This window comes from Coregonus lavaretus (assembly GCF_964263955.1).
Source record: "Coregonus lavaretus genome assembly, contig: HAP1_SCAFFOLD_452, whole genome shotgun sequence".
In the NCBI taxonomy this organism is placed as follows: domain Eukaryota; kingdom Metazoa; phylum Chordata; class Actinopteri; order Salmoniformes; family Salmonidae; genus Coregonus; species Coregonus lavaretus.
The window spans coordinates 40,267-184,445 of NW_028159278.1; the positions used below are offsets into that span (position 1 = coordinate 40,267).

At 42.6% G+C, this 144,179-nt stretch overlaps 6 protein-coding genes, 3 long non-coding RNA genes and 1 pseudogene across 10 annotated transcripts; all 10 read right to left on the reverse strand.

Moving 5' to 3' along the window:
* Positions 1 to 4,096: 4,096 nt before the first annotated feature.
* LOC311123069 (NACHT, LRR and PYD domains-containing protein 1 homolog) lies at positions 4,097 to 9,418 on the reverse strand (the record flags this gene model as incomplete). The annotated part of the gene is made up of 5 exons (XM_084197349.1): positions 4,097 to 4,383; positions 8,482 to 8,511; positions 8,597 to 8,729; positions 8,900 to 9,025; positions 9,185 to 9,418. 5 exons carry the CDS (start codon positions 9,416 to 9,418, stop codon positions 4,097 to 4,099), a joined length of 810 nt encoding a protein of 269 aa, XP_084053475.1.
* Positions 9,419 to 9,457: 39 nt separating this feature from the next.
* LOC311123084 lies at positions 9,458 to 11,786 on the reverse strand. The gene is made up of 4 exons (XR_014612557.1): positions 11,572 to 11,786; positions 10,927 to 10,964; positions 9,800 to 9,864; positions 9,458 to 9,667 (listed from the first exon to the last, which is right to left on the reverse strand). It is a non-coding gene; the product is annotated as an uncharacterized lncRNA (long non-coding RNA).
* Positions 11,787 to 12,573: 787 nt separating this feature from the next.
* On the reverse strand, positions 12,574 to 19,714 carry LOC311123062 (NACHT, LRR and PYD domains-containing protein 3-like; annotated as a pseudogene). The gene is made up of 9 exons: positions 19,534 to 19,714; positions 19,114 to 19,280; positions 17,100 to 18,900; positions 16,392 to 16,565; positions 14,438 to 14,618; positions 14,203 to 14,376; positions 13,768 to 13,941; positions 13,322 to 13,368; positions 12,574 to 13,185 (listed from the first exon to the last, which is right to left on the reverse strand). The product of its transcript is annotated as an NACHT, LRR and PYD domains-containing protein 3-like (transcript).
* An 8,122-nt stretch (positions 19,715 to 27,836) lies between these two features.
* Positions 27,837 to 34,261, reverse strand: LOC311123061 (NACHT, LRR and PYD domains-containing protein 1 homolog). The gene is made up of 6 exons (XM_084197343.1): positions 34,008 to 34,261; positions 33,264 to 33,398; positions 33,000 to 33,132; positions 32,868 to 32,897; positions 31,206 to 31,488; positions 27,837 to 30,606 (listed from the first exon to the last, which is right to left on the reverse strand). The coding sequence occupies exons 1-6, from the start codon at positions 34,239 to 34,241 to the stop codon at positions 30,600 to 30,602; spliced, it is 822 nt and encodes a 273-aa protein (XP_084053469.1). The 5' UTR covers positions 34,242 to 34,261; the 3' UTR covers positions 27,837 to 30,599.
* A 3,473-nt stretch (positions 34,262 to 37,734) lies between these two features.
* Positions 37,735 to 45,191, reverse strand: LOC311123063 (NACHT, LRR and PYD domains-containing protein 3-like; the record flags this gene model as incomplete). Its single annotated transcript, XM_084197344.1, has 9 exons — positions 45,017 to 45,191; positions 44,597 to 44,763; positions 42,602 to 44,393; positions 42,345 to 42,518; positions 39,919 to 40,092; positions 39,666 to 39,839; positions 39,231 to 39,404; positions 38,425 to 38,471; positions 37,735 to 38,288 (listed from the first exon to the last, which is right to left on the reverse strand). The coding sequence occupies exons 1-9, from the start codon at positions 45,175 to 45,177 to the stop codon at positions 37,735 to 37,737; spliced, it is 3,417 nt and encodes a 1,138-aa protein (XP_084053470.1). The 5' UTR covers positions 45,178 to 45,191.
* A 118-nt stretch (positions 45,192 to 45,309) lies between these two features.
* LOC311123064 lies at positions 45,310 to 64,068 on the reverse strand. Its single transcript, XR_014612554.1, has 3 exons — positions 64,028 to 64,068; positions 46,840 to 46,899; positions 45,310 to 45,339 (listed from the first exon to the last, which is right to left on the reverse strand). It is a non-coding gene; the product is annotated as an uncharacterized lncRNA (long non-coding RNA).
* Positions 64,069 to 72,913: 8,845 nt separating this feature from the next.
* On the reverse strand, positions 72,914 to 79,312 carry LOC311123081 (NACHT, LRR and PYD domains-containing protein 1 homolog). Its single transcript, XM_084197359.1, has 6 exons — positions 79,067 to 79,312; positions 78,323 to 78,457; positions 78,059 to 78,191; positions 77,927 to 77,956; positions 76,265 to 76,547; positions 72,914 to 75,665 (listed from the first exon to the last, which is right to left on the reverse strand). Exons 1-6 carry the CDS (start codon positions 79,298 to 79,300, stop codon positions 75,659 to 75,661), a joined length of 822 nt encoding a protein of 273 aa, XP_084053485.1. The 5' UTR covers positions 79,301 to 79,312; the 3' UTR covers positions 72,914 to 75,658.
* Positions 79,313 to 79,859: 547 nt separating this feature from the next.
* On the reverse strand, positions 79,860 to 81,544 carry LOC311123083. Its single transcript, XR_014612556.1, has 3 exons — positions 81,472 to 81,544; positions 80,822 to 80,859; positions 79,860 to 79,925 (listed from the first exon to the last, which is right to left on the reverse strand). It is a non-coding gene; the product is annotated as an uncharacterized lncRNA (long non-coding RNA).
* Positions 81,545 to 98,162: 16,618 nt separating this feature from the next.
* LOC311123070 (protein NLRC3-like) lies at positions 98,163 to 104,032 on the reverse strand (the record flags this gene model as incomplete). The annotated part of the gene is made up of 5 exons (XM_084197350.1): positions 103,988 to 104,032; positions 100,349 to 100,536; positions 99,929 to 100,095; positions 98,281 to 99,651; positions 98,163 to 98,188 (listed from the first exon to the last, which is right to left on the reverse strand). The coding sequence occupies exons 2-5, from the start codon at positions 100,507 to 100,509 to the stop codon at positions 98,163 to 98,165; spliced, it is 1,725 nt and encodes a 574-aa protein (XP_084053476.1). The 5' UTR covers positions 100,510 to 100,536; positions 103,988 to 104,032.
* Positions 104,033 to 116,816: 12,784 nt separating this feature from the next.
* Positions 116,817 to 137,609, reverse strand: LOC311123071 (uncharacterized protein). The gene is made up of 22 exons (XM_084197351.1): positions 137,538 to 137,609; positions 135,519 to 135,578; positions 131,290 to 131,646; positions 130,870 to 131,036; positions 128,755 to 130,684; positions 128,498 to 128,671; positions 128,047 to 128,220; positions 126,457 to 126,630; positions 126,204 to 126,377; positions 125,873 to 126,046; positions 125,307 to 125,353; positions 124,621 to 125,170; positions 123,490 to 123,548; positions 122,845 to 122,882; positions 122,050 to 122,114; positions 121,703 to 121,917; positions 121,256 to 121,515; positions 120,971 to 121,096; positions 120,672 to 120,804; positions 120,557 to 120,586; positions 118,126 to 118,399; positions 116,817 to 117,726 (listed from the first exon to the last, which is right to left on the reverse strand). Exons 3-22 carry the CDS (start codon positions 131,583 to 131,585, stop codon positions 117,720 to 117,722), a joined length of 5,067 nt encoding a protein of 1,688 aa, XP_084053477.1. The 5' UTR covers positions 131,586 to 131,646; positions 135,519 to 135,578; positions 137,538 to 137,609; the 3' UTR covers positions 116,817 to 117,719.
* Positions 137,610 to 144,179: the final 6,570 nt, after the last annotated feature.

A 144,179-nucleotide genomic window follows, 5' to 3' on the forward strand; every position in this document is an offset into this window, starting at 1 on the left:
TCCTAATAATTGCTCCCACAGTTGATTTCTTCAAACCAAGCTGCTTACCTATTGCAGATTCAGTCTTCCCAGCCTGGTGCAGGTCTACAATTTTGTTTCTGGTGTCCTTTGACAGCTCTTTGGTCTTGGCCATAGTGGAGTTTGGAGTGTGACTGTTTGAGGTTGTGGACAGGTGTCTTTTATACTGATAACAAGTTCAAACAGGTGTCATTAATACAGGTAATGAGTGGAGGACAGAGGAGCCTCTTAAAGAAGAAGCTACAGGTCTGTGAGAGCCAGAAATCTTGCTTGTTTGTAGGTGACCAAATACTTATTTTCCACCATAGTTTGCAAATAAATTCATTAAAAATCCTATAATGTGATTTTCTGGAGAAAAAAAATCTCAATTTGTCTGTCATACTTGACGTGTACCTATGATGAAAATTACAGGCCTCTCTCATCTTTTTAAGTGGGAGAACCTGCACAATTGGTGGCTGACTAAATACTTTTTTTCCCCACTGTATACTGTCTGGGCCTAATTCCAATCCTTCCAAAGTATACAGCAAATAAGGGCGTTATTGTCACCATAAAGGGTGAATGATGGGCGTATTTCACGTGGAGTTATAACGCTCATTGTTACTCATCAAACCACAACTGAGTGAGACAAATAAAACCTTTTGGTTGTATTCAATATCTGACACTAGCAGTAGGCAATACTCACCAATACGCCATCCATCCTCAACAGCTCCCCCTGTAGGCGGATCGGCAACATTGCTGTTCTGCAGAATGAACAAGTCGTGCTTTCCACCTGAGCACTAAATTCAGTAGCGTGTTTTGCACATAACATCACCTATCACCTGCTCATTAAGAGTAGAAGCCTTCTCTGTTCACATAGCCTAGTTGAACTCGTTTTGGGATGGTGCTTTTATGGCGATGTGGGGGCCGTCTATTTCTCCGTTCGTATTTGGGAACCCATTGATGGCAAAGAAACCCCTCTTAACCTGTTGTACGATGGTGGGAATTGTATGTTACAGTACGTTTTGCTGATGATTGCATCCAAAACATTGGCTCTTCAAGGGATGTGAGATGCCGCCGCTGGCCGATCGGCAAGCTCCGGCTGAAAAGTGCCCTGTTGCCAAAAACCCGAGGATGGATAACACTTTGACGTGCACCCGAATGGCATGGGTTTGCCTTTCTAAAGTAGGTCTTAAATCCTCTCAAAGATCCTATAAGATTGGTTTTGGGAATCGATATCTGATGAGCCAATCTGTACTTTCTGCTAAAACGTCTCACCTGTCTCTAAAAACGTGCTCTCTGTGAAATGCAGCGGTGCCAGATCTTCCAACAGAGCAGATCAGCCATCTCTCATTGGATTTCCATTATCTCAGTCTTTTATAGGATTTACACAATAGTTTCACTTTCACACGTACCTCTAATTTAACAAATGACTGTACTTTATATGGATTATTATCGTTACAAATGCACCGATGTGGTCAAATTATATTTAGCCTGTCAAGCCCGTTGCATGAATTCACAATGTCAATATAATTAAATAAATAAAATAATGTCATTATTACTCTCACAATTTCACACATTTTCAACATACAGTATATTTTCCCCGTTCTACGCTTGACAAGCAGTTCCCTTATTCCACCACTTGGCACTGATCGTGGTCATGGGGCTGAACACTCTCAAGCTAACATTTATATTGATAAATCTCACAACTATCTAGTAATCATTACTTTTAATGCTGTTAACAAATGTCGATGCTATAATATTATTTGTGCTATAAAGGCGATGGACTTTATTGCTTTTTTCATATTGTTAAACAAAATTCTAAGTCTGCTAACATTTCCTAATTTCAGTATTAAAAAAATCACTATCATCATTGATCTACAATAAGAGGTAGACCCGTTCCTCTACTTCATTATAAATGGACTTCCTGTTTCAACACAGTGGGCGGATTCAACACCCATAGGTTCATGTAAAGTCTATATACACTTAATACAAGTATTCAGCCTATAAGTTAAGATTCTATCTAGTAAAACTGAAATTACATTATTTAATTTTAAAAGGTGATGTTTTGCAGTGCTACCAGGAGGGGGCAGTGTGACACAACAACCAGGTTTGGCAGAAGGACTCCAGACCAGTGGTTCCCAACCTGTGGTCCTTGGGGGGTGGTGCAGGTGGTCCTCAATTACTTTTAGATTGTAGTATTTTATTATTCAAAAATAATAACAGTTGGGAGTATTAATGGTATTATAAGCAATTTTACATTCCTTTTCACAATGCAACTAGTTTATAATAATAATAATAGACCTTTACAGGCTTTGTTACATTCTCATCTATTGATAGAATTTGACCGGCAATATATTTGATGTGAAAAAAAAACAGCGACTCCGTGAATGGTGGTCCTCAAGAGCTTTGGACGGTGATTTGATGGTCTCCAGAATGGGAAAGTTTGGGAACCGCTGAGTTAGACAGTCACATCTGTGTGGTAACATGATAGGATGGAAAACCAATGATATACAATGATTCTGCAAACCCAAAACAGACTGATTATAATGTATAGTATATGACGTTACATTGAACTAATCACAGTAATCAGAGACCAACTCACACACAGTATATACAAAGATACACACACACAAAATACATTCCTAGGTGAAGAAGTGTCTTAGTCCACAGACTAGGAGACAGGCCTCAGCGTCTTCAGATTAGGTGAAGAAGTGTCTTAGTCCACAGACTAGGAGACAGGCCTCAGCGTCTTCAGATTAGGTGAAGAAGTGTCTTAGTCCACAGACTAGGAGACAGGCCTCAGCGTCTTCAGATTAGGTGAAGAAGTGTCTTAGTCCACAGACTAGGAGACAGGCCTCAGCATCATCAGATTAGCTTCTACAAGAAAGAGGATGGAGGAGAAGGGAAGAGAGAGATCAGAAAGAGGATGGAGGAGAAGGGAAGAGAGAGATCAGAAAGTATGGAGGAGAAGGGAAGAGAGAGATCAGAAAGTATGGAGGAGAAGGGGAGAGAGAGATCAGAAAGTATGGAGGAGAAGGGAAGAGAGAGATCAGAAAGTATGGAGGAGAAGGGAAGAAGAGAGATCAGAAAGTACGGAGGAGAAGGGAAGAGAGAGATCAGAAAGTATGGAGGAGAAGGGAAGAAGAGAGATCAGAAAGTACGGAGGAGAAGGGAAGAGAGAGATCAGAAAGTATGGAGGAGAAGGGAAGAGAGAGATCAGAAAGTATGGAGGAGAAGGGAAGAAGAGAGATCAGAAAGTACGGAGGAGAAGGGAAGAGAGATCAGAAAGTATGGAGGAGAAGGGAAGAGAGAGATCAGAAAGTATGGAGGAGAAGGGAAGAGAGAGATCAGAAAGTACGGAGGAGAAGGGAAGAGAGAGATCAGAAAGTACGGAGGAGAAGGGAAGAGAAAGATCAGAAAGTATGGAGGAGAAGGGAAGAGAGAGATCAGAAAGTATGGAGGAGAAGGGAAGAGAGAGATCAGAAAGTATGGAGGAGAAGGGAAGAGAGAGATCAGAAAGTATGGAGGAGAAGGGAAGAGAGAGATCAGAAAGTATGGAGGAGAAGGGGAGAGAGAGACCAGAAAGTATGGAGGAGAAGGGAAGAGAGAGATCAGAAAGTATGGAGGAGAAGGGAAGAGAGAGATCAGAAAGTATGGAGGAGAAGGGAAGAGAGAGATCAGAAAGTATGGAGGAGAAGGGAAGAGAGAGATCAGAAAGTATGGAGGAGAAGGGAAGAGAGAGATCAGAAAGTATGGAGGAGAAGGGAAGAGAGAGATCAGAAAGTATGGAGGAGAAGGGGAGAGAGATCAGAAAGTATGGAGGAGAAGGGAAGAGAGAGATCAGAAAGTATGGAGGAGAAGGGAAGAGAGAGATCAGAAAGTATGGAGGAGAAGGAGGAGTTCCACCTGAGATAATGATGTGATGATGGTCCTATGATGTAACTACAATAAGATAACAGTCATTTATTACAGACAGAAACACTAAAACATGCTTCCATTCTGGAAAAACAGTTCCTCTTTGATCTGGGTAGCTGTGTTTTTATTTGACCCATATTTTAATCATTACACATATTCAAGGGAGGGAGCAATGAAAAATGTCTTACCTAGATTCACTCAAGTCCTTAACAAGATGGTTTTCATGTTCAACGAGAGCTTTGAGACAAGCTCCCGTCACTTCTGGTCCTTTGGGGATGACTGCTTTCAGTAGTTTTCTCATTCGGTCCTGTTCAGTTGTTTCAGCCGTTATTCTGGAGTGCTCTTCTTCACCAATCATGTTCTTTGACCACAGATCATCTGCTATTGGCATTGAGTTTTTGGTTCGCTGAATTAGTTTAGCCCAGTGTTTCTTCAGAAACTCCTCAGCAGGAATGTCAGGGACTGTTAATGCTGAAGGGGGGGTCAATTAAATTAATATGGCTTTAGGGTTAACATCAGCTGTTTCTACATCTTCCAGTCTCTCCAGTTATCATTCCTCTGATAGTAATTTATTGTATAGAGATGACTCCAGGGTTGTGGTCAATTCCAATTAAAGTCAGTCAATTTAAAATAAAAAAATTGAAATAATAATTGTTCCTATTAGGTTTATTGAGAAGTCATTGAAAATAGATTATTAATGTTTTATCAACAATCTACTCAGAATAATCTAATGTCAAAGTGGACAGGTCCCCCATACATTCAACATCTGGAAGGTCCCTCAGTCAAGTATCGCATTTCAAGCACAGATTCAACTATATACAAAGACCAGGGATCTTTTAGAAAGCCTCATAAAGAAGGGCAGTGATTGGTAGATGGGTAACAATAACACATCAGACATTGAATATCTCTTTAAGCTTGGTCAAGTTAATAATTATCCTGTGGGTGATGTATTAAACCACCCAGACACATCAAAGATGCAGTCGTCCTTCTGAACTGAGCTGCAGGACAGGAAGGAAACTGCTTAGTGATGTCACCATGAGGCCATTGGTGATTTTAAAACAGCTACAGAGTTCAATGTCTGTGACGGGAGAAAACTGAGGATGGATCAACAACTGTCACGATCGAAGATGAGGACCAAGGCGTTGAATGCGAACATTATATTTATTAGACGAATGATCACACGATCAAAACAAAAGACGATAACGTGATGTCTACGGTTTACACAAACCAAATAAGAACAAGAAACCACAAACACAAAGTGAAAGACAGACAGTTAAATATGGCTCCCAATCAGAGACAACCAGCTGACACTCGTTGCCTCTGATTGGGAGTCACTCAGGCCAACATAGAAAAATCAAACATAGAATTACACACCCTGGCTCAACATAACATTGTCCCCAGAGCCAGGGCGTGACAGTACCCCCCCCTAAAGGCGCGGACTCCGACCGCGCCAAGTAAATCCCACAGGGGAGGGACCGGGTGGGCACTCCGCCTAGGCGGCGGATCCGGCTCCGGACATGACCCAGGCACGGGTTGTGCTGGACTGACGACGCACACCCCTGGCTTGGTGCGTGGAGGAGGAACGGGCCTTACCGGGCTGACGACGCACACCGTAGGCTTGGTGCGTGGAGCAGAGGCAGGCCGGACTGGGCTGACGTAGCACACCACTGACTTAGCGCGGGGAGCAGGAACGGGCCGGACCGGGCTGACGACGCGCACCACTGACTTGGTGCGGGGAGCAGGAACGGGCCGGACAGGGCTGGCGACGCGCACCACAGACTTGGTGCGGAGAGCAGGAACGGGCCGGACAGGGCTGACGAAACGCACCACAGACTTGGTGCGGGGAGCAGGAATGGGCCGGGCTGGGCTGGCGACGCACACCGTAGGCTTGGTGCGTGGAGCAGGGACAGGCCGGGCTGGGCTGTCGACGCACACCGTAGGCTTGGTGCGTGGAGCAGGAACAGGCCGGACTGGGCTGGCGACGCACACCGTAGGCTTGGTGCGTGGAGCAGGAACAGGCCGGGCTGGGCTGGGCTGGCGACGCACACCGTAGGCTTGGTGCGTGGAGCAGGAACAGGCCGGGCTGGGCTGGCGACGCACACCGTAGGCTTGGTGCGTGGAGCAGGAACAGGCCGGGCTGGGCTGGCGACGCACACCGTAGGCTTGGTGCGTGGAGCAGGAACAGGCCGGGCTGGGCTGACGACGCGCACCACTGACTTGGTGGGAGTGGCAGGAACAGGCCGGGCTGGGCTGACGACGCGCACCACTGACTTGGTGGGAGTGGCAGGAACAGGCCTGACCGTACTGGGAACACACACCACTGGCCCTACTTGGGGATCAGGAACAGGCCGGACCGGACTGGCAACACACGCCAGTACCTCTCGCCGTGCCTCTACAACCTCCTTCCCCCTGGTGACCAGTGACTCCCCTAACCTGGCGGCCTCCTCTGCCATCCTTCTGCACCACTCTATCCCGTACACCTGCTGCCCCGACGTCGTGAGCCCCCCCCTAAACATTTTCTGGGGGTCTCTCCTCCCCGTGGACCAGGCCTCCATCGTTTTCGCCCAATTCTCGCTCCTCTGTCTCCAACTCTCGCCATTCAGCTCCTCAATGGGCTTGACCCAGTCGAAGCTGCCACGGAGATCTGCCAGCGATGGCTCCTGGACACGCTGCTTGGTCTGGTTTTGGTGGTTTCTTCTGTCACGATCGTCATGGAGAGACCAAGGCGCAGCGTTGAATGCGAACATTATATTTATTAGACGAATGATCACACGATCAAAACAAAAGACGATAACGTGATGTCTACGGTTTACACAAACCAAATAAGAACAAGAAACCACAAACACAAAGTGAAAGACAGACAGTTAAATATGGCTCCCAATCAGAGACAACCAGCTGACACTCGTTGCCTCTGATTGGGAGTCACTCAGGCCAACATAGAAATACCAACATAGAATTACACACCCTGGCTCAACATAACATTGTCCCCAGAGCCAGGGCGTGACAACAACATTGTAGTGACTCCACAATAATGACTTAAATGACAGAGTGAACAGAAGAATACAAAATAGACAGAATAAAAATATTCCAAAACAGAAATACCTTATCGACATAAGTATTCAGACCCTTTGCTATGAGACTTGAAATTGAGCTCAGGTGCATCCTGTTTCCATTGATCATCCTTGAGATGTTTGAACAACTTGATTGGAGTCCACCTGTGGTACATATAATTGATTGGACATGTTTGGGAAGGAACACACCTGTCTATATAAGGTCCCACAGTTGACAGTGCATGTCAGAGCAAATAGCAAAAACCAAGCCATGAGGTCGAAGGAATTGTCCGTAGAGCTCCGAGACAGGATTGTGTCGAGGCCCAGATCTGGGGAAGGGTACCAAAACATTTCTGCAGCATTGAAGGTATCCAAGAACACAGTGGCCTCTATCATTCTTAAATGGAAGAAGTTTAGAACCACCGAAACTCTTCCTAGAGCTGGCCGCCCGGCCAAACTGAGCAATCGGGGGAGAAGGGCCTTGGTCAGGGAGGTGACCAAGAACCTGATGGTCACTCTGACAGAGCTCCAGAGTTCCAGAGTTCCTCTGTGGAGATGGGAGAACCTTCCAGAAGGACAACCATCTCTGCAGCACTCCACCAATCAGGCCTTTATGGTAGAGTGGCCAGATGGAAGCCACTCCTTAGTAAAAGGCACATGACAGCCCGCTTTGAATTTGCCAAAAGGCACCAAAAGACTCTCAGACCATGAGAAACAAGATTCTCTGGTCTGATGAAACCAATATTGAACTCTTTGGCCTGAATGCCAAGCGTCACATCTGGAAGAACCCTGGCACCATCCCTACGGTGAAGCATGGTGGTGGCAGCATCATACTGTGGGGATGTTTTTCAGCGGCAGGGACTGGGAGACTAGTCAGGATCGAGGGAAAGATGAATGGAGCAAAGTACAGAGAGATCCTTAATGAAATCCTGCTCCAGAGCGCTCAGGACCTCAGACTGGGGCGAAGGTTCACCTTCCAACAGGACAACGACCCTAAGCACACAGCCAAGACAACGCAGGAGTGGCTTCGGGACAAGTCTCTGAATGTCCTTGAGTGGCCCAGCCAGAGCCCGGACTTGAACCTGATCGAACATCTCTGGAGAGACCTGAAAATAGCTGTGCAGCGACGCTCCCCATCCAACCTGACAGAGCTTGAGAGGATCTGCAGAGAAGAATGGGAGAAACTCCCCAAATACAGGTGTGCCAAGCTTGTAGCATCATGCCCAAGAAGAATTGATGCTGTAATCGCTGCCAAAGGTGCTTCAACAAAGTACTGAGTAAAGGGTCTGAATACTTATGTAAATGTGATATTTACGTTTTTGTTTATATATATATATACATTTGCAACAATGTCTAAAAACCTGTTTTTGCTTCGTCATTATGGGGTATTTTGTGTAGATTGATGAGGGGGAAAAAACGATTTTATCAATTTTATAATAAGGCTGTAACGTAACAAAATGTGGAACAATTCAAGGGGTCTGAATACTTTCTGAATGCACTGTAACTCATGTTTACTTACTTGTTGAATGGGTGGCAGTGATGTATTCATCTGAAATATAAACCAAATGAGGTTATATCACTCTAAATAGCATCTGTTACAAAAGTACAAAGTTATGATTGACATATGCTCCTACTTTGTGATACCACTTCTTTCCATACAATCCTCTCATCATCACCGAATAACTCCATCTCAATGTCAACCCCTGTCATTTTCAAAACCGCCTTGAAAAAGCTTGGTGTGGAGTCTCTATGTATGAGATGAATCTTCTGGAGAGAGATGGAGAGAGCGAGAGAGAGATTGCTTGCAATGTAAACATATGTTTCCCATGCCAATAAAGCCATTTGAATTGAGAGCCATCGAGCGAGCAAGAGAGAGCAATGCATAGAAATGTGACTTAAAATGTCAGATTCATGTTCTTAGTCTACTAAAACTGTACCTGTGGATTGATGTAGGTAGAACAGGGAATGTTCAGTCTGAAGAAACTATTCAGTTTGAAGGCCTGCTCTGGTCTTGAGATGAGAACCCTTGAAGACCCTTGAGACTTTTCCTGTTGTTCCACAGCCTGCGAAACGAGGCATGAAATACACAGCCAGTCAATGTATAGTCTTATTCAAACATTATTCAGAAAACTAGCAACAAACTATTAACTTCATGTTATGAGTGTCAACATAAACCGTACCACTGCTTAGTTAAGGTCACCTCTAAAAGAATGGTACCTCACCTGTATTTGGCTGGGGTTTCTGGGGAACAGGTATAGGCGTGGAATTAGTGTTTGCTTTTTCACTGACAGATAGAGCATCAGCTCACAGTGGACATCTACGTTCCGCGAAAAGATATAGCTCAGTATAACAGAGATAACTGAGAACTTGGGATGGAGAATCTTAGCATGGAATCTGGTGACCTCATGCACTTCCTCAACAGACACTCCATGTTCCTCTACATGAAAAATCTTCATCTCATTACTCAATACTATGTCAATATGGTTTTACCTAAACAGACAAAGTGTGGCAGATGAACTTCCTCCAGTTCACCTAACTCCATAGTGATGTCCAGCAATGGACCACCTTGTCCGTACTGCATGTCTTTCAGAAGTTGACTGTAGGGTTCCCAGTTCCTGAAGTGATACTTCAGAATGACATCTCTCTCACACACCCAGCGGATCCCAGACACTGTGCACTCATAACGCCCTTTGGGTGTCCTGTGCCTGAGGGCAACAACAAGATATGGTAGAGAGGGTCAATCGTCAAATGGAGAGGTTGGATTAGAAGCCTATTCCCAAAGGTAATGGGGAAATACACTAGCAAGTGGAATGAAATGTTAAAAGTAGTTATTTTACCTGAACATTGTCACTCCCTGGACGGTGGAAGTCAAGGGTTCAATCTGAAGCCACTGTGTGGAGTCCTGAACAAGGACAAGCATGTCAGTTATACATATGGGGCCAGTTTCCTGGACACAGAGTGAGTCTAGTGCTGGACTTAAAGCATGATCAATGGAAGTTTCAATAGAAAGTTCTTTAAGGTCCAGGACTAGGCTTAATCTTTGTCTGGGAAACTGGCTCATTAAATGAACAAAGTAATTTATCTAATGTATTTATTCAATGTTACATGGAATGCTGGTGATTGATCCAATTAAACTGTCTAATGACAAAATATGACAGCAGTTAAAATCCTGCATTCCTACAAGCAGAACACAGGACTGTCTATATCCCAGTATGAATGGTTGGTCAGTACACACCTGGCTTTCAGACTGTGTTTATATTACTAAAGCAGAACACAGGACTGTCTATATCCCAGTATGAATGGTTGGTCAGTACACACCTGGCTTTCAGACTGTGTTTATATTACTAAAGCAGAACACAGGACTGTCTATATCCCAGTATGAATGGTTGGTCAGTACACACCTGGCTTTCAGACTGTGTTTATATTACTAAAGCAGAACACAGGACTGTCTATATCCCAGTATGAATGGTTGGTCAGTACACACCTGGCTTTCAGACTGTGTTTATATTACTAAAGCAGAACACAGGACTGTCTATATCCCAGTATGAATGGTTGGTCAGTACACACCTGGCTTTCAGACTGTGTTTATATTACTAAAGCAGAACACAGGACTGTCTATATCCCAGTATGAATGGTTGGTCAGTACACACCTGGCTTTCAGACTGTGTTTATATTACTAAAGCAGAACACAGGACTGTCTATATCCCAGTATGAATGGTTGGTCAGTACACACCTGGCTTTCAGACTGTGTTTATATTACTAAAGCAGAACACAGGACTGTCTATATCCCAGTATGAATGGTTGGTCAGTACACACCTGGCTTTCAGACTGTGTTTATATTACTAAAGCAGAACACAGGACTGTCTATATCCCAGTATGAATGGTTGGTCAGTACACACCTGGCTTTCAGACTGTCCCTGACTCCTGAAGGTATGTAAAAGTGAGAATTGACATTATGACTTACCTCAACATGGTCACAAGTCTTACAGCTCTGAGGAATCCCTGAAGTCAAAAGTAGTTGTTATTTAAAACGGACAATCTCATGTAATAATGAATTAATAAATATTAAACAGACTTGTAATAAAAATGAATGTAAGTGAGCAACAGTCTCAGAATGTACACTCATTATCATACAATAATCTGACATTAGTGTTATATTAATGAATGTTTGTGGAAGCAGGAAACAACATTGTTCTGGTCCATGTTTTGTAGATGTTGGGGACCTGATTTCTGGTAGATCCCAGGATGAGAGCTTAAAGGTAGAGTCAGCTAAATGATGTTGTACGAGCAGCACCGCAGATATTGTGATGAGCAAGATGCCTGACTTCTCTCTCACACAGTATCTGCCCATGTGCACGGGTTCTCTTCACTCTCTTACAGCGTGGTAGCCACGGGACCAAAACAGAGAAGTTTAGCATCGCGCTCCAACGCTCTTAGTTGTTGTAGAAGTTTACCCACTATGATGTTTACTTTGTGCATCTACATCATATTGCTGACTCTACCTTTAAGTTTGTTTTGACCAAATAGATCATGATTGTGTTCCTTGCCTGGGACTCAAGAACGCTTTAATCGTATTTTGATTTTAAAACAATTATCAGTTAACACTCACATATCTGGTCTCTGGTGTTCTCAGGTCCAGGCTTGATACAACACTCTCCACCATGGTCTCTGCTGTTGGGAAAGCAGATGGATAGACTGTGATTAAACTAAATACAACTTATAAAGGCTTTATATAGCATACATACAGTCTTCATAAGCAATACAAAGGGTGTATAAAGGGTGACAGAACAGCTCCCTATGTAGGGTGCATTGCCTAATGTGACATAACACTATGTCAACTTCCATGAAGTCAATACTGATGGTGACATTACAGGTGACATTGCTTATCTTGATGAAAGCCCCTAGAGACGTGAAGTCACCAGGTATCATTTTAACAGGTTCTGATGCCCTCTTGTGGTTAGAGTGAAACTGACACTACAGTGAGACATAGGCGAGGAAACATCTGTACATCCAACAGAACACATTAAAACACACCACTACTACTAATCTAACTGTCTGTAGGTCCAACAGAACACATTAAAACACACCACTACTAATCTAACTGTCTGTAGGTCCAACAGAACACACTAAAACACACTACTACTAATCTAACTGTCTGTAGGTCCAACAGAACACATTAAAACACACCACTACTACTAATCTAACTGTCTGTAGGTCCAACAGAACACATTAAAACACACCACTACTAATCTAACTGTCTGTAGGTCCAACAGAACACATTAAAACACACCACTACTAATCTAACTGTCTGTAGGTCCAACAGAACACATTAAAACACACCACTACTACTAATCTAACTGTCTGTAGGTCCAACAGAACACATTAAAACACACCACTACTACTAATCTAACTGTCTGTAGGTCCAACAGAACACATTAAAACACACCACTACTACTAATCTAACTGTCTGTAGGTCCAACAGAACACATTAAAACACACCACCACTACTAATCTAACTGTCTGTAGGTCCAACAGAACACATTAAAAACACACCACTACTACTTATCTAACTGTCTGTAGGTCCAACAGAACACATTAAAACACACCACTACTAATCTAATTGTAGGAATGATTCCAGAGGAAAACACATGATAAAACATTGCTATGACTCACCTTTGAATGTGTTGGTCATCTATCTGACACAGGGTCACTGAGGAGGAGGAGGAAACCCGAAACCCAGGATAGAGGGGTTCAGTGAATGTGGTGTGTTCTGTGTAAAGGTGTGTCAGTGTACCAGAGGAGGACACGATATAGAAGGACAAAGTACCAGCTGGCCAGTCCAGATACACTCCAACTCTGTTAGAAACAGGACCAGAGATGGATCTGTCGACTCCAGCATGGGAAAAGTAATATCCACTGTCAGAGCAGAATAAACACCAGGACTTCCTGTTGAATCCAATATAACTGTCCTTCTTCTCTCCCTTCCTCTTCATTCCTTTGTACACCACACCAATGAGAGCCCCGTCACCATCCTTCTCCACCTCCCAGTAATAACGAGATCCAGATAAGCCTTCTCTGCAGAGAACTTGGGGACGACGGTCAAATCTGTCTGGATGGTCTTCATAATGCTGCTTCTCCTTCACCTCTGTCACCTTCCTGTTCCCCTCAGACAGTATCAGGTCTGGGTTTGCTGTATTTGGGTCCAGGGTGAGATGACAGGCATCTGTAGACAAAAGGAGAGTTTAATCAAACCACATCTTCATATAAAATGTTGTTTTGTAGGTAGAGAACAAGTATTGATTAGTTACTATGTTACTGTAGTTCTGAATATGTAGTTAATTAGGATTGAAGAGACTCACATTTCCTCAGCCCTGGTTTCAGCCTGAACTCTCCACCATGATCCACACTGTAGGAGAAACAGGTTATTGACTGACAAAGACCTAATAAAGCAGTCAACATTTAAACCATATTGTTGTGTTCTGGTGCACTATCCAAGTTCATTACTAGAGACATACAGGTATTCTATCCTACCTACTGCATACAGAACAGAGTACAATTCATTACTAGAGAAATACAGGTATTCTACCCTACCTACTGCATACAGAACAGAGTACAATTCCAACAGGATATCAGAGATGCAGAAGAAGAGTATTCATGTGGTGATGATGTATGCTGTGTTGGAGTGCTAAGCCTGCTGGGTAAACGTCCCCTGTATTCTACCATCATGTCCTCATGTTACTGAACCTACTACACTACATAGGACACAACCACTGCTCACACTATTAGGACATCTATTCTGACTTACTTCAATTTCATCAGTTTATCTGTGGGATCCACCAGAGCAGCTGAAAGCAGTCCCCCTGCAGAGTCTCCTGGGTGATTGTAGCTCAGGTCCAGCTCTTTCAGGTGGGAGGGGTTTGACCTCAGAGCTGAAGACAGAGCAGCACAGCCCTCCTCTGTGACCAGACAGCCAGACAGCCTACAGAGAGACACAACAGCTGTCTAGGTTGGTGGACTGGTGTCAATCATCTTGTAGGACACCCATATATTTGTCCATGACACAAACATTGTCATGAAACATTTGATTTTCAGAGTATTTGTTTTACTAAGCTCAGTACCGACCTGACTGAAACAGCTGTACATACCCCAGTGTGTGTAGATTACAGTCTGGATCCTCCAGTCCAGCAGAGGGCAGTGTAACTCAGCTCAGTACCGACCTGACTGAAACAGCTGTACTTACCCCAGTGTGTGTAGTTTACAGTCTGGATCCTCCAGTCCAGCAGACAGCAGTGTAACTCCTGAGTCCTGCAGGTCATTGTCTCTCAGCTCCAGTTGTTTCAGTTGTGAGTTGGGTGAACTCAGGACTGAGGCCAGATCTGAACAGCAACCCTCTGTCAGACCACACTGACCTAGACTAGAGGGCAGAAGAGCACATGATTAACAAATGTTTAAAACATCCACATAATAACTCATACTGAAGAAAGTTAACTCTGTATGTTGCAGAGTGGACTGGTTAGTCCAACACAGAGCAGCTCCACTCCTCTGTCTCCCAGGTCATTGTAGCTGAGGTCCAGTTCTCTCAGGGGGGAGTTTGGTGTCTGCAGAGCTGAAGCCAGAGTCTCACAGGATTCATATGTGAGTTTACAGCCAGACAGTCTAGAGAGAGGAGATATGTTGATACACTGTTAAATATGCAAAGCTTTAAGAATAATGAGATGCATTAAGATAATAACAGAAGGACACATACTAACTCACTCAAGATATTTACCTTAGTTTTATATATGTTATGTATGTTTCTGGATATGTCCCAAAATGTTAAAATAATGTTAAAAACATACACATACTAACTATACTGAACAGAAATATAAACCCAACATGTAAAGTGTTGGTCCCACGTTTCATGAGCTGAAATAAAAGATCCCAGATATGTTCCATATGCACAAAAGCTTATTTCTCTCAAATGTTGTGAATAAATTTGTTTAGATCCCTGTTAGTGAGCATTTCTCCTTTGTTAAGATAATCAATTTCGTTAAGATAATCCATTCACCTGACAGTGTGGTATATCAAGAAGCTGATTAAACTGCATGATCATTACACAGGTGCACCTTGTGCTGGGGACAATAAAAGGCCACTCTGAAATGTGCAGTTTTGTCACACAACACAATGCCACAGATGTGTCAAGTTTTGAGGGAGCGTGCAATTGGCATGATGACTGCAGGAATGTCCACCAGAGCTGTTGCTAGAGAATTTTATGTTAATTTCTCTACCATAAACCGCCTCCAACATCGTTTTAGAGAATTTGGCAGTACATCCTACCGGCCTCACAATCACAGACCACATGTAACCACGCCAGCCCAGGACCTCCACATCCGGCTTCTTCACCTGCAGGATGGTCTGAGACAAGCCACCAGGACAGCTGATTTAACTGTGTGTTTTCACAACAGAATACTTTCTGCACAAACTGTCAGAAACCGTCTCAGGGAAGCTCATCTGCGTGCTCGTCATCCTCACCAGGGTCTTGACCTGACTGCAGTTCGGCGTCGTAACCGACTTCTGTGGGCAAATGCTCACCTTCGATGGCCACTGGCACACTGGAGAAGTGTGCTCTTCACGGATGAATCCCGGTTTCAACTGTACCCGGAAGATGGCAGAAAGCGTTTATGGCGTCGTGATGGCATTGTGTGGGCAAGCGGTTTGCTGATTTCAACGTTGTGAACAGAGTGCCCCATGGTGGTGGTGGGGTTATGGTATGGGCAGGCATAAACTACGGACAATGAACACGATCGCATTTTATCGATGGGAATTTGAATGCACAGAGATACCGTGACGAGATCCTGAGGCCCATTGTCGTGCCATTCATCTGCCGCCATCACCTCATGTTTCAGCATGATAATGCACGGCCCGTGTCGCAAGGATCTGTATACATTTCCTGGAAGCTGAAAATGTCCCAGTTCTTCCAAGGACTGCATACTCACCAGACATGCATGTTTGGGATGCTCTGGATCGACGTGTACGACAGCGTCTTCCAGTTCCCGGCAGTTTCCAGCAACGTCGCACAGCCATTGAAGAGGAGTGGGACAACATTCCACAGGCCACAATCAACAGCCTGATCAACTCTATGTGAAGGAGACGTGGCGCTGCATGAGGCAAATGGTGGTCTCACCAGATACGGACTGGTTTTCTGATACACACCCATACTTTTTTTTAAGGTATCTGTGACCAACAGATGCATATCTGAATTCCCATTTATGTGAAATCCATAGATTAGGGCCTAATGAATTTATTTCAATTGACTGATTTCCTCATATGAACTGTAACTCAGTAAAACCTTTCAAATTGTTGCATGTTGCGTTTATTATTCTTGTTCAGTATATAGTACATACATAATATATAAACACTCACAGTGGATACTGAAGATAGTTAACTCACACTAGTGTCTGTATGTTGCAGAGTGTACTGGTTAGTCCAACACAGAGCAGCTCCACTCCGCTGTCTCCCAGGTCATTGTAGCTGAGGTCCAGTTCTCTCAGGGGGGAGTTTGGTGTCTGCAGAGCTGAAGCCAGAGTCTCACAGGATTTATATGTGAGTTTACAGCCAGCCAGTCTGGAGAGAGGAGATATGTTGATACACTGTTAAATATGCAAAGCTTTAAGAATAATGAGATGCATTAAGACAATAACAGAAGGACACATGATTAACCAATGTTTAAAACATACTAACTCACTCAAGACATTTTACCTTAGTTTGATATATTTATCGCATTTGATGTATGTTTCTGCATATTTACCAAGATGTTCAAATAATGTTAAAAACATACACATACTAACTACATACATAATATATAAACACTCACAGTGGATACTGAAGATATTTAACTCACACTAGTGTCTGTATGTTGCAGAGTGGACTGGTTAGTCCAACACAGAGCAGCTCCACTCCTCTGTCTATCAGGACATTGTAGCTGAGGTCCAGTTCTCTCAGGGGGGAGTTTGGTTTCTGCAGAGCTGAAGCCAGAGTCTCACAGGATTTATATGTGAGGTCACAGTGATCCAGTCTGGAGAGAGGAGATAATCTGTTAGATATACAAATCCTTCAGAATAATGATACTGTATATATCAACTCAATAATAGAACTTACAGTGCTCTCTTGCAGGTTTTCACTACCGGCAGCAACCTCTGATAACCTTCCTCTGATGTGGTGTATGTCTTCAGGTCAAACTCCTCCAGCACCTCCTCTGACATCAGTAACAGGTAGGCCAGGGCTGAACATTGGTGAGGTTCTAGCTCTGTTTCTGAAAGAGTTCCTGATCGCAGGGAGGTTTGCATGTCTTCAACTAGAGAGTTGGCACCAAGTTCATTCAGACAGTGGAACAAGTTGATGATCCTTTCTTTTGAGGATTCCCTTTTGATCTTGTCTAAAAGGTACCTGACTGTTCTCTCAACTGTTTCCTCATTGCTCTGTGTTGTACTTCCTGTCTGTGTCAGAAGGCCTCGTAACAGATTCTGATTGGACTCCAGTGAGAGACCCAGAAGGAAGCGGAGGAACAGGTCCAGGTGTCCATTCTCACTCTTCAAGGCCTGGTCCACTGCTCTCCTGTGTAAGTCAAACAACTGGATTGACTCCTCCTCTTCATCCTCACTAGTGGTGGAAAAAACATTTTCCTTCTTGTCCAGACATGATTCTGAAGCATGCACTGCTGCTAGAAACTCCTGAATGCTCAGATGCACAAAGCTGTAGACCTTCTCTTGGTTCAGCCCAGATTCTTCTTTAAAGATCTCTGTACACAATGCTGAGTACTCTGATGCCTCTGTGACATCAAGGCCACACTCTCTCAGGTCCTCCTCATAGAAGATCAGGTTGCCCTTCTGCAGCTGTTGGAAAGCCAGCTCTGCCAGTTTCAGGATCATCTCTTTGTCTGACTGAGACAGTTCCTTTGGGTTTGTCTCTGTGGCTTTGTTGTACTTCTTGTTCTTCACAATGATTTGGATGAGCGTGAAGTGTGTGAACATCTGGGTCAGAGTTTTGGGGACTTCATCCTTCTCTGCCTCTTTCAGCATCATCTCAAGGACAGTGGCTGATATCCAACAGAAGACTGGCATGTGGCACATGATGTGGAGGCTCCTTGATGTCTTCATGTGTTTGATGATTTCATTGGCCAGATTCTGATCTGTGATTTTCTTCCTGAAGTACTCCTCCTTCTGTTGATCATTGAACCCTCGTACCTCTGTCACCTGGTCAACACACTCAGGAGGGATCTGATTGGCTGCTGCAGGCCGTGAGGTTATCCAGAGGAGAGCAGAGGGAAGCAGATTCCCCTTGATGAGGTTTGTCAGCAGCACGTCCACCGAGGTTGGCTTCGTGACATCACAGCACCTCTCATTGTTTTTGAAGTCTAGAGGAAGTCGACACTCATCCAGACCATCAAAAATGAAAACAGTTTTGGTTTCACCATCTTCAATGTTGTCAATCTCTTTCAGCTCTGAGAAGTAGTGGGAAAGAAGTTGCATCAGACTGTATTGGTCCCTTTTCAGGTTCAGATCACGGAAAGGAAGAGGAAACATGAAATGAACGTCCTGATTTGCTTTTCCCTCTGCCCAGTCAAGGATGACCTTCTGCACAGAGACTGTTTTTCCAATGCCAGCGATTCCTTTTGTCAGCACAGTTCTGATAGGTTTGTCTTGTCCAGCTAAAGGCTTGAAGATGTCGTTGCATTTGATTGGTGTCTCTTGTGTGATTTGTTTCTTGGATGCCATCTCTATCTGTCTCACCTCATGTTCATTATTGACCCCTCCACTTCCACCCTCTGTGATGTAGAGCTCTGTGTAGACGTCCTTTAACATACTTTGGTTTCCATGGTGTCCAATTCCTTCAGATATGTGTTGATACTTGTGTTTCAGTTTAGCCTTAATGTCTTGTTGGACTGTCAGAAGAGTTTGACCTGTAGGAAAACAATGAGAGTTGGGACTCATAAGTGCATGTGTGTGTGTGTGTGAGTGTGTGTGTGTGTGTGTGTGTGTGTGTGTGTGTGTGTGTGTGTGTGTGTGTGTGTGTGTGTGAGTGTGTGTGTGTGTGTGTGTGTGTGTGTGTGTGTGTGTGTGTTAGAGGGGCCTTTGTCCCGTTCTTTGTAATATTGTATGAAACACAGTCTTACTTCTTCTGTCCAGAAGGTTGTGTGTGATCTTTAATGCATCCTCACTGTCTAAACTCTCCACTTCCTTATTGTCATCTGGTAATGGTTCCTGGCTGAAAGCAGGTGGCTGATCACTCTTCATTGATAGCAGGCTGGGGGCAGGTGACTCTGCTCTGGGCTTCTGGACACTGAACAAAACAGGGAGGCAGATCACCTCATCAATATCTCATCAATACCTCATCTACATCATTTCAACAAGTGTATAGCTGAACTTATAGAATTCCTGATGTTTCTTTATAAAGCTACAGTCTGCAATTGGTAAATCGGTTTGGGGACTTTTAAATTAATGATGTAGACCTACATTTTATGTAATTTGGGAAAACCTTTCCCTTTAGTTTTATATCTTTAAGAGAACTGTATATTTTACATGTCATCTCTTACCTCTTAGAACTGGTGTCTTGAGTCATTTTAGAGGCAGTGGTCCCCTCCTCTCTCTCCCCAGAGAGACTAATTTTAGAGGCAGTGGTCCCCTCCTCTCTCTCCCCAGAGAGACTCATTTTAGAGGCAGTGGTCCCCTCCTCTCTCTCCCCAGAGAGACTCATTTTAGATGTAAGTCACAGCTCACTCAGCTACAATAAGAAATAACAGATCAGTCAATATTTCTGAACATTGTTGAAGAACCATTAACAATGACAACACTTTTACTGTCTGTGGTCAAAGTTCAAACAGAGACTTCATGTTGCATTTAAACATGCACAGTCCAATATGTTATTAATTTGATTTGATTTTACTTGGATCCCCATTAGCTGACTCCATAACAACAGCTAGTCTACCAGGGGAAAACACTACTAAAAAATACGTTACAGCTTAGATTGACAGACATTATAAACATTTACCAAGTAGACATTACATACAGTTAAAATAGCTGACAGGTATTTATTCTATACCAAGGGAAGCCAGGCTATAATGTATCTTTCGTCTCTCTGTGCTTCATAATTGTCCTTTAATTCGCAAGAGGCTGAATGTATCTCACAGGAGAAAGCATCCGAGCGAGCTAAACAGCGCCCCTCTGTCTCTCTATGTGTAGGCCATCTATCTGATGCTGTCTGGTCCAAACGAGTATGACATTGTTGCCCGTAGCATTGAAGACAAGGGAAGCCTGCGAGCATTTGGCCTTTGATTAAAAAAACTATTAGAAATGAGCCAATCAGCGTTGAGCTAAACTGAGCGAGCTCAACTGTGATTGGTTCTGGTGCACCAATAAAAAGTGTCAAGGTAAACCAGCTTGGATTTTGACAGAAACTACTTGAATTGTTGCATCTCGTTGTGTTGTTGTCCTCTGGTGTCTAGCTAGTTAGTTAACATTGGCCTTTTCCTAAATGAACCATGGATGCAGATAGGGATTCGGACTTGTGGTTTTACTTAATTCTCCGTACTGGCGAATGATTATAACAGCGATTCTGATCCAACCATTAAGTCATACATTGCTGTGCCCCCGGCCTGAGAGGATGGAAGTTCAATATGTAGCTAGATGTAGAAGGCTAATGTTAACTAGCTAACCTTGCCCATGAATGGAAGTTAGGCTAGTGAGCAAGCATTTTAGCCAGGTAGCCTCAACAACAAAATATAAAAGTGTGTACTGTATGACAGAGTGATAGACCGTGTACTGTATGACAGAGTGATAGACCGTGTACTGTATGACAGAGTGATAGACCGTGTACTGTATGACAGAGTGATAGACCGTGTACTGTATGACAGAGTGATAGACCGTGTACTGTATGACAGAGTGATAGACCGTGTACTGTATGACAGAGTGATAGACCGTGTACTGTATGACAGAGTGATAGACCGTGTACTGTATGACAGAGTGATAGACCGTGTACTGTATGACAGAGTGATAGACCGTGTACTGTATGACAGAGTGATAGACCGTGTACTGTATGACAGAGTGATAGACCGTGTACTGTATGACAGAGTGATAGACCGTGTACTGTATGACAGAGTGATAGACCGTGTACTGTATGACAGAGTGATAGACCGTGTACTGTATGACAGAGTGATAGACCGTGTACTGTATGACAGAGTGATAGACCGTGTACTGTATGACAGAGTGATAGACCATTTTGTCAACATGAAAGAGAGGAGGATGTCATTGGCGTTTCTCTACAAGTAGGGTGAGTCAACATGTTTTTTATACTTGCACAAATACATAAATCAGGACCATGAACCATTCTTTGCAACTTGGGGTAACTCTCTGTGGTTCTAAATCAATAGTTGTTTAGTGATCGGAAACATTAACTTGCTTGACCATGATGTAGGTCATGTAACTGTCTGTTACATAGAATATGTATTGTGGACTTAACCGGACAGAAGTTGCTCTCTGGTTTTGTGATAAAACAAAGGTGTGGTTGAATTTATTCTCCCACTGTGTCTTCTTATTGTCTCGACCTTTAGGCCTAAAGCCTATATCAGGGTCACAAGGCATATGAATTAACAGGTTATAGAGCATAAACATTATTACAACACATAGATTGTATTGTATTTTTCTGTCTTCCCCAGTAATTTTACGCACGCACCTCTACTGGTGTGACCTCATAATAGGCGTGGATGCAATTTGGACCCCCAAGCTTTAGGCTTCTGTAGGACTGAACCTGCCGAGTTGATGTATGAGCTTCGGAATGTTTTAATTATAGGCTATGCCCGGGCTTGTATCCGTTTATTTTACAAGTTGTATCATGTTAAATATCAGCCACTATCGAGAGCCACCGTCAGTAAAACCCACATACATTTATAACTGTCACTTTAGTGTTCGTTTTCTTCCATTTGAAGCTTAGATTTTGCATCATTTTTGCATCGTGTGTAAAGGTTCTCCAAACCAGTTTTTTTAATGATTCATACATACTTTCCTAACCCTAAAATGTGCCTAAATAATCTACAAAATCCGAGTATTTTTAATATTCTCAACCCGTTCTCTCGATGTATTCTAGTCTGTCGACAAAAATCTAATTAAAGGTACACCGTACTTAAAGGCTTAAAATATATGTACTGAAAACGCTATTTAATGAAAACTCCACCAGAAAATATGTTGGCCAGCAAGTGGGAGTGTTTTCAGCGGTTGAATTACATTTATTCAGCGCACGCAAGGGAACCACGCCTGCAAAACCCGTTATGCAACTTAATAAGGTAAAGTGTGAATAGAAACGATGAGCAGTGCGTAGGAAAGGCGTGCATAAAAAAGGCGTAATTTCATAAATTGGAATAGTGCCCTTAGTGAATACACCCATGCACTGCTCGAGTTCACATGAGGTGCGATCAGTTTATCTCGTCCGTTGCACCCGGGCTTGTATTCAGAAGAAAGGCGTAATTTCATAAGTTGGAATAGTGGAGAGGTGGCGAGAGGGAGGGAGGGAGGGAGGAGAGAGGGAGAGGTGGAGGGAGAGGTGGAGGGAGGGAGAGAGGGAGGGAGAGGTGGAGGGAGGGAGAGAGGGAGGGAGAGGTGGAGGGAGGGAGAGAGGGAGGGAGAGGTGGGGGGAGGGAGGGAGGGAGAGGTGGGGGGAGGGAGAGAGGGAGGGAGGGAGGGGTGGAGGGAGGGAGGGAGAGAGGGAGGGAGAGGTAGAGGGAGAGGTAGAGGGAGCGAGAGAGGGAGGGAGAGGTGGAGGGAGGGAGGGAGAGAGGGAGGGAGAGGTGGAGGGAAGGAGAGAGGGAGGGAGAGGTGTCAAAGGACACCAGAAACAAAATTGTAGACCTGCACCAGGCTGGGAAGCCTGAATCTGCAATAGGTAAGCAGCTTGGTTTGAAGAAATCAACTGTGGGAGCAATTATTAGGAAATGGAAGACATACAAGACCACTGATAATCTCCCTCGATCTGGGGCTCCACGCAATATCTCACCCCGTGGGGTCAAAATGATCACAAGAACGGTGAGCAAAAATCCCAGAACCACACGGGGGGACCTAGTGAATGACCTGCAGAGAGCTGGGACCAAAGTAACAAAGCCTACCATCAGTAACACACTACGCCGCCAGGGACTCAAATCCTGCAGTGCCAGACGTGTCCCCCTGCTTAAGCCAGTACATGTTCAGGCCCGTCTGAAGTTTGCTAGAGTGCATTTGGATGATCCAGAAGAGGATTGGGAGAATGTCATATGGTCAGATGAAACCAAAATAGAACTTTTTGGTAAAAACTCAACTCGTCGTGTTTGGAGGACAAAGAATGCTGAGTTGCATCCAAAAAACACCATACCTACTGTGAAGCATGGGGGTGGAAACATCATGCTTTGGGGCTGTTTTTCTGCAAAGGGACCAGGACGACTGATCTGTGTAAAGGAAAGAATGAATGTGGCCATGTATCGTCAGATTTTGAGTGAAAACCTCCTTCCATCAGCAAGGGCATTGAAGATGAAACGTGGCTGGGTCTTTCAGCATGACAATGATCCCAAACACACCGCCCGGGCAACGAAGGAGTGGCTTCGTAAGAAGCATTTCAAGGTCCTGGAGTGGCCTAGCCAGTCTCCAGATCTCAACCCCATAGAAAATCTTTGGAGGGAGTTGAAAGTCTGTGTTGCCCAGCGACAGCCCCAAAACATCACTGCTCTAGATCTGCAAGGAGGAATGGGCCAAAATACCAGCAACAGTGTGTGAAAACCTTGTGAAGACTTACAGAAAACGTTTGACCTGTGTCATTGCCAACAAAGGGTATATAACAAAGTATTGAGAAACTTTTGTTATTGACCAAATACTTATTTTCCACCATAATTTGCAAATAAATTCATTAAAAATCCTACAATGTGATTTTCTGGATTTTTTTTCTTCTCATTTTGTCTGTCATAGTTGACGTGTACCTATGATGAAAATTACAGGCCTCTCTCATCTTTTTAAGTGGGAGAACTTGCACAATTGGTAGCTGACTAAATACTTTTTTCCCCCACTGTATGTAAAGAAAAAAGTATTTAATAAGATGATTTCATTCATTCACATCTAGGATGTGTTATTTTAGTGTTCCCTTTATTTTTTTGAGCAGTGTATATTTGATTTTAAACATTTAATCGCAGTGGTGTCAATATACATATTTTTTCTTAATTTAGTGAATAACATGACTCATTTCTTTATTTTATTCAGTTCAATCCAGTTCAATTCAACTGAGTCCAATCCATTCAATTCATTTCAACAGAGTCCAATCAAATCAATTCCAATCCATTCAATATGATTCAATTCAGTTCTTACTGGCGATTTCCAGAGAGGTGTAGGTGTGTCCGAAAATGTTGTCATTTATTAAAACTGAACTTGACATGACAATGTGCTAATCCTCCTGCAACCTTTAGACCATGCGTGCTCACAGTTTCTAGTGGTTGAAGTCTTGCACATCAAGAAGGCTAAAGTAGCCTAGTAGCTTTGTGCAGATGGGGAATATATGACGAGACTCTTATTCAGAACAAAACAACCGGTAGGCCTAGCTAAATATAATAACAACCGGTAGGCCTAGCTAAATATAATAACAACCGGTAGGCCTAGCTAAATATAATAACAACCGGTAGGCCTAGCTAAATATAATAACAACCGGTAGGCCTAGCTAAATATAATAACAACCGGTAGGCCTAGCTAAATATAATAACAACCGGTAGGCCTAGCTAAATATAATAACAAGATGCAATCATTTGCTGTTAGTGAAAGAGCGAAAATCTATGTATCTTTACATTCTAAAATAATTAGAAATAGGCATATATTTCCTGTTTTTATTTCATTTCCATGATCATTACAGAATAAAGCCTATACTCGCCAAATAGCCTATAGGCCTACAACAAGTTCGGATTGGCTACCATTCGTCCCATCTCTCATTTAATAGGACCCACTTCACAGTAGTAAATAGATCAGCTACAGTATTTCCAGCAGCCTATTTTGCTCTATGCGATCCGATCCGAAGCGCAGTTTAACGTTAGAACAGACGATTCACCTTTTCCATTGACGTTTGTAGGCTACGTCTGAATGATGTAATGTGACATTTCTTGCGTAGACAATATTTCATTTATAATTATAAAACATTATCATAATCATTGCATAATAAATTCCTCACATTTTCTGGCCATGATGAGTTCATATTCCCGATGTAGCCATACAACAAATGACCATGCGCATTTCTCATTTAATTGGGCCTATCAGAGAGGCTATTATTTAAAGTGTTTGCTCTATGCAGATGACAGGGTGCGCGGCGCGGTTTATAACATACAGCAGAATGGAACAGGTGAACAGACAGCTGATCTTTTGTATTGAAGTGTGTAGGCTACCAATAAACTCTAGTTTATTTTTTCGAGTAGACAATGTTTCAGAATTTGTGGGCAGTGAAGCATATTTAGTTTCGGGAAAAAGTGAATGCAAAACATTACTGCATTCCAACGATCTGTTTACAGGTCCACAACTATTTGCAAGTGTTTTTGTCTTTCAGAAACGGTCAGATAGACCGACAGCAAATGTCACTGTAAAATTAAACATTCTGCCAACACCTCCAAAGACATTTTAAGTTTGCCATGGATATTTCCTTTAGATATACAGTCTGGGCCTAATTCCAATACTTCCCAACTATACAGCAAATAAGGGCGTTATTGACACCATGAAGGGTGAATGATGGGCGTATCTCAGGTGGAGTTATAACGCTGGTTCATGCAGGCACCGTTTTACAACAGGTCTGATTTATAACTGCAAACATGAATGCGCCAAGTTTATACATCTCAATGCTTTTGTGCACATTTATCAATTTATAAATATTGTGTCGAATCTATCTTAAAATACAACATATAAACGCAATTTTGTTGGTATGCATAGAAAAAGTATGATGTATCAACCAATCCTATGACGCAAACGTAGGAGGTCGCCATTGATAAATACCAGTTGTTCTCAGCCTCAGTTCTTGTGTATTACTTCGGCTATTTAGCATTTAGAAACGCCCCTAATTAAGCAGATATGGTCAAAATCATCCATTTAAAGTCCGTGGGGAATGTACAAAGCCTTACAATGAAATGAAATAACAACAAAAGCTAAGAAAAAACTTTTCCTAGACTGAAATAGAGGTGCTAGTGTCAGATATTTAATACAACCAAAAGGTTCTGCTGAATGAACAAGTCGTGCTTTCCACCTGGCCACCACATTCAGTAGCGTCTTTTGCACCTAACATCACCTATCACCTGCTCATTAAGAGTAGAAGCCTTCTCTGTTCACATAGCCTAGTTGAACTCGTTTTGGGATGGTGCTTTTATGGCGATGTGGGGGCCGTCTATTTCTCCGTTCGTATTTGGGAACCTATTGATGGCAAAGAAACCCCTCTTAACCTGTTGCGCGATGGTGGGAATTGTATGTTACAGTACGTTTTGCTGATGATTGCATCCAAAACATTGGCTCATCGAGGGATGTGAGATGCCGCTGGCCGATCGGAAAGCTCCGGCTGAAAAGTGCCCTGTTGCCAAAAACCCGAGGATGGATAACACTTTGACGTGCACCCGAATGGTATGGGTTTGCCTTTCTAAAGTAGGTCTTAAATCCTCTCAAAGATCCTATAAGATTGGTTTTGGGAAACGATATCTGATGAGCCAATCTGTACTTTCTGCTAAAAAAGTCCCACCTGTCTCTAAAAACGTGCTCTCTGTGAAATGCAGCGGTGCCAGATCTTCCAACAGAGCAGATCAGCCATCTCTCATTGGATTTCCATTATCTCAGTCTTTTATAGGATTTACACAATAGTTTCACTTTCACACGTACCTCTAATTTAACAAATGACTGTACTTTATATGGATTATTATCGTTACAAATGCACTGAAAAAATGTCATTATTACTCTCATAATTTCAACATACAGTATATTTTGGGGCGGCAGGTAGTGTCGTGGTCATGGGGCTGAACACTCTCAAGCTAACATTTACATGATCATTTTAATCATTTAGCAGACGCTCTTATCCAGAGCGACTTACAGTTAGTGAGTGCATACATTCTTTTTTTATTTTTCATACTGGCCCCCCGTGGGAATCGAATCCACAACCCTGGCGTTGCAAACGCCACGCTCTACCAACTGAGCTACATCCCTGCCGGCCATTCCCCAACAGACTCTTACCCTGCCCACACCACCCAACAGACTCTTACCCTGCCCCCACCACCCAACGGACTCTTACCCTGCCCCCACCACCCAACGGACTCTTACCCTGCCCCCACCACCCAACAGACTCTTACCCTGCCCCCACCACCCAACAGACTCTTACCCTGCCCCCACCACCACCCAACAGACTCTTACTCTGCCCCCACCACCACCCAACACACTCTTACCCTGCCCCCACCACCCAACAGACTCTTAACCTGCCCCCACCACCACCCAACAGACTCTTACCCTGCCCCCACCACCCAACAGACTCTTACCCTGCCCCCAACACCACCCAACAGACTCTTACCCTGCCTCCACCATCCAGTTGTAAATGTCTACATATTATTATCATCTTTATCTTGTCTCATTCACTTCTCTTGATTTGATTTGATTTATTTTGACCTGCGCTGTTGGAGCCCAGAGCACAAGATTTTGCGTCCCTCTCCATGTGACTAATAAACTCATCTAATCTAATTAACAATGGGATTTTAGAGTGTTTTCTAAAATTGATTATTATAATATTATTATTATTATTAATAGTAGCATCATAAATAATGTTATTTGTATTACTGCTGTTACCATGACAACTGTCTAGTAATCATTACTTTCAATGCTGTTAACAAATGTCAGTGCTATAATATTATTTGTGCTATAAAGGCGGTTGACTTTATTGCTTTTTTCCATATTGTTAAACAACATTCTAAGTCACAATACATTCCTTTTAATAAACATGTACAACATGTATTTGACAGGGATACTGCACATCAATCAACATTTCTGTAAATGTGCCAGATTTAGCTGTAGTCCCTGGGCAGGTAGATACACATAGAAAAATACAACGTTATAAAACATTTAGTAAAACATTGTGTATAGATGGGGGCTGATTGGTCCTTCAGCCACTCTCAAGTCATTGGTAAAGGGGTGAGAGGTTGAACAGCTCCTTATATGTCCTTCAGCCACTCTCAAGTCATTGGTAAAGGGGAGAGAGGTTGAACAGCTCCTTATATGTCCTTCAGCCACTCTCAAGTCATTGGTAAAGGGGTGAGAGGTTGAACAGCTCCTTATGTCTGTCAATGGTCAATGTGCTCTCACTGAGAAAACTGCTGATAGACTGAGCTGGTTGTGTTGATATCCAGCCCCTCTCATTAACCTCTATCAGGCCAACACTGTACAATATATTCATAAAATACATTTCTGTGGTTTTAAGTTGAATGCCAAATTCTCAGAGCCATTTTCCCGGACACATTCACAGTGAGTATGCAAATACAGTAAGTAAATTCCAATAACATCACAATACATGTTTACAATGCGTATACAATACATGTTTACAATGCGTATACAATGAAATTTAAAATCTAAAGTTTAAAATACACAGACATCAGGTAGGTAGGTGTGTTGGTGTGAGAGAGACAGAGTTGTATCAACATGTTCTGCTAGATAGGGGTCCAGCTAGGTACCTAGTGGAGGACTAACTGACCCTCCTGCTAGATTGGGGTCCAGCTAGGTACCTAGTGGAGGACTAACTGATCCTCCTGCTAGATAGGGGTCCAGCTAGGTACCTAGTGGAGGACTAACTGACCCTCCTGCTAGATAGGGGTCCAGCTAGGTACCTAGTGGAGGACTAACTGACCCTCCTGCTAGATAGGGGTCCAGCTAGGTACCTAGTGGAGGACTAACTGACCCTCCTGCTAGATAGGGGTCCAGCTAGGTACCTAGTGGAGGACTAACTGACCCTCCTGCTAGATAGAGGTCCAGCTAGGTACCTAGTGGAGGACTAACTGACCCTCCTGCTAGATAGGGGTCCAGCTAGGTACCTAGTGGAGGACTAACTGACCCTCCTGCTAGATAGGGGTCCAGCTAGGTACCTAGTGGAGGACTAACTGACCCTCCTGCTAGATAGGGGTCCAGCTAGGTACCTAGTGGAGGACTAACTGACCCTCCTGCTAGATAGGGGTCCAGCTAGGTACCTAGTGGAGGACTAACTGACCCTCCTGCTAGATAGGGGTCCAGCTAGGTACCTAGTGGAGGACTAACTGACCCTCCTGCTAGATAGGGGTCCAGCTAGGTACCTAGTGAAGGACTAACTGACCCTCCTGCTAGATAGGGGTCCAGCTAGGTACCTAGTGGAGGACTAACTGACCCTCCTGCTAGATAGGGGTCCAGCTAGGTACCTAGTGAAGGACTAACTGATCCTCCTGCTAGAAGATCCACACCTCCAGGAGGCTGCAGAAGGAGAGAGGCTGTGTGGCTGGACCTTTAGTTAGTTTATTGCTATTATAGTGGTCATGTTTGGTTGACATTTTCTGTACATTTTTAGGAGCCTGAATTAAAGCAACAGACACCAAGACCATGTTGAACCACCCTGCCTGTCTATTCTGCCTGGTCTCCCCACACCCAGGGGTTGGCTACAACTTTAGATCTGAAGCTGTGTACAAAGACAGAGAGTCCATCTTCCCAAGAAGGTTTATCATCCTGGAACATGACTCAGTTCCTTTTCTCAACACCATGTCGATGATGTCACGTGCCTTCTCTGCCCTCTCAGGTATCCCCTTTAGTGAGGCCATTTCCTCCCTTCCTTCCTTCAGACAGAGTGAGTTGCAATCCCATAAAGGATCTAAGGAAGGTCAAGATGTCAACGTGGTGGTGTGTCTTTGTCTAGCCAGCTTCATGCTGTAGCACTGGCTTGACGAGGTGAAGAAGTGTCTTTGTCTAGCCAGCTTCATTCCGTAGCACTGGCTTCACGAGGTGAAGAAGTGTCTTTGTCTAGCCAGCTTCATGCTGTAGCACTGGCTTGACGAGGTGAAGAAGTGTCTTTGTCTAGCCAGCTTCATTCCGTAGCACTGGCTTCACGAGGTGAAGAAGTGTCTTTGTCTAGCCAGCTTCATGCTGTAGCACTGGCTTGACGAGGTGAAGAAGTGTCTTTGTCTAGCCAGCTTCATGCTGTAGCACTGGGTTGACGAGGTGAAGAAGTGTCTTTGTCTAGCCAGCTTCATGCTGTAGCACTGGCTTGACGAGGTGAAGAAGTGTCTTTGACTAGCCAGCTTCATGCTGTAGCACTGGCTTGACGAGGTGAAGATGTGTCTTTGTCTAGCCAGCTTCATGCTGTAGCACTGGCTTGACGAGGTGAAGAAGTGTCTTTGACTAGCCAGCTTCATGCTGTAGCACTGGCTTGACGAGGTGAAGAAGTGTCTTTGACTAGCCAGCTTCATGCTGTAGCACTGGCTTGACGAGGTGAAGAAGTGTCTTTGTCTAGCCAGCTTCATGCTGTAGCACTGGCTTGACGAGGTGAAGAAGTGTCTTTGACTAGCCAGCTTCATGCTGTAGCATATTCAGATTAGGTGAAGAAGTGTCTTAGTCCACAGACTAGGAGACAGGCCTCAGCGTCTTCAGATTAGGTTCTATAAGAAAGAGGATGGAGGAGAAGGGAAGAGAGAGATCAGAAAGTATGGAGGAGAAGGGAAGAGAGAGATCAGAAAGTATGGAGGAGAAGGGAAGAGAGAGATCAGAAAGTATGGAGGAGAAGGGAAGAGAGAGGTCAGAAAGTATGGAGGAGAAGGGAAGAGAGAGATCAGAAAGTACGGAGGAGAAGGGAAGAGAGAGATCAGAAAGTATGGAGGAGAAGGGAAGAGAGAGATCAGAAAGTATGGAGGAGAAGGGAAGAGAGAGATCAGAAAGTATGGAGGAGAAGGGAAGAGAGAGTTCAGAAAGTATGGAGGATAAGGGAAGAGAGAGATCAGAAAGTATGGAGGAGAAGGGAAGAGAGAGATCAGAAAGTATGGAGGAGAAGGAGGAGTTCCACCTGAGATAATGATGTGATGATGGTCCTATGATGTAACTACAATAAGATAACAGTCATTTATTACAGACAGAAACACAAAAACATGCTTCCATTCTGGAAAAACAGTTCCTCTTTGATCTATGGTAGCTGTGTTTTTATTTGACCTATATTTTAATCATTACACATATTCAAGGGAGGGAGCAATGAAAACTGTCTTACCTAGATTCACTCAAGTCCTTAACAAGATGGTTTTCATGTTCAACGAGAGCTTTGAGACAAGCTCCCGTCACTTCTGGTCCTTTGGGGATGACTGCTTTCAGTAGTTTTCTCATTCGGTCCTGTTCAGTTGTTTCAGCTGTTATTCTGGAGTGCTCTTCTTCACCAATCATGTTCTTTGACCACAGATCATCTGCTATTGGCATTGAGTTTTTGGTTCGCTGAATTAGTTTAGCCCAGTGTTTCTTCAGAAACTCCTCAGCAGGAATGTCAGGGACTGTTAATGCTGAAGGGGGGGTCAATTAAATTAATATGGCTTTAGGGTTAACAGCAGCTGTTTCTACATCTTCCAGTCTCTCCAGTTATCATTCCTCTGATAGTCATTTATTGTATAGAGCTGACTCCAGGGTTGTGGTCAATTCCAATTAAAGTCAGTCAATTTAAAATAACAAATTGAAATAACACATTTTTCCTATTAGGTTTATTGAGAAGTCATTGAAAATAGATGCCCTTATTAATGTTTTATCAACAATCTACTCAGAATCCTCTAATGTCAAAGTGGGCCTGTCCCCCATACATTTAACATCTGGAAGGTCCCTCAGTCAAGTATTGCATTTCAAGCACAGATTCAACTATATACAAAGACCAGGGATCTTTTTGAAAGCCTCATAAAGAAGGACAGTGATTGGTAGATGGGTAACAGTATCAAATCAGACATTTATTATCTCTTTAAGAATGGTCAAGTTAATAATTATCCTGTGGGTGATGTATTAAACCACCCAGACACAGCTAAGCACAGACTAAATCCCAGAGGAAAACTTGCTTCAGTCTACTTTTCACCAGACACTGGGAGAGGAATTCACCTTTCAGCAGGACAATAACCTACAACACAAGGCCACATCTACACTGGAGTTGCTTACCAAGAAGACAGTGAATGTTCCTGAGTGGCCAAGTTACCATTTTGACTTAAATCTATGGCAAGATTATTATGAAAAGAATAATGGGCTAATATTGTACAATCCAGGTGTGGAAAGCTCTTAGAGACTTAGACAAGAAGACTCCCAGCTGTAATGGCTGCCAAGGTGTTTCTAACATGTATTGACTCAGGGAGCTATTTCATTTCTATCAATCTAAATATATATATATATATATATATATAAATATTCTTCCACTTTGACATTAGAGTATTTTGTGTAGATTGTTGACATTAAATGACAATTAAATCCCTTTTAATCCCGCTTTGTAACACAATAAAATGTGATGCAGATACTTTTGCAAGGCACTGGGTTTCTGTCTGAATGTTCCGTAGCATTACACACCACTGAACATGACTCATGAAGGTCTTCATCACCCCACTGAACATGACTCATGAAGACCTTCATCACCCCACTGAACATGACTCATGAAGACCTTCATCACCCCACTGAACATGACTCATGAAGACCTTCATCACCCCACTGAACATGACTCATGAAGACCTTCATCACCCCACTGAACATGACTCATGAAGACCTTCATCACCCCAATGAACATGACTCATGAAGGTCTTCATCACCCCACTGAACATGACTCATGAAGACTTTCATCAGTGTCCTTCATCACAACTTGAAGAGACGTTCGCTCTATAACCCGTTTTATAAACCTCGTCCACAAAAACAAACGTACCTATTGGATGAGAGTCTTTGCTGTATTCATCTAAAAGACAAACAAGAGAAAACATCATAAAAACATTTTAATAGCATCTGGAAGAAAAGGACATTTATGATTGACATAGTGTTCATGTATAGTATTTCTTACCTTTTGATACCACTGATTTCCATACTGTCCTCTCATCATCCCCGATTAACTCCATCTCAATGTCAACCCCTGTGTTTCTCATAATCATCTTACAACAGCTTGGTGTGGTGTCTGCAGGTAACAGCTGAATCTTCTGTAGAAGGTCATATGGTGCAACGATTGAGACAACAGACAGAGAAAGAGAGAGAGAAAGAAATAGAATGATATTCCAGTTATTAATATATAATATGACAGATTCATGTCCTCAGCCTGCTAAAACTGCACCTCTGGATTGATGGAAGTGGAATGGGGATTCTTGACTGCAAACCAACTGTTCAGCTTTAAGGACCCCTTTGGACTTGACAGGACCAATTCTGAATATCCTTGGGACACCTGATTCTTCTCCCGGTCCCGAACAGCCTACAAAATGAGCAGTGTAGTAGTCAGTCTGAACAATGTAGTCTAATAATTCACACAACATGCAGCTCACTGAGCAATCCTTTTTTGTCAACATCAAAAAAATGTGTACACTATTTTTTATTTATTTTACCCTTATTTTACCAGGTAATTGACTGAGAAGAGAGTCTATTTTACAGCAACGACATCGGGAAGTGTTACAGGGGAAAGGGGATGAATGAGCCAATTGGAAGTTGGGGATGATTAGGTGGCCGTGATGGTATGAGGGCCAGATAGTGAATTTAGCCAGGACACCGGGGTTAACAGCCCTACTCTTATGATAAGTGCCATGGGATCTTTAGTGACCACAGAGAGTCAGGAAACATGTTTAACGTCCCATGCGAAAGACAGCACCTTACACGGGGCAATGTCCCCTTCACTGCCCCGGGGCATTGGGTTCTCCTTCGAACAGAGAGAAGAGTGCCGTCTACTGGCTCTTCAAATGAATGAGACAGAAATAGATTTCTCACAGAGCTGCATGTTGTCTTTGTAATCTATAGATTTTCAACAAACTATCAGCTTTCATTTAGTAAGTTTCAACATACTGTTGTCACTTCAATGATGGTGCCTCACCTCTTTCTGACTGGAGTTTCTGAGGAGCATGTACAGCCGTGAAATTACTGTTGCCTTTTTTACTGCCATATAGAGGACCACGTCACAGTGGACAGCTACGTTCCAAAAAAAGATATAGCTCAGTATAACAGCGATAGCTGAGAACTTGGGATGGAGAATCTTAGCATGGAATCTGGTGACCTCATGCACTTCCTCAACAGACACTCCATGTTCCTCTACATGAAGAATCTTCATCTCATTCCTCAGGGAAGGTTTGGTCCCTGAACAACACAATAAAAAGGAGACAGAAAGACAAATATTGTATTATTCATCCAACTAAAACACAAAGAATATGCAGTATCAGATCACAGTAAACTCAAACTCTCAGAATATTCATTTATTCATTCAGGAAGTGAAACTCAGTTACATGGAAATGTCTATCTGAATACTATGTCTATATGGTTTTACCTAAACAGACAAAGTGTGGCAGATGAACTTCCTCCAGTTCACCTAACTCCATAGTGATGTCCAGCAATGGACCACCTTGTCCGTACTGCATGTCTTTCAGAAGTTGACTGTAGGGTTCCCAGTTCCTGAAGTGATACTTCAGAATGACATCTCTGTCACACACCCAGCGGAGCCCAGACACTGTGCACTCATAACGCCCTTTGGGTGTCCTGTGACTGAGGGCAACAACAAGATATGGTAGAGAGGGTCAATCGTCAAATGGAGAGGTTGGATTAGAAGCCTATTCCCAAAGGTAATGGGGAAATACACTAGCAAGTGGCATTTAATGTTAAAAGTAGTTATTTTACCTGAACATTGTCACTTCCTGGACAGTGGAAGTCAAGGGTTCAATCGGAAGCCAGTGTGTGGAGTCCTGAACAAGGACAAGCATGTCAGTTATACATATGGGGCCAGTTTCCTGGACACAGATTGAGTCTAGTGCTGGACTTAAAGCATGATCAATGGAAGTTTCAATAGAAAGTTATTTAAGGTCCAAGACTAGGCTTAATCTTTGTCCGGGAAACTGGCCCATTAAATGAACAAAGTAATTTATCTAATGTATTTATTCAATGTTACATGGAATGCTGGTGATTGATCCAATTAAACTGTCTAATGACAAAATATGACAGCAGTTAAAATCCTGCATTCCTACAAGCAGAACACAGGACTGTCTATATCCCAGTATGAATGGTTGGTCAGTACACACCTGGCTTTCAGACTGTGTTTATATTACTAAAGCAGAACACAGGACTGTCTATATCCCAGTATGAATGGTTGGTCAGTACACACCTGGCTTTCAGACTGTGTTTATATTACTAAAGCAGAACACAGGACTGTCTATATCCCAGTATGAATGGTTGGTCAGTACACACCTGGCTTTCAGACTGTGTTTATATTACTAAAGCAGAACACAGGACTGTCTATATCCCAGTATGAATGGTTGGTCAGTACACACCTGGCTTTCAGACTGTGTTTATATTACTAAAGCAGAACACAGGACTGTCTATATCCCAGTATGAATGGTTGGTCAGTACACACCTGGCTTTCAGACTGTGCCTGACTCCTGAAGGTATGTAAAAGTGAGAATTGACATTATGACTTACCTCAACATGGTCACAAGTCTTACAGCTCTGAGGAATCCCTGAAGTCAAAAGTAGTTGTTATTTAAAACGGACAATCTCATGTAATAATGAATTAATCATTATTAAACAGACTTGTAATAAAAATGAATGTAAGTGAGCAACAGTCTCAGAATGTACACTCATTATCATACCATAATCTGACATTAGTGTTATATTAATGAATGTTTGTGGAAGCAGGAAACAACATGGTTCTGGTCCATGTTTTGGAGATGTTGGGGGCCTGATTTCTGGTAGATCCCAGGATGAGAGCTTAAAGATAGAGTCAGCTAAATTATGTTGTACGAGCAGCACCGAAGATATTGTGATGAGCAAGATGCCTGACTTCTCTCTCACACAGTATCTGCCCATGTGCACGGGTTCTCTTCACTCTCTTACAGCGTGGTAGCCACGGGACCAAAACAGAGGAGTTTAGCATCGCGCTCCAATGCCCTTAGTTGTTGTAGAAGTTTACCCACTATGATGTTTACTTTGTGCATCTACATCATATTGCTGACTCTACCTTTAAGTTTGTTTTGACCAAATAGATCATGATTGTGTTCCTTGCCTGGGACTAAAGAACGCTTTAATCCTATTTTGATTTTAAAACAATTATCAGTTAACACTCACATATCTGGTCTCTGGTGTTCTCAGGTCCAGGCTTGATACAACACTCTCCACCATGGTCTCTGCTGTTGGGAAAGCAGATGGATAGACTGTGATTAAACTAAATACAACTTATAAAGGCTTTATATAGCATACATACAGTCTTCATAAGCAATACAAAGGCTGTATAAAGGGTGACAGAACAGCTCCCTATGTAGGGTGCATTGCCAAATGTGAAATAACACTATGTCAACTTCCATGAAGTCAATACTGATGGTGACATTACAGGTGACATTGCTTATCTTGATGAAAGCCCCTAGAGACGTGAAGTCACCAGGTATCATTTTAACAGGTTCTGATGCCCTCTTGTGGTTAGAGTGAAACTGACACTACAGTGAGACATAGGAGAGGAAACATCTGTACATCCAACAGAACACATTAAAACACACCACTACTACTAATCTAACTGTCTGTAGGTCCAACAGAACACATTAAAACACACCACTACTACTAATCTAACTGTCTGTAGGTCCAACAGAACACATTAAAACACACCACTACTACTAATCTAACTGTCTGTAGGTCCAACAGAACACATTAAAACACACCACCACCACTAATCTAACTGTCTGTAGGTCCAACAGAACACATTAAAACACACCACTACTACTAATCTAACTGTCTGTAGGTCCAACAGAACACATTAAAACACACCACTACTACTAATCTAACTGTCTGTAGGTCCAACAGAACACATTAAAACACACCACTACTACTAATCTAACTGTCTGTAGGTCCAACAGAACACATTAAAACACACCACTACTACTAATCTAACTGTCTGAAGGTCCAACAGAACACATTAAAACAAACCACTACTACTAATCTAACTGTCTGTAGGTCCAACAGAACACATTAAAACACACCACTACTACTAATCTAACTCTCTGAAGGTCCAACAGAACACATTAAAACACACCACTACTACTAATCTAACTGTCTGTAGGTCCAACAGAACACATTAAAACACACCCCTACTACTAATCTAACTGTCTGTAGGTCCAACAGAACACATTAAAACACACCACTACTAATCTAACTGTCTGTAGGTCCAACAGAACACATTAAAACACACCACTACTACTAATCTAACTGTCTGTAGGTCCAACAGAACACATTAAAACACACCACTACTACTAATCTAACTCTCTGTAGGTCCAACAGAACACATTAAAACACACCACCACTACTAATCTAACTGTCTGTAGGTCCAACAGAGCACATTAAAACACACCACTACTACTAATCTAACTGTCTGTAGGTCCAACAGAACACATTAAAAACACACCACCACTACTAATCTAACTGTCTGTAGGTCCAACAGAACACATTAAAACACACCACTACTACTAATCTAACTGTCTGTAGGTCCAACAGAACACATTAAAACACACGAATACTAATCTAATTGTAGGAATGATTCCAGAGGAAAACACATGATGAAACATTGCTATGACTCACCTTTGAATGTGTTGGTCATCTATCTGACACAGGGTCACTGAGGAGGAGGAGGAATAAACCCTAAACCCAGGATAGAGGGGTTCAGTGAATGTGGTGTGTTCTGTGTAAAGGTGTGTCAGTGTACCAGAGGAGGACACACTATAGAAGGACAAAGTACCAGCTGGCCAGTCCAGATACACTCCAACTCTGTTAGAAAAAGGACCAGGGATGGATCTGTCGACTCCAGCATGGTAAAACTTATATCCACTGTCAGAGTAGAATAAACTCCAGGACTTCCCGTTGAGTCCAATCCAACTGTCCATCACTCCCTTCCTCTGCATTCCTTTGTACACCACACCAATGACAGCCACGTCACCATCCCTCTCCACCTCCCAGTAATAACGAGATCCAGATAAGCCTTCTCTGCAGAGAACTTGGGGATGACGGTCAAATCTGTCTGGATGGTCTTCATAATGCTGCTTCTCCTCCACCCGTGTCACCTTCCTGTTCCCCTCAGACAGTATCAGGTTTGGGTTTGCTGTATTTGGGTCCAGGGTGAGATGACAGGCATCTGTAGACAAAATGAGAGTTTAATCAAACCACATCTTCATATAAAATGTTGTTTTGTAGGTAGAGAACAAGTATTGATTAGTTACTATGTTACTGTAGTTCTGAATATGTAGTTAATTAGGATTGAAGAGACTTACATTTCATCAGCCCTGATTTCAGCCTGAACTCTCCACCATGATCCACACTGTAGGAGAAACAGGTTATTGACTGACAAAGACCTAATAAAGCAGTCAACATTTAAACCATATTGTTGTGTTCTGGTGCACTATCCAAGTTCATTACTAGAGACATACAGGTATTCTATCCTACCTACTGCATTCAGAACAGAGTACAATTCATTACTAGAGACATACAGGTATTCTATCCTACCTACTGCATACAGAACAGAGTACAATTCATTACTAGAGAAATACAGGTATTCTATCCTACATACTGCATACAGAACAGAGTACAATTCATTACTAGAGACATACAGGTATTCTATCCTACCTACTGCATACAGAACAGAGTACAATTCATTACTAGAGAAATACAGGTATTCTATCCTACATACTGCATACAGAACAGAGTACAATTCATTACTAGAGACATACAGGTATTCTATCCTACCTACTGCATACAGAACAGAGTACAATTCATTACTAGAGAAATACAGGTATTCTATCCTACATACTGCATACAGAACAGAGTACAATTCATTACTAGAGACATACAGGTATTCTATCCTACCTACTGCATACAGAACAGAGTACAATTCCAACAGGATATCAGAGATGCAGAAGAAGAGTATTCATGTGGTGATGATGTATGCTGTGTTGGAGTGCTAAGCCTGCTGGGTAAACGTCCCCTGTATTCTACCATCATGTCCTCATGTTACTGAACCTACTACACTACATAGGACACAACCACTGCTCACACTATTAGGACATCTATTCTGACTTACTTCAGCTTCATCAGTTTATCTGTGGGATCCACCAGAGCAGCTGAAAGCAGTCCCCCTGCAGAGTCTCCTGGGTGATTGTAGCTCAGGTCCAGCTCTTTCAGGTGGGAGGGGTTTGACCTCAGAGCTGAAGACAGAGCAGCACAGCCCTCCTCTGTGACCAGACAGCCACACAGCCTACAGAGAGACACAACAGCCGTCTAGGTTGGTGGACTGGTGTCAATCATCTTGTAGGACACCCATATATTTGTCCATGACACAAACATTGTCATGAAACATCAGATGTTCAGAGTATTTGTTTTACTAAGCTCAGTACCGACCTGACTGAAACAGCTGTCCATACCCCAGTGTGTGTAGTTTACAGTCTGGATCCTCCAGTCCAGCAGAGGGCAGTGTAACTCAGCAAAGTACCGACCTGACTGAAACAGCTGTACTTACCCCAGTGTGTGTAGTTTACAGTCTGGATCCTCCAGTCCAGCAGACAGCAGTGTAACTCCTGAGTCCTGCAGGTCATTGTCTCTCAGCTCCAGTTGTTTCAGTTGTGAGTTGGGTGAACTCAGGACTGAGGCCAGATCTGAACAGCAACCCTCTGTCAGACCACACTGACCTAGACTAGAGGGCAGAAGAGCACATGATTAACAAATGTTTAAAACATCCACATAATAACTCATACTGAAGAAAGTTAACTCACACTAGTGTCTGTATGTTGCAGAGTGGACTGGTTAGTCCAACACAGAGCAGCTCCACTCCTCTGTCTCCCAGGTCATTGTATCTGAGGTCCAGTTCTCTCAGGGGGGAGTTTGTTGTCTGCAGAGCTGAAGCCAGAGTCTCACAGGATTCATATGTGAGTTTACAGCCAGCCAGTCTGGAGAGAGGAGATATGTTGATACACTGTTAAATATGCAAAGCTTTAAGAATAATGAAATGCATTAAGACAATAACAGAAGGACACATGATTAACCAATGTTAAAAACATACTAACTCACTCAAGATATTTACCTTAGTTTTATATATGTTATGTATGTTTCTGGAGATGTCCCAAAATGTTAAAATAATGTTAAAAACATACACATACTTACTATACTGAACATAAATATAAACCCAACATGTAAAGTGTAGGTCCCACGTTTCATGAGCTGCAATAAAATATCCCAGATATGTTCCATACGCACAAAAGCTTAGTTCTCTCAAATGTTGTGCATAAATTTGTTTAGATCCCTGTTAGTGAGCATTTCCCCTTTGTTAAGATAATCCATTTTCTTAAGATAATCCATTCACCTGACAGGTGTGGTATATCAAGAAGCTGATTAAACTGCATGATCATTACACAGGTGCACCTTGTGCTGGGGACAATAAAAGGCCACTCTGAAATGTACAGTTTTGTCACACAACACAATGCCACAGATGTGTCAAGTTTTGAGGGAGCGTGCAATTGGCATGATGACTGCAGGAATGTCCACCAGAGCTGTTGCTAGAGAATTTTATGTTAATTTCTCTTCCATAAACCGCCTCCAACATCGTTTTAGAGAATTTGGCAGTACATCCTACCGGCCTCACAATCACAGACCACATGTAACCACGCCAGCCCAGGACCTCCACATCCGGCTTCTTCACCTGCAGGATGGTCTGAGACAAGCCACCAGGACAGCTGATTTAACTGTGGGTTTTCACAACCGAATATTTTCTGCACAAACTGTCAGAAACTGTCTCAGGGAAGCTCATCTGTGTGCTTGTCATCCTCACCAGGGTCTTGACCTGACTGCAGTTCGGCGTCGTAACCGACTTCTGTGGGCAAATGCTCACCTTCGATGGCCACTGGCACACTGGAGAAGTGTGCTCTTCACGGATGAATCCCAGTTTCAACTGTACCGGGAAGATGGCAGAAAGCGTGTAGGGCGTCGTGATGGCATTGTGTGGGCAAGCGGTTTGCTGAGGTCAACGTTGTGAACAGAGTGCCCCATGGTGGCGGTGGGGTTATGGTATGGGCCGGCATAAGCTACGGACAATGAACAAAATCACATTTTATCGATGGCAATTTGAATGCACAGAGATACCGTGACGAGATCCTGAGGCCCATTGTCGTGCCATTCAACCGCCGCCACCACCTCATGTTTCAGCATGATAATGCACGGCCCAGTGTCGCAAGGATCTGTATACAATTCCTGGAAGCTGAAAATGTCCCAGTTCTTCCATGGACTGCATACTCACCAGACATGCATGTTTGGGATGCTCTGGATCGACGTGTACGACAGCGTCTTCCAGTTCCCGGCAGTTTCCAGCAACTTCGCACAGCCATTGAAGAGGAGTGGGACAACATTCCACAGGCCACAATCAACAGCCTGATCAACTCTATGCGAAGGAGATGTGTCGCGCTGCATGAGGCAAATGGTGGTCACACCAGATACGGACTGGTTTTCTGATACACACCCATACTTATTTTTTTAAAGGTATCTCTGACCAACAGATGCATATCTGAATTCCCATTTATGTGAAATCCATAGATTAGGGCCTAATGAATTTATTTCAATTGACTGATTTCCTCATATGAACTGTAACTCAGTAAAACCTTTCAAATTGTTGCATGTTGCATTTATATTTTTGTTCAGTATACAGTACATACAGAATATATAAACACTCACAGTGGATAATGAAGATAGTTAACTCACACTAGTGTCTGTATGTTGCAGAGTGGACTGGTTAGTCCAACACAGAACAGCTCCACTCTTCTGTCTCCCAGGTCATTGTAGCTGAGGTCCAGTTCTCTCAGGGGGGAGTTTGGTGTCTGCAGAGCTGAAGCCAGAGTCTCATAGGATTCATATGTGAGTTCACAGCCAGACAGTCTGGAGAGAGGAGATATAGTGATACACTGATAAATATGCAAAGCTTTAAGAATAATGAGATACATTAAGATAATAACAGAAGGACACATGATTAACCAATGTTAAAAACATACTAACTCACTCAAGACATTTAACCTTAGTTTGATATATTTATCACATTTTATGTATGTTTCTGCATATTTACCAAGATATTCAAATAATGTTAAAAACATACACATACTAACTACATACATAATATATAAACACTCACAGTGGATACTGAAGATATTTAACTCACACTAGTGTCTGTATGTTGCAGAGTGGACTGGTTAGTCCAACACAGAGCAGCTCCACTCCTCTGTCTCTCAGGTCATTGTAGCTGAGGTCCAGTTCTCTCAGGGGGGAGTTTGGTGTCTGCAGAGCTGAGGCCAGAGTCTCACAGGATTCATATGTGAGTTTACAGCCAGACAGTCTGGAGAGAGAAGATCATCTGTTAGATATACAAATCCTTCAGAATAATGATACTGTTTACATCAACTCAATAACAGAACTTACAGTGCTCTCTTGCAGGTTTTCACTATCGGCAGCAACCTCTGATAACCTTCCTCTGATGTGGTGTATGTCTTCAGGTCAAACTCCTCCAGCACCTCCTCTGACATCAGTAACAGGTAGGCCAGGGCTGAACATTGGTGAGGTTCTAGGACTGTTTCTGAAAGAGTTCCTGATCGCAGGGAGGTTTGCATGTCTTCAACTAGAGAGTTGGCACCAAGTTCATTCAGACAGTGGAACAAGTTGATGATCCTTTCTGGTGAGGATTCCCTTTCGATCTTGTCTGAAATGTACCTGACTGTTCTCTCGACTGTTTCCTCATTGCTCTGTGTTGTACTTCCTGTCTGTGTCAGAAGGCCTCGTAACAGATTCTGATTGGACTCCAGTGAGAGACCCAGAAGGAAGCGGAGGAACAGGTCCAGGTGTCCATTCTCACTCTTCAAGGCCTGGTCCACTGCTCTCCTGTGTAAGTCAGACAACTGGATTGACTTCTCATCTTCATCCTCACTAGTGGTGGAAAAAACATTTTCCTTCTTGTACAGACATGATTCTAAAGCATGCACTGCTGCTAGAAACTCCTGCATGCTCAGATGCACAAAGCTGTAGACCTTCTCTTGGTACAGCCCAGATTCTTCTTTAAAGATCTCTGTACACAATGCTGAGTACTCTGATGCCTCTGTGACATCAAGGCCACACTCTCTCAGGTCCTCCTCATAGAAGATCAGGTTGCCCTTCTGCAGCTGTTGGAAAGCCAGCTCTGCCAGTTTCAGGATCATCTCTTTGTCTGACTGAGACAGTTCCTTTGGGTTTGTCTCTGTGGCTTTGTTGTACTTCTTGTTCTTCACAATGATTTGGATGAGCGTGAAGTGTGTGAACATCTGGGTCAGAGTTTTGGGGACTTCATCCTTCTCTGCCTCTTTCAGCATCATCTCAAGGACAGTGGCTGATATCCAACAGAAGACTGGCATGTGGCACATGATGTGGAGGCTCCTTGATGTCTTCATGTGTTTGATGATTTCATTGGCCAGATTCTGATCTGTGATTTTCTTCCTGAAGTACTCCTCCTTCTGTGGATCATTGAACCCTCGTACCTCTGTCACCTGGTCAACACACTCAGGAGGGATCTGATTGGCTGCTGCAGGCCGTGAGGTTATCCAGAGGAGAGCAGAGGGAAGCAGATTCCCCTTGATGAGGTTTGTCAGCAGCACGTCCACTGAGGTTGGCTTCGTGACATCACAGCACCTCTCATTGTTTTTGAAGTCTAGAGGAAGTCGACACTCATCCAGACCATCAAAAATGAAAACAGTTTTGGTTTCACCATCTTCAATGTTGTCAATCTCTTTCAGCTCTGAGAAGTAGTGGGAAAGAAGTTGCATCAGACTGTATTGGTCCTTTTTCAGGTTCAGATCACGGAAAGGAAGAGGAAACATGAAATGAACGTCCTGATTTGCTTTTCCCTCTGCCCAGTCAAGGATGACCTTCTGCACAGAGACTGTTTTTCCAATGCCAGCGATTCCTTTTGTCAGCACAGTTCTGATAGGTTTGTCTTGTCCAGGTAAAGGCTTGAAGATGTCGTTGCATTTGATTGGTGTCTCTTGTGTGGTTTGTTTCTTGGATGCCATCTCTATCTGTCTCACCTCATGTTCATTATTGACCCCTCCACTTCCACCCTCTGTGATGTAGAGCTCTGTGTAGATGTCCTTTAACAGACTTTGGTTTCCAATTCCTTCAGATATGTGTTGATACTTGTGTTTCAGTTTAGCCTTAATGTCTTGTTGGACTGTCAGAAGAGTTTTACCTGTAGGAAAACAATGAGAGTTGGGACTCATAAGTGCATGTGTGTGTGTGTGTGTGTGTGTGTGTGTGTGTGTGTGTGTGTGTGTGTGTGTGTGTGTGTGTGTGTGTGTGTGTGTGTGTGTGTGTGTGTGTGTGTGTGTGTGTGTGTGTTTTAGAGGGGCCTTTGTCCCGTTCTTTATAATATTGTATGAAACACAGTCTTACTTCTTCTGTCCAGAAGGTTGTGTGTGATCTTTAATGCATCCTCACTGTCTAAACTCTCCACTTCCTTATTGTCATCTGGTAATGGTTCCTGGCTGAAAGCAGGTGGCTGATCACTCTTCATTGATAGCAGGCTGGGGGCAGGTGACTCTGCTCTGGGCTTCTGGACACTGAACAGAACAGGGAGGCAGATCACCTCATCAATATCTCATCAGTACCTCATCTACATCATTTCAACAACTGTATAATTTAACTTCTAGAAGTCCTGATGTTTCTTTATAAAGCTACAGTCTGCAATTGGTAAATCGGTTTGGGGACTTTTAAATTAATGATGTAGAACTACATTTGATGTAATTTGGGAAAACTTTTCCCTTTAGTTTTATATCTTTAAGAGAACTGTATATTTTACATGTAATCTCTTACCTCTTAGAACTGGTGTCTTGAGTCATTTTAGAGGCAGTGGTCCCCTCCTCTCTCTCCCCAGAGAGACTCATTTTAGAGGCAGTGGTCTCCTCCTCTCTCTCCCCAGAGAGACTCATTTTAGAGGCAGTGGTCCCCTCCTCTCTCTCCCCAGAGAGACTCATTTTAGAGGCAGTGGTCTCCTCCTCTCTCTCCCCAGAGAGACTCATTTTAGAGGCAGTGGTCCCCTCCTCTCTCTCCCCAGAGAGACTCATTTTAGAGGCAGTGGTCCCCTCCTCTCTCTCCCCAGAGAGACTCATTTTAGATGTAAGTCACAGTTCACTCAGCTACAATAAGAAATAACAGAACAGTCAATATTTCTGAACAATGTTGAAGAACCATTAACAATGACAACATTTTTACTGTCTGTGGTCAAAGTTCAAACAGAGACTTCATATTGCATTTAAACATGCACAGTCCAATATGTTATTAATTTGATTTGATTTGACTTGGATCCCCATTAGCTGACGCCATAACAACAGCTAGTCTACCTCGGGTAAACACAACTAAAAATACGTTACAGCTTAGATTGACAGACATTATAAACATTTACCAAGTAGACATTACATACAGTTAAAATAGCTGACAGGTATTTCTTCTATGCCAAGGGAAGCCAGGCTATAATGTATCTTTCGTCTCTCTTTGCTTCATAATTGTCCTTTAATTCGCAAGAGGCTGAATGTATGTCACAGGAGAAAGCATCCGAGCGAGCTAAACAGCGCCCCTCTGTCTCTCTATGTGTAGGCCATCTATCTGATGCTGTCTGGTTCAAACGAGTATGACATTGTTGCCCGTAGCATTGAAGACAAGGGAAGCCTGCGAGCATTTGGCCTTTGATTTAAAAAACTATTAGAAATGAGCCAATCAGCGTTGAGCTAAACTGAGCGAGCTCAACTGTGATTGGTTCTGGTGCACCAATAAAAGGTGTCAAGGTAAACCAGCTTGGTTTTTGACAGAAACAACTTGAAATCTTGCTTCTCGTTATGTAGTTGTCCTCTGGTGTCTAGCTAGTTAGTTAACATTGGTCCTTTCCTAAATGAACCATGGATGGAGATAGGGATTCGGACTTGTGGTTTTACTTAATTCTCCAAGCATTTTAGCCAGGTAGGAAAGGCGTAATTTCATAAGTTGGAATAGTGCCCTTAGTGAATACACCCATGCACTGCTTGACTTCACATGAGGTGCCAACAGTTTATCTCGTCCGTTGCACCCGGGCTTGTATTCAGGTGTGCCGACAACGATGCGGAACATTACGCAACAGTGCGCTGGCCAAGTTATATGAAGCATACAGCACTGAGCAAAACGGACCACAGCCCTTCTGATCGGTGTCGCCAGAAAGCATTTTCAACTTGAACTTTGATTTATCCCAACATTTAATTAGTTTCTATGTCTATTGTTGCGCGTCATTTTTACTTGACTGACTTGACGAAACAGACTATTTTCTTTAGTGACAGCTTTACATAATTCCGATGCACGTCTTTCTAACGCAGTTTCGACATGCGGATAATAATCACGATAATGTGATGTCAATCGCCTTTACCAATAATACCCTACCTCATAGCCCTGTAGCCTATAACATCACATCACATTGGATCATATTGATTAGGCTAAGCAATATGAATCAACACCAATGTACAGTACAATTATCATTCTTGAAAGTTGAAATCAGTATTGTATTAACTTTACATTTCTGTAGATGTCTTACCCCTAAATCATCTGTCTCTCTATGATAGCCTAACTTCTCCAGAACACTTTTCTACATTAAATTGTAAAAGAAAGCTACAAACCTCAGATGTTTTTGTCTTCTACCTGTAACGTCCATTTCTTCCTCTACTTCCTGATACTACCTATGTTGGGACATGAGGTGGAGGGAGGGGAGAGGTAGAGGGAGGGAGAGAGGGAGGAGAGGGAGGGAGGGAGGAGAGAGGGAGAGGTGGGGGGAGAGAGGGAGGGAGGAAGAGAGGGAGGGAGAGGTGGAGGGAGAGGTGGGGGGAGAGAGGGAGGGAGGGAGGGAGGGAGGGAGGGAGGGAGAGAGGGAGGAGAGGTGGAGATTGAGCATAGTGCAATATCAAAAGTAGTGCACTATATAGGGAAAAGGGTGTCATTTGAGAGTACGTACTCTATACACTGTGTAGTAACATAGGACCTTAGAGCTTATTGACATAGGATCTGCCTCTCTCTCTAACACACACACACACAGAGACACACACACAGACACACACACACACACACACACACACACACAGACACATACAGACACACACAGACACACACACACACAGACACACACACACACACACCCACACACAGAGACACACACACAGAGACACACACACACAGAGAGAGACACACACACACACACACACAGAGACACACACACACACACACAGACACAGACACAGACACACACACACACACACACAGACACACACACACACACACACACAGACACACACACACACACACACACACACAGACACACACACACACACATACCTTAACAGAGCTGACTACACTGCATTTACAACTTGCGGTAACTCTCTGTGGTTCTAAATCAATAGTTGTTTAGTGATCGGAAACATTAACTTGCTTGACCATGATGTAGGTCATGTAACTGTCTGTTACATAGAATATGCTTTGTGGACTTAACCGGACAGAGGTTGCTCTCTGGTTTTGTGATAAAACAAAGGTGTGGTTGAATTTATTCTGCCACTGTGTCTTCTTATTGTCTCGACCTTTAGGCCTAAAGCCTATATCAGGGTCACAAGGCATATGAATTAACAGGTTATAGAGTGTAGTGTATTAAGATTATGTCTTTGTTAAATGTTTTTCATGAAGAAATGGAATGTTGGTTATGTTAGTATCAAAAGGCAATGTTTAGTATAATGTCACATATAATAGACAGGAAGTGTGTTGTAAACTGGTGATTGGCCAGAAGAGGGAGCCCATCTTGTTGCATTGTTTATAAATAGGGGTACACGAAGAAGATAGGGCAGAGCAGCCATTAGAATTGGAGGACACTGCTCTCCAGACCTCGCGAGTCTGTCACCCATGCTGAAGCTTGTGATCTGAATAAACCTTATGATCAACGTTCAGTATGAGCAGACTCCTTTTGTTCATCAGCAATAATTGCCACCACTCACTCGATACGACAAATGGCGAGCTTGCCAGGAGGGGTTTTGCAATCCTTCTTTGCTGCATTTGGAGTCGCCAAGCTAACTCAAGCTAACTTCGGTCTGGAGTCATGACCCGACTAAACGCAGCTAAGTTGTTGGTTTTGTTACTGCTTGTGTACACTGGAGGAATGTACCATTATGACCGTGCCTCAGGTGGTGTTTTTGCTGATGATTGGGGTCTGGCTAATCATTATACAAATTTTAAAAATAGCGCAAAAGTGGTTAGAGTTTAGGGATTGTTTATAGAGATGTGTTGCTTGAATAGTAAGTCAAGAACAGTCGGGGCCAAGATATGTATACAATTTTAGAGCATTGCAGGTTTAGATAAGCCCTCGTGACGAACGGGGCGACCACCAGGGTGGGCCAAAATCCTGGCAACGCATTATGAGTTTCAGGTTCAGTCTGGGACTGGGGGTTGGTGGGACATTTCTTGGGGATGGCTTGCTCAACTTCTGTTCGACGGGATAGTTGCATTGGGGGGGATCGCTCGTAGAAATAGCCATACCCATGGCAGAATAAATTTAGGACAAACGAAACAGTACTCAATTAAAGACGCAATGCGGGTTTGTTACATGTTGTAGGCCGCAGTTGGCTAAAGGCTAATGCTAAGGCTAAATGCTAAATGTGTGTTGTGTCACATTGTACCTAAGGCTAAAGGCTAAGGCTAATTGCTAAATGCTAATTGTGTTGCGTGCTACATGATAACTTTAACCTTAGAGGTCCACTGCGATGGATTCAAGCCTCTTAAACTTGTTTGTATGTGGTGGAACTGAAAGTTCTACGCAAATGTGAGCTCTGTTATGTGTAATTGTGTGAGTATAAGGTATAAAATAGTGACGCTGTAGCGTAATGCTATCGGTCTATTGTGTGGTAAGCATGGGCTTAAGGGGATGTGCGCATGTGCTTGATTTTACGGGGCTAAAACTACGACATGAGGTCGCGCTGAGCCTACAAACCAAAATGGTGGGTTAAGGTCATAGGTCCCATTTGGCGTTACCCTGCAAGGGGGAAATGGACACAGACAAGAGAGGAGAGATTTTAACATGAGTATTCTAGTTTAAACGGCGATGGTTAAAGATGAAACTTGTTTTGTGACCTATTGAATTTATACATTAAATATATGTTGGCGAAGTATAATAAATTGAATTAAATAATTAAATAACGGATTAAAATAAAATAATGTTTTTGAGCGATCTATTTAGTTCTGAGTTTAGTCTTAGAGTGAATAATGTAGAACGAAGGAATATTGAATGGTTGGAAATACTCAGTGATGGCATTAACTACTAAAAGCTGTTTCTGTGTCTTTGTCCCTTGTCATGAGAGACAGGAGAGAGGGGGAGCGAGGAGATACAGGAAGTGATCACGTGACGCGGCAGAGGATCAAGTCAAAAAACAAAATAAGGTTTTGAGACTGTTACAAGATATGTGATGTTATGACAATTTTACATAGGCTTGGCAAATACTATTTCATAAAAAATTGCATTTTGGAAGCTTTGTGTATCACTGGGGTTTGATTACAGATGTGTTGGGAATCAAGGATTGACTATTCTGTAAATTTAAGATAATCAGAGCTGATAGAGCAAGGGGTTTATGGGAATTGGAGTAATGATAGGGTTAGAGGCTTTGTTTTTGGGAGATTGCTTTGAAGTTGACTAACTACATTTACTTGCATTTGATGGGTTGTGGTAATATAGCCACCACTAATGGATAAATTGGTGACATAGGATATAGGAATAAAAATTGGTTTTAATTATTCATGATTTTTAATTGATTTATTTGGAGTTTTTTGGGGTTGTTAGGGTTATATTAATAATTTAAGGGGGGAAGTCATAGGCTATACAGTCTAAAATAAGATAGTTCACAAGGAAGGGGATTACACCGATTGATATAGGGGTAAAATAGTAATCCTTTAATTAAAGTAGTGTTAGAAAGTAGGGTTAGAAAAACTAATGGCAGAAGTTAGTACACCTTTCTCACATACGGATTCAGCAAAAAGTACAGCTTAGGGATGTTTATCCTCAGCTTTCAGTGATCATCCAGCAGGGTGATTATGGCATCAGAGATGAAGATGAATAATAGATAGAGGACAAGTAGAAAAGACGATGAAGATGGATCAAAACTCCAGAAGGAAGAAAATGTGAGGTCTGGAAGAAAAGAGGAAGGTTAAGGAGGATGGAACTTAAAGAAGATGAGGATGGTGAAGATGAGTGATGATGAAGAGGTCATGCATGGGTGGATATGACTCTGTGATCAGAAGGAAGTTGGCAAGAGGAAAAAGAAGGATACACGAGATTTGATCTCTGATGGAAGTTGAAGATGAAGATGGCGATGAAGATTTGGAGATTAAAGGGGCTTTATGTTCAAGAGGATTTTATCCTACAATGACTAGCAAAGAAGAAATGGATATATAGACCAATGCTTATCATGCCTGGATAAAGCAAATAGTTTAGAAGTAACACAGCTGAAGATACAGAAGAGGAGAAACTGCTGAGAGCATCGATGAGAGAAGAAGAGAAAATAGCCAACAATTGAAGTAAAAACAACCGACCATTAGAAGTGATAGTGAATAGGGGAAAACTTATCCGGGTTCAGCCTAAAGAGGTTAAACATCTCACTAATTGATAACGAATTAGGATAGGGATTTGAGGTAGTAAAACAGTTAATTACTCTTAAGGTACTAATATTAGAAGATATTGTTATTGCAGTGTTGGGAAGAGATGCATTGTTTAAATTGAATTGTACAATAAGATGTACACTAGACGACTGGGTTTTTGGGAATCATTTGCTTAAAAACGATAATATCATAGGAAGGATGATAATCTATTGTTCTGTCTATTAGACAATCTGTCTGGGAAAATAAAGTTAAAAGGGGTGACTATTATTCTGGGTTACATTCTTACACTAAGAGATTTCAGGCTAGGCTAAAAGGTGTTTAGTCGTTTGCCAAGTGTGTGTAATGAGTCAGAAGCAGGTGGGGAACTTTCCAATCACATATTCTGAAATTTGGTGGTAAAGAGATTTTGTGGATAAATCAGGGGAAAAGGTTTTAAATGTTATGAGAGAAAACATTAGATTAAAATAAGTTAGGGGTAGATTTGGGTTGAAGGAACTCTGAGACAGTAAGCTAAGTTTCAAAGTTAGTAGTAAGACAGAGAGAGAAGTGGTGAATGACATTTTTAGAAGTTTAGTGGGAAGATATGGTAGGAGTTTAGATCTGTTAGGAGCAGATGCATTGAGAAAGTATGTGTTGCTGAATGATAAGAGAAGATTGAGGGTGATTGAGTATCTATATTTACAGTTTCCAGCAGGAAGATCAAGGTAATTATAGGTGTATTTTGTGTAATCAAAAGTTTGAAAGTCAGGGATTTAGAGAAAGGACTGAGATTTGGGGAAAAAGTGACACTAGTGGTGATAGATGGAAGTACAAGCAGAGACATCTTTTCTTTGGGGAAAACTAGGAGTAACTAAGGACATTAACACTTCAGTTTATTAGAACAACAGGGAGAAGCAATTTAATTCTTTCAACATTGATAGTTATTAAAGCCATAAATATATCGCATTTGGTTATAAGGGAACCAATACAGCACCAATGTTAGGGAAAGAATACTTATTAGGGATTAGGATGGGGACGTTCCTCCCATATGGAGAGATAATTATGGAGAATAAGTATTGTTATCAGGACCAGGAGTAGAAGCTGTTGCACCTAGTCAAAGGAGGGATAGTTTGTACAACGATATGAAGTGGAAGATGTTAGGAGTGACTGTTCACTTATGGTGCGTAATGTTACAGAGAAAGGTCAGGGAGAATATATGTATACTTATCTAGTGCAAGCATTAGAATTTGTTCCGGTTAAGAATTATTGGTTAAAGGGCTATGTAATTCGTAAAGTGATGCCTATAATGGAAGATTTGAAATCTGTTGAAGTTCCACAGTCACCGAGGGAGTTCAGGAAGAGTAGATTATAGTAGTCACTCCAACAGTAGATAATACACAGAGGATAATGGGAACTTTTGCACTAGAAGTAATTAGGGTTGATACAGCAATTAAGTCAACTACTTTAATGGTAACTTTGGAAGGGATTAATGATACGATGGCAATAGCAAAAGAGGGAGTATGACATCGACAACAACTTTTCTGAAATTAAATGGGGAATTTTAGACTCATGGGTTATGTTACGGATGGAGAGTGCTGTCAATGATAGTACGAATGGGGTTAAAATAGGAGAACAGATAGTAGTAGAGAGAATATAGATTCATCATGGAGGACAGGATGAGATCTTTGATTTTGATGACAGACAAGGAGAGGTATCTGATCAGTACCGCTTGTTCTTCTGTTGTGGAAATTAGAGATAGATTAACTCATTCTGTAAGATCAGTGAGGAATCTTGAGGGTCCATGTCTGTTGAGAATTCCAGCACCAAACATGTTAGACGGTCGCGCGGCCTCTATCAGGTATGGGTCAGTCTTATGCTTTGTCATGACTGTGGTATTGGCAACAGTCATTGACAGATAAAATAATGTCGTTGTCAGAACAGTGGTTTAAGCCTAGGTTTAAGTGTTCTTGGTTAAATGAATTACCCTATGGGAATTGTTAAATGGGAAAGGAAAATTAGGTAACAACGGAACCCTGAAGTATTCAGGTGAAACATTGAGGGCTAAAAGTTGTTTTTGTTCTAATAAAACATATGAGGTAAAGGGTATGTTTATGGGAATATCAGATTGTGATGTTATATGATGACTTTGGATAAGCACGGACAAAAGGTTAGAGAGGACAAATATGTTACTTTTTTATGTACCAGGTAGTAAGATGAGCAGGACTTTGATGGTTAAATGATTAGCTTTTGACTGACAATGTGACTATGGGGATTTTTGAGATATTTGGAGGGTTTGTGGTGATAAAATATATATTCTTACATTATGGATGGATAGGATTTTGTTACATGTCAACGTTGAAGCTTCCATATGAGGTTTTTACCATTATAAGAGGGATAGCACCGGACAAGCTAGAGATAGGGTTAAAAGGGTGACATGTCATAGTCTTCAAGCCTATCATTGAAGGATGAGTTTAAGGGAGAAGGGGGGACTTTATTCATGGTATGGTGTAACATTTGGGAAGATCATAGTGATAAATATTAGTTATACTTTGAGTCCAGATAGTTCAGATAATATCACTGGGGTTATAGATGCATTATAAGGGATGTGTTTGGGAGATCTGAGAGGATTTGGTTGCAAGATCAATTAGGCCAGTAGGGGCAGTGATGGGTCAGATTTTAGTTTCAGCTTTGATAACACTGTGTGATGTTTGTAATTTGTTACTGACCTTTGAGAAAGCTATGATATTGAGATAGGTTGGAGAGTGATGCCTGGAGACAACACTCAGATGCCGGTGTTGACTGTTCCTGATCTGGAGGAAGATGGATGGACTACTGATGGATAAATATCATTTTTTTTTTTTTTTTATGAGTTGATTATTTTTCAAATTTTTTTCAATATTAGGGTGATGTTGGTATGATTTATGAATCAAAGGGGGGAATAGGTTTATGTGATTCATGCATCATTTATATATCATTTCTATATTCTTAGTTGATATTGATGTTCAATTTGAAAGTGTTTTTTTGGAAAAGATACTGTTTGGTTTCTTTTCTTTTCTTCCAGAAGCATTTGGGGGAACATGTGGAGATTGAAATACTCAAACAAAGACAATATGAAGGGACAATATGACTGGAGGAGATGAAACAAGGAGGGTGTGGCCGATTCCATCATCAACAGTCCATTGGAAGTCGAGACTACAGGGAGATGAAGTGTAGTGGACTACATTCCAGTGTTTGCAATGACATATAGACATGTGTAATACATAATTGTGTCATATTTTTAGGTATTAATTTTTGTAGAATGATGTTTGATGTTATTGAATACATGTGAGGATCTTAGATGTTTTTGTTTATTTCGTGAATGTTTAGGGACAGGAGTTTAGGCAGGGAGAGGTTCATTGATTGATGGATGGATATCTGAAATGATGGCTGCCGGACAGTTTTTCGCTCTTACACTCCATAGAGATTTGTTCATATTTCATAGTAATGTATTCACACTTCATAAACAGTTATTTCATAGAAAGGTATTTACACTCTAGAGGAGAATGTTTTTGGTTTAATGTTAAAGATACTCAATAAGATAAATTGTTACTAGTCATAATCCTGTTCTGTTTGTTTTCGAGACGTTTAGTTCGTCTCGAAGGGGGGAAATGTAGTGTATTAAGATTATGTCTTTGTTAAATGTTTTTTATGAAGAAATGGAATGTTTATGTTAGTATCAAGGGGGAATGTTTTTAGTGTAACGCCGCATACAACAGACAGGAAGTGTGGTGTAGACATGGGGATTGGACAGTAGAGGGAGCCACCCACATCTTGGGAGGTTATATATACTGGAGGAACAACGCCGAATGGGCAGAAAGCATTGAGATTTATTTGGGACTGCTTCTCCGGATCTCCGCGGGTCTGTTAACTTATGCTGTAACCTCGTGGTATTAATAAAAGCCTCTAAAACACGATACAGCTTAAGTGGATTCTTTGATCGACAGCAATACCCACCAGCATTCGACGCGATACCACATTAACAACTACTGAAGACATTGGCTCTAATCTGTGCTGTGCCTTTACATTTAGAGAAGATTAACAACTACTGAAGACATTGGCTCTAATCTGTGGTGTGCCTTTACATTTAGAGAAGATTAACAACTACTGAAGAACCTTTCACTTCTCTCATAGACTTCTCAAACCCCGGCCTGGTCTGTTTGGTCTCTTTTCTCGATGTTGCGCCTCTGGGGTTAGAAACTCTGTGCCTACAGTGTATTTGGAAAGTATTCAGACCCCTTGACTTTTTCAACATTTTGTTACGTTACAGCCTTATTATAAAATGGATTAAATAAATAAAAATCCTCATCAATCTACACACAATACCCCATAATGACAAAGTGAAAAGTTTTTTTTTTTTTTGTGCAAATTTATTAAAAATAAAAAACAGAAATACCTTATTTGCATAAGTATTTAGACCCTTTGCTATGAGACTAGACATTGAGCTCAGGTGCATCCTGTTTCGATTGATCATTCTTGAGATGTTTCTATAACTTGATTGGAGTCCACCTGTGGTAAATTCAGTTGATTGGACATGATTTGGAAAGGCTCACACCTGTCTATATAAGGTCCCAACAGTTGACAGTGCATGTCAGAGCAAAAACCAAGCCATGAGGTCGAAGGAATTGTCCGTAGAGCTCCGAGAAAGGATTGTGTCGGGGAAGGGTACCGAAAAATGTCTGAAGCATTGAAGGTCCCCAAGAACACAGTGGCCTCCATCATTCTTAAATGGAAGAAGTTTGGAAATACCCAGACTCTTCCTAGAGCTGGCGGTCCGGCCAAACTGAGCAATCGGGGGAGAAGGGACTTGGGAGGTGACCAAGAACCCAATGGTCACTCTGACAGAGCTCCAGAGTTTCTCTGTGGAGATTGGAGAACCTTCCAGAAGGACAACCATCTCTGCAGCACTCCACCAATCAGGCCTTTATGGTAGAGAGGCCAGACGGAAGCCACTCCTCAGTAAAAGGCACATGACAGCCCGCTTGGAGTTTGCCAAAAGGCACCTAAAGACTCTCAGACCATGAGAAACAAGAGTATCTGGTCTGTTGAAACCAAGATTGAACTCTTTGTCCTGAATGCCAAGCATCACGTCTGGAGGAAACCTGGCATCATCCCTATGGTGAAGCATGGTGGTGGCAGCATCATGCTGTGGGGATGTTTTTCAGCAGCAGGGACTGGGAGACTAGTCAGGATTGAGGGAAAGATGAACGGAGAAAAGTACAGAGAGATCCTTGATGAAAACCTGCTCCAGAGCGCTCAGGACCTCAGACTGGGGCGAAGGTTCACCTTCCAACAGGACAACAACCCTAAGCACACTGCCAAGACAAAGCAGGAGTGGCTTCGGGACAAGTCTCTGAATGTCCTTGAGTGACCCAGCCAGAGCCCGGACTTGAACCTGATCGAACATCTCTGGAGAGACCTGAAAATAGCTGTGCAGCGACGCTCCCCATCCAACCTGGCAGAGCTTGAGAGGATCTGCAGAGAAGAATGGGAGAAACTCCCCAAATACAAGTGTGCCAAGCTTGTAGCATCATACCCAAGAAGACTCTAGGCTGTAAATGTGATATTTCCGTTTTTTAATTTGTTATAAAGTAGCAAACATTTCTAAAAACCTGTTTTTGCTTTGTCATTATGGGGTATTGTGTGTAGATTGTTGATGGGGGGGGGGGGGGGGGGGGGGGACTATTTAATCCATTTTAGAATAAGGCTGTAAAGTAACAAAATGTGGAGAAAAAAAATCAAGGGGTCTGAATACTTTCCGACTGCACTGTAAATATGTTTTTGGGGGGATGCCACTTCTTGCCACTAGGGGGCAGTAATACATAAGGTAATGCATCAGGCGATAGGTCAGGTTAGGTTTAAATTATACATTGGTTAATGGACCAATAACAAACCTCTCTACCAATAAAGAGCAATAGTAATAGTGTATTTATGTAGGTACTAACTCCGCCATGGTTCATTGGACAAAGCCTATGGGGAAATGAATGGAATTGATGTAGTGTGGTTGGATAAAAGGCTGTCAATAAGGTCTGTGGTAAACACAGGCTTACAAGATCTTATACGTTTTGTTCTATGAGATCATCTTCATCAGCTAACGCCATTTTGTGAAATTTGAAGCATTTATGTAAATCAGACTTTTATTTTTATTTTTAAACACAAAGGCTTCATAATTCATAAAGGTCATGTTAACTGATTGATATCTCATAGAACAAGACATATCAAACTGCATTGTTGGTTAAGGGGCTTGTTAGTAAGCATTTCACTGTAAGGTCAACAACCTGATGTATTCGGCGCATGCGGCAAATAACATTTGATTTGATCTACTAAGCCTTTGTTAACCTCTGACCTTATTTTCAGCGTTTATCCCCAAACCCCTATTCTTTCCCATTAATTTTCCCCATAGGGAAATATACCATAGCTGAACGAACCTGAGGTAACTCATTTCCATTTTTTTTAGGACTACAATCTGGCCAGCTCTATAAAACAGCTAGTTTTCAGTGTTCCCCTCCCCACCTAGACCACTCGCAGACAGTCCTAAATTCTTGCTTGATAAATAGTTTTTTTTGCTAAAAAAAGCATTTTTTTTCTCCATTTGAATGGAAATCTATTACAGTAAAGTACTTCATTAATTGTTAACCAGAAATGATTTGATATTGATGTAAAAATGCCTGCATTGGGTCTTTAAAGCTAGAATCCTTAGTTGCTACATCCATTTTTGGACTATGAATTAATTATATACTGTATACTGATTCATTCTTGAAGTACCTGGTCAATATAATGGATAATCTGAGAGCAGCCACTATAGTACCTGGTCAATATAATGGATAATCTGATAGAGCAGCCACTATAGTACCTGGTCAATATAATGGATAATCTGAGAGCAGCCACTATAGTACCTGGTCAATATAATGGATAATCTGATAGAGCAGCCACTATAATACCTGGCCAATATAATGGATAATCTGATAGAGCAGCCACTATAGTACCTGGCCAATATAATGGATAATCTGATAGAGCAGCCACTATAGTACCTGGTCAATATAAAGGATAATCTGAGAGCAGCCACTATAGTACCTGGTCAATATAATAGATAATCTGAGAGCAGCCACTATAGTACCTGGTCAATATAATGGATAATCTGATAGAGCAGCCACTATAGTACCTGGCCAATATAATGGATAATCTGATAGAGCAGCCACTATAGTACCTGGCCAATATAATGGATAATCTGAGAGCAGCCACTAGAGTACCTGGTCAATATAATGGATAATCTGATAGAGCAGCCACTATAGTACCTGGCCAATATAATGGATAATCTGATAGAGCAGCCACTATAGTACCTGGTCAATATAATGGATAATCTGATAGAGCAGCCACTATAGTACCTGGTCAATATAATGGATAATCTGATAGAGCAGCCCCTATAGTACATGGCTAATATAATGGATAATCTGAGAGCAGCCACTATAGTACCTGGTCAATATAATGGATAATCTGATAGAGCAGCCACTATAGTACCTGGTCAATATAATGGATAATCTGATAGAGCAGCCACTATAGTACCTGGCCAATATAATGGATAATCTGATAGAGCAGCCACTATAGTACCTGGTCAATATAATGGATAATCTGATAGAGCAGCCACTATAGTACCTGGTCAATATAATGGATAATCTGATAGAGCAGCCACTATAGTACCTGGCCAATATAATGGATAATCTGATAGAGCAGCCACTATAGTACCTGGCCAATATAATGGATAATCTGAGAGCAGCCACTATAGTACCTGGTCAATATAATGGATAATCTGATAGAGCAGCCACTATAGTACCTGGCCAATATAATGGATAATCTGATAGAGCAGCCACTATAGTACCTGGTCAATATAATGGATAATCTGATAGAGCAGCCACTATAGTAACTGGCCAATATAATGGATAATCTGAGAGCAGCCACTATAGTACCTGGCCAATATAATGGATAATCTGATAGAGCAGCCACTATAGTACCTGGCCAATATAATGGATAATCTGATAGAGCAGCCACTATAGTAACTGGCCAATATAATGGATAATCTGAGAGCAGCCACTATAGTACCTGGCCAATATAATGGATAATCTGATAGAGCAGCCACTATAGTACCTGGTCAATATAATGGATAATCTGAGAGCAGCCACTATAGTACCTGGTCAATATAATGGATAATCTGATAGAGCAGCCACTATAGTACCTGGTCAATATAATGGATAATCTGATAGAGCAGACACTATAGTACCTGGCCAATATAATGGATAATCTGATAGAGCAGCCACTATAGTACCTGGTCAATATAATGGATAATCTGATAGAGCAGCCACTATAGTACCTGGTCAATATAATGGATAATCTGATAGAGCAGCCACTATAGTACCTGGCCAATATAATGGATAATCTGATAGAGCAGCCACTATAGTACCTGGTCAATATAATGGATAATCTGATAGAGCAGCCACTATAGTACCTGGCCAATATAAGGACAACGTGGCAGGTTAGGAGAACTAACACAGCAGGTTAGGAGGCAAACTAACACAGCAGGTTAGGAGAACTAACACAGCAGGTTAGGAGAACTAACACAGCAGGTTAGGAGAACTAACACAGCAGGTTAGGAGAACTATCACAGCAGGTTAGGAGAACTAACACAGCAGGTTAGGAGAACTATCACAGCAGGTTAGGAGAACTAACACAGCAGGTTAGGAGAATGAACACAGCAGGTTAGGAGAATGAACACAGCAGGTTAGGAGAATGAACACAGCAGGTTAGGAGAACTAACACAGCAGGTTAGGAGAATGAACACAGCAGGTTAGGAGAACTAACATAGCAAGTTAGGAGGAGAACTAACACAGCAGGTTAGGAGAAATAACACAGCAGGTTAGGAGAACTAACACAGCAGGTTAGGAGAATGAACACAGCAGGTTAGGAGAACTAACACAGCAAGTTAGGAGGAGAACTAACACAGCAGGTTAGGAGAACTAACACAGCAGGTTAGGAGAACTAACACAGCAAGTTAGGAGGAGAACTAACACAGCAGGTTAGGAGAAGTAACACAGCAGGTTAGGAGGAGAACTAACACAGCAGGTTAGGAGGAGAACTAACACAGCAGGTTAGGAGGAGAACTATCACAGCAGGTTAGGAGGAGAACTAACACAGCAGGTTAGGAAGAGAACTAACACAGCAGGTTAGGAGAACTAACACAGCAGGTTAGGAGGAGAACTAACACAGCAAGTTAGGAGGAGAACTAACACAGCAGGTTAGGAGAACTAACACAGCAGGTTAGGAGAAGTAACACAGCAGGTTAGGAGAACTAACACAGCAGGTTAGGAGGAGAACTAACACAGCAGGTTAGGAGGAGAACTAACACAGCAGGTTAGGAGAAGTAACACAGCAGGTTAGGAGAATGAACACAGCAGGTTAGGAGAACTAACACAGCAGGTTAGGAGGAGAACTAACACAGCAGGTTAGGAGAACTAACACAGCAGGTTAGGAGAACTAACACAGCAGGTTAGGAGAACTAACACAGCAGGTTAGGAGAACTAACACAGCAGGTTAGGAGGAAAACTAACACAGCAGGTTAGGAGAACTAACACAGCAGGTTAGGAGGAGAACTAACACAGCAAGTTAGGAGGAGAACTAACACAGCAGGTTAGGAGAACTAACACAGCAGGTTAGGAGAACTAACACAGCAGGTTAGGAGAACTAACACAGCAGGTTAGGAGAACTAACACAGCAGGTTAGGAGAACTAACACAGCAGGTTAGGAGAACTATCACAGCAGGTTAGGAGAACTAACACAGCAGGTTAGGAGGAGAACTAACACAGCAGGTTAGGAGGAGAACTAACACAGCAAGTTAGGAGGAGAACTAACACAGCAGGTTAGGAGGAGAACTAACACAGCAAGTTAGGAGGAGAACTAACACAGCAGGTTAGGAGAACTAACACAGCAGGTTAGGAGGAGAACTAACACAGCAGGTTAGGAGAACTAACACAGCAGGTTAGGAGAACTAACACAGCAGGTTAGAAGAACTAACACAGCAGGTTAGGATGAGAACTATCACAGCAGGTTAGGAGAACTATCACAGCAGGTTAGGAGAACTAACACAGCAGGTTAGGAGAACTAACACAGCAGGTTAGGAGAACTAACACAGCAGGTTAGGAGGAGAACTATCACAGCAGGTCAGGAGAACTAACACAGCAGGTTAGGAGACTGAGATTAAGGTTAGGAAAAGGGTCAGGCTTAGCTAAAATGCTACATTTGTCAACAACTGTTGTCCCCAACGCAACCACTAGACAGAGCTGTAGGCCTACTCCATCTAGCCACAACGGTAGAAATGTAAACAAACCATCGGAGTTGTGCCTGTTGCCATAGAAATAGAGGACTCATCAGGGATATAACCGGTTTTAGCATGGACATTGCGCTTGAGGCTTTCCACCATTTTAAAGTAGTCAACTGGATGGGGATTCCTGTGAGTTGGGAGCAATCAGCCAATGAAGAAGAAGAAAATGTACTACTTTAAAATGGAGATAGCCTGAATGGCTCTGCCCATGCTGTCCCAGATGCTATAATGGCACAGATACAAAGATGAGTCCCTTTATCTCTATGGCCTGTTGTTCACACACATATCTGCCCTCTCATTGGCTAGATGGTCCCATCGGCTCTCGCCTCCTCCCGCCTGCCTTCCATCTTTGAGGACATGCATCCTCCCGCATGCCTTCCATCTTTGAGGACATGCATCCTCCCGCCTGCCTTCCATCTTTGAGGACATGCATTTCCGTTGTTAGAGCGGTCACTTGAGTATCTTCTCAATATAATAGACAATCTTTGCTTGTATGCAGGAACATTGGTACATTGTGGGAGGCTGTCTAGAGCAGGGTTCTTCAATTCCGGTCCTGGAGGGCCGAAACACCTCTGTTTTTCATCCTCTCCTTCTAATCAGGGGCTAATTCAGACCTGGGACACCAGGTGAGTGCAATTAACTACCAGGTAGAAATAAAAAACAGAAGTGTTTCGGCCCTCCAGGACCGGAATTGAAGAACCCTGGTCTAGAGAGACTACTGATGAACAAGCTAGCCCTATTTGAAACATCGCCATCTCCTGGCAGCATTTACCAGACAGATTCAGAAGCTTGAAAACCTCATTAGATTTTTTGCCCCAAAGTATAGAAGGAAAAAAAACTAACTGAACATAGTTTATGATTGTTTTTATTTTATTATAGTTTTGGAGTCAATGATAATAGTTTCAGTATAGTTTTAGTTTTTCAAATGGGTTTCTTAATTATTGTATTATTTTAGGTTCAGATTTGGTAACATAATTACGAGTTTTAATCAGTTAATAATTCAAAAATAAAAATGTATATCAGTAAAAACACTACCTAATTGTTAGATCTACTTTTACTTGTTACGTCTGTGAACTTTCATTATCCTCCCTCCTGATGAGAAGAGAAATTAGAAAAGATCTTAAATATACTGTGTGTGTTTTTGTGGTAACGGAATTACAAGGCAATGTTTCTTAAAAACTTACAGAAGGCAACTAATTTATCCCAAACTAAATATAAGTGTTGCTATTAGTTGGCTATTAGGGGTCTTCACTTTAACATTATTGTGTTTTGATGTATTTCTAATACCTTTTTAGACTTTTTCTGGTAGATGTTTTCGAAGACCTATTACTTATGCATCATTTTTAAGATGGAAAATGGTTGAAAAATGTATCTATGCCTTCTAATTTCCCCAAAACACAGACTCTTAAGCTTTCATTTGATACCCAATTTGATATTCTCCTATGACCTTCACATGTTGGTGCTCATGGGTCCTTTTACATGGAAATTACCTTATGCAGAAAAATGTCCAATGATGGAAAATATTGTTTGTCTGGCAAGTGCATTTGATAGTGCCTGAGCTTGGGTGTACTCGTTAGTGAACACCGTACCAAACCGTAGCAAAATGTTTCAACAACAAGACTTTTCTATTGGACAAATTCTGGTAGGTCCCTAGTGGTGGGATGGGCAACTTTGATGGGGGTGGGTGCCACAAAAAAAAACAGAACTCATCATGGGGTGCCGCAGTGTCTCTGCGTACCCACATCCATAATAGTTTTCATGTTCATTTCCTGCAATTCTACACATTTCGCCATGAGGGCGGAGAGAATATTTCGCAATTTTCTAACTCATTTCATGCAATTTTACACATTTTGCCAAAGGGTGGAGGCAAATGTTTGCCGTTTTTAATATGATAACTGACGATCAATGGTCCCCACCCGCGGTCTGTAATTCAGTAACCTACCAATCTAAAAACAAATGTAGCTGACATGGGCTAATTGAGTGACTGCTGAGGCACAACCACATTTCCAAATTGCACCTCGTGTGTTCTATTATTCTAACGGTCAACAGCAAGTTGAGACCCAGACTGAGTTCCAAAACAACGTCTTTTATTATTGGTCCGCGGGACTACAAAAGGTGGGTCGCGGCCCGCCAGTTGCCCATCCCTGGTTTAGTGAATACACCCATGCAGCGCTTGAGTTCCCTTGAGGTGCGATCAGTTTATCTCGCCCGGGGCACCGGGGTTTTGCATTCGGAGAAAAGGTGTGCTGCCCGATTCAACCTGTGGTTAACAATGCGCGTACGTGAGCCGGTAAATTATATCGAGCGCACCTGCGCCAAACGGACCACCGCCTTTCTGATCCGTCACCAGAAAGCTTTAAACTTAAAATTTGATTTAGCCCTACATTTAAATAGTTTCTATGCACATTGTTGCACGTCACTTTTACTTGACGAGACATACTATTTTATTTAGTGGACAGCTTTACATAATTCCGATGCACGTCTTCTTTCAGGAAGTGAAAGTGCGCCGTTTCCAAAGTCTTTCACGCGGATAATTATCACGATAATGTGCTGTCAATCGCCTATAACAATAATACCCATAATCATAGCCCTGTAGCCTTTCACATCACATTCGATCTTATCGATTAGGCTGATCACTAACACCAATGTTAATTAGCCAAAATTATCATTCACGGAAGCTGAAATCAATATTGTAATAACTTGGCGGATGTCTTACCCCCCTAAATCATCTCTCTCTTTATGATAGCATAACTTCTCAATAAATAATAGTCTACATTAAATTGTACAAGAACGCTACAAACCTCTTAAACATGTTTCCTCGACGACAACGTCCTCTACTTCCTTATACATGTATTTCCTATTTCAAACTAGTGATGGGGTCGTTCGCGAAAGAACGGCTCTTTGTGAACGGATCTTTTTTGGCGAACGTCGGGAATCGAATTGCATCGGTGAAAGAGCCGTTAATTTGTTCTCCCTGATTTATATGCAGCCAGGAGGTGCTTTTTGAGCTCAAAACAACGATCACCCGCAGATAAGTTACACAATAATTATCTAAAGAGGGTGAATCCTTACTGCAGAAACAGTAAATAGTGGGGAGAGCGCGTCATTCTGCTCCAGGCTTATGTTTGTAGTGCGTTAAAAATAAACTTATTTTTTAAGCAGGTGATCTAATAATTTATCCAGGTAAAAATGTATTTGAACGCGCATTTCACTATCTGACGTAATGGTAGTCTACCTTTTGACCTTTATATTGTAGATTTGCAATTAAGCATTTTAAATGAAGAGCCATTTGGGAGCCAAATGATGGCTCTCTTATGTGAACGGAGTCAAATGAACCGGCTCACCAAAAATACTCATAGGTTTATAGCCTATTATATATTGATATTTAGGTCATGTAAAGTCTCCATACACTTAAGGCAAGTATCCAGCCGATACGTTCATATTCTATCTAGTAAAAGTCGATTTATATTTTGTATTTCATGATTTAATGAAATTAGGGAGTGGTCGAAATGCACGCAATTGTTCACAATGGGGGAGGGTCATGATCTTTCGCTTGGTCTCAATCACATGATCCATGGCCTCTACTGTAGGCCCAAGGCTATAGGAAGAGAATGCTCGGAGAAGAACAGCGCCAAGTTCCATTTATAAGAAAATGTACTTCCTTTTCCGAGTTTTTGCACTGCTGCTGGGATGGTGTATACAGTGTTACACAGTGCAATGGATAGGTTATCCCAATCATGAGCCCTGTCCTACCCTGCTCTTGCTGATGTAAACCCTGGTGTGCTTCCTAATCAATGGATGTGCTGTGTACCGTGGGACTTCAGGAGGCGAGTCAAAGGCTTCTAACAAAAAAATAAATTTAAAAAAAGGTTTTAAAAAAATGCAATATCTGTGTGCGCGGACTAGTCTTACTTACATTTACGTAATTTAGCAGACGCTCTTATCCAGAGCGATTTACAAATTGGTACTTCCTGTTCAGTTTGAGAGGGAGTACGTGAACATGAGAAGGAAGACAGGAGGTAAGCTCGCTACTGCTGTAATTGATATGAATAAAAACAATATGTTTTGTTGCCCCATAATGAAGCTATTTATCAGAGTTATTGACCTCTCTTTACCATTTATATAAATACTACTGGTCTATGTATTAAAATCCTGTAATATTCTTCTATATGCAGACTATACGGTTATGCGCCGACTGTTGACCAAGCTATGTTAGAGCTACAATCTGATTTAGTTACATTACAGGGGAAGCCCTTGTTGATTTAAAACTCGTACTTATTGCGGGCAAAACTAAATATGTTGTTCTCTTATTCAATGAATAAACTGTCTCCGATGGGCTACATATTCACTCATTGAAATAAATTGTGAAGCATTTGTGACACGCTACAGGCTGGCAGGAGCGCATTTCAACAACAACACTTCAACATCATGCCTATACAGTTAGCATTTAGGCTATATAAAATTAAATCAAACAAATATCACTTAAAGCAGGAGCGCTCAGCATTTCAACAACAACACTTCAACATCATGCCTATACAGTTAGCATTTATGCTATATAAATTTAAATCAAACAAATATCACTTAAAGCAGGAGCGCTCAGCATTTCAACAACAACACTTCAACATCATGCCTATACAGTTAGCATTTATGCTATATAAAATTAAATCAAACAAATATCACTTAAAGCAGGAGCGCTCAGCATTTCAACAACAACACTTCAACATCATGCCTATACAGTTAGCATTTATGCTATATAAAATTAAATCAAACAAATATCACTTAAAGCAGGAGCGCTCAGCATTTCAACAACAACACTTCAACATCGTGCCTATACAGTTAGCATTTATGCTATATAAAATTAAATCAAACAAATATCACTTAAAGCAGGAGCGCTCAGCATTTCAACAACAACACTTAAACATCATGCCTATACAGTTAGCATTTAGGCTATATAAAATTAAATCAAACAAATATCACTTAAAGCAGGAGCGCTCAGCATTTCAACAACAACACTTCAACATCATGCCTATACAGTTAGCATTTATGCTATATAAAATTAAATCAAACAAATATCACTTTAAAAATGCCTTATTAGGCTATACAGTCATTCTACACAGCCTTTGAATTCACTTTTAGAAACATGAGTTTGGCCAGTGTTTGGTTTGAGAATCATGTGGTTAGCTAGGTTATAGCTTAGTTTAGCCTAATTTGGTAATTTAGCAGATGCTTAATGTTCCCATGCGCTAATCACAGTCAACACAAATCTATTTCGTAACAACAATATCATGGAATAAATCAGAAAATGATAGTTTCCCAAATGAAAGAAAGTTCCAAGTGCATAAAGGCCTACTTCATGATACGCGGCTGCTGTGTTAAACAACATTATTTTATTTTGCAAATTCATTGATGTTCAAATAGTTCAGTTGTAACTGGTTCTGTTGCACTTAATTTTTTACAGTTGGAATACAACTTTAGCACTGTTCCAAAACTTAGACTATCCTCTTTCTTAACAACAGCCTGAATAGAAATCAAAACGTCTCCGGTGAACAGCCTGTATAGAAATCAAAACGTCTCCGGTGAACAGCCTGAATAGAAATCAAAACGTCTCCGGTGAACAGCCTGAATAGAAATCAAAACGTCTCTGGTGAACAGCCTGAATAGAAATCAAAACGTCTCCGGTGAACAGCCTGAATAGAAATCAAAACGTCTCCGGTGAAAAGCCTGTGTAGAAATCAAAACGTCTCCGGTGAACAGCCTGAATAGAAATCAAAACGTCTCCAGTGAACAGCCTGTATAGAAATCAAAACGTCTCCGGTGAACAGCCTGTATAGAAATCAAAACGTCTCCGGTGAACAGCCTGAATAGAAATCAAAACGTCTCCGGTGAACAGCCTGTATAGAAATCAAAACGTCTCCGGTGAACAGCCTGTATAGAAATCAAAACGTCTCCGGTGAACAGCCTGTATAGAAATCAAAACGTCTCCGGTGAACAGCCTGAATAGAAATCAAAACGTCTCCGGTGAACAGCCTGTATAGAAATCAAAACGTCTCCGGTGAACAGCCTGTATAGAAATCAAAACGTCTCCGGTGAACAGCCTGTATAGAAATCAAAACGTCTCCGGTGAACAGCCTGTATAGAAATCAAAACGTCTCCGGTGAACAGCCTGAATATAAATCAAAACGTCTCCGGTGAACAGCCTGTATAGAAATCAAAACGTCTCCGGTGAACAGCCTGTATAGAAATCAAAACGTCTCCGGTGAACAGCCTGTATAGAAATCAAAACGTCTCCGGTGAACAGCCTGTATAGAAATCAAAACGTCTCCGGTGCTGCAGCGTGCGCTCATTCGTTGTCATGCTCTGTTGTGGTATTAAAATAGATTCTGCTTGTCTCCAGTCATGTAAAATGACAAAGAATTGCATGAAATGCCTTTTATAAAAGCCATCTTTTCTTCACCCCTACCATTGTCCGTGGTGGTCTGCGAATCCACAACCTTCTGGCTACGTTGCCATGTGATGGTTACAAAACAACGAACAGTTTCTAAAACTCCATATCTAAAGGCTGTGGTCTGTCCTAGGAGTGAGGGTAATTTGGGGTATAGGGGAGGGTCACTTTTTTTTTTTTTTCCTCATGTTTTACAAATTCACATACACAGATAGATAGACACATAGAAACATTCCATTCCTTTTAATTTAATCTATGAAATGTATTTGACAGGGATACTGCACATCAATCAACATTTCAGTAAAGGTGTCAGATTTAGCCAGCTAGCTAGTTTCCAACTGTAGTCCCTGGGCAGGTAGATACAAAATAAAATTGCCCTAGCACTAACACACCCGATACAAAAACAATCAAAGGCTTGATGATAAAGTTAATTAGTTGAATCTAAGGTGTTAGTTCTAGGACCAAAAACTAAAACATGCACCTCCTGGGGGCCCTGGAGGAGAGCTTTGAAAAAGGCTGAGCCAGAATAACGTCATTCAAATGAAGTCATTATTTGTTAATGAACTAACTGACACGTTGTAGTCCTACATCAGTTGTACAACTTCAGTGTGGACTTTACAGGTCCCTATGGCTGTGTTTACACAGGCTGACCAATTCTGGGTTATTTTCTTTCATTCATTGGCTTTTGACCAATCAGATCAGCTTATTTTGCCAATTAACAGGAAAAATATCAGAATTGGGCTGCCTGTGTAAAACGCAGGTGATCCGCCTTCTCAATGAGACAGTCTGTTATAACATGGCCAGAAACTTATGACAGTGGAAACATTATGCTTTGGGGGTGTTTTTCTGCTAAGGTGACAGGACAACTTCACCGCATCAAAGGGACAATGGACGGGGCCATGTACCGTCAAATCTTGGGTGAGAACCTCCTTCCCTCAGCCAGGGCATTGAAAATGGGTCGTGGATGGGTATTCCAGCATGACAATGACCCAAAACACACGGCCAAGGCAACAAAGGAGTGGCTCAAGAAGAAGCACATTAAGGCCCTGGAGTGGCCTAGCCAGTCTCCAGATCTTAATCCCATAGAAAATCTGTGGAGGGAGCTGAAGGTTCGAGTTGCCAAACGTCAGCCTCAAAACCTTAATGACTTGGAGAAGATCTGCAAAGAGGATTGGAACAAAATCCCTCCTGAGATGTGTGCAAACCTGGTGGCCAACTACAAGAAACGTCTGACCTCTGTGATTGCCAACAAGGGTTTTGCCACCAAGTACTAAGTCATGTTTTGCAGAGGGGTCAAATACTTATTTCCCTCATTAAAATGCAAATCAATTAATAACATTTTTGACATGCGTTTTTCTGGATTTTTGTTTTGTTATTCTGTCTCTCACTGTTCAAATAAACCTACCATTAAAATTATAGACTGATCATGTCTTTGTCAGTGGGCAAACGTACAAAATCAGCAGGGGATCAAATACTTTTTTCCCTCACTGTATGTACATGGTTTGAGTCAATTTCATTTTAATTCCAGTCAATTCAGAAAGTTAACCAAATTCCAATGCCAAATTGTCTTAATTGAAAAGCATATAGGAGAATTGGAATTAGAATTTCAGTCTACTTCCTGAATTGACTGACATTTTAATGGAATTGACCCCAACCCTGACTATGTATTGGTTTACCAACCTTTCTCAATATATTTTTCAATGATGAATTCTCACACACAGGGGCCATTCTGAGGCAGAACAATTCTGTGTCAGTTTTGAGCCACAGCACTTGTCAGTTGCACTGCAGAGACTGGGTTAAGATGTCAACAAACCTGTCTTGGGGTTGATGAACATGGCAGGTGGCATGTTGAGACAGTCAACCTGTCTCTTAAAGTCATCCAGTTCAGCAGTGGTGAGCTCCCTTCACTTACCTGGAACATTAAGTCAATATAGTGAATACATATGACTTCATTTAGTGAATTACATGACTCATTTCTTTATTTTATTCAGTTCAATCCAATTCAATTAAACTGAATCCAATCCATGCAATTCAATTCAACAGAGTCCAATCAATTCAATTCCAATCCATTCAATATGATTCAATTCAGTTGTTACTGGAGATTTCCAGAGAGGTGTAGGTGTGTCCATGGATGGTGGTTGTAGTCTGGGTCAGATAACAGTCTGGACAGGTAGACAGGAAGATGGTGGTGGAAGAGACAACGAACACTGTGAAGACACAGGCAGGCAGGCAGGCAGGCAGATAGGCAGGCAGATAGGCAGGCAGATAGGCAGGCAGGCAGATAGGCAGGCAGATAGGCAGATAGGCAGGCAGATAGGCAGGCAGGCAGATAGGCAGGCAGGCAGATAGGCAGGCAGATAGGCAGGCAGATAGGCAGGCAGATAGGCAGGCAGATAGGCAGATAGGCAGGCAGATAGGCAGGCAGGCAGATAGGCAGGCAGGCAGGCAGGCAGGCCTGAATGATGTAATGTGACATTTCTTGCGTAGAAAATATTTCATTTACAAACATAATACATTATCATAATCATTGCATAATAAATTCCTCACCTTTTCTGGCCATGATGAGTTCATATTCCCGATGTAGCCATACAACAAATGACCATGCGCATTTCTCATTTAATTGGGCCTATCAGAGAGGCTATTATTTAAAGTGTTTGCTCTATGCAGATGACAGGGTGCGCGGCGCGGTTTATAACATACAGCAGAATGGAACAGGTGAACAGACAGCTGATCTTTTGGATTGAAGTGTGTAGGCTACCAATAAACTCGTTTATTTTTATTTTTTAGAGTAGACAATGTTTCAGAATTTGTGGGCAGTGAAGCATATTTAGTTTCGGGAAAAAGTGAATGCAAAACATTACTGCATTCCAACGATCTGTTTACAGGTCCACAACAATTTGCAAGTGTTTTTGTCTTTCAGAAACGGTCAGATAGACCGACAGCAAATGTCACTGTAAAATTAAACATTCTGCCAACACCTCCAAAGACATTTTAAGTTTGCCATGGATATTTCCTTTAGATATACAGTCTGGGCCTAATTCCAATACTTCCCAACTATACAGCAAATAAGGGCGTTATTGACACCATGAAGGGTGAATGATGGGCGTATCTCAGGTGGAGTTATAACGCTGGTTCATGCAGGCACCGTTTTACAACAGGTCTGATTTATAACTGCAAACATGAATGCGCCAAGTTTATACATCTCAATGCTTTTGTGCACATTTATCAATTTATAAATATTGTGTCGAATCTATCTTAAAATACAACATATAAACGCAATTTTGTTGGTATGCATAGAAAAAGTATGATGTATCAACCAATCCTATGACGCAAACGTAGGAGGTCGCCATTGATAAATACCAGTTGTTCTCAGCCTCAGTTCTTGTGTATTACTTCGGCTATTTAGCATTTAGAAACGCCCCTAATTAAGCAGATATGGTCAAAATCATCCATTTAAAGTCCGTGGGGAACGTACAAAGCCTTACAATGAAATGAAATAACAACAAAAGCTAAGAAAAAACTTTTCCTAGACTGAAATAGAGGTGCTAGTGTCAGATATTTAATACAACCAAAAGGTTCTGCTGAATGAACAAGTCGTGCTTTCCACCTGGCCACCACATTCAGTAGCGTCTTTTGCACCTAACATCACCTATCACCTGCTCATTAAGAGTAGAAGCCTTCTCTGTTCACATAGCCTAGTTGAACTCGTTTTGGGATGGTTCTTTTATGGCGATGTGGGGGCCGTCTATTTCTCCGTTCGTATTTGGGAACCCATTGATGGCAAAGAAACCCCTCTTAACCTGTTGCGCGATGGTGGGAATTGTATGTTACAGTACGTTTAGCTGATGATTGCATCCAAACCATTGGCTCATCGAGGGATGTGAGATGCCGCTGGCCGATCGGAAAGCTCCGGCTGAAAAGTGCCCTGTTGCCAAAAACCCGAGGATGGATAACACTTTGACGTGCACCCGAATGGTATGGGTTTGCCTTTCTAAAGTAGGTCTTAAATCCTCTCAAAGATCCTATAAGATTGGTTTTGGGAAACGATATCTGATGAGCCAATCTGTACTTTCTGCTAAAAAAGTCCCACCTGTCTCTAAAAACGTGCTCTCTGTGAAATGCAGCGGTGCCAGATCTTCCAACAGAGCAGATCAGCCATCTCTCATTGGATTTCCATTATCTCAGTCTTTTATAGGATTTACACAATAGTTTCACTTTCACACGTACCTCTAATTTAACAAATGACTGTACTTTATATGGATTATTATCGTTACAAATGCACTGAAAAAATGTCATTATTACTCTCATAATTTCAACATACAGTATATTTTGGGGCGGCAGGTAGTGTCGTGGTCATGGGGCTGAACACTCTCAAGCTAACATTTACATGATCATTTTAATCATTTAGCAGACGCTCTTATCCAGAGCGACTTACAGTTAGTGAGTGCATACATTCTTTTTTTATTTTTCATACTGGCCCCCCGTGGGAATCGAATCCACAACCCTGGCGTTGCAAACGCCACGCTCTACCAACTGAGCTACATCCCTGCCGGCCATTCCCCAACAGACTCTTACCCTGCCCACACCACCCAACAGACTCTTACCCTGCCCCCACCACCCAACGGACTCTTACCCTGCCCCCACCACCCAACGGACTCTTACCCTGCCCCCACCACCCAACAGACTCTTACCCTGCCCCCACCACCCAACAGACTCTTACCCTGCCCCCACCACCACCCAACAGACTCTTACTCTGCCCCCACCACCACCCAACACACTCTTACCCTGCCCCCACCACCCAACAGACTCTTAACCTGCCCCCACCACCACCCAACAGACTCTTACCCTGCCCCCACCACCCAACAGACTCTTACCCTGCCCCCAACACCACCCAACAGACTCTTACCCTGCCTCCACCATCCAGTTGTAAATGTCTACATATTATTATCATCTTTATCTTGTCTCATTCACTTCTCTTGATTTGATTTGATTTATTTTGACCTGCGCTGTTGGAGCCCAGAGCACAAGATTTTGCGTCCCTCTCCATGTGACTAATAAACTCATCTAATCTAATTAACAATGGGATTTTAGAGTGTTTTCTAAAATTGATTATTATAATATTATTATTATTATTAATAGTAGCATCATAAATAATGTTATTTGTATTACTGCTGTTACCATGACAACTGTCTAGTAATCATTACTTTCAATGCTGTTAACAAATGTCAGTGCTATAATATTATTTGTGCTATAAAGGCGGTTGACTTTATTGCTTTTTTCCATATTGTTAAACAACATTCTAAGTCACAATACATTCCTTTTAATAAACATGTACAACATGTATTTGACAGGGATACTGCACATCAATCAACATTTCTGTAAATGTGCCAGATTTAGCTGTAGTCCCTGGGCAGGTAGATACACATAGAAAAATACAACGTTATAAAACATTTAGTAAAACATTGTGTATAGATGGGGGCTGATTGGTCCTTCAGCCACTCTCAAGTCATTGGTAAAGGGGTGAGAGGTTGAACAGCTCCTTATATGTCCTTCAGCCACTCTCAAGTCATTGGTAAAGGGGAGAGAGGTTGAACAGCTCCTTATATGTCCTTCAGCCACTCTCAAGTCATTGGTAAAGGGGTGAGAGGTTGAACAGCTCCTTATGTCTGTCAATGGTCAATGTGCTCTCACTGAGAAAACTGCTGATAGACTGAGCTGGTTGTGTTGATATCCAGCCCCTCTCATTAACCTCTATCAGGCCAACACTGTACAATATATTCATAAAATACATTTCTGTGGTTTTAAGTTGAATGCCAAATTCTCAGAGCCATTTTCCCGGACACATTCACAGTGAGTATGCAAATACAGTAAGTAAATTCCAATAACATCACAATACATGTTTACAATGCGTATACAATACATGTTTACAATGCGTATACAATGAAATTTAAAATCTAAAGTTTAAAATACACAGACATCAGGTAGGTAGGTGTGTTGGTGTGAGAGAGACAGAGTTGTATCAACATGTTCTGCTAGATAGGGGTCCAGCTAGGTACCTAGTGGAGGACTAACTGACCCTCCTGCTAGATTGGGGTCCAGCTAGGTACCTAGTGGAGGACTAACTGATCCTCCTGCTAGATAGGGGTCCAGCTAGGTACCTAGTGGAGGACTAACTGACCCTCCTGCTAGATAGGGGTCCAGCTAGGTACCTAGTGGAGGACTAACTGACCCTCCTGCTAGATAGGGGTCCAGCTAGGTACCTAGTGGAGGACTAACTGACCCTCCTGCTAGATAGGGGTCCAGCTAGGTACCTAGTGGAGGACTAACTGACCCTCCTGCTAGATAGAGGTCCAGCTAGGTACCTAGTGGAGGACTAACTGACCCTCCTGCTAGATAGGGGTCCAGCTAGGTACCTAGTGGAGGACTAACTGACCCTCCTGCTAGATAGGGGTCCAGCTAGGTACCTAGTGGAGGACTAACTGACCCTCCTGCTAGATAGGGGTCCAGCTAGGTACCTAGTGGAGGACTAACTGACCCTCCTGCTAGATAGGGGTCCAGCTAGGTACCTAGTGGAGGACTAACTGACCCTCCTGCTAGATAGGGGTCCAGCTAGGTACCTAGTGGAGGACTAACTGACCCTCCTGCTAGATAGGGGTCCAGCTAGGTACCTAGTGAAGGACTAACTGACCCTCCTGCTAGATAGGGGTCCAGCTAGGTACCTAGTGGAGGACTAACTGACCCTCCTGCTAGATAGGGGTCCAGCTAGGTACCTAGTGAAGGACTAACTGATCCTCCTGCTAGAAGATCCACACCTCCAGGAGGCTGCAGAAGGAGAGAGGCTGTGTGGCTGGACCTTTAGTTAGTTTATTGCTATTATAGTGGTCATGTTTGGTTGACATTTTCTGTACATTTTTAGGAGCCTGAATTAAAGCAACAGACACCAAGACCATGTTGAACCACCCTGCCTGTCTATTCTGCCTGGTCTCCCCACACCCAGGGGTTGGCTACAACTTTAGATCTGAAGCTGTGTACAAAGACAGAGAGTCCCTCTTCCCAAGAAGGTTTATCATCCTGGAACATGACTCAGTTCCTTTTCTCAACACCATGTCGATGATGTCACGTGCCTTCTCTGCCCTCTCAGGTATCCCCTTTAGTGAGGCCATTTCCTCCCTTCCTTCCTTCAGACAGAGTGAGTTGCAATCCCATAAAGGATCTAAGGAAGGTCAAGATGTCAACGTGGTGGTGTGTCTTTGTCTAGCCAGCTTCATGCTGTAGCACTGGCTTGACGAGGTGAAGAAGTGTCTTTGTCTAGCCAGCTTCATTCCGTAGCACTGGCTTCACGAGGTGAAGAAGTGTCTTTGTCTAGCCAGCTTCATGCTGTAGCACTGGCTTGACGAGGTGAAGAAGTGTCTTTGTCTAGCCAGCTTCATTCCGTAGCACTGGCTTCACGAGGTGAAGAAGTGTCTTTGTCTAGCCAGCTTCATGCTGTAGCACTGGCTTGACGAGGTGAAGAAGTGTCTTTGTCTAGCCAGCTTCATGCTGTAGCACTGGGTTGACGAGGTGAAGAAGTGTCTTTGTCTAGCCAGCTTCATGCTGTAGCACTGGCTTGACGAGGTGAAGAAGTGTCTTTGACTAGCCAGCTTCATGCTGTAGCACTGGCTTGACGAGGTGAAGATGTGTCTTTGTCTAGCCAGCTTCATGCTGTAGCACTGGCTTGACGAGGTGAAGAAGTGTCTTTGACTAGCCAGCTTCATGCTGTAGCACTGGCTTGACGAGGTGAAGAAGTGTCTTTGACTAGCCAGCTTCATGCTGTAGCACTGGCTTGACGAGGTGAAGAAGTGTCTTTGTCTAGCCAGCTTCATGCTGTAGCACTGGCTTGACGAGGTGAAGAAGTGTCTTTGACTAGCCAGCTTCATGCTGTAGCATATTCAGATTAGGTGAAGAAGTGTCTTAGTCCACAGACTAGGAGACAGGCCTCAGCGTCTTCAGATTAGGTTCTATAAGAAAGAGGATGGAGGAGAAGGGAAGAGAGAGATCAGAAAGTATGGAGGAGAAGGGAAGAGAGAGATCAGAAAGTATGGAGGAGAAGGGAAGAGAGAGATCAGAAAGTATGGAGGAGAAGGGAAGAGAGAGGTCAGAAAGTATGGAGGAGAAGGGAAGAGAGAGATCAGAAAGTACGGAGGAGAAGGGAAGAGAGAGATCAGAAAGTATGGAGGAGAAGGGAAGAGAGAGATCAGAAAGTATGGAGGAGAAGGGAAGAGAGAGATCAGAAAGTATGGAGGAGAAGGGAAGAGAGAGTTCAGAAAGTATGGAGGATAAGGGAAGAGAGAGATCAGAAAGTATGGAGGAGAAGGGAAGAGAGAGATCAGAAAGTATGGAGGAGAAGGAGGAGTTCCACCTGAGATAATGATGTGATGATGGTCCTATGATGTAACTACAATAAGATAACAGTCATTTATTACAGACAGAAACACAAAAACATGCTTCCATTCTGGAAAAACAGTTCCTCTTTGATCTATGGTAGCTGTGTTTTTATTTGACCTATATTTTAATCATTACACATATTCAAGGGAGGGAGCAATGAAAACTGTCTTACCTAGATTCACTCAAGTCCTTAACAAGATGGTTTTCATGTTCAACGAGAGCTTTGAGACAAGCTCCCGTCACTTCTGGTCCTTTGGGGATGACTGCTTTCAGTAGTTTTCTCATTCGGTCCTGTTCAGTTGTTTCAGCTGTTATTCTGGAGTGCTCTTCTTCACCAATCATGTTCTTTGACCACAGATCATCTGCTATTGGCATTGAGTTTTTGGTTCGCTGAATTAGTTTAGCCCAGTGTTTCTTCAGAAACTCCTCAGCAGGAATGTCAGGGACTGTTAATGCTGAAGGGGGGGTCAATTAAATTAATATGGCTTTAGGGTTAACAGCAGCTGTTTCTACATCTTCCAGTCTCTCCAGTTATCATTCCTCTGATAGTCATTTATTGTATAGAGCTGACTCCAGGGTTGTGGTCAATTCCAATTAAAGTCAGTCAATTTAAAATAACAAATTGAAATAACACATTTTTCCTATTAGGTTTATTGAGAAGTCATTGAAAATAGATGCCCTTATTAATGTTTTATCAACAATCTACTCAGAATCCTCTAATGTCAAAGTGGGCCTGTCCCCCATACATTTAACATCTGGAAGGTCCCTCAGTCAAGTATTGCATTTCAAGCACAGATTCAACTATATACAAAGACCAGGGATCTTTTTGAAAGCCTCATAAAGAAGGACAGTGATTGGTAGATGGGTAACAGTATCAAATCAGACATTTATTATCTCTTTAAGAATGGTCAAGTTAATAATTATCCTGTGGGTGATGTATTAAACCACCCAGACACAGCTAAGCACAGACTAAATCCCAGAGGAAAACTTGCTTCAGTCTACTTTTCACCAGACACTGGGAGAGGAATTCACCTTTCAGCAGGACAATAACCTACAACACAAGGCCACATCTACACTGGAGTTGCTTACCAAGAAGACAGTGAATGTTCCTGAGTGGCCAAGTTACCATTTTGACTTAAATCTATGGCAAGATTATTATGAAAAGAATAATGGGCTAATATTGTACAATCCAGGTGTGGAAAGCTCTTAGAGACTTAGACAAGAAGACTCCCAGCTGTAATGGCTGCCAAGGTGTTTCTAACATGTATTGACTCAGGGAGCTATTTCATTTCTATCAATCTAAATATATATATATATATATATATATAAATATTCTTCCACTTTGACATTAGAGTATTTTGTGTAGATTGTTGACATTAAATGACAATTAAATCCCTTTTAATCCCGCTTTGTAACACAATAAAATGTGATGCAGATACTTTTGCAAGGCACTGGGTTTCTGTCTGAATGTTCCGTAGCATTACACACCACTGAACATGACTCATGAAGGTCTTCATCACCCCACTGAACATGACTCATGAAGACCTTCATCACCCCACTGAACATGACTCATGAAGACCTTCATCACCCCACTGAACATGACTCATGAAGACCTTCATCACCCCACTGAACATGACTCATGAAGACCTTCATCACCCCACTGAACATGACTCATGAAGACCTTCATCACCCCAATGAACATGACTCATGAAGGTCTTCATCACCCCACTGAACATGACTCATGAAGACTTTCATCAGTGTCCTTCATCACAACTTGAAGAGACGTTCGCTCTATAACCCGTTTTATAAACCTCGTCCACAAAAACAAACGTACCTATTGGATGAGAGTCTTTGCTGTATTCATCTAAAAGACAAACAAGAGAAAACATCATAAAAACATTTTAATAGCATCTGGAAGAAAAGGACATTTATGATTGACATAGTGTTCATGTATAGTATTTCTTACCTTTTGATACCACTGATTTCCATACTGTCCTCTCATCATCCCCGATTAACTCCATCTCAATGTCAACCCCTGTGTTTCTCATAATCATCTTACAACAGCTTGGTGTGGTGTCTGCAGGTAACAGCTGAATCTTCTGTAGAAGGTCATATGGTGCAACGATTGAGACAACAGACAGAGAAAGAGAGAGAGAAAGAAATAGAATGATATTCCAGTTATTAATATATAATATGACAGATTCATGTCCTCAGCCTGCTAAAACTGCACCTCTGGATTGATGGAAGTGGAATGGGGATTCTTGACTGCAAACCAACTGTTCAGCTTTAAGGACCCCTTTGGACTTGACAGGACCAATTCTGAATATCCTTGGGACACCTGATTCTTCTCCCGGTCCCGAACAGCCTACAAAATGAGCAGTGTAGTAGTCAGTCTGAACAATGTAGTCTAATAATTCACACAACATGCAGCTCACTGAGCAATCCTTTTTTGTCAACATCAAAAAAATGTGTACACTATTTTTTATTTATTTTACCCTTATTTTACCAGGTAATTGACTGAGAAGAGAGTCTATTTTACAGCAACGACATCGGGAAGTGTTACAGGGGAAAGGGGATGAATGAGCCAATTGGAAGTTGGGGATGATTAGGTGGCCGTGATGGTATGAGGGCCAGATAGTGAATTTAGCCAGGACACCGGGGTTAACAGCCCTACTCTTATGATAAGTGCCATGGGATCTTTAGTGACCACAGAGAGTCAGGAAACATGTTTAACGTCCCATGCGAAAGACAGCACCTTACACGGGGCAATGTCCCCTTCACTGCCCCGGGGCATTGGGTTCTCCTTCGAACAGAGAGAAGAGTGCCGTCTACTGGCTCTTCAAATGAATGAGACAGAAATAGATTTCTCACAGAGCTGCATGTTGTCTTTGTAATCTATAGATTTTCAACAAACTATCAGCTTTCATTTAGTAAGTTTCAACATACTGTTGTCACTTCAATGATGGTGCCTCACCTCTTTCTGACTGGAGTTTCTGAGGAGCATGTACAGCCGTGAAATTACTGTTGCCTTTTTTACTGCCATATAGAGGACCACGTCACAGTGGACAGCTACGTTCCAAAAAAAGATATAGCTCAGTATAACAGCGATAGCTGAGAACTTGGGATGGAGAATCTTAGCATGGAATCTGGTGACCTCATGCACTTCCTCAACAGACACTCCATGTTCCTCTACATGAAGAATCTTCATCTCATTCCTCAGGGAAGGTTTGGTCCCTGAACAACACAATAAAAAGGAGACAGAAAGACAAATATTGTATTATTCATCCAACTAAAACACAAAGAATATGCAGTATCAGATCACAGTAAACTCAAACTCTCAGAATATTCATTTATTCATTCAGGAAGTGAAACTCAGTTACATGGAAATGTCTATCTGAATACTATGTCTATATGGTTTTACCTAAACAGACAAAGTGTGGCAGATGAACTTCCTCCAGTTCACCTAACTCCATAGTGATGTCCAGCAATGGACCACCTTGTCCGTACTGCATGTCTTTCAGAAGTTGACTGTAGGGTTCCCAGTTCCTGAAGTGATACTTCAGAATGACATCTCTGTCACACACCCAGCGGAGCCCAGACACTGTGCACTCATAACGCCCTTTGGGTGTCCTGTGACTGAGGGCAACAACAAGATATGGTAGAGAGGGTCAATCGTCAAATGGAGAGGTTGGATTAGAAGCCTATTCCCAAAGGTAATGGGGAAATACACTAGCAAGTGGCATTTAATGTTAAAAGTAGTTATTTTACCTGAACATTGTCACTTCCTGGACAGTGGAAGTCAAGGGTTCAATCGGAAGCCAGTGTGTGGAGTCCTGAACAAGGACAAGCATGTCAGTTATACATATGGGGCCAGTTTCCTGGACACAGATTGAGTCTAGTGCTGGACTTAAAGCATGATCAATGGAAGTTTCAATAGAAAGTTATTTAAGGTCCAAGACTAGGCTTAATCTTTGTCCGGGAAACTGGCCCATTAAATGAACAAAGTAATTTATCTAATGTATTTATTCAATGTTACATGGAATGCTGGTGATTGATCCAATTAAACTGTCTAATGACAAAATATGACAGCAGTTAAAATCCTGCATTCCTACAAGCAGAACACAGGACTGTCTAGATCCCAGTATGAATGGTTGGTCAGTACACACCTGGCTTTCAGACTGTGTTTATATTACTAAAGCAGAACACAGGACTGTCTATATCCCAGTATGAATGGTTGGTCAGTACACACCTGGCTTTCAGACTGTGTTTATATTACTAAAGCAGAACACAGGACTGTCTATATCCCAGTATGAATGGTTGGTCAGTACACACCTGGCTTTCAGACTGTGTTTATATTACTAAAGCAGAACACAGGACTGTCTATATCCCAGTATGAATGGTTGGTCAGTACACACCTGGCTTTCAGACTGTGTTTATATTACTAAAGCAGAACACAGGACTGTCTATATCCCAGTATGAATGGTTGGTCAGTACACACCTGGCTTTCAGACTGTGTTTATATTACTAAAGCAGAACACAGGACTGTCTATATCCCAGTATGAATGGTTGGTCAGTACACACCTGGCTTTCAGACTGTGTTTATATTACTAAAGCAGAACACAGGACTGTCTATATCCCAGTATGAATGGTTGGTCAGTACACACCTGGCTTTCAGACTGTGCCTGACTCCTGAAGGTATGTAAAAGTGAGAATTTACATTATGACTTACCTCAACATGGTCACAAGTCTTACAGCTCTGAGGAATCCCTGAAGTCAAAAGTAGTTGTTATTTAAAACGGATAATCTCATGTAATAATGAATTAATAAATATTAAACAGACTTGTAATAAAAATGAATGTAAGTGAGCAACAGTCTCAGAATGTACACTCATTATCATACAATAATCTGACATTAGTGTTATATTAATGAATGTTTGTGGAAGCAGGAAACAACATGGTTCTGGTCCATGTTTTGGAGATGTTGGGGACCTGATTTCTGGTAGATCCCAGGATGAGAGCTTAAAGGTAGAGTCAGCTAAATGATGTTGTACGAGCAGCACCGCAGATATTGTGATGAGCAAGATGCCTGACTTCTCTCTCACACAGTATCTGCCCAGGTGCACGGGTTCTCTTCACTCTTACAGCGTGGTAGCCACGGGACCAAAACAGAGGAGTTTAGCATCGCGCTCCAACGCCCTTAGTTGTTGTAGAAATTGACCCACTATGATGTTTACTTTGTGCATCTACATCATATTGCTGACTCTACCTTTAAGTTTGTTTTGACCAAATAGATCATGATTGTGTTCCTTGCCTGGGACTCAAGTATAATGAACGCTTTAAAAGTATTTTGATTTAAAAACAGTTATCAGTTAACACTCACATTTCTCAGGTCCAGGCTTGATACAACACTCTCCACCATGGTCTCTGGTGTTGGGAAAGCAGATGGATAGACTGTGATTAAACTAAATACAACTTATAAAGGCTTTATATAGCATTCATACAGTCTTCATAAGCAATACAAAGGGTGTATAAAGGGTGACAGAACACTATGTGCATTGCCAAATGTGACATAACACTATGTCAACTTCCATGAAGTCAATACTGATTGTGACATTGCTTATCTTGATGAAAGACCCTAGAGACGTGATGTCACCCGGTATCATGAGTTACTGTCTGTAGGTCCAACAGAACACATTAAAACACACCACTACTACTAATCTAAATGTCTGTAGGTCCAACAGAACACATTAAAACACACCACTACTACTAATCTAACTGTCTGTAGGTCCAACAGAACACATTAAAAACACACCACTACTACTAATCTAACTGTCTGTAGGTCCAACAGAACACATTAAAACACACCACTACTACTAATCTAACTGTCTGTAGGTCCAACAGAACACATTAAAACAAACCACTACTACTAATCTAACTGTCTGTAGGTCCAACAGAACACATTAAAACACACCACCACTACTAATCTAACTGTCTGTAGGTCCAACAGAACACATTAAAACACATCACCACTACTAATCTAACTGTCTGTAGGTCCAACAGAACACACTAAAACACACCACTACTAATCTAATTGCAGGAATGATTCCAGAGGAAAACACATGATGAAACATTGCTATGACTCACCTTTGAATGTGTTGGTCATCTATCTGACACAGGGTCACTGAGGAGGAGGAGGAAAAACCCCAAAACCCAAACCCAGGATAGAGGGGTTCAGTGAATGTGGTGTGTTCTGTGTAAAGGTGTGTCAGTGTACCAGAGGAGGACACACTATAGAAGGACAAAGTACCAGCTGGCCAGTCCAGATACACTCCAACTCTGTTAGAAACAGGACCAAGGATGGATCTGTTGACTCCAGGATGGTAAAAGTCATATTCAAAGCATAATAAACCCCAGGACTTCCTATTGGTTCCAATCCTACTGTCATCCTCCTCTCCCTTCCTCTTCATTCCTTTGGACACCACACCAATGACAGCCAGGTCACCATCATTCTCCACCTCCCAGTAATAACGAGATCCAGATAAGCCTTCTCTGCAGAGAACTTGGGGAAGATGGTAAAATCTGTCTGGATGGTATTCATAATGCTGCTTCTCCTCCACTGTATTTGGGTCCAGGGTGAGATGACAGGCATCTGTAGACAAAAGGAGAGTTTAATCAAACCACATCTTCATATAAAATGTTGTTTTGTAGGTAGAAAACAAGTATTGATTAGTTACTATGTTACTGTAGTTCTGAATATGCAGTTAATTAGGATTGAAGAGAAGAGACTTACATTTCCTCAGCCCTGGTTTCAGCCTGAACTCTCCACCATGATCCACACTGTAGGAGAAACAGGTTATTGACTGACAAAGACCTAATAAAGCAGTCAACATTTAAACCATATTGTTGTGTTCTGGTGCACTATCCAAGTTCATTACTAGAGACATACAGGTATTCTGTCCTACCTACTGCATACAGAACAGAGTACAATTCATTACTAGAGACATACAGGTATTCTATCCTACCTACTGCATTCAGAACAGAGTACAATTCATTACTAGAGACATACAGGTATTATATCCTACCTACTGCATTCAGAACAGAGTACAATTCATTACTAGAGACATACAGGTATTCTATCCTACCTACTGCATACAGAACAGAGTACAATTCCAACAGGATATCAGAGATGCAGAAGAAGAGTATTCATGTGGTGATGATGTATGCTGTGTTGGAGTGCTAAGCCTGCTGGGTAAACATCCCCTGTATTCTACCATCATGTCCTCATGTTACTGAACCTACTACACTACATAGGACACAACCACTGCTCACACTATTAGGACATCTATTCTGACTTACTTCAGCTTCATCAGTTTATCTGTGGGATCCACCAGAGCAGCTGAAAGCAGTCCCCCTGCAGAGTCTCCTGGGTGATTGTAGCTCAGGTCCAGCTCTTTCAGGTGGGAGGGGTTTGACCTCAGAGCTGAAGACAGAGCAGCACAGCCCTCCTCTGTGACCAGACAGCCAGACAGCCTACAGAGAGACACAACAGCTGTCTAGGTTGGTGGACTGGTGTCAATCATCTTGTAGGACACCCATACATTTGTCCATGACACAAACATTTTAAAGAAACATCAGATGTTCCGAGTATTTGTTTTACTAAGCTCAGTACCGACCTGACTGAAACAGCTGTACATACCCCAGTGTGTGTAGTTTACAGTCTGGATCCTCCAGTCCAGCAGAGGGCAGTGTAACTCAGCTCAGTACCGACCTGACTGAAACAGCTGTACATACCCCAGTGTGTGTAGTTTACAGTCTGGATCCTCCAGTCCAGCAGAGGGCAGTGTAAATCAGCTCAGTACCGACCTGACTGAAACAGCTGTACTTACCCCAGTGTGTGTAGTTTACAGTCTGGATCCTCCAGTCCAGCAGACAGCAGTGTAACTCCTGAGTCCTGCAGGTCATTGTCTCTCAGCTCCAGTTGTTTCAGTTGTGAGTTGGGTGAACTCAGGACTGAGGCCAGATCTGAACAGCAACCCTCTGTCAGACCACACTGATCTAGACTAGAGGGCAGAAGAGCACATGATTAACAAATGTTTAAAACATCCATAAATAACTCATACTGAAGAAAGTTAACTCAAACTAGTGTCTATATGTTGCAGAGTGAACGGGTTAGTCAATTGGCATGATGACTGAGTTGTCAACAACTACAGACCAGTTGTCAACAACTACAGACCAGTATCCCTTCTTTCTTTTCTTTCCAAAACTATTGAGCGTGCCGTCTTTAGCCAACTCTCTTGCTATCTCTCTCAGAATGACCTTCTTGATCCAAACCAGTCAGGTTTCAGGACTGGTCATTCAACTGAGACTGCTCTTCTCTGTGTCACGGAGGCTCTCCGCACTGCTAAAGCTAACTCTCTCTCCTCTGCTCTTGGCCTTCTAGACCTGTCTGCTGCCTTTGATACTGTGAACCATCAGATCCTCCTCTCCACCCTCTCCGAGCTGGGCATCTCCGGCGCGGCTCACTCCTGGATTGCGTCCTACCTGACCGGTCGCTCCTACCAAGTGGCGTGGCGAGAAGCTGTCTCCGCACCACGTGCTCTCACCACTGGTGTCCCCCAGGGCTCAGTTCTAGGCCCTCTCCTTTTCTCCCTATACACCAAGTCACTTGGCTCTGTCATATCCTCACATGGCCTCTCCTATCATTACTACGCTGACGATACACAACTAATCTTCTCCTTTCCCCCTTCTGATAACCAGGTGGCGAATCGCATCTCTGCATGTCTGGCCGACATATCAGTATGGATGACGGATCACCACCTCAAGCTGAACCCTGGCAAGACGGAGCTGCATTTCCTCCCGGGGAAGGACTGCCCGTTCCATGATCTCGCCATCACGGTTGACAACTCCGTTGTGTCCTCCTCCCAGAGTGCGAAGAGCCTTGGCGTGACCCTGGACAACACCCTGTCGTTCTCCGCTAACATCAAGGCGGTGACCCGATCCTGCAGGTTCATGCTCTACAACATTCGGAGAGTACGACCCTGCCTTACACAGGAAGCGGCACAGGTCCTAATCCAGGCACTTGTCATCTCCTGTCTGGATTACTGCAACTCGCTGTTGGCTGGGCTCCCTGCCTGTGCCATTAAACCCCTACAACTCATCCAGAATGCCGCAGCCCGTCTGGTGTTCAACCTTCCCAAGTTCTCTCACGTCACCCCCCTCCTCCGCACACTCCACTGGCTTCCAGTTGAAGCTCGCATCCGTTACAAGACCATGGTGCTTGCCTATGGAGCAGTGAGGGGAACGGCACCTCCGTACCTTCAGGTTCTGATCAGTCCCTACACCCAAACGAGGGCATTGCGTTCATCCACCTCTGGCCTGCTGGCTCCCCTTCCTCTGCGGAAGCATAGTTCCCGCTCAGCCCAGTCAAAACTGTTCGCTGCTCTGGCACCCCAATGGTGGAACAAGCTCCCTCACGACGCCAGGACAGCGGAGTCACTCACCACCTTCCGGAGACATTTGAAACCCCACCTCTTTAAGGAATACCTGGGATAGGATGAAGTAATCCTTCTACCCCTCCCAAAAAAAAAAAAATATATATATATATATATATATTGTAAAGTGGTTAACCCACTGGCTATAGGGTGAATGCACCAATTTGTAAGTCGCTCTGGATAAGAGCGTCTGCTAAATGACGTAAATGTGCCCTTGAGCAAGGCACTTAACCCTAATTGCTCCTGTAAGTCGCTCTGGATAAGAGCGTCTGCTAAATGACTAAAAATGTAAAAATATAGAAAGTTGCTAAATGACTTAAATGTAAATGTAAATGACTGCATGAATGTCCACCAGAGCTGTTGCCAGATAATTTTATGTTAATTTCTCTACCATAAACCACCTCCAACATCGTTTTAGAGAATTTGGCAGTACATCCAACCGGCCTCACAACTGCAGACCACATGTAACCACGCCAGCCCAGGACCTCCACATCCGGCTTCTTCACCTGCAGGATGGTCTGAGACAAGCCACCAGGACAGCTGATTTAACTGTGGGTTTTCACAACCGAAAAATTTCTGCACAAATAGTCAGAAACCTTCTCAGGGAAGCTCATCTGCGTGCTCGTCATCCTCACCAGGGTCTTGACCTGACTGCAGTTTGGCGTCGTAACCAACTTCTGTGGGCAAATGCTCACCTTCGATGGCCACTGGCACACTGGAGACATGTGCTCTTCACGGATGAATCCCGGTTTCAACTGTACCAGGAAGATGGCAGAAAGCGTTTATGGCGTCGTGATTGCATTGTGTGGGCGAGCGGTTTGCTGAGGTCAACGTTGTGAACAGAGTGCCCCATGGTGGCGGTGGGGTTATGGTATGGGCAGGCATAAGCTACGGACAACGAACACAATCACATTTTATCGATGGCAATTTGAATGCACAGAGATACCGTGACGAGATCCTGAGGCCCATTGTCGTGCCATTCATCTGCCGCCATCACCTCATGTTTCAGCATGATAATGCACGGCCCCGTGTCGCAAGGATCTGTATACAATTCCTGGAAGCTGAAAATGTCCCAGTTCTTCCATGGACTGCATACTCACCAGACATGCATGTTTGGGATGCTCTGGATCGACGTGTACGACAGCGTCTTCCAGTTCCCGGCAGTTTCCAGCAACGTCGCACAGCCATTGAAGAGGAGTGGGACAACATTCCACAGGCCACAATCAACAGCCTGATCAACTCTGTGAAGGAGATGTGTCGCGCTGCATGAGGCAAATGGTGGTCACACCAGATACGGACTGGTTTTCTGATACACACCCATACTTATATTTTTTAAGGTATCTGTGACCAACAGATGCATATCTGAATTCCCATTTATGTGAAATCCATAGATTAGGGCCTAATGAATTTATTTCAATTGACTGATTTCCTCATATGAACGGTAACTCAGTAAAACCTTTCAAATTGTTGCATGTTGCATTTATATTCTTGTTCAGTATACAGTACATACATAATATATAAACACTCACAGTGGATACTGAAGATATTTAACTCACACTAGTGTCTGTATGTTGCAGAGTGGACTGGTTAGTCCAACACAGAGCAGCTCCACTCCTCTGTCTCCCAGGTCATTGTAGCTGAGGTCCAGTTCTCTCAGGGGGGAGTTTGGTGTCTGCAGAGCTGAAGCCAGAGTCTTACAGGATTTATATGTGAGTTTACAGCCAGACAGTCTGGAGAGAGGAGATATGTTGATACACTGTTAAATATGCAAAGCTTTAAGAATAATGAGATGCATTAAGACAATAACAGAAGGACACATGATTAACCAATGTTAAAAACATACAAACTCACTCAAGATATTTAACCTTAGTTTGATATACAGTGGGGGAAAAAAGTATTTAGTCAGCCACCAATTGTGCAAGTTCTCCCACTTAAAAAGATGAGAGAGGCCTGTAATTTTCATCATAGGTACACGTCAACTATGACAGACAAAATGAGAAAAAGAAAATCCAGAAAATCACATTGTAGGATTTTTAATGAATTTATTTGCAAATTATGGTGGAAAATAAGTATTTGGTCAATAACAAAAGTTTCTCAATACTTTGTTATATACCCTTTGTTGGCAATGACACAGGTCAAACGTTTTCTGTAAGTCTTCACAAGGTTTTCACACACTGTTGCTGGTATTTTGGCCCATTCCTCCATGCAGATCTCCTCTAGAGCAGTGATGTTTTGGGGCTGTCGCTGGGCAACACGGACTTTCAACTCCCTCCAAAGATTTTCTATGGGGTTGAGATCTGGAGACTGGCTAGGCCACTCCAGGACCTTGAAATGCTTCTTACGAAGCCACTCCTTCGTTGCCCGGGCGGTGTGTTTGGGATCATGGTCATGCTGAAAGACCCAGCCACGTTTCATCTTCAATGCTCTTGCTGATGGAAGGAGGTTTTCACTCAAAATCTCACGATACATGGCCCCATTCATTCTTTCCTTTACACGGATCAGTCGTCCTGGTCCCTTTGCAGAAAAACAGCCCCAAAGCATGATGTTTCCACCCCCATGCTTCAAAGTAGGTATGGTGTTCTTTGGATGCAACTCAGCATTCTTTGTCCTCCAAACACGACGAGTTTAGTTTTTACTAAAAAGTTCTATTTTGGTTTCATCTGACCATATGACATTCTCCCAATCCTCTTCTGGATCATCCAAATGCACTCTAGCAAACTTCAGACGGGCCTGGACATGTACTGGCTTAAGCAGGGGGACACGTCTGGCACTGCAGGATATGAGTCCCTGGCGGCGTAGTGTGTTACTGATGGTAGGCTTTGTTACTTTGGTCCCAGCTCTCTGCAGGTCATTCACTAGGTCCCCCCGTGTGGTTCTGGGATTTTTGCTCACCGTTCTTGTGATCATTTTGACCCCACGGGGTGAGATCTTGCGTGGAGCCCCAGATCGAGGGAGATTATCAGTGGTCTTGTATGTCTTCCATTTCCTAATAATTGCTCCCAGAGTTGATTTCTTCAAACCAAGCTGCTTACCTATTGCAGATTCAGTCTTCCCAGCCTGGTGCAGGTCTACAATTTTGTTTCTGGTGTCCTTTGACAGTTCTTTGGTCTTGGCCATCGTGGAGTTTGGAGTGTGACTGTTTGAGGTTGTGGACAGGTGTCTTTTATACTGATAACAAGTTCAAACAGGTGCCATTAATACAGGTAACGAGTGGAGGACAGAGGAGCCTCTTAAAGAAGAAGTTACAGGTCTGTGAGAGCCAGAAATCTTGCTTGTTTGTAGGTGACCAAATACTTATTTTCCACCATAATTTGCAAATAAATTCATTAAAAATCCTACAATGTGATTTTCTTTCCTCAATTTGTCTGTCATAGTTGACGTGTACCTATGATGAAAATTACAGGCCTCTCTCATCTTTTTAAGTGGGAGAACTTGCACAATTGGTGGCTGACTAAATACTTTTTTCCCCCACTGTATTTATCAAATTTTATGTATGTTTCTGCATTACATTTACGTCATTTAGCAGACGCTCTTATCCAGAGCGACTTACAAATTGGTGCATTCACCCTATAGCCAGTGGGTTAACCACTTTACAATATATATATATATATATATTTTTTTGGGAGGGGTAGAAGGATTACTTTATCCTATCCCAGGTATTCCTTAAAGAGGTGGGGTTTCAGATGTCTCCGGAAGGTGGTGAGTGACTCCGCTGTCCTGGCGTCGTGAGGGAGCTTGTTCCACCATTGGGGTGCCAGAGCAGCGAACAGTTTTGACTGGGCTGAGCGGGAACTATGCTTCCGCAGAGGAAGGGGAGCCAGCAGGCCAGAGGTGGATGAACGCAATGCCCTCGTTTGGGTGTAGGGACTGATCAGAGCCTGAAGGTACGGAGGTACCGTTCCCCTCACAGCTCCATAGGCAAGCACCATGGACTTGTAACAGATGCGAGCTTCAACTGGAAGCCAGTGGAGTGTGCGGAGGAGCGGGGTGACGTGAGAGAACTTGGGAAGGTTGAACACCAGACGGGCTGCGGCATTCTGGATGAGTTGTAGGGGTTTAATGGCACAGGCAGGGAGCCCAGCCAACAGCGAGTTGCAGTAATCCAGACGGGAGATGACAAGTGCCTGGATTAGGACCTGTGCCGCTTCCTGTGTAAGGCAGGGTCGTACTCTCTGAATGTTGTAGAGCATGAACCTGCAGGATCGGGTCACCGCCTTGATGTTAGCGGAGAACGACAGGGTGTTGTCCAGGGTCACGCCAAGGCTCTTCGCACTCTGGGAGGAGGACACAACGGAGTTGTCAACCGTGATGGCGAGATCATGGAACGGGCAGTCCTTCCCCGGGAGGAAGAGCAGCTCCGTCTTGCCAAGGTTCAGCTTGAGGTGGTGATCCGTCATCCATACTGATAGGTCTGCCAGACATGCAGAGATGCGATTCGCCACCTGGTTATCAGAAGGGGGAAAGGAGAAGATTAGTTGTGTGTCGTCAGCGTAGCAATGATAGGAGAGGCCATGTGAGGATATGACAGAGCCAAGTGACTTGGTGTATAGCGAGAATAGGAGAGGGCCTAGAACTGAGCCCTGGGGGACACCAGTGGTGAGAGCACGTGGAGCGGAGACAGCTTCTCGCCACGCCACTTGGTAGGAGCGACCGGTCAGGTAGGACGCAATCCAAGAGTGAGCCGCGCCGGAGATGCCCAGCTCGGAGAGGGTGGAGAGGAGGATCTGATGGTTCACAGTATCAAAGGCAGCAGACAGGTCTAGAAGGACAAGAGCAGAGGAGAGAGAGTTAGCTTTAGCAGTGCGGAGAGCCTCCGTGACACAGAGAAGAGCAGTCTCAGTTGAATGACCAGTCTTGAAACCTGACTGGTTTGGATCAAGAAGGTCATTCTGAGAGAGATAGCAAGAGAGTTGGCTAAAGACGGCACGCTCAATAGTTTTGGAAAGAAAAGAAAGAAGGGATACTGGTCTGTAGTTGTTGACATCAGAGGGATCAAGTGTTGGTTTTTTGAGAAGGGGTGCAACTCTCGCTCTCTTGAAGACGGAAGGGACATAGCCAGCTGTCAAGGATGAGTTGATCAGCGAGGTGAGGTAGGGGAGAAGGTCACCGGAGATGGTCTGGAGAAGAGAGGAGGGGATGGGGTCAAGCGGGCAGGTTGATGGGCGGCCTGTAGTCACAAGTCGCAAGATTTTGTCTGGAGAGAGAGGGGAGAAAGAAGTCAAAGCATAGGGTAGGGCAGTGTGAGCAGGACCAGCAGTGTCATTAGACTTAACAAACGAGGATTGGATGTCGTCAACCTTCTTTTCAAAGTGGTTGACGAAGTCATCCACAGAGAGGGAGGAGGGGGGGGGGGGGGGGGATTCAGCAGGGAGGAGAATGTGGCAAAGAGCTTCCTAGGGTTAGAGGCAGATGCTTGGAATTTAGATTGGTAGAAAGTGGCCTTAGCAGCAGAAACAGATGAAGAAAATCTAGAGAGGAGGGAGTGAAAAGATGCCAGGTCCACAGGGAGTCTAGTTTTCTTCCATTTCCGCTCAGCTGCCCGGAGCTCTGTTCTGTGAGCTCGCAATGAGTCATCAAGCCACGGAGCTGGAGGGGAGGACCGAGCCGGCCGGGAGGATAGGGGACACAGAGAGTCAAAGGATGCAGAAAGGGAGGAGAGGAGGGTTGAGGAGGCAGAATCAGGAGATTGGAGGGAGAAGGATTTAGCAGAGGGAAGAGATGATAGGATGGAAGAGGAGAGAGTAGTGGGAGAGAGAGAGCGAAGGTTGCGGCGGCGCATTACCATCTGTGTAGGGGCAGAGTGAGTAGTGTTGGAGGAGAGCGAGAGAGAAAAGGATACAAAGTAGTGGTCGGAGACATGGAGGGGAGTTGCATTGAGATTAGTAGAAGAGCAGCATCTAGTAAAGATGAGGTCAAGCGTATTGCCTGCCTTGTGAGTAGGGGGGGACGGTGAGAGGGTGAGGTCAAAAGAGGAGAGGAGTGGAAAGAAGGAGGCAGAGAGAAATGAGTCAAATGTAGACGTAGGGAGGTTGAAATCCCCCAAAACTGTGAGGGGTGAGCCATCCTCAGGAAAGGAACGTATCAAGGCGTCAAGCTCATTGATGAACTCTCCAAGGGAACCTGGAGGGCATATTGACCAAGATGTTCAAATAATGTTAAAAACATACACATACATAATATATAAACACTCACAGTGGATACTGAAGATATTTAACTCACACTAGTGTCTGTATGTTGCAGAGTGCACTGGTTAGTCCTACACAGAGCAGCTCCACTCCTCTGTCTTCCAGGTCATTGTAGCTGAGGTTCAGTTCTCTCAGGGGGGAGTTTGGTGTCTGCAGAGCTGAGGCCAGAGTCTCACAGGATTTATATGTGAGTTTACAGCCAGACAGTCTGGAGAGAGGAGATATGTTGATACACTGTTAAATATGCAAAGCTTTAAGAATAATGAGATGCATTAAGATAATAACAGAAGGACACATGATTAACCAATGTTAAAAACATACTAACTCACTCAAGATATTTAACCTTAGTTTGATATACAGTGGGGAAAAAAGTATTTAGTCAGCCACCAATTGTGCAAGTTCTCCCACTTAAAAAGATGAGAGAGGCCTGTAATTTTCATCATAGGTACACGTCAACTATGACAGACAAAATGAGAAAAAGAAAATCCAGAAAATCACATTGTAGGATTTTTAATGAATTTATTTGCAAATTATGGTGGAAAATAAGTATTTGGTCAATAACAAAAGTGTCTCAATACTTTGTTATATACCCTTTGTTGGCAATGACACAGGTCAAACGTTTTCTGTAAGTCTTCACAAGGTTTTCACACACTGTTGCTGGTATTTTGGCCCATTCCTCCATGCAGATCTCCTCTAGAGCAGTGATGTTTTGGGGCTGTCGCTGGGCAACACGGACTTTCAACTCCCTCCAAAGATTTTCTATGGGGTTGAGATCTGGAGACTGGCTAGGCCACTCCAGGACCTTGAAATGCTTCTTACGAAGCCACTCCTTCGTTGCCCGAGCGGTTTGTTTGTGATCATTGTCAGGCTGAAAGACCCAGCCACGTTTCATCTTCAATGCCCTTGCTGATGGAAGGAGGTTTTCACTCAAAATCTCACGATACGATACATGGCCCCATTCATTCTTTCCTTTACACGGATCAGTCGTCCTGGTCCCTTTGCAGAAAAACAGCCCCAAAGCATGATGTTTCCACCCCCATGCTTCACAGTAGGTATGGTGTTTTTGGATGCAACTCAGCATTCTTTGTCCTCCAAACACGATGATTTGAGTTTTTACTAAAAAGTTCTATTTTGGTTTCATCTGACCATATGACATTCTCCCAATCCTCTTCTGGATCATCCAAATGCACTCTAGCAAACTTCAGACGGGCCTGGACATGTACTGGCTTAAGCAGGGGGACACGTCTGGCACTGCAGGATATGAGTCCCTGGCGGCGTAGTGTGTTACTGATGGTAGGCTTTGTTACTTTGGTCCCAGCTCTCTGCAGGTCATTCACTAGGTCCCCCCGTGTGGTTCTGGGATTTTTGCTCACCGTTCTTGTGATCATTTTGACCCCACGGGGTGAGATCTTGCGTGGAGCCCCAGATCGAGGGAGATTATCAGTGGTCTTGTATGTTTTCCATTTCCTAATAATTGCTCCCAGAGTTGATTTCTTCAAACCAAGCTGCTTACCTATTGCAGATTCAGTCTTCCCAGCCTGGTGCAGGTCTACAATTTTGTTTCTGGTGTCCTTTGACAGTTCTTTGGTCTTGGCCATAATGGAGTTTGGAGTGTGACTGTTTGAGGTTGTGGACAGGTGTCTTTTATACTGATAACAAGTTCAAACAGGTGCCATTAATACAGGTAACGAGTGGAGGACAGAGGAGCCTCTTAAAGAAGAAGTTACAGGTCTGTGAGAGCCAGAAATCTTGCTTGTTTGTAGGTGACCAAATACTTATTGTCCACCATAATTTGCAAATAAATTAATAAAAAATCCTACAATGTGATTTTCTTTCCTCAATTTGTCTGTCATAATTGACGTGTACCTATGATGAAAATTACAGGCCTCTCTCATCTTTTTAAGTGGGAGAACTTGCACAATTGGTGGCTGACTAAATACTTTTTTCCACCACTGTATTTATCACATTTTATGTATGTTTCTGCATATTTACCAAGATGTTCAAATAATGTTAAAAACATACACATACATAATATATAAACACTCACAGTGGATACTGAAGATATTTAACTCACACTAGTGTCTGTATGTTGCAGAGTGAACTGGTTAGTCCATCACAGAGCAGCTCCACTCCTCTGTCTCCCAGGTCATTGTAGCTGAGGTTCAGTTCTCTCAGGGGGGAGTTTGGTGTCTGCAGAGCTGAGGCCAGAGTCTCACAGGATTTATATGTGAGTTTACAGCCAGACAGTCTGGAGAGAGGAGATATGTTGATACACTGTTAAATATGCAAAGCTTTAAGAATAATGAGATGCATTAAGACAATAACAGAAGGACACATGATTAACCAATGTTAAAAACATACTAACTCACTCAAGATATTTACCTTAGTTTAATATATGTTATGTATGTTTCTGGATATGTCCCAAAATGTTAAAATTATGTTAAAAACATACACATACTAACTATACTGAACAGAAATATAAACCCAACATGTAAAGTGTTGGTTCCACGTTTCATGAGCTTAAATAAAAGATCCCAGATATGTTCCATACGCACAAAAGCTTATTTCTCTCAAATGTTGTGCATAAATTTGTTTAGATCCCTGTTAGTGAGCATTTCTCCTTTGTTAAGATAATCCATTTTGTTAAGATAATCCATTCACCTGACAGGTGTGGTATATCAAGAAGCTGATTAAACTGCATGATCATTACACAGGTGCACCTTGTGCTGGGGACAATAAAAGGCCACTCTGAAATGTGCAGTTTTGTCACACAACACAATGCCACAGTTGTGTCAAGTTTTGAGGGAGCGTGCAATTGGCATGATGACTGCAGGAATGTCCACCAGAGCTGTTGCTAGAGAATTTTATGTTAATTTCTCTTCCATAAACCACCTCCAACATCGTTTTAGAGAATTTGGCAGTACATCCTACCGGCCTCACAACCGCAGACCATGTGTAACCACGCCAGCCCAGGACCTCCACATCCGGCTTCTTCACCTGCAGGATGGTCTGAGACAAGCCACCAGGACAGCTGATTTAACTGTGGGTTTTCACAACCGAAAAAGTTCTGCACAAATAGTCAGAAACCTTCTCAGGGAAGCTCATCTGCGTGCTCGTCATCCTCACCAGGGTCTTGACCTGACTGCAGTTCGGCGTCGTAACCGACTTCTGTGGGCAAATGCTCACCTTCGATGGCCACTGGCACACTGGAGACATGTGCTCTTCACAGATGAATCCCGGTTTCAACTGTACCGGGAAGATGGCAGAAAGTGTGTATGGTGTCGTGATGGGATTGTGTGGGCGAGCGGTTTGCTGAGGTCAACGTTGTGAACAGAGTGCCCCATGGTGGCGGTGGGGTTATGGTATGGGCCGGCATAAGCTACAGACAACGAACACAATCACATTTTATCGATGGCAATTTGAATGCACAGAGATACCGTGACGAGATCCTGAGGCCCATTGTCGTGCCATTCATCCGCCGCCATCACCTCATGTTTCAGCATGATAATGCACGGCCCCATGTCGCAAGGATCTGTACACAATTCCTGGAAGCTGAAAATGTCCCAGTTCTCCAATGGACTGCATACTCACCAGACATGCATGTTTGGGATGCTCTGGATCGACGTGTACGACAGCGTCTTCCAGTTCCCGCCAGTTTTCAGCAACATCGCACAGCCATTGAAGAGGAGTGGGACAACATTCCACAGGCCACAATCAACAACCTGATCAACTCTACAGTGGGGAAAAAAAGTATTTAGTCAGCCACCAACTGTGCAAGTTCTCCCACTTAAAAAGATGAGAGAGGCCTGTAATTTTCATCATAGTTACACGTCAACTATGACAGACAAATTGAGAAAAAGAAATCCAGAAAATCACATTGTAGGATTTTTTATGAATTTATTTGCAAATTATGGTGTTAAATAAGTATTTGTTCACCTACAAACAAGCAAGATTTCTGGCTCTCATAGACCTGTAAGTTCTTCTTTAAGAGGCTCCTCTGTCCTCCACTTATTACCTGTATTAATGGCACCTGTTTGAACTTGTTATCAGTATAAAAGACACCTGTCCACAACCGCAAACAGTCACACTCCAAACTCCACTATGGCCAAGACCAAAGAGCTGTCAAAGGAGGTCCTCTGTAGCTCAGCTGGTAGAGCACGGCGCTTGTAACGCTAAGGTAGTGGGTTCGATCCCCGGGACCACCCATGCACAAAAATGTATGCACGCATGACTGTAAGTCGCTTTGGATAAAAGCATCTGCTAAATGGCATATTATTATTATTTATTAATTAATTAATTATTAATATTATTCTATTATTATTTAAAGGACACCAGAAACAAAATTGTAGACCTGCACCAGGCTGGGAAGACTGGATCTGCAATAGGTAAGCAGCTTGGTTTGAAGAAATCAACTGTGGGAGCAATTATTAGGAAATGGAAGACATACAAGACCATTGATAATCTCCCTCGATCTGGGGCTCCACGCAAGATCTCACCCCGTGGGGTCAAAATGATCACAAGAACGGTGAGCAAAAATCCCAGAACCACACCTAGTGAATGACCTGCAGAGAGCTGGGACCAAAGTAACAAAGCCTACCATCAGTAACACACTACGCCGCCAGGGACTCAAATCCTGCAGTGCCAGACGTGTCCCCCTGCTTAAGCCAGTACATGTCCAGGCCCGTCTGAAGTTTGCTAGAGTGCATTTGGATGATCCAGAAGAGGATTGGGAGAATGTCATATGGTCAGATGAAACCAAAATAGAACTTTTTGGTAAAAACTCAACTCGTCGTGTTTGGAGGACAAAGAATGCTGAGTTGCATCCAAAGAACACCATACATACTGTGAAGCATGGAGGTGGAAACATCATGCTTTGGGGCTGTTTTTCTGCAAAGGGACCAGGACGACTGATCCGTGTAAAGGAAAGAATGAATGGGGCCATGTATCGTGAGATTTTGAGTGAAAACCTCAGCAAGGGCATTGAAGATGAAACGTGGCTGGGTCTTTCAGCATGACAATGATCCCACACACACCGCCCGGGCAACGAAGGAGTGGCTTCGTAAGAAGCATTTCAAGGTCCTGGAGTGGCCTAGCCAGTCTCCAGATCTCAACCCCATAGAAAATCTTTGGAGGGAGTTGAAAGTCCGTGTTGCCCAGCGACAGCCCCAAAACATCACTGCTCTAGAGGAGATCTGCATGGAGGAATGGGCCAAAATACCAGCAACAGTGTGTGAAAACCTTGTGAAGACTTACAGAAAACGTTTGACCTGTGTCATTGCCAACAAAGGGTATATAACAAAGTATTGAGAAACTTTTGTTATTGACCAAATACTTATTTTCCACCATAATTTGCAAATAAATTCATAAAAAATCGTACAATGTGATTTTCTGGATATTTTTTTCTCATTTTGTCTGTCATAGTTGACGTGTACCTATGATGAAAATTACAGGCCTCTCTCATCTTTTTAAGTGGGAGAACTTGCACAATTGGTGGCTGACTAAATACTTTTTTTCCCCACTGTATGTGAAGGAGATGTGTCGCGCTGCATGAGGCAAATGGTGGTCACACCAGATACGGACTGGTTTTCTGATACACACCCACACTTTTTTTTAAGGTATCTGTGACCAACAGATGCATATCTGAATTCCCATTTATGTGAAATCCATAGATTAGAGCCTAATGAATTTATTTCAATTGACTGATTTCCTTATATGAACTGTAACTCAAAAAACCTTTCAAATTGTTGCGTTTATATTCTTGTTCAGTATATAGTACATACATAATATATAAACACTCACAGTGGATACTGAAGATATTTAACTCACACTAGTGTCTGTATGTTGCAGAGTGCACTGGTTAGTCCAACACAGAGCAGCTCCACTCGACTGTCTCCCAGGTCATTGTAGCTGAGGTCCAGTTCTCTCAGGGGGGAGTTTGGTGTCTGCAGAGCTGAGGCCAGAGTCTCACAGGATTCATATGTGAGGTCACAGCGATCCAGTCTGGAGAGAGGAGATCATCTGTTAGATATACAAATCCTTCAGAATAATGATACTGTATACATCAACTCAATAGCAGAACTTACAGTGCTCTCTTGCAGGTTTTCACTACCGGCAGCAACCTCTGATAACCTTCCTCTGATGTGGTGTATGTCTTCAGGTCAAACTCCTCCAGCACCTCCTCTGACATCAGTAACAGGTAGGCCAGGGCTGAACATTGGTCTGGTTTTAGTATTGTTTCTGAAAGAGTTCCTGATCGCAGGGAGGTTTGCATTTCTTCAACTAGAGAGTTGGCACCAAGTTCATTCAGACAGTGGAACAAGTTGATGATCCTTTCTGGTGAGGATTCCCTTTTGATCTTGTCTGAAAGGTACCTGACTGTTTTCTCAACTGTTTCCTCATTGCTCTGTGTTGTACTTCCTGTCTGTGTCAGAAGGCCTCGTAACAGATTCTGATTGGACTCCAGTGAGAGACCCAGAAGGAAGCGGAGGAACAGGTCCAGGTGTCCATTCTCACTCTTCAAGGCCTGGTCCACTGCTCTCCTGTGTAAGTCAAACAACTGGATTGACTCCTCCTCTTCATCCTCACTAGTGGTGGAAAAAACATTTTCCTTCTTGTCCAGACATGATTCTGAAGCATGCACTGCTGCTAGAAACTCCTGCATGCTCAGATGCACAAAGCTGTAGACCTTCTCTTGGTTCAGCCCAGATTCTTCTTTAAAGATCTCTGTACACAATGCTGAGTACTCTGATGCCTCTGTGACATCAAGGCCACACTCTCTCAGGTCCTCCTCATAGAAGATCAGGTTGCCCTTCTGCAGCTGTTGGAAAGCCAGCTTTGCCAGTTTCAGGATCATCTCTTTGTCTGACTGAGACAGTTCCTTTGGGTTTGTCTCTGTGGCTTTGTTGTACTTCTTGTTCTTCACAATGATTTGGATGAGCGTGAAGTGTGAGTACATCTGGGTCAGAGTTTTGGGGACTTCATCCTTCTCTGCCTCTTTCAGCATCATCTCAAGGACAGGGGCTGATATGCAACAGAAGACTGGCATGTGGCACATGATGTGGAGGCTCCTTGATGTCTTCATGTGTTTGATGATTTCATTGGCCAGATTCTGATCTGTGATTTTCTTCCTGAAGTACTCCTCCTTCTGTGGATCATTGAACACTCGTACCTCTGTCACCTGGTCAACATACTCAGGTGGGATCTGATTGGCTGCTGCAGGCCGTGAGGTTATCCAGAGGAGAGCAGAGGGAAGCAGATTCCCCTTGATGAGGTTTGTCAGCAGCACGTCCACCGAGGTTGGCTTCGTGACATCACAGCACCTCTCATTGTTTTTGAAGTCTAGAGGAAGTCGACACTCATCCAGACCATCAAAAATGAAAACAGTTTTGGTTTCACCATCTTCAATGTTGTCAATCTCTTTCAGCTCTGAGAAGTAGTGGGAAAGAAGTTGCATCAGACTGTATTGGTCCTTTTTCAGGTTCAGATCACGGAAAGGAAGAGGAAACATGAAATGAACGTCCTGATTTGCTTTTCCCTCTGCCCAGTCAAGGATGACCTTCTGCACAGAGACTGTTTTTCCAATGCCAGCGATTCCTTTTGTCAGCACAGTTCTGATAGGTTTGTCTTGTCCAGCTAAAGGCTTGAAGATGTCGTTGTATTTGATTGGTGTCTCTTGTGTGGTTTGTTTCTTGGATGCCATCTCTATCTGTCTCACCTCATGTTCATTATTGACCCCTCCACTTCCACCCTCTGTGATGTAGACCTCTGTGTAGATGTCCTTTAACAGACTTTGGTTTCCATGTTGTCTAATTCCTTCAGATATGTGTTGATACTTGTGTTTCAGTTTAGCCTTAATGTCTTGTTGGACTGTCAGAAGAGTTTGACCTGAAGGAAAACAATGAGAGTTGGGACTCATAAGTTTGTGTGTGTGTGTGTGTGTGTGTGTGTGTGTGTGTGTGTGTGTGTGTGTGTGTGTGTGTGTGTGTGTGTGTGTGTGTGTGTGTGTGTGTGTGTGTGTGTGTGTGTGTGTGTGTGTGTGTGTGTGTGTGTGTGTGTGTGTGTGTGTGTGTGTGTGTGTGTGTGTGTGTGTGTGTGTGTGTGTGTGTGTTTTAGAGGGGCCTTTGTCCCGTTCTTTGTAATATTGTATGAAACACAGTCTTACTTCTTCTGTCCAGAAGGTTGTGTGTGATCTTTAATGCATCCTCACTGTCCAAACTCTCCACTTCCTTATTGTCATCTGGTAATGGTTCCTGGCTGAAAGCAGGTGGCTGATCACTCTTCATTGATAGCAGGCTGGGGGCAGGTGACTCTGCTCTGGGCTTCTGGACACTGAACAAAACAGGGAGGCAGATCACCTCATCAATATCTCATCAGTACCTCATCTACATCATTTCAACAAGTGTATAGCTGAACTCATAGAAGTCCTAATGTTTCTTTATAAAGCTACAGTCTGCAATTGGTAAATCGATTTGGGGACTTTTAAATGAATGATGTAGAACTACATTTTATGTAATTTGGGAAAACCTTTCCCTTTAGTTTTATATCTTTAAGAGAACTGTATATTTTACATGTCATCTCTTACCTCTTAGAACTGGTGTCTTGAGTCATTTTAGAGGCAGTGGTCCCCTCCTCTCTCTCCCCAGAGAGACTCATTTTAGAGGCAGTGGTCTCCTCCTCTCTCTCCCCAGAGAGACTCATTTTAGAGGCAGTGGTCCCCTCCTCTCTCTCCCCAGAGAGACTCATTTTAGATGTAAGTCACAGCTCACTCAGCTACAATAAGAAATAACAGAACAGTCAATATTTCTGAACATTGTTGAAGAACCATTAACAATGACAACATTTTTACTGTCTGTGGTCAAAGTTCAAACAGAGACTTCATGTTGCATTTAAACATGCACAGTTAATTTGATTTGATTTTACTTGGATCCCCATTAGCTGACGCCATAACAACAGCTAGTCTACCTCGGGTAAACACAACTAAAAAGACGTTACAGCTTAGATTGACAGACATTATAAACATTTACCAAGTAGACATTACAGACAGTTAAAATAGCTGACAGGTATTTATTCTATACCAAAGGAAGCCAGGCTATAATGTATCTTTCGTCTCTCTGTGCTTCATAATTGTCCTTTAATTCGCAAGAGGCTGAATGTATCTCACAGGAGAAAGCATCCGAGCGAGCTAAACAGCGCCCCTCTGTCTCTCTATGTGTAGGCCATCTATCTGATGCTGTCTGGTCCAAACGAGTATGACATTGTTGCCCGTAGCATTGAAGACAAGGGAAGCCTGCGAGCATTTGGCCTTTGATTTAAAAAAGTATGACAGAGTGATAGACCGTGTACTGTATGACAGAGTGATAGACCGTGTACTGTATGACAGAGTGATAGACCGTGTACTGTATGACAGAGTGATAGACCATGTACTGTATGACAGAGTGATAGACCGTGTACTGTATGACAGAGTGATAGACCGTGTACTGTATGACAGAGTGATAGACCGTGTACTGTATGACAGAGTGATAGACCGTGTACTGTATGACAGAGTGATAGACCGTGTACTGTATGACAGAGTGATAGACCGTGTACTGTATGACAGAGTGATAGACCGTGTACTGTATGACAGAGTGATAGACCGTGTACTGTGTGACAGAGTGATAGACCGTGTACTGTATGACAGAGTGATAGACCGTGTACTGTATGACAGAGTGATAGACCGTGTACTGTATGACAGAGTGATAGACCGTGTACTGTATGACAGAGTGATAGACCGTGTACTGTATGACAGAGTGATAGACCGTGTACTGTATGACAGAGTGATAGACCGTGTACTGTATGACAGAGTGATAGACCGTGTACTGTATGACAGAGTGATAGACCATTTTGTCAACCTGAAAGAGAGGAGGATGTCATTGGCGTTTCTCTACAAGTAGGGTGAGTCAACATGTTTTTTATACTTGCACAAACACATAAATCAGGACATTGAACCATTCTTTGCAACTTGCTGTAACTCTCTGTGGTTCTAAATCAATAGTTGTTTAGTGGTCTGAAAATGTCGGAAACATTAACTTCCTTGACCATGATGTAGGTCATGTAACTGTCTGTTACATAGAATATGCTTTGTGGACTTAACCGGACAGAAGTTGCTCTCTGGTTTTGTGATAAAAACAAAGGTGTGGTTGAATTTATTCTCCCACTGTGTCTTCTTATTGTCTCGACCTTTAGGCCTAAAGCCTATATCAGGGTCACAAGGCATATGAATTAACAGGTTATAGAGCAAAAACATTATTACAACACATAGATTGTATTGTATTTTTCTGTCTTCCCCAGTGATTTTACGCACGCACCTCTACTGGTGTGACCTCATAATAGGCGTGGATGCAATTTGGACACCCAAGCTTTAGGCTTCTGTAGGACTGAACCTGCCGAGTTGATGTATGAGCTTCGGAATGTTTTAATTATAGGCTATGCCCGGCCTTTTCTCCGTTTATTTTACAAGTTGTATCATGTTAAATATCAGCCACTATCGAGAGCCACCGTCAGTAAAACCCACATACATTTATAACTGTCACTTTAGTGTTCGTTTTCTTCAATTTGTAGCTTACATTTTGCATATTTTTTGCGTCGTGTGTAAAGGTTCTCCAAACCAGTTTTTTTTATGATTCATACATACTTTCTTAACCCTAAAATGTGCCTAAATAATCTACAAAATCCGAGTATTTTTAATATTCTCAACCCGTTCTCTCGATGTATTCTAGTCTGTCGAAAAAAATCTAATTAAAGGTACACCGTACTTAAAGGCTTAAAATATATGTACTGAAAACGCTATTTAATGAAAACTCCACCAGAAAATCTGTTGGCCAGCATGTGAGAGTGTTTTCAGCGGTTGAATTACATTTATTCAGCGCACGCAAGGGAACCACGCCTGCAAAACCCGTTATGCAACTTAATAAGGTAAAGTGTGAATAGAAACGATGAGCAGTGCGTAGGAAAGGCGTGCATAAGAAAGGCCTATTTTCATAAATTGGAATAGTGCCCTTAGTGAATACACCCATGCACTGCTCGAGTTGACATGAGGTGCGATCAGTTTATCTCGTCCGTTGCACCGGGGCATGTATTCAGATGAAAGGTGTGCCGACAACGATTGAACCAGTGGGTAACATTACGCAACGGTGCGCCGGCCAAGTTATATCGAGCGCACAGCAGTGATCAAAACGGACCACCACCTTTCTGATCCATGTCGCCAGAAAGCATTTTCAACTTGAACTTTGATTTATCCCAACATTTATTTAGTTTCTATGCTATTGTTGCACGTCATTTTTACTTGACTGACTTGTCGAAACAGACTATTTTCTTTATTTAGTGACATCTTTACATAATTCCGATGCACGTCTTCTAACGTTGTTTCATCACGCGGATAATAATCACGATAATGTGCTGTCAATCGCCTTTACCAATAATACCCTACCTCATAGCCCTGTAGCCTATAACATCACATCACATTGGATCATATTGATTAGGCTAATTAATATGAATCAACACCAATATACAATTGTCAAAGACTCCAGCCACCCTAGTCATAGACTGTTCTCCCTGCTACCGCACGGCAAGCGGTACCGGAGTGCCAAGTCTAGGTCCAAAAGACTTCTCAACAGCTTCTACCCCCAAGCCATAAGACTCCTGAACAGCTAATCATGGCTACCCGGACTATTTGCACTGCCCCCCCACCCCATCCTTTTTACGCTGCTGCTACTCTGTTAATTATTTATGCATAGTCACTTTAACTCTACCCACATGTACATATTACTTCAACTATCTCAACTAGCCGGTGCCCCCGCACATTGACTCTGCACCGGTACCCCCCTGTATATATAGCCTCCCTACTGTTATTTTATTTTACTTCTGCTCTTTTTTCTCTCAACACTTTTTTTGTTGATGTTTTATTTTTACTTTTTTTGTTAAAAATAAATGCACTGTTGGTTAAGGGCTGTAAGTAAGCATTTCACTGTAATGTCTGCACCTGTTGTATTCAGCGCATGTGACCAATACAATTTGATTTGATTTATAAATAAGACTAAACTCATCATTCTTGAAAGTTGAAATCAGTATTGTATTAACTTTATAATTCTGCAGACGTCTTACCCCTAAATCATCTGTCTCTCTATGATAGCCTAACTTCTCCAGAACACTTTTCTACATTAAATTGTAAAAGAAAGCTACAGACCTCTGATGTTTTTGTCTTCTACCTGTAAAGTCCATTTCTTCCTCTACTTCCTTATACTTCCTATGTTGGGACATGAGGTGGAGGGAGGGGAGAGGTAGAGGGAGAGGTGGCGAGGTGGAGGGAGGGAAAGAGGTGGAGGGAGGGAGGGAGGGAGGAGACAGGGAGAGGTGGCGAGAGGGAGAGGTGGAGGGAGGGAGAGGTGGGGGGAGGGAGGGGTGTGGGAGAGGTGGGGGGAGAGAGGAAGAGGTGCGGGGGATGGGAGGGAGGGTGGAGGGATGGAGGGGGTGGAGGGAGGGAGGTAGGGAGAGGTGGAGATTGAGCATGGTGCAATATCAAAAGTAGTGCACTATATAGGGAAAAGGGTGTCATTTGAGAGTACGTACTCTATACACTGTGTAGTAACATAGGACCTTAGAGCTTATTGACATAGGATCTGTCTCTCTCTCTCTAACACACACACACAGACACACACACACACACACACACACACACACACACACACACACACACACACACACACACACACACACACACACACACACACACACACACACACACACACACACACACACACACACACACACACCTTAACAGAGGTGACTACACTGCATTTACAACTTGCGGTAACTCTCTGTGGTTCTAAATCAATAGTTGTTTAGTGATCGGAAACATTAACTTGCTTGACCATGATGTAGGTCATGTAACTGTCTGTTACATAGAATATGCTTTGTGGACTTAACCGGACAGAAGTTGCTCTCTGGTTTTGCGATAAAACAAAGGTGTGGTTGAATTTATTCTCCCACTGTGTCTTCTTATTGTCTCGGCCTTTAGGCCTAAAGCCTATACACAGTAAATTCCATAGTGTTAAATATGCAGTGTCAAAGTACATTGACTCTTACAGAGTTATTACTACAACAGTTGGAGTAAGATACCGCCCAGTGTTGGTGAAAAAGTACGGTGTTAAAAGACGCAGTGTCAGACGTACTCTGGAAAGCTCCGCCCACCTACGACTCGTCTCAAACGGACCACACATTTTCACGGCGCCATTTTCTTCATGTGGAATGACTGCGGTAAGTCTCTCCTAAGCGACTATACACACATTATTTGTCATTTTAACAGAAGCAGCATTTAAGAATTACTTTATATCGTTGCTAACAGTGCACTCTAGTTGGTTTTAGGTCTTAAAATGTCGAATTTTAAAAAGGCTAACGTTAACATGTTGTGACTGACTTCTGTCCAGTCCATGTGCCAGCAGTATTAAGCTAACGTTAATTAACATTAACTGACGAACATAACGTTCAAACTAGACAATGTCAGCCCGATTTATTGTAAGTTATGTTAATACAACGTGGAGGGGGGATTGTGTACTTCTTGTTAACGTTCAGATATTACAGGAACATAGCAAAGACTAAGGGGAGTTGGCTAAACTAGCTACAGTTAGCTACGTTAGCTTGACTGGCTAACTATGTGCGGGTGGCATGGATTTATTATGTTAACGGCGGGTAGACATTAACCTTGGACACTGCTTAAGCGGTGTGCCTTTATTAAAGTTAGCCAGGCTACTAAAACTTTTGACATGATTGAAATTTTCCCGTGTTGTGTAGAATCAGCCAAAGGATCAACTGGTGAAGACATGTCTGGAGGACCGACTGTCAGACGAGAATCCCAGTTTGTTCCAGAGACTGCCCTGACTGATGATGAGTGCAACAAAGCAATCTCACTGATGAAACATTCTGCTGATGCAGACACAATCAAGAAGAAAATGGAACTGACGTTTGTGTATCGCCGCAAAATGATCCTCGACCCCCAGCAGTCAAGCAACATACTGTCTGAGTTTCCACGTTTTAAAGACGTCAAAAGCTTGGTAATTATGTTATTTTGAAAATACTATGACAAGTGAATTGTTTTGTAAGACATTGTAGTGATACTAGCTAGCTAAACTAGCACGCAATACAATTTGATTGGCTGTCAAATAACTGAAATTGTCACCAACACCACCCCACTCCAGGTTGAACAGGATTTTGTTCTAATGTTCGGAGAGGATACCTCAAGCAAGCTTCTGGAAAGGTGGCCGGTCACGTTCAAGAAAAAGATCATCAAACAATGCAGAAAGCTTCCATCCACAAGTGAGCTTGAAGAACTCTTGCTGGCAGCTGATCCTCCTGAGGATGGCACTGAATTGGATGTTGACTTTGGTAAGATGCTTGTAAGCCTACCTTTTGTGTTGTATTGCAATATCAACATTATGTGTAAACATTTAAATATCAACATAATACTAAGAAGCTGGATCTGTGAAAGATTTACGAGTACGTTCTGTAGCAGTATATTGAACAAAACTTTTGAGATTTGACTCAGCCCTGTGGATGTTTTAGTTAGAGAACTTCTTGTGATGTAGAACTGCTGTCTGTCTGGGGGGTCTTTTGTAAAGAAAACAACGTAACTGAAGTGTGTTAACATTGAACTTGTGTTGTTACAGGTTGGGACAGTGATCTGTCATCGGTTTTACTGCTTATACACCTGATTCCACCCTCCGCTCAGGGTCGGAAGAGACCAGGAAAGGTTTCCGCATCCCAAGCAGAGAAACATCTTGTGGTATTCAAGAAGGTTTGTATTTTTTCTAATTTGTGGTATGAACACCTAATATTAGGCTACAAGTATTCATTCAATATTCATATTCAATAAGAGTAGTGTATTGGCTCTTTCTGCATATTCTACAACTACTTGGCCATTAACTACAGTTTTCCCTCATTTGTCTTCGCAGACCGGAACAAACATTCAAGAGCATCTCGATGCCATCACTACTAGCGCTCAGCCCTATCTCCTAGCTGTTGGAGTTAAGAAGAATGCAATCCACCAGTTCTTCATCATTATCGACAAGAATGCCATACCTTGCAGGTCAACCTCTTCTCTTGTTGCTTTTGACGAACTATTTAAGGCACATTTTGTGTTTGGCACATCCTACAACACCATGCTCCACAACATGTACACTTTCATCCAAACTACAGTGTACAGCATCGATGCTGGCAAGGTCAAAGAGAGCCCTCGTGTTGCTGAAATCAGGGCGAGGTTACTTCATTAGTGCTTGAAGTTTCTCCTCGAACATGAAGTGTTTTGTTTGTCAGGCTGAGTTATCGAGTTCAAATATGCTTGTTAGGCATTTACGATTAGTTCACGGTTACTTGTCTGGAAAAAATCTCCGGCTTAAATGTGCTCAGACTGGATGTGGCTGTGCGTTTGGTACGTTTTCTGGTTTTAGGAAACATTTAAACACAAAACACACTGAGTATATTGACCAACAGGTTGACCCTGATGTTTATTTAAGCAGCATTGGAGAGGCAGTGACCACTAATGTAGAGGAGACAGCTACAACGTCACGGACAGTTAATGAACACGAGGTAGCCACATCTACTCTGTTGAAAAAGTCCAACAGGAGCACTCTAGATATGTGTGCCTCTGCTGTTGCACAACTAAAAGCAGCTGGATTAAGTCAATCTACTGTAAATAGTTTTGTTTCCTCCATGGAAGAAGTGTTTTTTGAGATTCAAAGTCAAGCTACAGATGCAGCTTTGCAGTGCTTATCTCCACAGGAAACTGAAAATAAGAACAGAATAGAACAATCTTTGCAAAAGTTGGAAAACCCTTTCACACCCTTAAATTCAGAAGCTAAACGAAATAAACACTTCAAAGAGAAATGGGGAATCGTAGAACCTGTTGAAAAGGTGCTTGGCACAAGATTTGACAGCAGAAGAAACAAAACAACTGGGACATACGATCAGGTCGTTGTAACTGACAAGTTTGCATATATTCCTATTTTAGAAACACTAAAGGCCATTTTTCAAAACCCAGAACTTGCAGACATGTTCAAGCCCAGGCACATGCCCAAGGAAGGTGTGTATGCAGACTTGAGAGATGCCGCCTATTTTAAAAAAAGTCCCTTATTCTCTATAGAAAAAGATGCCATACAGATCCAGCTATTTTATGACGACTTTGAAACAGCAAACCCCTTGGGGTCTAAAAAGGGTATACACAAATTAGGTGCTATATACTTTACATTAAGGAATTTTCCCCCAATCTTTAATTCATCATTGATAAATATTCATTTGGGTGCTCTTTTCCATGCGCAGGACATCAAGCGTTATGGTTTTAATTTGATACTTGAGCCACTTGTCAGTGATCTTAAAGTACTCGAGACAGAGGGACTTAAAGTTCCCAGATTGAAAGATGTGATTCACGGTACCATAGTTCAGGTCACTGGTGATAATCTTGGGTTGCATGGTTTATTTGGCTTTGTGGAGTCATTTGGGGCAAGGTATTGTTGTCGTTTCTGTCTCCTTGAGAAAGATTGTTTTCAAACTGTGTTCTGTGAAGATGATCCAAAAGTTGTACTACGAACTATCGAGATGCACAAACTGCACTGTCAAACTTTACAAACAGATCCTACACTACCTCATATCTATGGTGTCAAACGCATTTGTCTGCTGAATTCACTACAGTATTTTAATACAGCCAACAATTTTTCTGTAGATATAATGCACGATATTTTAGAAGGAGTTGCTCAGTTTGAAGTCAAACTTGTCCTGCAGTACATTAAGGAAAACTTCCTAAATGCTGAACAACTGGCTGGTAGAATACATGCTTTTGACTATGGATACAATCAGCAGCGAAACCGTCCACCTAGAGTAAAGTTGTTTGATGGAAGTAATGATTTGGGGTTGAATGCTATACAGTCTTGGTGCTTATTACGTAATATGCCTTTGCTATTTGGTGATTTAATACAGTCAGATGACCAGCACTGGCATCTTCTACTTTTGCTTCTACACATTGTTAACATTGTATTTTCCCCAGTCCTTACAGAAGGCATGACCATTTACCTCAAACATTTAATCATTGATCATCATCAGCTCTTCAAGCAGTTGTTTCCTGCAATCAATCTCTTACCAAAGCATCACTTCATGATTCATTACCCTCGTAATATAAAAAACATCGGCCCAGTTCTGCACATGTGGTGCATGCGTTATGAAGCTAAACATAATTTTTTTAAGAAGCAATTAAAAAGCTTTAAAAATGTAACAAAAACATTAGCCAAAAAGCACCAAAGTTGTATGGCAATGTATCGAGAGTCCTTTAGCAAGGAAAGATTAACTTTAGGTTCTGGGAAGATGGTAACACTTAGTGAGCTCAAAGAAGGTCCCGAGATTGCTTTAAAATTTGGGTCTGTATTGTCTACCAGTGTGTTTTCTGCCAAGTGGATCAAACATCATGGTACAGAGTACCGCCGTGACTTCATTATCTGTACTGAGGTAGCATTTGAGATGCCTGTATTTTGTAAAATCAAAATTATTGCTGTGAAAGATGACTGTGTATTGCTCTGTGGAAAACTGATGGAAACAGTGTGTTTTGATTACCATTACTATGCCTTTAAGGTCAGGATGCATCCAGACAGGGTTCAAAAGGTGATCAACATTACTGAACTGTGTTACTTTAAACCTTTTGATGTTCAAATGAAGTATGGAACGACAGATTCCTCCTTGTATGTTGTTCCCTATTGCCATTTTATGGAAACCTAAGGTCAATGTTTTAAAAAGGGATTTGTATTCTTAATATATTTTAGCCTGACATAGTTGAGCTGTTAATAAAAATTTGAAATGCATTATTTTGTGGTAAGTTGTGATTTTTACTCACTTAATGGAGTATTTGGTGTAATTTGACACTAAAAAAGTGTAAAATGAATACTGCTGAGATTTATTTCCGTGACACTATACGGTGTTAGAATTTGACTCTATTTGAGCTTGTTTTTCACTGCAAGATAGTCAATTATCAACACAATAGTGTGTAACATCAACACTTATCAGAGTTATTTTAACCTTGAGTGTCAACTCCATGCAGTGTTAAACTGGACTGGAATCAAACTCAATCAGAGTTGATTTGTTATTTTAGAAGAGTAAATGATTAACTCTTCCAAGGGTAATATTTACACTCTCCAGTGTTATTTAACCTTTAGTGTAAAATTAAAATAACACTATTCAGTGTAAGCGAGTGTTAAATTTTTACTCTATTTAGAGTTAATTTAACTCTAAAATGTTAACACTATGAAAAGAGTCAAATTAACACTATTTCAGGGTGGGACCATATACACTCAGAAATAGTGTTAAATTTAACTCTTTAAGTGTTACTTTAACACTTCAAAATTTACTGTGTATCAGGGTCACAAGGCATATGAATTAACAGGTTATGGAGCAAAACAAATATTACAACACATAGATTGTATTGTATTTTTCTGTCTTCCCCAGTGATTTTACGCACGCACCTCTACTGGTGTGACCTCATAATAGGCGTGGATGCAATTTGGACCCCCAAGCTTTAGGCTTCTGTAGGACTGAACCTGCCGAGTTGATGTATGAGCTTCGGAATGTTTTAATTATAGGCTGTGCCCGGCCTTTTCTCCGTTTATTTTACAAGTTGTATCATGTTAAATATCAGCCACTATCGACAGCAACCGTCAGTAAAACCCACATACATTTATAACTGTCACTTTAGTGTTCGTTTTCTTCCATTTGAAGCTTAGATTTTGCATCATTCCATTCTGTTTCCCTTTCTTTCCTCTGTCACGTCAGTTGTTCCTGAGGGTCGTTAGCATTAGGCTAACGTTGTGCAAGAATTTAGGACATGTAGCCTGTTTGAATCATTATGGAACTCAGACCACACGTAGCAGGTTAAACCTGTAGCCTGGTTCACGGTTCACGACGACTGAACCGGTTTCATACAGTTCCATGATTACTGAGAATTAGGGTAAATGTATAGGACCCCCCTATTCAACCCCTATTGTACACTTTTTTTCCATCTTCCAATATTTCTGAATAGAAACTATGAGCAGTGCGTAGGAAAGGCGTCATTTCATAAGTTGGAATAGTGCCCTTAGTGAATACACCCATGCACTGCTTGACTTCACATGAGGTGCCAACAGTTTATCTCGTCCGTTGCACCCGGGCTTGTATTCAGGTGTGCCGACAACGATGCGGAACATTACGCAACAGTGCGCTGGCCAAGTTATATGACGCGTACAACACTGAGCAAAACGGACCACAGCCTTTCTGATCGGTGTCGCCAGAAAGAATTTTCAACTTGAACTTTGATTTATCCCAACATTTAATTAGTTTCTATGCTATTGTTGCGCGTCATTTTTACTTGACTGACTTGTCGAAACAGACTATTTTCTTTAGTGACAGCTATACATAATTCCGATGCACGTCTTTCTAACGCAGTTTCGACATGCGGATAATAATCACGATAATGTGATGTTCAATTTACAACACCTCCTTTTCTACATTAAATTGAAAAAGAAAGCTACAAACCTCAGATGTTTTTGTCTTCTACCCATAACGTCCATTTCTTCCTCTACTTCCTTATACATGGACTTCATGTGTTGGGACATTTACAACGCCTCGCCTTAAGAGGTGACGTCACTACATTTACAACACCTCACCTTAACAGACTGACTACACTACATTTACAACACCTCACCTTAACAGAGGTGACTACACTACATTTACAACACCTCACCTTAACAGACTGACTACACTACATTTACAACACCTCACCTTAACAGACTGACTACACTACATTTACAACACCTCACCTTAACAGACTGACTACACTACATTTACAACACCTCACCTTAACAGACTGACTACACTACATTTACAACACCTCACCTTAACAGACTGACTACACTACATTTACAACACCTCATTTTGACAGACTGACTACACTACATTTACAACACCTCACCTTAACAGACTGACTACACTACATTTACAACACCTCACCTTAACAGACTGACTACACTACATTTACAACACCTCACCTTAACAGACTGACTACACTACATTTACAACACCTCACCTTAACAGACTGACTACACTACATTTACAACACCTCACCTTAACAGAGGTGACTACACTACATTTACAACACCTCACCTTAACAGACTGACTACACTACATTTACAACACCTCACCTTAACAGACTGACTACACTACATTTACAACACCTCACCTTAACAGAGGTGACTACACTACATTTACAACACCTCACCTTAACAGACTGACTACACTACATTTACAACACCTCACCTTAACAGAGGTGACGACACTACATTTACAACACCTCACCTTAACAGACTGACTACACTACATTTATCCTGTGGTATATATTTAGAATATATTACAATAAAGATATGCTGTATTTAGAATATATTACAATAAAGATATGCTGTGGTATATATTTATAATATATTTTCCATATTGACTGACCTTCATGTCTTAAAGTAATGATGGACTGTGGTTTCTCTTTGCTTATTTGAGCTGTCCTTGCCATAATATGGACATGGTCTTTTACCAAATAGGGCTATCTTCTGTATACCCCCCTACCTTGTCACCACACAACTGATTGGCTCAAACGCATTAAGAAGGAAATAAATTCCACAAATTAACTTTTAAGAAGGCACACCTGTTAACGGAAATGCATTCGAGGTGACTACCTCATGAAGCTGGTTGAGAGAATGCCAAGAGCGTGCAAAGCTGTCATCAAGGCAAAGGGTGGCTATTTGAAGAATCTCAAATATATTTTGATTTGTTTAACACTTTTTTGGTTTCTACATGATTCCATATTTGTTATTTCATAGTTTTGATGTCTTCACTATTATTCTACAATGTAGAAAATAGTCAAAATAAAGAAAAACCCTTGAATGAGTAGGTGGGTCCAAACGACTGTATATTTAGAATATATTACAATAGGACCACACATATGAAACATATTAATGTACAGTCAGGTCCAATAATATGGACGTTATCTTTTTTTTAAATTACTTGTTAAACAGAATTCTAAAGGCACTAACACATCTGAGCTATCTTTTTTTTATCACTGCTCTTGATAGTATCACTGCTCTTGATAGTATCACTGCTCTTGATAGTATCACTGCTCTTGATAGTATCACTGCTCTTGCTAGTATCACTGCTCTTGATAGTATCACTGCTCTTGATAGTATCACTGCTCTTGATAGTATCACTGCTCTTGATAGTATCACTGCTCTTGCTAGTATCACTGCTCTTGATAGTATCACTGCTCTTGATAGTATCACTGCTCTTTAAAAAGCTTCATGTATCCGCCTCAAGGCCTTCATCAGAGCTTTTGTGAGTTTTTTAAAATTAGCACCCTTATGTAGACATAGCTCCACCCACATCCGTTCCACCATCCAATAGGGTTGGAGTCGAGGGAAAACAAGTAAGGGCTACCAAATATAACAATGTGCATTTCATAAATATTCTAATACAGTGTGTACATAAACGTATTAAACACGTCTGTAAAACCACAATAAGGACGTCGACCCACTAAGCAAGTTTTCATAAATCATTGGGTACAGCGCAAGAAATACGTCAGAGTAATCTGAAATGGGGGCATTAATTCATGTTCACATTTACAACATAACATACATAGACATTACATCATTACGACCTTCAGGAAATAATGTCTGGAGGGTGAAAATCCAAAAACATTCTCTTTTGCTTAGAGTATTATTTATATCACCTCCCCTGTCTGATATTTTAACTTTCTCTACGCCACAAAATCTAAAAGGTAGAAATGTCATGTTTTAGGAAAGAAAGAAAGACAGAGACAGACAGACAGACAGACAGACAGACAGACAGACACAGACAGACAGACAGACAGACAGACAGACAGACAGACAGACAGACAGACAGACACACTCACCTTCCTGCTAACTTTAGACCATGCGTATTCCCAGTTTCTAGTGGTTGAAGTATTGCATTGCAAGAAGGCAAGTAGATTAGTACATTTACATTTACGTCATTTAGCAGACGCTCTTATCCAGAGCGACTTACAAATTGGTGCATTAGTATTTTGTGTAAATGTGGGATATGATGGACACGCTTATTCACAACAATAAAAAGGTTAATAACAAGATGCCGTTAGAGAGAAGAGAGATAATGTATTTCGTTTATCTTTGCAATTTAAAATAATTAGAAATAGCCATCTATTTCCTAGGCTATTATTTATTTCGTCTCCATGATCATTGCATAATAAATTCCTCACCTTTTCTGTGATGGTTTCATACTCACGAGGTAGCATATAGACCTACATGGTTACCATTCGTCCCATCTCTCAATTGGACCCACTTTCACAGCAGTAAAGATAAGCTATTTCAAGTATTTTGCTCTATGCAAAATACCAGGGGTCTCATTTATAAACGTTGCCTACACACAAAATATACCACAAAACATGCATGTGCCACTTTTCACGCAAATGTTTTCATTTATAAAAACTGAACTTGATTTTCTACTATGTGCTAATCCTCCTGTAACCTTTAGACCATGCGTGCGCACAGTTTCTAGTGGTTGAAGTCTTGCACATCAAGAAGGCAAAAGTAGCTTTTTGCAAATGGGGAATATATGACGAGACTCTTATTCAGAACAAAACAACCGGTAGGCCTAGCTAAATATAATAACAAGATGCAATCATTTGCTGCTAGTGAAAATCCATTCATCTTTACATTCTAAAATAATTAGAAATAGGCATATATTTCCTGTTATTGCAGAACAAAGCATATACTCGCGAAATATCCTATAGGCCTACAACAAGTTAGGATTGGCTACCATTCGTCCCATCTCTCATTTAATAGGACCCACTTCACAGTAGTAAATAGATCAGCTACAGTATTTCCAGCAGCCTATTTTGCTCTATGCGATCCGATCCGAAGCGCAGTTTAACGTTAGAACAGACGATTCACCTTTTCCCTTAACGTTTATAGGCGACGTCTGAATGATGTAATGTGACATTTCTTGCGTAGACAATATTTCATTTATAAACATAATACATTATCATAATCATTGCATAATAAATTCCTCACCTTTTCTGGCCATGATGAGTTCATATTCCCGATGTAGCCATACAACAAATGACCATGCGCATTTCTCATTTAATTGGGCCTATCAGAGAGGGTATTATTTAAAGTGTTTGCTCTATGCAGATGACAGGGTGCGCGGCGCGGTTTATAACATACAGCAGAATGGAACAGGTGAACAGACAGATGATCTTTTGTATTGAAGTGTGTAGGCTACCAATAAACTCGTTTATTTTTATTTTTTCGAGTAGACAATGTTTCAGAATTTGTGTGCAGTGCAGCATATTTAGGTTCGGGAAAAAGTGAATGCAAAACATTACTGCATTCCAACGATAGTAGTAAATCGACATCTTCAAAGACATTTGATCAAGTTCGCCATGGATATTTCCTTTAGATATACTGTCTGGGCCTAATTCCAATACTTCCCAACTATACAGCAAATAAGGTAGTTATTGTCACCATGAAGGGTGAATGATGGGCGTATTTCACGTGGAGTTATAACGCTCATTGTTACTCATCAAACCACAACTGAGTGAGACAAATAAAACATTTTGGTTGTATTCAATATCTGACACTAGCAGTAGGCAATCCTCACCAATACGCCATCCATCTTCAACAGCTCCCCCTGTAGGCGGATCGGCAACATTGCTGTTCTGCAGAATGAACAAGTCGTGCTTTCCACCTGGGCACTAAATTCAGTAGCGTCTTTTGCACATAACATCACCTATCACCTGCTCATTAAGAGTAGAAGCCTTCTCTGTTCACATAGCCTAGTTGAACTCGTTTTGGGATGGTGCTTTTATGGCGATGTGGGGGCCGTCTATTTCTCCGTTCGTATTTGGGAACCCATTGATGGCAAAGAAACCCCTCTTAACCTGTTGCGCGATGGTGGAAATTGTATGTTACAGTACGTTTTGCTGATGATTGCATCCAAAACATTGGCTCATCGAGGGAGCAAGCTCCGGCTGAAAAGTGCCCGTTGCCAAAAACCCGAAGATGGATAACACTTTGACGCGCACCCGAATGGCATGGGTTTGCCTTTCTAAAGTAGGTCTTAAATCCTCGTAAAGATCCTATAAGATTGGTTTTGGGAAACGATATCTGATGAGCCAATCTGTACTTTCTGCTAAAAAGTCCCACCTGTCTCTAAAAACGTGCTCTCTGTGAAATGCAGCGGTGCCAGATCTTCCAACAGAGCAGATCAGCCATCTCTCATTGGATTTCCATTATCTCAGTCTTCTATAGGATTTACACAATAGTTTCACTTTCACACGTACCTCTAATTTAACAAATTACTGTACTTTATATGGATTATTATCGTTACCAATGCACCGATGTGGTCAATTATATTTAACCTGTCAAGACGTTGCATGAATTCACAATGTCAATATAATTACATAAAAAAATGTCATTATTACTCTCACAATAAAACACATTTTCAACATACAGTATATTTTCCCCGTTCTACGCTTGACAAGCAGTTCCCTTATTCCACCACTTGGCACTGATCGTGGTCATGGGGCTGAACACTCTCAAGCTAACATTTATATTGATCAATCTCACAACTATCTAGTAATTATTACTTTTAATGCTGTTAACAAATGTCGATGGTATAATATTATTTGTGCTATAAAGACGATTGACTGTATTGCTTTTTTCATATTGTTAAACAACATTCTAAGTCTGCTAACATTTCCTCCTAAAATGTTACTAATTTCAGTTTTAAAAAAAATCACTATCATCATTGATCTACAATCAGAGGTGGACCCGTTCCTCTACTTCATTATAAATGGACTTCCTGTTTCAACACAGTGGGAGGATTCAACACCCATAGGTTCATGTAAAGTCTTCATCCACTTAATACAAGTATTCAGCCTATAAATTAAGATTCTATCTAGTAAAACTGAAATTACATTTTTGTATTTCATGATTTTATTTAATGAGGTGATGTTTTGCAGTGCTACCAGGAGGGGGCAGTGTGACGCAACAACCAGGTTTGGCAGAAGGACTCCAGACCAGTGGTTCCCAACCTGTGGTCCTTGAGGGGTGGGGCAGGTGGTCCTCAATTACTTTTAGATTGTAGTATTTTATTATTCTAAAATAATAACAGTTGGGAGTATTAATGGTATTATAAGCAATTTTACATTCCTTTTCACAATGCAACTAGTTTATAATAATAATAATAATAATAGACCTTTACAGGCTTTGTTACATTGCAATATATTTACATTTACATTTACATTTTAGTCATTTATATTTGATGTGAAAAAAAATCAGTGACTACGCGAATGGTGGTCCTCAAGAGCTTTGGACGGTGATTTGATGGTCTCCAGAATGGGAAAGTTTGGGAACCGCTGAGCTAGACAGTCACATCTGTGTGGTAACATGATAGGATGGAAAACCAATGATATACAATGATTCTGCAAACCCAAAACAGACTGATTATAATGTATAGTATATGACGTTACATTGAACTAATCACAGTAATCAGAGACCAACTCACACACAGTATATACAAAGACACACACACACAAAATACAAGTGTCTTAGTCCACAGACTAGGAGACAGGCCTCAGCGTCTTCAGATTAGGTGAAGAAGTGTTTTAGTCCACAGACTAGGAGACAGGCCTCAGCCTCTTCAGATTAGGTGAAGAAGTGTCTTAGTCCACAGACTAGGAGACAGGCCTCAGCGTCTTCAGATTAGGTGAAGAAGTGTCTTAGTCCACAGACTAGGAGACAGGCCTCAGCGTCTTCAGATTAGGTGAAGAAGTGTCTTAGTCCACAGACTAGGAGACAGGCCTCAGCGTCTTCAGATTAGTTTCTACAAGAAAGAGGATGGAGGAGAAGGGAAGAGAGAGATCAGAAAGTATGGAAGAAAAGGGAAGAGAGAGATCAGAAAGTAGGGAGGAGAAGGGAAGAGAGAGATCAGAAAGTATGGAGGAGAAGGGAAGAGAGAGATCAGAAAGAATGGAGGAGAAGGGAAGAGAGAGATCAGAAAGTATGGAGGAGAAGGAGGAGTTCCACCTGAGATAATGATGTGATGATGGTCCTATGATGTAACTACAATAAGATAACAGTCATTTATTACAGACGGAAACACAAAAACATGCTTCCATTCTGGAAAAACAGTTCCTCTTTGATCTGGGTAGCTGTGTTTTTATTTGACCTATATTTAATCATTACACATATTCAAGGGAGGGAGCAATGAAAACTGTCTTACCTAGATTCACTCAAGTCCTTAACAAGATGGTTTTCATGTTCAACGAGAGCTTTGAGACAAGCTCCCGTCACTTCTGGTCCTTTGGGGATGACTGCTTTCAGTAGTTTTCTCATTCGGTCCTGTTCAGTTGTTTCAGCTGTTATTCTGGAGTGCTCTTCTTCACCAATCATGTTCTTTGACCACAGATCATCTGCTATTGGCATTGAGTTTTTGGTTCGCTGAATTAGTTTAGCCCAGTGTTTCTTCAGAAACTCCTCAGCAGGAATGTCAGGGACTGTTAATAATGAAGGGGGGGTCAATTAAATTAATATGGCTTTAGGGTTAACAGCAGCTGTTTCTACATCTTCCAGTCTCTCCAGTTATCATTCCTCTGATAGTCATTTCTTGTATAGAGCCGACTCCAGGGTTGTGGTCAATTCCAATTAAAGTCAGTCAATTTAAAATAAAAAAATTGAAATAATAATTTTTCCTATTAGGTTTATTGAGAAGTCATTGAAAATTGATGCCCTTATTAAATGTTTTATCAACAATCTACTCAGAATACTCTAATGTCAAAGTGGGCATGTCCCCCATACATTCAACATCTGGAAGGTCCCTCAGTCAAGTATCGCATTTCAAGCACAGACTCAACTATATACAAAGACCAGGGATCTTTTAGAAAGCCTCATAAAGAAGGACAGTGATTGGTAGATGGGTAACAATAACACATCAGACATTGAATATCTCTTTAAGCATGGTCAAGTTAATAATTATCCTGTGGGTGATGTATTAAACCACCCAGACACATCAAAGATGCAGTCGTCCTTCTGAACTGAGCTGCAGGACAGGAAGGAAACTGCTTAGTGATGTCACCATGAGGCCATTGGTGATTTTAAAACAGTTACAGAGTTCAATGGCTGTGATGGGAGAAAACTGAGGATGGATCAACAACATTGTAGTGACTCCACAATAATGACTTAAATGACAGAGTGAACGGAAGAATACAAATATACAGAATAAAAATATTCCAAAACAGAAATACCTTATCGAAATAAGTATTCAGACCCTTTGCTATGAGACTTGAAATTGAGCTCAGGTGCATCCTGTTTCCATTGATCATCCTTGAGATGTTTCTACAACTTGATTGGAGTCCACCTGTGGTACATATAATTGATTGGACATGTTTGGGAAGGAACACACCTGTCTATATAAGGTCCCACAGTTGACAGTGCATGTCAGAGCAAAAACCAAGCCATGAGGTCGAAGGAATTGTCCGTAGAGCTCCGAGACAGGATTGTGTCGAGGCCCAGATCTGGGGAAGGGGTACCGAAACAGTTCTGCAGCATTGAAGGTCTCCATCATTCTTAAATGGAAGAAGTTTGGAACCACCAAGAGTCTTCCTAGAGCTGGCCGCCCAGCTAAACTGAGCAATCGGGGGAGAAGGGCCTTGGTCAGGGAGGTGACCAAGAACCTGATGGTCACTCTGAAAGAGCTCCAGAGCTCCTCTGTGGAGATGGGAGAACCTTCCAGAAGGACAACCATCTCTGCAGCACTCCACCACTCAGGCCTTTATGGTAGAGTGGCCAGATGGAAGCTACTCCTCAGTAAAATACACATGACAGCCCGCTAAAGGACTCTCAGACCATGAGAAACAAGATTCTCTGGTCTGATGAAACCAAGATTGAACTCTTTGGCCTGAATGCCAAGCGTCACGTCTGTAGGAAACCTGGCACCATCCCTACGGTGAAGCATGGTGGTGGCAGCATCATGCTGTGGGGATGTTTTTCAGCGGCAGGGACTGGGAGACTAGTCAGGATCGAGGGAAAGATGAATGGAGCAAAGTACAGAGAGATCCTTAATGAAAACCTGCTCCAGAGCGCTCAGGACCTCAGACTGGGGCGAAGGTTCACCTTCCAACAGGACAACGACCCTAAGCACACAGACAAGACAACGCAGGAGTGGCTCCGGGACAAGTCTATGAATGTCCTTGAGTGGCCCAGCCAGAGCCCGGACTTGAACCCGATCTAATATCTCTAGAGAGACCTGTAAATAGCTGTGCAGCGACGCTCCCCATCCAACCTGACAGAGCTTGAGAGGATCTGCAGAGAAGAATGGGAGAAACTCCCCAAATACAGGTGTGCCAAGCTTGTAGCGCCATACCCAAGAAGACTCAAGGCTGTAATCGCTGCCAAAGGTGCTTCAACAAAGTACTGAGTAAATGGTCTGAATACTTATGTAAATGTGATATTTCAGGTTTTTTTTTATATATACATTTGCAACAATGTCTAAAAAACCTGTTTTTGCTTTGTCATTATGGGGTATTTTGTGTAGATTGATGAGGGGGAAAAAACAATTTTATCAATTTTATAATAAAGCTGTAACGTAACAAAATGTGGAACAATTCAAGGGGTCTGAATACTTTCTGAATGCACTGTAACTCATGTTTACTTACTTGTTGAATGGGTGGCAGTGATGTATTCATCTGAAAGATAAACCAAATGAGGTTATATCACTCTAAATAGCATCTGTTACAAAAGTACAAAGTTATGATTGACATATGCTCCTACCTTGTGATACCACTTCTTTCCATGCAATCCTCTCATCATCACCGAATAACTCCATCTCAATGTCAACCCCTGTCATTTTCACAACCGCCCTGAAAAAGCTTGGTGTGGAGTCTCTATGTATGAGATGAATCTTCTGGAGAGAGATGGAGAGAGCGAGAGAGAGATTGCTTGCAATGTAAACATATGTTTCCCATGCCAATAAAGCCATTTGAATTGAGAGCCATCGAGTGAGAGAGAGCAATGGATAGAAATGTGACTTAAAATGTCAGATTCATGTTCTTAGTCTACTAAAACTGTACCTGTGGATTGATGTAGGTAGAACAGGGAATGTTCAGTCTGAAGAAACTATTCAGTTTGAAGGCCTGCTCCGGTCTTGAGATGAGAACCCTTGAAGACCCTTGAGACTTTTCCTGTTGTTCCACAGCCTGCGAAACGAGGCATGAAATACACAGCCAGTCAATGTATAGTCTTATTCAAACATTATTCAGAAAACTAGCAACAAACTATTATCTTCATGTTATGAGTGTCAACATAAACCGTATCACTGCTTAGTTAAGGTCACCTCTAAAAGAATGGTACCTCACCTGTATTTGGCTGGGGTTACTGGGGAACAGGTATAGGCGTGGAATTAGTGTTTGCTTTTTCACTGTCAGATAGAGCATCAGCTCACAGTGGACATCTATGTTCCGCGTAAAGATATAGCTCAGTATAACAGAGATAACTGAGAACTTGGGATGGAGAATCTTAGCATGGAATCTGGTGACCTCATGCACTTCCTCAACAGACACTCCATGTTCCTCTACATGAAGAATCTTAATCTCATTCCTCAGGGAAGGGTTGGTCCCTGAACAACACAATAAAAAGGAGACAGAAAAACAAATATTGGATTATTCATCCAACTAAAACACAAATAATATGCAGTATCAGATCACAGTAAACTCAAACTCTCAGAATATTCATTCATTCATTCAGGAAGTGAAACTCAGTTACATGGAAATGTCTTTCTGAATACTATGTCTATATGGTTTTACCTAAACAGACAAAGTGTGGCAGATGAACTTCCTCCAGTTCACCTAACTCCATAGTGATGTCCAGCAATGGACCACCTTGTCCGTACTGCATGTCTTTCAGAAGTTGACTGTAGGGATCCCAGTTCCTGAAGTGATACTTCAGAATGACATCTCTGTCACACACCCAGCGGAGCCCAGACACTGTGCACTCATAACGCCCTTTGGGTGTCCTGTGCCTGAGGGCAACAACAAGATATGGTAGAGAGGGTCAATCGTCAAATAGAGAGGTTGGATTAGAAGACTATTTCCAAAGGTAATGGGGAAATAAACTAGCAAGTGGAATGAAATGTTAAAAGTAGTTATTTTACCTGAACATTGTCACTTCCTGGACAGTGGAAGTCAAGGGTTCAATCGGAAGCCAGTGTGTGGAGTCCTGAACAAGGACAAGCATGTCAGTTATACATAAGGGGCCAGTTTCCTGGACACAGATTGAGTCTAGTGCTGGACTTAAAGCATGATCAATGGAAGTTTCAATAGAAAGTTATTTAAGGGCCAAGACTAGGCTTAATCTTTGTCCGGGAAACTGGCCCATTAAATGAACAAAGTAATTTATCTAATGTATTTATTCAATGTTACATGGAATGCTGGTGATTGATCCAATTAAACTGTCTAATGACAAAATATGACAGAAGTTAAAATCCTGCATTCCTACAAGCAGAACACAGGACTGTCTATATCCCAGTATGAATGGTTGGTCAGTACACACCTGGCTTTCAGACTGTGTTTATATTACTAAAGCAGAACACAGGACTGTCTATATCCCAGTATGAATGGTTGGTCAGTACACACCTGGCTTTCAGACTGTGTTTATATTACTAAAGCAGAACACAGGACTGTCTATATCCCAGTATGAATGGTTGGTCAGTACACACCTGGCTTTCAGACTGTGTTTATATTACTAAAGCAGAACACAGGACTGTCTATATCCCAGTATGAATGGTTGGTCAGTACACACCTGGCTTTCAGACTGTGTTTATATTACTAAAGCAGAACACAGGACTGTCTATATCCCAGTATGAATGGTTGGTCAGTACACACCTGGCTTTCAGACTGTGCCTGACTCCTGAAGGTATGTAAAAGTGAGAATTGACATTATGACTTACCTCAACATGGTCACAAGTCTTACAGCTCTGAGGAATCCCTGAAGTCAAAAGTAGTTGTTATTTAAAACGGACAATCTCATGTAATAATGAATGAATAAATAATAAACAGACTTGTAATAAAAATGAATGTAAGTGAGCAACAGTCTCAGAATGTACACTCATTATCATACCATAATCTGACATTAGTGTTATATTAATGAATGTTTGTGGAAGCAGGAAACAACATGGTTCTGGTCCATGTTTTGTAGATGTTGGGGGCCTGATTTCTGGTAGATCCCAGGATGAGAGCTTAAAGGTAGAGTCAGCTAAATGATGTTGTACGAGCAGCACCGCAGATATTGTGATGAGCAAGATGCCTGACTTCTCTCTCACACAGTATCTGCCCATGTGCATGGGTTCTCTTCACTCTCTTACAGCGTGGTAGCCACGGGACCAAAACAGAGGAGTTTAGCATCGCGCTCCAACGCTCTTAGTTGTTGTAGAAGTTTACCCACTATGATGTTTACTTTGTGCATCTACATCATATTGCTGACTCTACCTTTAAGTTTGTTTTGACCAAATAGATCATGATTGTGTTCCTTGCCTGGGATTCAAGAACGCTTTAATCGTATTTTGATTTTAAAACAATTATCAGTTAACACTCACATATCTGGTCTCTGGTGTTCTCAGGTCCAGGCTTGATACAACACTCTCCACCATGGTCTCTGGTGTTGGGAAAGCAGATGGATAGACTGTGATGAAACTAAATACAACTTATAAAGGCTTTATATAGCATACATACAGTCTTCATAAGCAATACAAAGGGTGTATAAAGGGTGACAGAACCACTCCCTATGTAGGGTGCATTGCCAAATGTGACATAACACTATGTCAACTTCCATGAAGTCAATACTGATGGTGACATTACAGGTGACATTGCTTATCTTGATGAAAGCCCCTAGAGACGTGATGTCACCAGGTATCATTTTAACAGGTTCTGATGCACTCTTGTGGTTAGAGTGAAACTGACACTACAGTGAGACATAGGAGAGGAAACATCTGTACATCCAACAGAACACATTAAAACACACCACTACTACTAATCTAACTGTCTGTAGGTCCAACAGAACACATTAAAACACACCACCACCACTAATCTAACTGTCTGTAGGTCCAACAGAACACATTAAAACACACCACTACTACTAATCTAACTGTCTGTAGGTCCAACAGAACACATTAAAACACACCACCACTACTAATCTAACTGTCTGTAGGTCCAACAGAACACATTAAAACACACCACTACTACTAATCTAACTGTCTGTAGGTCCAACAGAACACATTAAAACACACCACTACTACTAATCTAACTGTCTGTAGGTCCAACAGAACACATTAAAACACACCACTACTACTAATCTAACTGTCTGTAGGTCCAACAGAACACATTAAAACACACCACTACTACTAATCTAACTGTCTGTAGGTCCAACAGAACACATTAAAACACACCACCACTAATAATCTAACTGTCTGTAGGTCCAACAGAACACATTAAAACACACCACCACTACTAATCTAACTGTCTGTAGGTCCAACAGAACACATTAAAACACACCACTACTACTAATCTAACTGTCTGTAGGTCCAACAGAACACATTAAAACAAACCACTACTACTAATCTAACTGTCTGTAGGTTCAACAGAACACACTAAAACACACCACTACTACTAATCTAATTGTAGGAATGATTCCAGAGGAAAACACATGATAAAACATTGCTATGACTCACCTTTGAATGTGTTGGTCATCTATCTGACACAGGGTCACTGAGGAGGAGGAATAAACCCCAAACCCAGGATAGAGGGGTTCAGTGAATGTGGTGTGTTCTGTGTAAAGGTGTGTCAGGGTACCAGAGGAGGACACACTATAGAAGGACAAAGTACCAGCTGGCCAGTCCAGATACACTCCAACTCTGTTAGAAACAGGACCAGGGATGGATCTGTTGACTCCAGGATGGTAAAAGTTATATCCACTGTGATAGCAGAATAAACCCCAGGACTTCCTATTGGCTCCAATCCGACTGTCCTTCTCCATTCCCTTCCTCTGCATTCCTTTGTACACCACACCAATGCCAGACCGGTCACCATCCTTCTCCACCTCCCAGTAATAACGAGATCCAGATAAGCCTTCTCTGCAGAGAACTTGGGGAAGACGGTCAAATCTGTCTGGAGGGTCTTCATAATGCTGCTTCTCCTCCACCCGTGTCACCTTCCTGTTCCCCTCAGACAGTATCAGGTGTGGGTGTGCTGTATTTGGGTCCAGGGTGAGATGACAGGCATCTGTAGACAAAAGGAGAGTTTAATCAAACCACATCTTCATATAAAATGTTGTTTTGTAGGTAGAGAACAAGTATTGATTAGTTACTATGTTACTGTAGTTCTGAATATGCAGTTAATTAGGATTGAAGAGACTTACATTTCCTCAGCCCTGATTTCAGCCTGAACTCTCCACCATGATCCACACTGTAGGAGAAACAGGTTATTGACTGACAAAGACCTAATAAAGCAGTCAACATTTAAACCATATTGTTGTGTTCTGGTGCACTATCCAAGTTCATTACTAGAGAAATACAGGTATTCTATCCTACCTACTGCATTCAGAACAGAGTACAATTCATTACTAGAGACATACAGGTATTCTATCCTACCTACTGCATACAGAACAGAGTACAATTCATTACTAGAGAAATACAGGTATTCTATCCTACATACTGCATACAGAACAGAGTACAATTCATTACTAGAGACATACAGGTATTCTATCCTACCTACTGCATACAGAACAGAGTACAATTCCAACAGGATATCAGAGATGCAGAAGAAGAGTATTAATGTGGTGATGATGTATGCTGTGTTGGAGTGCTAAGCCTGCTGGGTAAACGTCCCCTGTATTCTACCATCATGTCCTCATGTTACTGAACCTACTACACTACATAGGACACAACCACTGCTCACACTATTAGGACATCTATTCTGACTTACTTCAGCTTCATCAGTTTATCTGTGGGATCCACCAGAGCAGCTGAAAGCAGTCCCCCTGCAGAGTCTCCTGGGTGATTGTAGCTCAGGTCCAGCTCTTTCAGGTGGGAGGGGTTTGACCTCAGAGCTGAAGACAGAGCAGCACAGCCCTCCTCTGTGACCAGACAGCCAGACAGCCTACAGAGAGACACAACAGCTGTCTAGGTTGGTGGACTGGTGTCAATCATCTTGTAGGACACCCATATATTTGTCCATGACACAAACATTGTAAAGAAACATTTGATTTTTGTTTTACTAAGCTCAGTACCGACCTGACTGAAACAGCTGTACATACCCCAGTGTGTGTAGTTTACAGTCTGGATCCTCCAGTCCAGCAGACAGCAGTGTAACTCCTGAGTCCTGTAGGTCATTGTCTCTCAGCTCCAGTTGTTTCAGTTGTGAGTTGGGTGAACTCAGGACTGAGGCCAGATCTGAACAGCAACCCTCTGTCAGACCACACTGACCTAGACTAGAGGGCAGAAGAGCACATGATTAACAAATGTTTAAAACATCCACATAATAACTCATACTGAAGATATTTAACTCACACTAGTGTCTGTATGTTGCAGAGTGGACTGGTTAGTCCAACACAGAGCAGCTCCACTCCTCTGTCTTCCAGGTCATTGTAGCTGAGGTCCAGTTCTCTCAGGGGGGAGTTTGGTGTCTGCAGAGCTGAAGCCAGAGTCTCACAGGATTCATATGTGAGTTCACAGTCAGACAGTCTGGAGAGAGGAGATATAGTGATTCACTGTTAAATATGCAAAGCTTTAAGAATAATGAGATGCATTAAGACAATAACAGAAGGACACATGATTAACCAATGTTAAAAACATACTAACTCACTCAAGATATTTACCTTAGTTTGATATATGTTGTTATGTATGTTTCTGGATATGTCCCAAAATGTTAAAATAATGTTAAAAACATACACATACTAACTATACTGAACAGAAATATAAACCCAACATGTAAAGTGTAGGTCCCACGTTTCATGAGCTGCAATAAAATATCCCATCCAACCGGCCTCGCAACCACAGACCACGTGTAAACACGCCAGCCCAGGACCTCCACATCCGGCTTCTTCACCTGCAGGATGGTCTGAGACAAGCCACCAGGACAGCTGATTTAACTGTGGGTTTTCACAACCGAAAAATGTCTGCACAAATAGTCAGAAACCTTCTCAGGGAAGCTCATCTGCGTGCTCGTCATCCTCACCAGGGTCTTGACCTGACTGCAGTTCGGCGTCGTAACCGCCTTCAGTGGGCAAATGCTCACCTTCGATGGCCACTGGCACGCTGGAGACATGTGCTCTTCACGGATGAATCCCGGTTTCAACTGTACCGGGAAGATGGCAGAAAGCGTTTATGGAGTCGTGATGGTATTGTGTGGGCAAGCGGTTTGCTGAGGTCAACGTTGTGAACAGAGTGCCCCATGGTGGCGGTGGGGTTATGGTATGGGCAGGCATAAGCTACGGACAATGAACACAATCGCATTTTATCGATGGCAATTTGAATGCACAGAGATAGCGTGACGAGATCCTGAGGCCCATTGTCGTGCCATTCATCTGCCGCCATCACCTCATGTTTCAGCATGATAATGCACGGCCCCATGTCGCAAGGATCTGTATACAATTCCTGGAAGCTGAAAATGTCCCAGTTCTTCCATGGACTGCATACTCACCAGACATGCATGTTTGGGATGCTCTGGATCGACGTGTACGACAGCGTCTTCCAGTTCCCGGCAGTTTCCAGCAACTTCACACAGCCATTGAAGAGGAGTGGGACAACATTCCACAGGCCACAATCAACAGCCTGATCAACTCTATGTGAAGGAGACGTGTCGCGCTGCATGAGGCAAATGGTGGTCACACCAGATACGGACTGGTTTTCTGATACACACCCATACTTATTTTTTTTAAGGTATCTGTGACCAACAGATGCATATCTGAATTCCCATTTATGTGAAATCCATAGATTAGGGCCTAATGAATTTATTTCAATTGACTGATTTCCTCATTTGAACTGTAACTCAGTAAAACCTTTGAAATGTTTGCATGTTGCATTTATATTTTTGTTCAGTATACAGTACATACATAATATATAAACACTCACAGTGGATAATGAAGATATTTAACTCACACTAGTGTCTGTATTTTGCAGAGTGCACTGGTTAGTCCAACACAGAGCAGCTCCACTCCTCTGTCTCCCAGGTCATTGTAGCTGAGGTCCAGTTCTCTCAGGGGGGAGTTTGGTGTCTGCAGAGCTGAAGCCAGAGTCTCACAGGATTCATATGTGAGTTTACAGCCAGACAGTCTGGAGAGAGGAGATATGTTGATACACTGATAAATATGCAAAGCTTTAAGAATAATGAGATGCATTAAGACAATAACAGAAGGACACATGATTAACCAATGTTAAAAACATACTAACTCACTCAAGATATTCAACCTTAGTTTGATATATTTATCACATTCTATGTATGTTTCTGCATATTTACCAAGACGTTCAAATAATGTTAAAAACATACACATACTAACTACATACATAATATATAAACACTCACAGTGGATACTGAAGATAGTTAACTCACACTAGTGTCTGTATGTTGCGGAGTGGACTGGTTAGTCCAACACAGAGCAGCTCCACTCCTCTGTCTTCCAGGTAATTGTAGCTGAGGTCCAGTTCTCTCAGGGGGGAGTTTGGTGTCTGCAGAGCTGAGGCCAGAGTCTCACAGGATTCATATGTGAGTTTACAGTGATCCAGTCTGGAGAGAGGAGATCATCTGTTAGATATACAAATCCTTCAGAATAATGATAATGTATACATCAACTCAATAACAGAACTTACAGTGCTCTCTTGCATGTTTTCACTACCGGCAGCAACCTCTGATAACCTTCCTGTGATGTGGTGTATGTCTTCAGGTCAAACTCCTCCAGCACCTCCTCTGACATCAGTAACAGGTAGGCCAGGGCTGAACATTGGTGAGGTTCTAGGTCTGTTTCTGAAAGAGTTCCTGATCGCAGGGAAGTTTGCATGTCTTCAACTAGAGAGTTGGCACCAAGTTCATTCAGACAGTGGAACAAGTTGATGATCCTTTCTGGTGAGGATTCCCTTTTGATCTTGTGTGAAAGGTACCTGACTGTTCTCTCGACTGTTTCCTCATTGCTCTGTGTTGTACTTCCTGTCTGTGTCAGAAGGCCTCGTAACAGATTCTGATTGGACTCCAGTGAGAGGCCCAGAAGGAAGCGGAGGAACAGGTCCAGGTGTCCATTCTCACTCTTCAAGGCCTGGTCCACTGCTCTCCTGTGTAAGTCATACAACGGGTCTGACTTCTTGTCTCTGTCCTGTTGTGTGATGACATTTTGGAGTAGGGTTGGAGTGGCTGCTTCATCATAGTCATCGTCAGAGGAATCATCATCACTATCACTAGTGTCATCATCATCATCATCATCGTAGTCATCATCATCACTAGTGACTGCTTTGTGGGGGAAAACATTTTCCTTCTTGTCCAGACATGATTCTAAAGCATGCACTGCTGCTAGAAACTCCTGAATGCTCAGATGCACAAAGCTGTAGACCTTCTCTTGGTTCAGCCCAGATTCTTCTTTAAAGATCTCTGTACACAATGCTGAGTACTCTGATGCCTCTGTGACATCAAGGCCACACTCTCTCAGGTCCTCCTCATAGAAGATCAGGTTGCCCTTCTGCAGCTGTTGGAAAGCCAGCTTTGCCAGTTTCAGGATCATCTCTTTGTCTGACTGAGACAGTTCCTTTGGGTTTGTCTCTGTGGCTTTGTTGTACTTCTTGTTCTTCACAATGAATTGGATGAGAGTGAAGTGTGTGAACATCTGGGTCAGAGTTTTGGGGACTTCATCCTTCTCTGCCTCTTTCAGCATAATCTCAAGGACAGTGGCTGATATCCAACAGAAGACTGGCATGTGGCACATGATGTGGAGGCTCCTTGATGTCTTCATGTGTTTGATGATTTCATTAGCCAGATTCTGATCTGTGATTTTCTTCCTGAAGTACTCCTCCTTCTGTGGATCATTGAACCCTCGTACCTCTGTCACCTGGTCAACACACTCAGGAGGGATCTGATTGGCTGCTGCAGGCCGTGAGGTTATCCAGAGGAGAGCAGAGGGAAGCAGATTCCCCTTGATGAGGTTTGTCAGCAGCACGTCCACTGAGGTTGGCTTCGTGACATCACAGCACCTCTCATTGTTTTTGAAGTCTAGAGGAAGTCGACACTCATCCAGACCATCAAAAATGAAAACAGTTTTGGTTTCACCATCTTCAATGTTGTCAATCTCTTTCAGCTCTGAGAAGTAGTGGGAAAGAAGTTGCATCAGACTGTATTGGTCCTTTTTCAGGTTCAGATCACGGAAAGGAAGAGGAAACATGAAATGAACGTCCTGATTTGCTTTTCCCTCTGCCCAGTCAAGGATGACCTTCTGCACAGAGACTGTTTTTCCAATGCCAGCGATTCCTTTTGTCAGCACAGTTCTGATAGGTTTGTCTTGTCCAGCTAAAGGCTTGAAGATGTCGTTGCATTTGATTGGTGTCTCTTGTGTGGTTTGTTTCTTGGATGCCATCTCTATCATTCTCACCTCATGTTCATTATTGACCCCTCCACTTCCACCCTCTGTGATGTAGAGCTCTGTGTAGATGTCCTTTAACAGACTTTGGTTTCCATGGTGTCCAATTCCTTCAGATATGTGTTGATACTTGTGTTTTAGTTTAGCCTTAATGTCTTGTTGGACTGTCAGAAGAGTTTGACCTGTAGGAAAACAATGAGAGTTGGGACTCATAAGTTTGTGTGTGTGTGTGTGTGTGTGTGTGTGTGTGTGTGGGTGTGTGAGTGTGTGTGTGTGTGTGTGTGTGTGTGTGTGTGTGTGTGTGTGTGTGTGTGTTAGAGGGGCCTTTGTCCCGTTCTTTGTAATATTGTATGAAACACAGTCTTACTTCTTCTGTCCAGAAGGTTGTGTGTGATCTTTAATGCATCCTCACTGTCCAAACTCTCCACTTCCTTATTGTCATCTGGTAATGGTTCCTGGCTGAAAGCAGGTGGCTGATGACTCTTCATTGATAGCAGGCTGGGGGCAGGTGACTCTGCTCTGGGCTTCTGGACACTGAACAAAACAGGGAGGCAGATCACCTCATCAATATATCATCAGTACCTCATCTACATCATTTCAACAAGTGTATAGCTGAACTCATAGAAGTCCTGATGTTTCTTTATAAAGCTACAGTCTGCAATTGGTAAATCGATTTGGGGACTTTTAAATGAATGATGTAAAACTACATTTGATGTAATTTGGGAAAACTTTTCCCTTTAGTTTTATATCTTTAAGAGAACTGTATATTTAACATGTAATCTCTTACCTCTTAGAACTGGTGTCTTGAGTCATTTTAGAGGCAGTGGTCTCCTCCTCTCTCTCCCCAGAGAGACTCATTTTAGAGACAGTGGTCCCCTCCTCTCTCTCCCCAGAGAGACTCATTTTAGAGGCAGTGGTCCCCTCCTCTCTCTCCCCAGAGAGACTCATGTTAGAGGCAGTGGTCTCCTCCTCTCTCTCCCCAGAGAGACTTGTTTTAGAGGCAGTGGTCCCCTCCTCTCTCTCCCCAGAGAGACTCATTTTAGAGACAGTGGTCCCCTCCTCTCTCTCCCCAGAGAGACTCATTTTAGAGGCAGTGGTCCCCTCCTCTCTCTCCCCAGAGAGATGTAAGTCACAGCTCACTCAGCTACAATAAGAAATAACAGAACAGTCAATATTTCTGAACATTGTTGAAGAACCATTAACAATGACAACACTTTTACTGTCTGTGGTCAAAGTTCAAACAGAGACTTCATGTTGCATTTAAACATGCACAGTTAATTTGATTTGATTTGACTTGGATCCCCATTATCTGATGCCATAACAATAGCTAGTCTACCTGGGGAAAACACAACTAAAAATACGTTACAGCTTAGATTGACAGACATTATAAACATTTACCAAGTAGACATTACATACAGTTAAAATAGCTGACAGGTATTTATTCTATACCAAAGGAAGCCAGGCTATAATGTATCTTTCGTCTCTCTTTGCTTCATAATTGTCCTTTAATTCGCAAGAGGCTGAATGTATCTCACAGGAGAAAGCATCCGAGCGAGCTAAACAGCGCCCCTCTGTCTCTCTATGTGTAGGCCATCTATCTGATGCTGTCTGGTCCAAACGAGTATGACATTGTTGCCCGAAGCATTGAAGACAAGGGAAGCCTGAGAGCGTTTGGCCTTTGATTTAAAAGCTCTGTATGACAGAGTGATAGACCGTGTACTGTATGACAGAGTGATAGACCGTGTACTGTATGACAGAGTGATAGACCGTGTACTGTATGACAGAGTGATAGACCGTGTACTGTATGACAGAGTGATAGACCGTGTACTGTATGACAGAGTGATAGACCGTGTACTGTATGACAGAGTGATAGACCGTGTACTGTATGACAGAGTGATAGACCGTGTACTGTATGACAGAGTGATAGACCGTGTACTGTATGACAGAGTGATAGACCGTGTACTGTATGACAGAGTGATAGACCGTGTACTGTATGACAGAGTGATAGACCGTGTACTGTATGACAGAGTGATAGACCGTGTACTGTATGACAGAGTGATAGACCGTGTACTGTATGACAGAGTGATAGACCGTGTACTGTATGACAGAGTGATAGACCGTGTACTGTATGACAGAGTGATAGACCGTGTACTGTATGACAGAGTGATAGACCGTGTACTGTATGACAGAGTGATAGACCGTGTACTGTATGACAGAGTGATAGACCGTGTACTGTATGACAGAGTGATAGAACGTGTACTGTATGACAGAGTGATAGACCGTGTACTGTATGACAGAGTGATAGACCGTGTACTGTATGACAGAGTGATAGACCGTGTACTGTATGACAGAGTGATAGACCGTGTACTGTATGACAGAGTGATAGACCGTGTACTGTATGACAGAGTGATAGACCGTGTACTGTATGACAGAGTGATAGACCGTGTACTGTATGACAGAGTGATAGACCGTGTACTGTATGACAGAGTGATAGACCGTGTACTGTATGACAGAGTGATAGACCGTGTACTGTGTGACAGAGTGATAGACCGTGTACTGTATGACAGAGTGATAGGCCGTGTACTGTATGACAGAGTGATAGACCGTGTACTGTATGACAGAGTGATAGACCGTGTACTGTATGACAGAGTGATAGACCGTGTACTGTATGACAGAGTGATAGACCGTGTACTGTATGACAGAGTGATAGACCGTGTACTGTATGACAGAGTGATAGACCGTGTACTGTATGACAGAGTGATAGACCGTGTACTGTATGACAGAGTGATAGACCGTGTACTGTATGACAGAGTGATAGACCGTGTACTGTATGACAGAGTGATAGACCGTGTACTGTATGACAGAGTGATAGACCATGTACTGTATGTCAACATGTTTTTTCTACTTGAACAAACACATAAATCAGGACCATGAACCATTCTTTGCAACTTGCTGTAACTCTCTGTGGTTCTAAATCAATAGTTGTTTAGCGGTCCGAAAATGTCGGAAACATTAACTTGCTTGACCATGCTGTAGGTCATGTAACTGTCTGTTACATAGAATATGCTTTGTGGACTTAACCGGACAGAAGTTGCTCTCTGGTTTTGTGATAAAACAAAGGTGTGGTTGAATTTATTCTCCCACTGTGTCTTCTTATTGTCTCGACCTTTAGGCCTAAAGCCTATATCAGGGTCACAAGGCATATGAATTAACAGGTTATAGAGCAAAACAAATATTACAACACATAGATTGTATTGTATTTTTCTGTCTTCCCCAGTGATTTTACGCACGCACCTCTACTGGTGTGACCTCATAATAGGCGTGGATGCAATTTGGACCCCCAAGCTTTAGGCTTCTGCAGGACTGAACCTGCCGAGTTGATGTATGAGCTTCGGAATGTTTTAATTATAGGCTGTGCCCGGGCTTTTCTCCGTTTATTTTACAAGTTGTATCATGTTAAATATCAGCCACTATCGAGAGCCACCGTCAGTAAAACCCACATACATTTATAACTGTCACTTTAGTGTTCGTTTTCTTCCATTTGTAGCTTCCATTTAGCATCATTCCATTCTGTTTCCCTTTCTTTCCTCTGTCACGTCAGTTGTTCCTGAGGGTCGTTAGCATTAGGCTAACGTTGGGCAAGAATTTAGGACATGTAGCCTGTTTGAATCATTATGGAACTCAGACCACACGTAGCCGGTTAAACCTGTAGCCTGGTTCACGGTTCACGACGACTGAACCGGTTTCATCCAGTTCCATGATTAGTGAGAATTAGGGTAAATGTATAGGACCCCCCTATTCAACCCCTATTGTACACTTTTTTTCCACCTTCCAATATTTCATGGATTGAACTTGAATATGACAACTTTCAGGATGAATCAAACCACTGTATTTTTTTATTAATCAATATATTTAGTGTGTAAAGGTTCTCCAAACCAGTTTATTTTATGATTCATACATACTTTCCTACCCTAAAATGTGCCTAAATAATCTACAAAATCCGAGTATTTTTAAATCTACCAGTTGGTGCTGAAACGAAGATGAAGATGCATAGATGACATTCTTTCATTGATCCCTATATTCTGAACCCGTCCTCTCGATGTATTCTAGTCTGTCGACAAATATCCACCATATACACCGTATTTAAAGGCAAGGCTTAAGATAAATGTACTGAAAACGCTATTGAATGAAAACTCCACCAGAAAATCTGTTGGCCAGCAAGTGTTTTCAGCAGTTGAATTACATTTATTCAGCGGTCGCAAGGGAACCACGCCTGCAAAACCCGTTGTGCAACTTAATAAGGTAAAGTCTGAATAGAAACTATGAGCAGTGCGTAGGAAAGGCGTAATTTCATAAGTTGGAATAGTGCCCTTAGTGAATACACCCATGCACTGCTTGACTTCACATGAGGTGCCAACAGTTTATCTCGTCCGTTGCACCCGGGCTTGTATTCAGGTGGGCCGACAACGATGCGGAACATTACGCAACAGTGCGCTGGCCAAGTTATATGAAGCGTACAGCACTGAGCAAAACGGACCACATTCTTTCTGATCGGTGTCGCCAGAAAGCATTTTCAACTTGAACTTTGACTTATCCCAACATTTAAATAGTTTATATGTCTGTTGTTGCACGTCATTTTTACTTGACTGACTTGTCGAAACAGACTATTTTCTTTAGTGACAGCTTTACATAATTCCGATGCACGTCTTTCTAATGCAGTTTCGACATGCAGATAATAATCACGATAATGTGATGTCAATCGCCTTTACCAATAATACCCTACCTCATAGCCCTGTAGCCTATAACATCACATCATATTGGATCATATTGATTAGGCTAAGCAATATGAATCAACACCAATGTACAGTAAAATTATCATTCTTGAAAGTTGAAATCAGTATTGTATTAACTTTACAATTCTGCAGACGTCTTACCCCTAAATCATATATCTCTCGATGATAGCCTAACTTCTCCAGAAAACTTTTCTACATTAAATTGTAAAAGAAAGCTACAAACCTCAGATGTTTTTGTCTTCTACCTGTAAGGTCCATTTCTTCCTCTACTTCCTGATACTACCTATGTTGGGAGATGAGGTGGAGGGAGGGGAGAGGTAGAGGGAGGGAGGGAGGAGAGAGGGAGAGGTGGGGGGAGAGAGGGAGAGGTAAGGGGGATGGGAGTGAGGGTGGAGGGAGGGAGGGGGTGGAGGGAGGGAGGGAGGGGTGGAGAGAGGGAGAGAGGGAAGAGAGGTGGAGATTGATCATAGTGCAATATCAAAAGTAGTGCACTATATAGGGAAAAGGGTGTCATTTGAGAGTACGTACTCTATACACTGTGTAGTAACATAGGACCTTAGAGCTTATTGACATAGGATCTGTCTCTCTCTCTAACACACACACACACACACACACAGACACACACACCTTAACAGAGGTGACTACACTGCATTTACAACTTGCGGTAACTCTCTGTGGTTCTAAATCAATAGTTGTTTAGTGGTCTGAAAATGTCGGAAACATTAACTTGCTTGACCATGATGTAGGTCATGTAACTGTCTGTTACATAGAATATGCTTTGTGGACTTAACCGGACAGAAGTTGCTCTCTGGTTTTGTGATAAAACAAAGGTGTGGTTGAATTTATTCTCCCACTGTGTCTTCTTATTGTCTCGACCTTTAGGCCTAAAGCCTATATCAGGGTCACACGGCATATGAATTAACAGGTTATAGAGCAAAAACATTATTACAACACATAGATTGTATTGTATTTTTCTGTCTTCCCCAGTGATTTTACGCACGCACCTCTACTGGTGTGACCTCATAATAGGCGTGGATGCAATTTGGACCCCCAAGCTTTAGGCTTCTGTAGGACTGAACCTGCCGAGTTGATGTATGAGCTTCGGAATGTTTTAATTATAGGCTATGCCCAGGCTTTTCTCCGTTTATTTTACAAGTTGTATCATGTTAAATATCAGCCACTATCGAGAACCACCGTCAGTAAAACCCACATACATTTATAACCGTCACTTTAGTGTTCGTTTTCTTCCATTTGTAGCTTCCATTTAGCATCATTCCATTCTGTTTCCCTTTCTTTCCTCTGTCACGTCAGTTGTTCCTGAGGGTCGTTAGCATTAGGCTAACGTTGTGCAATAATTTAGGACATGTAGCCTGTTTGAATCATTATGGAACTCAGACCACACGTAGCAGGTTAAACCTGTAGCCTGGTTCACGGTTCACGACGACTGAACCGGTTTCATACAGTTCCATGATTAGTGAGAATTAGGGTAAATGTATAGGACCCCCCTATTCAACCCCTATTGTACACTTTTTTTTCCATCTTCCAATATTTCTGAATAGAAACTATGAGCAGTGCGTAGGAAAGGCGTCATTTCATAAGTTGGAATAGTGCCCTTAGTGAATACACCCATGCACTGCTTGACTTCACATGAGGTGCCAACAGTTTATCTCGTCCGTTGCACCCGGGCTTGTATTCAGGTGTGCCGACAACGATGCGGAACATTACGCAATGGTGCGCTGGCAAAGTTATATGAAGCGTACAGCACTGAGCAAAACGGACCACAGCCTTTCTGATCGGTGTCGCCAGAAAGCATTTTTGATCCCAACATTTAAATAGTTTCTATGTCTATTGTTGCATGTCATTTTTACTTGACTGACTTGTCGAAACAGACTATTTTCTTTAGTGACAGCTTTACATAATTCCGATGCACGTCTTTCTAACGCAGTTTCGACATGCGGATAATAATCACGATAATGTGATGTCAATCGCCTTTACCAATAATACCCTACCTCATAGCCCTGTAGCCTATAACATCACATCACATTGGATCATATTGATTAGGCTAAGCAATATGAATCAACACCAATGTACAGTAAAATTATCATTCTTGAAAGTTGAAATCAGTATTGTATTAACTTTACAATTCTACAGATGTCTTACCCCTAAATCATATATCTCTCGATGATAGCCTAACTTCTCCAGAACACTTTTCTACATTAAATTGTAAAAGAAAGCTACAAACCTCCGATGTTTTTGTCTTCTACCTGTAAGGTCCATTTCTTCCTCTACTTCCTCATACGACCTATGTTGGGACATGAGGTGGAGGGAGGGGAGAGGTAGAGGGAGGGAGGGAGGGAGGGAGGAGAGAGGGAGAGGTGGGGGGAGAGAGGGAGGAGAGAGGGAGAGGTGGGGGGAGAGGTGGAGAGAAGGAGGGGTGGAGAGAGGGAGGAGAGGTGGAGATTGAGCATAGTGCAATATCAAAAGTAGTGCACTATATAGGGAAAAGGGTGTCATTTGAGAGTACGTACTCTATACACTGTGTAGTAACATAGGACCTTAGAGCTTATTGACATAGGATCTGTCTCTCTCTCTCTAACACACACACACACACACAGAGACACACACACACACACACAGACACACACACACACACACACACACACACACACACACACACACCTTAACAGAGGTGACTACACTGCATTTACAACTTGCGGTAACTCTCTGTGGTTCTAAATCAATAGTTGTTTAGTGATCGGAAACATTAACTTGCTTGACCATTTTGCATATTTTTTGCGTCGTGTGTTTTAGGACATGTAGCCTGAATCATTATGGAACTCAGACCACACGTAGCAGGTTAAACCTGTAGCCTGGTTCACGGTTCACGACGACTGAACCGGTTTCATGCAGTTCCATGATTAGTGAGAATTAGGGTAAATGTATAGGACCCCCCTATTCAACCCCTATTGTACACTTTTTTTCCACCTTCCAATATTTCATGGATTGAACTTGAATATGAGGAGGGAGGAGGGAGGGAGGGAGGGGGGGTGGAGGAAGGGAGGGAGGGAGGGAGGGAGAGGGGGTGGAGGGAGGGAGGGAGATGTGGAGGGAGGGAGGGAGGGAGGAGAGAGGGAGAGGTGGGGGGAGAGAGGGAGAGGTGGAGTGAGGGAGGAGAGGTGGAGAGAAGGAGGGGTGGAGAGAGGGAGGAGAGGTGGAGTGAGGGTGGAGGGAGGGAGGAGGGAGGGAGGGAGGGAGGGGGGGTGGAGGGAGGGAGAGAGGGAGGAGAGGTGGAGATTGAGCATAGTGCAATATCAAAAGTAGTGCACTATATAGGGAAAAGGGTGTCATTTGAGAGTACGTACTCTATACACTGTGTAGTAACATAGGACCTTAGAGCTTATTGACATAGGATCTGCCTCTCTCTCTAACACACACACACACACACACACACACACAGACACACACACAGACACACACAAACACACACACACACACACACCTTAACAGAGGTGACTACACTGCATTTACAACTTGCTGTAACTCTCTGTGGTTCTAAATCAATAGTTGTTTAGTGATCGGAAACATTAACTTGCTTGACCATGATGTAGGTCATGTAACTGTCTGTTACATAGAATATGCTTTGTGGACTTAACCGGACAGAAGTTGCTCTCTGATTTTGTGATAAAACAAAGGTGTGGTTGAATTTATTCTCCCACTGTGTCTTCTTATTGTCTCGACTTTTAGGCCTAAAGCCTATATCAGGGTCACAAGGCATATGAATTAACAGGTTATAGAGCAAAACAAATATTACAACACATAGATTGTATTGTATTTTTCTGTCTTCCCCAGTGATTTTACGCACGCACCTCTACTGGTGTGACCTCATAATTGGCGTGGATGCAATTTGGACCCCCAAGCTTTAGGCTTCTGTAGGACTGAACCTGCCGAGTTGATGTATGAGCTTCGGAATGTTTTAATTATAGGCTATGCCCGGGCTTTTCTCCGTTTATTTTACAAGTTGTATCATGTTAAATATCAGCCACTATCGAGAGCCACCGTCAGTAAAACCCACATACATTTATAACTGTCACTTTAGTGTTCGTTTTCTTCCATTTGTAGCTTCCATTTAGCATCATTCCATTCTGTTTCCCTTTCTTTCCTCTGTCACGTCAGTTGTTCCTGAGGGTCGTTAGCATTAGGCTAACGTTGTGCAAGAATTTAGGACATGTAGCCTGTTTGAATCATTATGGAACTCAGACCACACGTAGCAGGTTAAACCTGTAGCCTGGTTCACGGTTCACGACGACCGAACCGGTTTCATACAGTTCCATGATTAGTGAGAATTAGGGTAAATGTATAGGACCCCCCTATTCAACCCCTATTGTACACTTTTTTTCCACCTTCCAATATTTCAAGGATTGAACTTGAATATGACAACTTTCAGGATGAATCAAACCACTGTATTTTTTATTAATCAATATATTTAGTGTGTAAAGGTTCTCCAAACCAGTTTTTTTGTATGATTCATACATACTTTCCAAACCCTAAAATGTGCCTAAATAATCTACAAAATCGGAGTATTTTTAAATCTACCAAGCAAGTGGGAGTGTTATGAGTCTGTCACGCTCTGGCTCTGGGACTCTATATGTTGAGCCAGGGTGTGTTCATTCTATGTGTTTATTTCTATGTTGGTAGTTCTGTTGTGTTTATTTCTAGGTTGGCCAGAGTGACTCCCAATCAGAGGCAACGAGTGTCAGCTGTCGTTGGTTGTCTCTGATTGGGAGCCATATTTAAACTGTCTGTTTTCCCTTTGTGTTTGTGGGTTCTTGTTCCGTGTTCGGTCATTGTTACCGTGGACTTCACGAGTCGTTTCTTGTTTTGTTTATTGTTGTCTATTATCACTAAAGATAATAAAGTTAACTATGTTCGTTCATCACGCTGCGCCTTGGTCTATTCAATACGACGATCGTGACAGAAGAACCCACCAAGTAAGGACCAAGCAGCGTGTCCCGGGGCAGATCTTGGACTGGACATGGGAGGAAGCGCCGGGAAAGGAGATGGAGAGGTTGGCGATGGCCCAGGTGGGCAAATCGTGGTCCTGGGAGGACATGCTCGGGGGCAAGGGACCTTGGGCTAGGATTAAGGCCCTGGCGAGAGAGGAGCAGCGGCGTCAGCAGTGTCAACGTCGGACAGGCGAGAGGCAACCCCAGAATTTTTTTAGGGGGGGGCACACGGCATGGGCGGCTGGGCAGCAGGAGGCTGCCACAGGGCGATTTGGAGAGGAGGCCACCGGGTTAGGGGGGCCAGAAGGCAGGTTGGCGGAGCCTGGATGGAGAGCGGAACCAACTTCCCGTACTCAGGCATGGCAGCATGGGGCGGGGCAGGTTCCGCGGTATGCGGAGCGGCGTACTGTGCCACGAGTGGTCCGGCATAGTCCTGTACGTCCTGTGCGAGCACCCCGCACGTGTCGTGCGAAGGGGGGTATGCAGCCAGGACGGAGTGTGCCGGCTCAACGCTCGTGGTCTCCAATGCCTCTCCGCGGTCCCGGATATCCTGCTCCAGTGTCACGTGCTGTTATGCCAGTACGGGTACACAGCCCTGTACGTCCTGTGCGGATGCCTCACACAGAGTGTGTGAGGGTAGGCATTCAGCCAGGACGGGTTGTTGCCGCTCTTCACTCCAGGTCTCCTATCTGTCTCCACAGCCCAGTCCGGCCTGTCACTGCTCCACGCACCAAGCCTACGGTGTGCGTCGCCAGCCCAGTCCGGCCTGTCCCTGCTCCACGCACCAAGCCTACGGTGTGCGTCGCCAGCCCAGTCCGGCCTGTCCCTGCTCCACGCACCAAGCCTACGGTGTGCGTCGCCAGCCCAGTCCGGCCTGTCCCTGCTCCACGCACCAAGCCTAAGATGTGCGTCGCCAGCCCAGTCCGGCCTGTCCCTGCTCCACGCACCAAGCCTAAGATGTGCGTCGCCAGCCCAGTCCGGCCTGTCCCTGCTCCACGCACCAAGCCTACGGTGTGCGTCGCCAGCCCAGTCCGGCCTGTCCCTGCTCCACGCACCAAGCCTACGGTGTGCGTCGCCAGCCCAGTCCGGCCTGTCCCTGCTCCACGCACCAAGCCTACGGTGTGCGTCGCCAGCCCAGTCCGGCCTGTCCCTGCTCCACGCACCAAGCCTACGGTGTGCGTCGCCAGCCCAGTCCGGCCTTTCCCTGCTCCACGCACCAAGCCTACGGTGTGCGTCGCCAGCCCAGTCCGGCCTGTCCCTGCTCCACGCACCAAGCCTACGGTGTGCGTCGCCAGCCCAGTCCGGCCTGTCCCTGCTCCACGCACCAAGCCTACGATGTGCGTCGCCAGCCCGGCCTGTCCCTGCTTCACGCACCAAGCCTACGGTGTGCGTCGCCAGCCCAGTCCGGCCTGTCCCTGCTCCACGCACCAAGCCTACGGTGTGCGTCGCCAGCCCAGTCCGGCCTGTCCCTGCTCCACGCACCAAGCCTACGGTGTGCGTCGCCAGCCCAGTCCGGCCTGTCCCTGCTCCACGCACCAAGCCTACGGTGTGCGTCGCCAGCCCAGTCCGGCCTGTCCCTGCTCCACGCACCAAGCCTACGGTGTGCGTCGCCAGCCCAGTCCGGCCTGTCCCTGCTCCACGCACCAAGCCTACGGTGTGCGTCGCCAGCCCGGTCCGGCCTGTTCTTGCTACTTGCACCAAGCCAGGGGTGCGAGTCGTCAGCCTGGTAAGGCCCGTTCCTCCTCCACGCACCAAGCCAGGGGTGCGCGTCGTCAGTCCAGCACAACCCGTACCTGGGTCACCGGTGCCTGGTAAGGTACCGGTCAACTGCTCCACTACGGAGCTGAAGCTAACCGCTCCTGCTACGTCCAGTTCAGCTCCAGCCAGCGGGGCTAGACTGGACCAGGGGCGCTAAGGGGGGTTTATTGGAGGGTGGTGGGCAAGGCCGGAACCGGAACCGCCGCCGAGGAGGAATGCCCATCCAGCCCTCCCCTGTTTTGTTCTAGTGGAGGCGCGGTCGCAGTCCGCGCCTTTAGGGGGGGGTACTGTCACACCCTGGCTCTGGGACTCTATATGTTGAGCCAGGGTGTGTTCATTCTATGTGTTTATTTCTATGTTGGTAGTTCTGTTGTGTTTATTTCTAGGTTGGCCAGAGTGACTCCCAATCAGAGGCAACGAGTGTCAGCTGTCGTTGGTTGTCTCTGATTGGGAGCCATATTTAAACTGTCTGTTTTCCCTTTGTGTTTGTGGGTTTTTGTTCCGTGTTGGTCATTGTTACCGTGGACTTCACGAGTCGTTTCTTGTTTTGTTTATTGTTGTCTATTATCACTAAAGATAATAAAGTTAACTATGTTCGTTCATCACGCTGCGCCTTGGTCTATTCAATACGACGATCGTGACAGTTTTCAGCGGTTGAATTACATTTATTCAGCGCACGCAAGGGAACCACGCCTGCAAAACCCGTTATGCAACTTAATAAGGTCAAGTCTGAATAGAAACTATGAGCAGTGCGTAGGAAAGGCGTCATTTCATAAGTTGGAATAGTGCCCTTAGTGAATACACCCATGCACTGCTTGACTTCACATGAGGTGCCAACAGTTTATCTCGTCCGTTGCACCCGGGCTTGTATTCAGGTGTGCCGACAACGATGCGGAACATTACGCAACAGTGCGCTGGCCAAGTTATATGAAGCGTACAGCACTGAGCAAAACGGACCACAGCCTTCCTGATCGGTGTCACCAGAAAGCATTTTTGATCCCAACATTTAAATAGTTTCTATGTCTATTGTTGCGCGTCATTTTTACTTGACTGACTTGTCGAAACAGACTATTTTCTTTAGTGACAGCTTTACATAATTCCGATGCACGTCTTCTAACGCAGTTTCGACATGTGGATAATAATCACGATAATGTGATGTCAATCGCCTTTACCATTAATACCCTACCTCATAGCCCTGTAGCCTATAACATCACATCACATTGGATCATATTGATTAGGCTAAGCAATATGAATCAACACCAATGTACAGTAAAATTATCATTCTTGAAAGTTGAAATCAGTATTGTATTAACTTTACATTTCTGTAGATGTCTTACCCCTAAATCATCTGTCTCTCTATGATAGCCTAACTTCTCCAGAACACTTTTCTACATTAAATTGTAAAAGAAAGCTACAAACCTCCGATGTTTTTGTCTTCTACCCATAACGTCAATTTCTTCCTCTACTTCCTTATACTTGGACTTCCTGTGTTGGGACATTTACAACACCTCGCCTTAAGAGGTGACGTCACTACATTTACAACACCTCACCTTAACAGACTGACTACACTACATTTACAACACCTCACCTTAACAGACTGACTACACTACATTTACAACACCTCACCTTAACAGAGGTGACTACACTACATTTATAACACCTCACCTTAACAGACTGACTACACTACATTTACAACACCTCACCTTAACAGACTGACTACACTACATTTACAACACCTCACCTTTACAGAGGTGATGTCACTACATTTATAACACCTCACCTTAACAGACTGACTACACTACATTTACAACACCTCACCTTAACAGACTGACTACACTACATTTACAACACCTCACCTTAACAGACTGACTACACTACATTTACAACACCTCACCTTAACAGAGGTGACTACACTACATTTACAACACCTCACCTTAACAGACTGACTACACTACATTTACAACACCTCACCTTAACAGACTGACTACACTACATTTACAACACCTCACCTTAACAGACTGACTACACTACATTTACAACACCTCACCTTAACAGAGGTGACTACAGCAAGTTGATGATGACTTTCGACTCCAGTGCGTTCAAAACAACTGGGAACTCTCCGA

What these genes read in the sequence shown, in the direction of transcription:
- LOC311123061 (XM_084197343.1), bottom strand. Translation starts at nt 34,241, where the DNA reads ATGAAGATTCTTCATGTAGAGGAACATGGAGTGTCTGTTGAGGAAGTG. An exon ending in CCACTTCCATCAATCCAGAG is followed by an intron (nt 33,133 to 33,263) that starts GTGCAGTTTTAG and finishes GACCTTCTACAG; the next exon opens with AAGATTCAGCTGTTACCTGC. An exon ending in GAAATCAGTGGTATCAAAAG is followed by an intron (nt 32,898 to 32,999) that starts GTAAGAAATACT and finishes TTTGTCTTTTAG; the next exon opens with ATGAATACAGCAAAGACTCT.
- LOC311123071 (XM_084197351.1), bottom strand. Translation starts at nt 131,585, where the DNA reads ATGAGTCTCTCTGGGGAGAGAGAGGAGGGGACCACTGTCTCTAAAATG. An exon ending in CAACCTTCTGGACAGAAGAA is followed by an intron (nt 130,685 to 130,869) that starts GTAAGACTGTGT and finishes GTTTTCCTACAG; the next exon opens with GTCAAACTCTTCTGACAGTC. An exon ending in TGCAACATACAGACACTAGT is followed by an intron (nt 126,378 to 126,456) that starts GTGAGTTAAATA and finishes TCTGCCCTCTAG; the next exon opens with TCTAGGTCAGTGTGGTCTGA.
- LOC311123081 (XM_084197359.1), bottom strand. Translation starts at nt 79,300, where the DNA reads ATGAAGATTCTTCATGTAGAGGAACATGGAGTGTCTGTTGAGGAAGTG. An exon ending in GAAACTCCAGTCAGAAAGAG is followed by an intron (nt 78,458 to 79,066) that starts GTGAGGCACCAT and finishes CTCATTTTGTAG; the next exon opens with GCTGTTCGGGACCGGGAGAA. An exon ending in CCACTTCCATCAATCCAGAG is followed by an intron (nt 78,192 to 78,322) that starts GTGCAGTTTTAG and finishes GACCTTCTACAG; the next exon opens with AAGATTCAGCTGTTACCTGC.